At 42.9% G+C, this 122,590-nt stretch overlaps 1 protein-coding gene across 3 annotated transcripts; it reads right to left on the reverse strand.

The window, feature by feature from the left end:
- Positions 1-2,264: 2,264 nt before the first annotated feature.
- DENND5B (DENN domain containing 5B) lies at positions 2,265-119,656 on the reverse strand. Of its 3 annotated transcripts, none has more exons than XM_065631966.1 (22): positions 119,397-119,656; positions 71,447-71,512; positions 65,399-65,508; positions 59,592-60,258; positions 47,041-47,228; positions 42,811-43,347; positions 40,927-41,158; positions 38,696-38,846; positions 28,698-28,791; positions 25,374-25,505; positions 24,039-24,191; positions 23,422-23,500; positions 22,111-22,192; positions 16,766-16,894; positions 15,307-15,428; positions 13,297-13,442; positions 11,409-11,527; positions 10,066-10,253; positions 8,335-8,417; positions 8,042-8,168; positions 7,088-7,262; positions 2,265-6,220 (listed from the first exon to the last, which is right to left on the reverse strand). In XM_065631966.1, the coding sequence occupies exons 1-22, from the start codon at positions 119,506-119,508 to the stop codon at positions 6,037-6,039; spliced, it is 3,876 nt and encodes a 1,291-aa protein (XP_065488038.1). In that variant the 5' UTR covers positions 119,509-119,656; the 3' UTR covers positions 2,265-6,036. The 3 variants fall into 3 exon arrangements, with proteins under 3 accessions (XP_065488038.1, XP_065488030.1, XP_065488022.1); XM_065631958.1 differs by lacking the exon at positions 71,447-71,512 and adding an exon at positions 87,970-88,028 and having other exon boundaries at positions 119,397-119,442; XM_065631950.1 differs by lacking the exon at positions 71,447-71,512.
- Between the last annotated feature and the right edge of the window lie 2,934 nt (positions 119,657-122,590).

Below are 122,590 nucleotides of genomic sequence, written 5' to 3' on the forward strand. Positions count from 1 at the left end.
CTTGTATCAGCTGGCTGTAGGAGCGGGAGAGAACCTGGCACCAAATGTGCAGTGCGAAGATTGGGGTGGCTCTTGCATTCTCCATGCCTGCCTCTCGCTGGGAGAATAGATTCCCTGTGATAAACACTTGAGCTTCTTGGGAATTACATCTGCTGCACAGTCCTGGCAAATGCACTTTGCAAACAAAACTCTGTTGTTCATTCGCCACCTGCACTTGTTTAGCACTTCAGCCTACAGGAAGGCTTGAACACCTGAGGCTGGGTGAACAGACCACTCCACCTATTTTGACATGTCACTCTGGCCAGGTCTAAGAGTAAGTGGATAATTCAGGGAAAGTGTCATATAGAACTAAGGGGTCCGTATTGGGCAAAAGACAGTTATTTTCCACAGAGAGAAAGAATTATAAGTGTTGGCTGTCTTCTACATTTACCCTTTGTGCAAGACAAGTAGGCTTACACAAGTCTTGGATAATCACTACAAGCAAGAGGGCCAATACTTTACAGATTACTTTATTACTCAGAGTAATGGGTGTGAATACTTGAGCCTCTCTGATATAAACCACTGTTATTTTACATTTATGGATCCCACTGAATTCATTATTGAGTGATAAGTTTGTCACTGGATCACACAGCAATGAGGTACTTCAGAGCAACATCTTTTGAAAAATATGCTGTGGATAAGGATCGGGGAGGTTTTAGCTGTGGTAGTGGTTTGTTTTTTTTTCGTGTGTGTTTTCTATTTTGCTTTGTTTTGTGTGCATGTGTGGTTTGTTTATTGTTTGTTTGGTTGGTTGTTTTTTTCTTTCCAGCTCCCTTTCCTCCCCCTACTTCAAGACAAAGGTGGGCTTGGTTAAAGGAGAAAATAATTTGTCTGGTCACATCCTCTTCTGACAGAAGACATTCTTTCAAAGGAGCTGAAATGCCTTGCGAGGTCTGTGGGGAACACAGATGGGCCCATTAAAATGTCAAGCTTTCGTGCAGAACTACAGCTTTCCACTGACAAATCAGCTTCGCAGTGGCTTTGGCAGATAGTTTACTTTAACCAGCCACTGGATAGCAGACCTGTATGGAAATTTTCCCATTCTTGTCACATCCTGTGCTGAGCTCAAACCAGCTTATAATGATACATGTCTGATGGAATAGCAGAAGAAAAAAATAGGAATGTCAGCAATGAAATGCTCCCTGACTGCAATGACAGGAGCCCCAGCCTCTGAGCTGAGGGGGTGACAGACAGGGAAGCAGCTTCGCCCTTAACTTGAACACAATTTGTTCCAACAAGCTTACCTGAAATGCTGGAAAGGAACAAACTAGATTGGTGAGCTATTTCAGCTCCTACCCATGCAAGTTTTCTCAGACAGTTTTCTTCTACTCACCCTTCGCACAGAACACTGATGTGTTCCCAGACTGCATCAATGACAGCGCAGTGGAGAGGAGGTTATTTGCACCTCCTCATCTAGACAAGTGTAGTCCTGCTTCACTTCAAATACTTACTGCCTTTAAAATGTAGATCCCACTACCTCCAATTTATGTACTTAAGCCTACTGCATTTAGTGAGGAAGTGTGGTAAGTATGGTCATTCGTCCTATTGAAATTTGACCACAAGCAGCTCTATGGATTTTATCTACATCTATGGGATCCTATAATTTTTTGCTGCTACACCGTTGATAAGTATCAGTATCATCAAACAATGTATTTCTGATTTTCCACATATGTGGTCCCAGGCTCTGAGACTTTCAGTCTCTGCCTTTTCAAAACCAAGAGGTCAAATGAATGAACGGCTGTGCCCCACCTCACCCCATGCACACACACATGCAGGGAACTGCATTTCAACTACGCAGTTTCCAAAAATTTTCATATTTTTGCCAATTCCAGCAGAGCTACAGCTGGGAGGGACAGGGCGAGGGGAATTTCTGAAAAGCCAGTCCAACTTAGAAAAGCCTTTAATTACTAAGCAGGGCATTTCACTATCATTCTTTTGCACCTGTTTTTGTTGCTAGCACCCATCTCTTTTCTCTCAACTTCTCTTCTTACAACTGACTGAAGGATATGAATTTCATTCCAGCTTTTTAACCCTGAGCTCAAATATCAGAGAAACCTGTGTGAAGAGAGGAAAGAGACCCTCGACTGCAGTTAATCTCACTATCGAATGAATCGTTTTCTTTGACTTTTTCCCTTTATGAAATGTGCCCTCCAGGTTCAGATCAGCTCTTTGGTTTGAGACTCGAATCTCTTGGTTCCTCTGCAAGGAGAAAGTGACACCGACCATTATTCTCACAGTTTTATTTGTAAAGGACGTAGCATGAAAAGCTGTATTTCAAGGTACTTCAAAACCTGAAAAATCCATGTCAGTTTGTGATATGTATGTTAAAGTGCTTGATATAACAATACTTTTACTAATGTTGTCTTGAAAATAATCCAGTTCTTATTCAGTTAGTAATAATGTAAAGACAAAATATACTTAATGGAGACATTTAAGGATCATTTTAAGCGATACAGGGCACATTTGTACATTTCAAGTGTAACATACAGTATTTCCCCTTAAGATGTGCACCTTCATTTGATTGAAAGAAGGAATTTTCTCAAATATGCCATCGCGCAACTACTCTAAAAAGACATTTTTGAACAATGATATCTAATTACACAAACCAACTTGGAATAAACGAATAGATTTTCCACAAAACAGTAGAATTTCATTGATTTCAGAGAATTATAAATACACATTTTGTACATGGTGAGGCATTTGATTCTCTGACTCCCTTAAGTTACCATGTTGGATGTTAGTATAACAGGACTATGCAAACTCGGACATCTGCAGACAGGGACTGGATAGGAATTTTGTTTTTTAAAAAGCAGATACCGGAGAGCTTTGGTCTTTTCCAAGATTCCCTTTCTCAACCCATGAAGGTGCTTTAACACTGAAGTAAAAACTGTGTCAGCTTAGAAGAATCCTGATGGGTTTCTCACCACTCTAGTGGGTAGAACGATTTCTGTAAACCTTACAGAAAAAAACCCTCACAGTTTCCAAAAAACAAAAGTAGTCTACTAAAAAAAAAAAAACATGGTAGAATAAAAATTCACTACAAAGAACCATGCTCCCAAGGCTGTCAAATAACTAGTCTTCTAGGAATCCGAGGCACTCAGCTGTGCCCCGTCCAACGTATCTTAGGGTGCTTTATTGCCTACAAGGAAATATTTGACACACATAATTTTAATTGGATTATTATTAATATGATGTGAAACTTGACAAAAACCAAACAAGTCAACACTTGCTGAAAAAGCCGACGTGAAGTTGTGTTAAATTTAAGTGCTAAAGGCTCCTTGATGTAGTTTGAAATGGGGGAAGGCCCTGTTTTGAATTTTAAAATTTCTCAGGTTTTGACTTATTTTAACTTAAGAAAGACTTTATGTAGTTACTGCCTTTTTCTCTGTTTGTGGTTTATTCCTCTATTCTTGACCTTTGGAGGTGCTCACATTTCTACTTTGTCCTGCTTGCATTTAACCCATGTCATGTTGGATGAATCTTACGACTGCTTAAGTCATAAAAAGTCTTTGGAGAAGCATGCAGTAGTATGCGTTTGAGAAGTATCCAGCTAGCAAATGCAGATGATGCTGCAAAGAAATCCAAGGACTGAAGAGGTTATTATTTCTGTAAAATGAAAGTCACTCAGACTGGGTTGGGCGTGAAAAAATCATGTACAGCAGTCATTAGACATAAAAGGCCTGAGTGCTAATAGAAATCAAAACACCCTAAGCAGTCATTACCAAATAATGCTGCCACATGGTTTCTGGTGCTAAATGTGTAATTTATTGATAGAGTTAAGTACTAGTGACGCATTTTCAATAGCTGCTGAAGGGTTGCCATGCATCCTCTGCTGACTTTAAGCAGACTCGCCTGGCCACACAGAAAACCCTAACACCCCAAATTTCACATTTCTGGAAATGTGAGAGAGATGTCACACAGCTGCAGGCTCTGGCTACTAACTCGTGACACCGTTCACAGCCCTTACGTTAGTTACTCACACCCACAGTGCTGCCGACAGTATTTGGGATGAGTTTAGACAGTTTAAGGAAGTACAAGCCCCAGAGGCAAGAACGGTTATTAAAAAGCTGGAACCCTCATTAAAGTCAATGACTCCCTGACAGTATTATTTTACTTCTTCCTTAGAAACAAAAAGCTTCTATAACAAAAAAACCTCTCCTTTCTAATGAAATGAAGTCACTTGAGGAGTTTTCTTCTGGCTGGGAATGTGACGTGAAACTTGGACACTAAAGAGAGTTGCTGGTATAAGAACTGGACACCAGAAGGACCACGGGAAATTAAAGAAGCTTCACAAAAAGCAGATGAGGAAGCAAACCTGAATTTTCATCCTGTTTCCTTTTCCTTGGCTCTCATCCCTCCCTCCTTCATGTGCGCACTGTACTGAGACCTGCTGCTGCCCACCGTTCCCAAGTCCCTCCTAACACCACTTGAGAGCACAGCGCCATGGAATGCACTTACAGTACCAGCCAGGGGCCTTTCCCAAGCCACAGCTGACAGCCACAGAAATCCACTGACAAAATGGCCAAAATCATAGGGAATAAACAAGTGGAAAACAAACACCTATCTTTAAACTAATCTCCAAAAACTAAAACCAGATGAAACGAACTATGCCCTCAGATCCTTCCAACCCCCATCTATGAGAATAGAAAGTATACTCTGTGTTTGCTGCATGGTATCCACAAGATGATTTTAATACAATCTGTTGCTGAATTTTTAGTGTACAGGATTTCAGTTGCTCCCAGTTCCTCTTCAAGGGCTGTATCTATATAAACACACTGTATTACTAACATATTAACTGGAAAGAGTGCAGTAGAGAAGCCTCAAAGAAACAAAGTGATATTACTTCCCCCCTCTGCTTTGCTTCATTCATTTTCAGTAGCTAGACAATTTTTTAAAAAATCCTGTACTTCCTAGGAACACTCATTCTGTGGGATAAAGGAAGACTCATAACCTGTCAGCATTTCAAAACCAGCTGATACAGTTCAGTAGCACAGCAACATCGGTGCTTGTGGCTCTACAGCAATGATTCCTGTCAAGTACAGCAAGAATTTGGTATGAACCAAATTCCTTAACATGAAAAAAAAAAAAAAAAGAAAAGGAAAAAAGAAGCCTTCCACGATGCAAGCTGGCTGAGGGCGAGGGGGAATAATCAGAACATCTGAACAGGCAAGGGACACACTGAGCGAGACAAGCAAGCCATCGTTCTCCATCTCGGGCTGCAGCAGCACCGCTTAAACAGGCCTCTCATACTCACAGGCTCCAAGGCTGACAGGAGTCCTCCTCTCCAGTGTTTAAGCATTTCGACACTTGTCTCCCCTCCTGGAGATCAACAGAAGTGACACGAAAGACCTTACAGAAAAAAACCACGACGACTCACAACTTCCATGCGTGGAAAGGGTTGAGTCTTCGAGCAAACAAAAAACCGAAGGGAGACCATGCACAGTAGGTCAAACAGCATATGCTTATGACATTTCCAAGAGTGAGACAATCACAATGGCTACATAAGGATATTTGCTGTATTAATTTGCAATACCTGAAAAAAGCCCTGCTGAGTTTGAGCTGTATTTACATATCGTTTGGCTTCTTCCTTGCAAGCAAGTAGGGGCCATCCCTTCCCATCTTGGTCCTTCCCTCCCCCTAAGTCCTTCCCCTGGGTTTAAGCTACTCATAGTCAGAACAAGAACATTCACTCTAAGAAAATTTTCTTAGAGTAATATAATTTCTTCAAGAAGATAGCATATTTACACACATCTAACACATGAAAATACTCTATTTTATACTAAATTTCTGTTTCAAATAAACTACAATACTGCATCTTAGCTTTCTGCAGCTTTACAGAAGAGTCCCCATCGGGCACAAACTGGGCTTCCCGCTCCCACTTCAACCGGCAGCTTTGCCTTACGGTGGTGCGCTACCATCGCGTTCAAGTCCTGACAGGTCTCCAATTGTGGTTTGCTTGCTTGGGAAAGGAATAATGAAGTTCTCAGCAAAGCCATGCTAAACATCCACTCCTTTAATGAGCGATCCTTCTAGGATGATGTTGAAATCTTGCAACGTCTGTAGGACTCGGATAAGGGAGTTGACAGTCATGCGGTCTCGTAGGAGAGCGTTCTCCTCGTACATCCTTGTAATGGGTGGGCACTCCGCCAGCAAGGGGATCCACTGAGAGAGAAAGTGGTCCCTGCCAAGGGGATGAAAGGGATTATTTTAGCGCTAAGTACAACAGATCTCAAACCGAAATTCTTCTCCAAGAACACAACCCAAAACATGCAGTCTGTTTTTTGCGGGTGATGCATGTTGTTTGCACATAAAAGTTCCCTGTGTAATCATAACCCTTGAATTTGTTAGTAAAATACAGGTAACTGAACATCCTGTAGGAATGAAGATGGAAAGATATCAGCAGAATTCGACAACTGACTTTGTAAGAATTCAGCAATATTTTCAGATCAGAAACAGGGAAAGTAAAACTCGGGCAAAACCAACTGACACACTTCCAGCTGTTTTTCCACATATCCAGACAGACAAGACAAAAATGGTACTTATCTCTAGACATATCAGCTTCCACCCTCCAAAATACAACTAAGCATCCCTGCCTAGCCCCTCCCCAAGTGCAAGACAGAAAGCATCCTATTGGGAAAGAAAGATTCATCCAGAATAATTTTGTCAAAATAACAGACACCCCATTTTCATAGGCAAAGTGATTCAATCAGGATTTAGAAATGCGCCAGCTCTTGCAAAGGAACTCTGCATTCCCAAAGCTGACACATCATCAAAAATACAATTTCAAGACATTTCATGCATACAACTGTCAAACTAACAGTTATAATAAAGCTCACAATATTTTTAGCAGTCGAGAGACAAGCCGTGTATCATTACTGCTTCTTTGCTCCAATTTCGCATCTAGTATTATAACTGCCTAAAATAGGTACTGGATAATAGATAGGTATGAGATGTCTTAAAATGGAAAACTAAAGGTAATAACAACGGTGTAAAAATATTCCTCTAGTCTAATGCAAGAGGACACGTTTAACAAAGAACAATTAGGTACCTCGTCCCCAGGCAAACAAGAATTTGGAATTTGCCGTCCTTTCCAATGTTCCTTGGAGCTGTATTGATGGCATTCACATAGTGACAGAAGGTTTTGCATGACGATCTTTGAAGCAAAAGGGCCTCCTCGTTGTCTCCAATCTGGTCACTGGTTTCAAAATAAGCAACAGCTTTCTCTGTGGTTGGGAGAAAATCAGAACCCAGTGAGCAGAAGTACTTCATGGCAACTTAGAGTTAACAACCTGCCGAGGGCTATTGCACAGTTTATATATAGATTCCTCGCTCTGAAGACCATAGGTAGCTAGTGATCTCCACTTCTGCTGCACAGCAGTGGTCAGCAGACTGGCTGATGTCTAATACAGTTAGATGACATCAAGGAGTCGCACCAGAATGCTTTCATTGTAAGCGATACCATCAGCTTTGATTTTTCACCTTTTCTGAGTAAGTGCTTACCCTCAGGCTAAGAATCTCAACTTGTCAGCATGTTTTAAGGGGGTAAATACACCTTAAATTACCGCAACATAGTCCTACAGATAAGCATCACCAGAAGACCAGTGCAGGGGTTAGGAGAGTTCTCATGAACAACTGGAAATCTAAACCTTTTACTCCCTGCCCTTTCCCAGCTCTCCCCCTAACATCAATTGCTACTCCACCCCAGCCTCCATCCTACCTTCTTTCTGGATAGAAAAGCAGCTGTTTGAACACTCACCTATGAATAAACAACTGGAATTTGAAGTGCTCTTAAATTTATGAACAGATTCACACTCAGGCCTTAGAGAGTGTTTAGTATTTGTCATCTTCCATCTTGTATCCCACTGACTCTAAGCCACCTGGAGCAGGTGCTAGGCAGGAACAAGCGGCACTGTAGCTGATGAGAATCCAAGGTCTATGCGTGGGTAGTCATTTTGCCCTAAGCTTTCTTCCCATTCTGCCTCCAAATCACATACCAGCTTACCTATGAAATCCCAGATGAAGACATTCTTATGAAAAATGCGAGACGATTTGAATCCGTGGTGGAAGACCTGCTCCAGTGCTGCGACCAGACCGTTTTCTCCACACAACAGAATGGTAAGGCTCCCTCTCTGTGGGAAAGGGAGAGTACGTAAGTACAACTTCCCTTGTTTGTATGCCAGAAGCCTCGAATCTAAAGGTTAACAGTCTCTACTGGTACTTCGGTTCCATTTCTGTTTGTAAAAATATTCACATGCATTGTAGATACCAGGCAAGTAATAAAAAAGTAGGAAGTACCTCTTTCTCTGGCTTGTGAAAATGTTTCACAATATTGTTCACAGCTTCCCCGATTCCCTCTTGGATCTGTCCCGCATTAGGCTCTGTGAAATGACGGAGAGCATACTAGCTGAAGATACCAACTTTAAAACATTCATCAGATTCTCACAATGACATAGCTTGAACTGCAGGAATTATTCTGTATCTTTAACAGAGTTTAGGCAGTCATTTGTCTTGAATAAACCTGAGCCTTAATTACAAGCAACTGATGAGCAAGCCTGGACTAATCAAATAAATTGCCCTACTTAAAAATGCACAACCCAAGGATCTGGCTTAATAAATATTTTATTTGAGTTAATCGCATCTCGCCCATCACCTAAAGTACAGCAACCCTCACATGAAGAGACATGGGCTGAGAAGCCCAGTCATTTGACTCACTTCTACGTGACACAGGCCAGAAAACCCAGCACTCATTAATTCCTGACTTGAACTCAAAGTGTTTTATTGAGCCAAGACAAGTATCTATTTTAGGCACATGTCTGGTCATTGTACCAGTGTGAGTGGCCACAGGCAGAGAATGTTCCTTATTAATGGTTCCGAGCATAAGTTATCTTCTGTGTTAAAACGTCTGCCACGTTTCTGTTCTGAATCTGTTTAGCCGTGTACCTCTGCTACTGAATCATGCTGTGCCTCCACCTGCTACCATCTCATCCTCCTATGCAGGTACCTGCAGAAAATCATCTAGTCCCTCATTCACTTTCTGATTAAAACAGACTGAACTTTAAAAACTTCATTTTAAGCAGATGTTTTCCAGACTTCAACCATTTTCATGGTTTTACTACGAGTCCTTTCTAGTTTTTCAAACATATGTAGGTTGCTATTAGCTTGTCCTACAATGGTTGTTTTGGAAGCATGGAGTAATTCAGTATCATTTTAGTACCTGATGACCTCCACAGTCTTTGCCAGGTCTAACACAGAGCCTCATATGGCTCCTGAGGCAAATGAATTATTTGGCCTTAGTGTTCTCAGTCCTGAGGAAATGTTCTGCAAGTAGCCCTGGTACCCACTCCTCCAGCTAATGTGGACTCACACACATGAAGAGCTGCAGTGGTCCTGTGGTGGTTTTTAAATGCCGCATTGCTCTTGGAGACTAATCTTTCCTTGCTTGACATTTCAGCAGTTGTGTCCTCTAATTTTGCAGGAGCTGGACCCATCTGTGAACAGGATCTACACAGTGTTCCTCTGTATGCTTTAGCACAGAATGCCTTGTGTGGCCCTTACAGTCCCATGCCCCGTTGTAGCCAGGTGCAGTTACTCATAAAAACCCCATAATTTTAGGGACGTGAAGCTGATATCTCCTAAGGTCCTTCTGGAGACGTGCTCCTCCAGAAGGCCGTTTGCAGTACCCACATCATGCTTTGAACTGCCCTTCAGAGAAAACAGTCTTCCCACTGACTGCAAAGTGAGCAGCACCAGCTACTGCAAATTCTACTGCCTCATATCTCCGTGTTCCAAGAAGAGAGATTATTATCTCTCAGCTGTCAAATGGGGACACTGAAGGAGGCAACATGTACAGTCACAGAGCAAACTGCAGACACACAAACTGGGGCAGGAAAAAATCATGAGCTCACAGCTGTTCCTCTGCACCAAGCCTTGCTTCAGTAGGAGCTCTCCTGTTTGCAGGAGCTTTTCTTCTCAGCAGTTGCTGCTGCCCACTTCTCTAGGGTCCTGGGGAGAAAGTAAAGCACTTACTGGTGTTCTTCCCTGTGAGGGAAGTGATGCTGAGTCGTCGAGCCGTGGTAGGAGATTTCTGCTGGGGTGGGGTACGGCACTGCTTTCCCAGCTCTTCGTCAGACGTGGAGGACACCAGCTCCCCGATGAGTATTCGCTCCAAGCTGCCATCGTCAACGCCCTTTCCCAGCCATCGCCCACAGGGAAACCTGCCGCGCAGCCAGCACAAGCACAGGTCAGCCGCACAGGGAGGCTACCTTGATCCTAAAGCTGGAGGGACAGTTAGCACCCACAAACACATGGGCAGGGAATACTCTGCAGCCAGAAACTTGTCACAAACCAGAGCTCAGCAGGCAGCATCGCCTGCACCACAACTGATCATCCTTAGGGAAAGGGAAATACGCAAAGCTTGTGTGAAAGCACAGGACAACAGAAAGCGTTATACACATGGTCCACATCTTGATTTCTACCTGATCGCTTTTCACTTGCAACCACAACTGATACTCAGCATTTAAGAAATATTGTGGTGATTAACAATTAAATCCCCACACAGAGCTTCCACCCTGCTGAAGCTGTGACGTCTCCTCACACTTAAACGTCACCTCACATTTTATTGCTGTACTTTTTGACCCCATCCACAGTCCTAATGAAATCCACACACATGTCCATAACTCCAGTCCTTGTATCCCATTTTCTTCCTACTTTCCCCCTTACACTGTGGCCAACTGTGGTTCTGGAGCTTACCTCTCTGAATTATTGTTTTCTAAGTCTGCTTTTAGAAAAAAAATTAAGTCTGCTTGGCCAGATGTTTTGTAAAACCAGTGGTGGGTTAGGAGGTCACTTCAACACAAGAGGTATGTGCTTAATAGAAGATTAAGAAATCATCAAAACCTTTTATTTTCTTGCAAACTGAGTTTCTGTAAATTTGTTACAGTACTTAGATATTTGGAATTTTTTTAAAAAGAAAAATAAACCAATAAACCCTTAACTGTCATTCCAGCTCATGGGGGTTTAAAGAGTTCATTTGTGCACAATTTTATCACGCTACTTTAAATCAAGAGATTAAATTATTAGACACAAACATATGAATCAATTCAAAAACATCCATACTGTCTGTCCTGTCTCAGAGACATGCAGAGAAAATCCTACATTCAGGTCTCATTTAATATTTATCAGATTATTTGACTTCAACCAGGGCTTCTGAGAAGAGAGAAATGGGAGTGGGGGAGACAACCCAACCATATTTGGTACCCAAATCAGCCCACAATGCTCGATCAACTGCGGAGAAGATAGATGCCTTCTTGATTTCTCTAGATTTAACAAACAGGAATTTCAGACAAAGAAAATTAAAACTTGTTGCTTACTTGTATGTGTGTCCTGTTATTTCATTTCTGACCATGACACAATCAACCAGCCACTTGGCTAGTAGCCCTGAGTTGTCATGACCAATCTGAACGGTCGTCAGCTTCCCTAAATTCTGGCACTGAAATGAATAACAGTTTTTACTTAATTTAAAAAACAACAGACAACACACACCCCCATCACACACACACATATGGTCTCAAATGTATGGTTTTATTCAGTTTCCTTTGATTTACACAGCGAGTATTTTCAACCGAACATGCAGAATGTTTTGAAAAGGAGAATAATTATTTTAACACAGGAGAAAAGAAATACCTTGAAATAAAACTATTAAAAGCTTGTGAGGAGATTAGGTTCTTTGTTGTGAACACTCACTCTGAATACTTCTGAGAAGTTTTAACTACAAATTTCTGAACTAAGGTGATAAGAAGGTGTGCTTTTGTAGAGGAAATAGATCTCTAGTACAAGCAACTTAAAAAAAAAAGCATTTTGAGCATACTGACCTTCAGTTGACCCACTCTACACTACCAAGCAGTCCTGAGATCCTTTATTATTTTCAAAGATCAACTTACTTATTGTTGGGCAAAACAAAAGTCATGAGAAAAACATGAGACTCTTAACATCACAAAGAGACAGAACAAGGAAAACAAGGGACTGTGAATTCCAGTGTGATATGTAATTGTAGGTGGGGCTGGCAGCAACATCTATTAACGTCACCTAAACACTTCCCTTGCAAGACCTTGGTTTTCATTTGCTTCTAATACTGCCAAACAAGCAGCTTGGGCTGACATTTTCCATAGTGGGTGGCTACCCAAGCTGATATTTTAGGAAAGCTTCAGCCAAAGGAGTATTCTAGAACAGTGTTAGTATGGTCTTTAGAAATGTCTACATATGTTATTTGGCTTGTGAGAAGCTTGCAGATCTTTTCTACAAAATACTACTATGTGAATGAGATGCAGCAAAATATCGTGTCTGTCAAAATCTACCTGTATTTGGCAAGAGGTGGGGTTTTTTGTGTGTGTGGTTTTTTTGTTTGGCTTTGATTTTTTTTTGTGATTGTTGCTGACCAGTCTGCCTGTGCTCAATGGATGCAACTTCAATTTTAGGAGCAGATTTTCCCACGAAATCATTCCTTACTGGATATGACACAGCCTAGAGCTACAGGAGCCTGATGGGGCTTTCCCTGCAGATTCCTGCTACCAGCTGCTTCAGAGCGGCACGGAGCCAACCTGTAATTGACGGGTGGGAAAGCAGAGGGGAACGCTGGGTACTCAAACGCAAAGAGAAAACCACAGCAAGCACAGAGAAAAGAGCCCGATGGGGGTGGTGGCTCTGAGGTTTGTTAGGGGTAGCACATGAAGCTGAGAAGTTGAAGAACACAGGATTTAGACTGGCTGGTTGGAAGGAAAGCAACATCGGACAAGGAGCTGGAGTGGGAGGAGAAGAAATTTGGGACTAGCCAGAAGAAAGAAAGAGGGGAAGAAATTTGGGACCTGGGGGGTGGTAAGACAAAACAGAAAATAAACTAAGAAGGGAAATGAGGAGTCAGAAATGAGCCCTGAAAGAGAAAATTAGGATAGCTACCAAAGAGATGCGGAAGGGAATGAGATGTGGAAATAGGTTGGCTAGGTGACAAAAGAGGAGCTGGGTTGGGACAGGGACAGCAGTGAAGCTTGTGGTTAAAAGTGGTACCTGCTCACAGGAAACTTTTGTCTAGCATAGGAGGGGCAGACGGCACTATTTTTGCTGATTTTGAATGTACAGAGACCTTGAACACCTGGGCAAAGTCTCAAATACCATGCTCTTAAGACAATAAATCCTCACCAAATTAACGTTTAATTCAAAGCATGTTTTATATTGAAAAGTAAAATGTAAAGAGCATGTACTCACCTCAAATGTCATTTCTAGGTGGTTTTTAGGAATCTGCATTATGCCTGTATCTCCTAGTTCTCCCGACACACAAATCCATGGGTTTGATGTGGTTATTGCATTGCTTAGTTTTTTGATGGGTATTATCACAGACCTATAAGGGATCACTAAGAACAGGGGTGGGGGAGGAAATAAGTTAGTCTCGACTTATTCTTTCTTCCTCTTAAACACAATTTCTGGAGTAAACCACGCCTCTCCCTTGAGGGTAAGTTCTTGCCCCGTGTCTCAACAGCCTAACAAGTAGAACTCCTCCTCCGTTCTCCCTATAGAGGGTGAGACAAACCCACAGAGTGTCCCGCTGCGGCGGCAAAGCCTCTCCTCTCCCGGGGTGGGAGAGCCGGCGGCGGTACCCCCTGCTCCTGCCAGATGTAGACCAGAAGCAGCAGCTTTTGTGGAGCTCCCACCCGCGTTCGTCACTGCCAGCAGCTTTCTGCAGCAGCTTTTTCTTCAGCCGCTCTCGGTTCAGCTGCTCTGCGGGCAGCGGTGCCGCACGGTGGTGCTGCAGCCCCGCGGCTGAGCCGGGCTTAGCGCAAAAACCGCTCCGGAGGCCGCCGGGGAAAGGGATTAAGCCCGTCTGCGGCAAGGCACCACCGCCAGCCCCGAGGGGTGGGAGGGTTTAACGGGACACACGGAAGGTGGCAGGGGCGAAGGGATGTCAGAAATGCTGGCGTGGATGGCAACGGCATAGCTGAAGTCTCAAGTGTCTGGGGACATCCCGCCCTTACATTAGGTAGATGCCCCATCCCTGGAGACATTCAAGGCCGGGCTGGATGGGGCTCTGAGCAACCTGATCTACTTGAAGATGTCCCTGCTCATGGCAGGGGGGTTGGACTAGATGACCTTTGAAGGTCCCTTCTGACCCAAACTATTCTATGATTTACTATTATTATTATTATTATTTATTTTTTTATTTTTATTTTTTTTTAAATCTGCACCACCCATATGTGCTTAAGCCAAGGACTGCCACCCACCCCAATTTGGATTTGACTCGGATACCACACGCTAGCACCGCAAGATTCTCTCTCCATATATTTTGTAAGCTGTCTTTTTAACTGGGTAAGATGAGCCAGGCTTTTTGTTTGTTTGTTTTCCACTTTTTGTGTGCCATGCAATGATATTGCACTCAAAAAAAATACCCTCAAATTCCAAACACTTGTCCTACAGGGAGGAGCTGTCAAGTGGGATGCCCCACAGAAATAAAGTAATCAAGGATGAAGAAATCTCTTTGCACTGTGGTGGTTCTGAGGGGATTTATTGCTTTAAGAGGAGAAAAAGTAGAATGAGTGCCTCTTTTGACAGCCGTGTAAAACTTGCTTCACTTCACTCTGAACAGGCAGGAAAATGAAGACTAAGGGCTGCCAAGGTGAATTCAAATAATTAGGTCATCTCATGGCTCCTGCCTTCACACTGCCTGGTGCTAGGGAGACAGAGATTCATTTTCAGATTTCAGTCCAATCTCTGCTCTCCTTACAGAAGGGGAATGGAAAGGGAATCTTTTTAGCATTTAAGGGGACACAAAAAGAGATTTAAAATACACAGCAGAGCACAAAGTGCCCTGTATTTCATCCTCCAAGACTTCCATCTCCTTCTCAGTCTGCAGAGAGCAGGCTGTGAGGATGCACACTTTGAAAAGGGCAGAAGGAAGCATTAGGATGTAGATGACTCGTCTGGGAGGGAAGATGAAAGACACTACACAACTCGGTGAGGAAAACCAAGTGCTACAGCAGCACTCTCTGCTGATTACTCTCCTTTGTGCAATGCTCTTCTCCAGAGCACTCCCACACAACCTTGGCTCTCCAGCTGGTTTCCCAGAGCAACACCCAGCACCCATGAGCCCAGCAGCAACAATCAAGATAGGGGTTTCCAGATAAGGGCTCAGCTACTCAGACACCAGCAACAGCAGCCTTGTCTCTTACAAATCATGACAGCAACTAATTTTTATTCAGGGGGGAAATTGATTCTCCAACTCACTGATTGTTGTGAAGACGCTCGTGAAGCAGAAATAATCCACGGCGTTGAGTGAGAGCAGGTGATACAGAAACTGCTCCCGTTCTTCTTCGCAGCGCAGGAAAGCATAACGCTTGTAAAGTTTCCTAGTAGGAACAAATACATTGCTTTCTTGTTGAAAAAGCACCATGTATCTTTAAAAGGTGTTTGAATCTCAAAACACCAAATGAAGAGTTGATCTTCATGGGAGGTATGAAAAGTGAGATTCCCCAGGTAACACAAGCTTCTAGAAACCCATAGGGGCCATTTACCCCTTGTGCTGTATGTGTGTTTTACAGACCACTCTCAGCTCCACACTACCATTGCAAGGCTACAGGGTTCATCTCATTAAAGGATCAGTTCTGGTTTTGCTGCAAAGCACAGATATAAACTAACGTTGCTCACAACAGCAGACCTGAACCAACACACGACCACCTCATTTCTTCCCCATATCTTCCCATTGTGGAATAACCTTGTCTAATAATCCTATCTTCCTTAGAAAACTAACCAGAAGGCACCAAGCAGCAGCAGGGGCTCTCCCGCCACTCTCATTTTGGCAAAAACAGCATACATCACTAGTTGCCCAAAACAGCACATAGGCACACCAGGAGTTAACCTGGACCCACTCTGAGACAGCACAGGGCTTGTGATACTGCCTGCAGTCTGAAGGCAACAGGCTTCCAAAAAGCTGATAAGGTAGATAGATGTAGATGAAACTTCGGGAAAAGACAGGTCTGCCACCATACCTTCAGATTATCACCCAACAGGTGATGGTTTCCAGCTACTCCTCTCTCTACCTGTTAGCAGACTTGAGTACTTGGTAGCTTCTGGCATAGTGATGCATGTAACATCACAGAGCCTGTCCGGATAAGAACTGCATGCAATAGCTAGGATGTTTTCATAAGGTTTGGGGTTTTCTTCTCCTAAATGCATTACTTTGTGAAAATGAAGTCAGGGAACATCTAGACAGGCGGATCCTTAAGTGCCTGTGCTTGCAGAAGAAGGCAAAACTGGGGGAGCTGGGAGGGCTGGTCTCTAACCCAGCCCATCTGCAATCAGGACAGGAGCCTATGCTGAGCTTGAGTCAAAATAACATAGGGCTGATCTGAGAAAAAGGGGCATTTCTGCTCCTGCTCCGTCATTTGCACAAGACAGAGTGACTGTAGGGCCACAAAGTGGAATGGATCAATCCACTGATCTGACCAAATCCTAATGCATCCTTCCTGAAAACTGTGATTTGTTTCTCCAGGTGGATGAGCAGATTTCTGTGCTGCTGGGCAGGCAGCACCTCCTCCCCCAGCTCCCCTCTGCCTTTCAGTCACTTCTGGCTGGAAACCACAGTACCCAAACGGGGTGCCTTGCTGCACCTCAAGCCTGCACGGCACCCTGACACACCACCAAGGAAGGCGTGAAAGCGAAGCTTTGAGAAAAAGAGGCAGCTTACTTGGCAAGTGCCTGGTTGGAAAGCAGCTGCTTCAGGTGCTGAGACAGAAGTTTCTTCTCCAGAGAAAGCCTTATCCAGGCTCGGGCTCGCCCCACATCAGTCTTTATCTCACTCATGTTCTGAACATGCCTGAAATGGGTGGGGAAAAACAAGCAAACAAACACACACACACAATAGATGAATTGTAAAAATCCTACATGCTTCAAATGGCAACATCTAGTGTGATGCAGCAGTGGAACTGGAAACGGTCTCCTGACATCCCTTCTAGAGTAAGAGACCCCCAGCATGTCCCCAGGGAGCCCTGCACTGTGGCACTGAGAGCCCCAGAAGCCCTAGGGCTGGCCTGGGGACATGGGACAGCCCTTCCCTGGCACGGCAGGTTGCAACCCAGGACACACTACAGCTTGTATCAGCTGCTCTGGGTCCTGGCATTTGCCTGTTCAAAGTGAGCAGGGGTAGATCTGCTCAACCCGGCATTGCCCAAGGTAGATGTCCCCATGGGCACTGCTAATGCTTAAAAAAAAGAAAAAAAAAAAAGCAGCCACCTTGTGAGACCCAGTTGTACCACAGTCACTCCCTCAAGTTGCTGATGCCAGCGGGTTTGTCTGGGAGGGCAGAGGGCAATACACATCTCAAAAGAGTTTCTCCAAACCACAATCTACTCTGAAGGCTTGATCAAACTGAAGGCAGCAGCAATGGGAAATCTGAGAAAAAGGGGATTGTTGGAGCGAAACCAGCAACAGGCAGTGACAAGCAGAATTACATTTTCAGGGATATAAGGGGCCCTCATGTAAGTGATAATCTGAACAGCACTCCACATGTCTGGTGTGTAAGGAAAGCAGAACTGTTCCATAGGGGCTTTCTTCTATGGTTTTGCTTTTCTTTTTTAAAACTTCCCATATGTCAGTTTGGAGAATGACAGAAACCCTAGTTTTAGAGCACAGGAAGCTTTAGAAGAGGAAGAGAACTGCCATGGCAGGGCAAAGCTGCTCCCCCCACCCCCCGCCCATTTGGTTAAATAAACAGCAAGAAAAATGAGTAACAGTTCCCAGCAGGGGAAAGAAAAGGCTGCAATTTCTTAATTTTCACACGGTTTGCATGTTAAATGCGCAGACAATTGAGCCCTCCAGACCTCCAGGGCAGGCTCCAAGTACCGTCAGCTGAATCTGAACTGATCTCTGTTGTGATTTACTTTCCAACTCCTGCACCTTCCTTGAAGGCCCTCCGTACATTGCTGAGCATTAGGGAATGTGGCAATATTTACTCCAAAGAAAATCCAACGAAGTCATGCTGTGACTGGTGCTTTTTACGTTGACTAGTACAGTCTCACTGTCTCGTGCTTTCCCCCATCTGTTATACCCAGGCGCGTGCTTTGCGTTATATTTAGACTGTGCACTATTTGAGAAAAATACTCTCTTGTTTATAGAGCTTCTAACATAACAGCACTAGGCCCTTAGCGGCAAATTTGCAAAGTACAACTTGGTGCTGTTCAGAAACGTGTGTTTCCTCTGCACAAACGAAGTGGATACCAGACACAGCTCGGCAGCTCCGTTCTCCACCAGGCTGACCTACCCGAATTCTCAAAGTACAAGTCTACTTTTGCAGCACGAGCTGAGGTGTCTGTATCAAACGGCTCTGTGCTGTACGTACATATATGAAGCACCATCAGGAAAAACAAAACAAAACAAAAATCAATAGGAGTAATGGTAGCTTGCCAGTGGTAAAACCAAGGATACTTTAAATCTCTTTAAAAAAACTAAAAAGGAAAAACATTTTTTTTTTAAAGAAACTTTCCTTATTTTCTAATGCGACACATGGGTAGTTCTCTGATGGACCAAGTGAGAAGTACTAACTCCCAGTGAGCTGTAAAACAAACCCAGGAGGGCACATTACACGCACATACAAGTCCTTGCCCTTCATAAACAAGCTCAGCAGCCTCTGTCTGGCAGCAGCGAAGCCGACCAGCTGAATCCCTGCCCAGAGCCTGGCTCCTGGCGCTGGAAAGCCCTTCCTGGCTCAGAGCGTGGCAGCCAGGCTTAGATCTTCCAGCCCAGACAGCCGGGCACGTGATCCCAGGTCCTTGAGAAGCAGGAGGTGCGTTACACTCAGCTACGTCGTGTTGAGACACTTTCCTGAGACATTTCGAGTCTTCTGAGGTGGGAAGATCAAAGCACAGACTATCAACCCTCTCCCTCCCCTTCCCCACTCAGTGCTCGGCTTAAATTACATCTAATGTGGAACGCTGAGTAGAATATGTTATTTTACTGTGAAAAGATTCCAGTATAGATGGACTCAGCCTTATTCCATGCATGCTCTGTACCTCTTCATTACCTGTTTCTGGTTCAGACCACATTGGTATTAATTGTGCATTCGGGAAATAAAAGGATCTGCAACCAGGCAGCTCGCCAGAAACATTAAAAAGGTTCAGTAATAAGCCTTGGTGTCAGGAAAAGCAGAGTGTAACAGAATAGAGCATTCAGAAACTCAGATTTATTTCACACTCAGTTGTGAGAGTCAGAACAGCTCTATTTTTATCGGTGACCTAAGCATGAGCACTCTATATTCAACATCACACAGCAAACTCTTAGTGTCAGAGCACTGAACAGCAATTTCAGCGCAGCTCCCTAGGTTGGGATTCACTTTTCATCCCATTAGTAATAAAGAAAAATCTATTTTCCCTGTCAAATGTAAGCCTGGGGTATGGCAAGCCATACCCTCTGCAAATAGCTGGGCTGACAGAAGAGGTTACAGCTGCTCAGTGTGGCCATGCCCCCGAGGATGGTGTGCATGCTCCTGATCCCTGCGCAGCCAGAAACGAGCCGTATCGGTTCGTACCATGGAGGTAGCAGGTCTCTGCTAACCCAGCTTCTTTTGACTGCAGCGGGCGAAGCATCACTGCCAAGGGCCCAGCACCCACATCCTCCGCTGCAAACTCCTTGCGAGAGGGGAGGCGCAACACGGGCATGAAAGCAAGTGCCGGTGGCAAGGAAGGGCTTTCCTGAAGGGAAAGGACCTGAAACTTGAGCCCAGCTGGACCAATGGTTTTGGGGGGGTTGCCTTGGCACTGACTGGTCCAGCTGGATGCGCAGCGATGCACCCGAGCAGTGAGGCCATGGCAGGGTCAGGCTGCAGCAGGAGTTTGCCAGGGAGCTGGGAGAAATGCTGCAGATCCTCACCTGGGAGAAAGGCTGAGGGGGGGGCATAGCCCAAACACACTTCTGCAGAGACTCTCCGTGCAGAGAACCAAAATAAACATCTTGAGCATTTTCCTCACCACATCTAAGATGCCTGGCTTTGCGAGGGAGGCAGAGGACACGCAGCATTACCTGTAGCACAGGCTTAGCACACATTCAGAGCGTGACTGTGATTCAGCCCTGCTTTTTTAAGTTGTTTACATAACCTTGCATGAGCCATCAAAAAACAGGCCCTGCTTAAGGCAATGCTTAATCCTCTAGTCATTAGTTCAGTTAGCACCGCAACCTCAGTAATTTAACAATTACCCATCCTTCTAACTTCAGCATAAATCTATGTGTGCAAACAAATATTAAGCAGAATTCCTTCCAAGCAGAACGTATGCCGTGAGATTACAGATGACGAATTCAACTCACTATCTGCCCAGCATTTTCTATGACCAGCCATGTTTGTGGACAGTCATGAATACCCAAGATACTACAAAAAGGTAGTGCTCCGCTTCTGTACTTTTTCCTCTGAAAAGCAGTGGAAACACTCTTGTGATTCAAGCAAGAGAGCTCAGATCTGCGCTGGGCTTTCATCGCTCAAGTGGAAGGACGTGGAAGATGAAACCCGTGCACGCCGCAGCAAGCGAACACAGCATCATCGGCCAGCATCCCCCCCAGCACAGGAGTTTCCGCTCCAGATCCTCCATCCTTTCCTCGGACTGACCCTCTAACAAGCCCGTCAGCCTCACTGGACTGAATTAAGTAAAATAGCTGCCATGTCCCATGGGAGCAATGCTAAAATGACAGACACGTGTTCGAAATGACCTCTTGGCATTATACTCCCAATTATGTTGCATGTATTCTCCCTTGCTCTTTCGCGTGTTGTTTTAGCCTTATGCGGCATGTCATATTCTTTGAAATCGGAACACAAGACTCAAACTACATAGCAAACAAAAAAGGTTGCACACTACAGGTGGGAATTACAGTCATTTTCTTCCAGAAAAGTCTGAATAATCTGTGGGATCTCATATAAGAAAAAAACCATAACTGTAGAACACACATGGTAAAAATCACACCACTGTAATCATATTTTTGTGATCTAACTACAATTAATCTTATTTTTGCCGTGAGGGGTTTTTTGTGATATTTTTACACGGAAGAAGGACATGATATTACAAGGAACAATACTCACTTTGCCTCACACACTGAATTGCTAGCAGTTGCTAGCCGCTCTCTACAGATGAGCACTACTGCATTACTCTTCCCCTCTTTTCATGGCACTTTTACTACCCCACTGCAATGCTTAGCCGTAGCGAGTCAAGTGCCAAAACAGCAGCTTGACTTGGCAGTGGCTTGGTCAAGGAGATGCCCTGAAGAACAACTGCCTGAGGCCATTACATCAACCTCCACCTCTTCTTACTCTCTAATCCAGGGGTGTCAAACTCGTTTTCACCCAGGGCCGCATGAGCCTTGCCGTTATATATGCAGGATAAATGTAGGAGTAGTTACATTTATAAAGTCCTAAAATTACATTTGGCCCTTTGAAGGCAACCGTGAGGCCGATGTGACCCCCGGTGAAAATGAGTTTGACACCCCTGCTCTAATTCTTCCAGTTCTCAACCAACACTTCTCAGAAAGCTCTGCAGAGCCAGCCTGTGATCTACAGAGCACCTGCCCTTACTTCACATTCCAACTTTAAACTGACCCAAATACTAAGTTTTATTACATTTCTAAATTTGTACGTTTATTACTATTTGTCATAAAAATGCTAATTGAAAAGGAAGAATATTGCTCAGGCATTGCGAGCACGTTTTCATAACCATTTGCTTTGGCTATCAACTGTACTTGCTTGATCAGTAACTTAAAATAAACAAAAAGATACAAACTCAAAGTACCAAAGAACTCGACATATCTGCTGTTATTTGTAGAAGTTGGCTTTATTGCTAGGAGAACCCCCTGGGAAAAACAAAAACCCCAGTAAAACTTTTTTTTCATTGACTTTTAGCTTAAATAAATCAAGTAAACATGCAAAAACATTTTGTAAAATAAAAAGGTAAGACTTCATTAGCTCTCCTTAGCCTTTGTAAACCCAAAGCCAGCCAGTGAGGTTCTTTACCTTATGCTACACAGTTAAAACCACAATTAATGCTTTAGGAAACTGTGTACCTCATATCTTGTATCAGGGAAACCCTCAAAGTAGGCAGAGTAATTCCTGTATCGGACTTTCGTCTTTCTGTTCCAACAGCAACTACAATGGAAAAAAAATATATGAAGTTAACACAAAATTACAGTAATGGTCAGCAATGCGTTTGTTTTACATACAGCTGTAAACAATCATAAGTGGTTGGTAACCGCAATGTTTCTGTGCATTATCATTAACTCTATCCTGGAAATGCAGAAGCAGACAAAATTAAAAATGCTTAATACATCACCTGTTTCTTCCTTAATCCAGTGCTGAACTTGGAGATGTAACTATTTCCTTTTTAGTATGTGAAAACACTAAAACAAGTCTGTACAGTGATGAGTTTTATTAGTAATATATTTTTATGGAAAGTTCACAGCTGAGAAGGAGAAGATAAAATTAAGCTACAGCAGCATATTTGATGCTAAGAATGCCACACATTTCTGTACTCCGCTACACTGATCAAACTGCTTTGTGGTGACGCATTTTGCTCTCAGGAATTTGTGCCTGCCAGCCAGATTGCTTAGTGCATTACTCATTGGAGCTTATTAAAAAGTCTTTTCATGAGCAAGACTAGTTTGTCCATAAATGTGTCTTTGAGGACTGATCATGCAAGTTCCCCTCTGCAGGATCTGGAGGGCTGGAGTCTCCTTGGAAGATGACCCACTGAAGTTCAGAGACCTTCACTACAATACCCAGCAGCAGCCTGCCAGCAGGGAGATCTCAAGGTGATCAGAAAGCCAGCCTCTCTCACAATACAGAAGTAATTTAGTTATTGTAAAGGGCCAAGCCCAAGCATAAACTGAGCACCTAAACTGATGGACAGAGATTAAATACACAACTTGTGAAGCGTACCGTCCACCTGTATAAAGATTTCTTGAACATGGAGTTATTCACATTGGGATTTGAGAGGCCGATTATGCTCACTGAAAGAAAAATGCCAGCTATCTGAGCCACACCTTCAGCTCCTTCAGAAATCACGTCTTGCAGAAGCACTGCTTCTCGCACCTCACGCAGGCTGGTTAAAAGGGAATGAAGGTAGTGAACAGACATCGAGTGATTTTCCGGACAGGGATAACAAGTATGTTCATTTGCCTCCAACGATACCAATCTATTTTGTCCAGACGTCAAGGAATCTTCATAATGATTATGAAAGGTCTCAAAATGTAAATGTAGTATTAGCAAGCAATACACCAAAAATCATGCATGGGCTTCATGCAGCTGCACTGTTCCTCTCAGGCTCCAGTTCATTCACTGTGATGGACCCTTCATGGAGTCAACTGCCAAGTACTCACCTGGGGACTCAGCACTGTGCTCTTGCTTCTCTTCTCTCTCCTGGTACTGAAGTAAATGGGACCACAAAGCGGATTTCCCCTGGAAATTGAATACGTAGTACATAGCTTTAAATAAGTCAGGCTAAAGAAAAGAGGCCAGTGAACACAGCAAAATAAAGAGATGGCATTTCAGTGGGCCAAATGTTCAGTAGTGAGAATCAATCCTTCTCTCCTGGGCCATGAGACCTTAAGCAAGAGGAGAGGACCATCTCACTGACCTAGTAGTCACACCACCTGCCTTGTTTCTTTGTCCTCTTCCCAGGTTTCCCTTCTGAAGGTTGACAGAGAAGCAACCAAACATGTATTTAACAACATTATTGCAGTTTCCAGAGGTACCTCTCAAATAAAAACAAAACCAAAAAACCCACCAAACCAACAAACAAAAAAACCCAACAAACCAACCCCCCAAACAAACCTCCCAAGCCCTCAGACGATATGAACCAGAGACTCTGAGCCCAAAGATACCTCCCACTTTAACTTGGAATGACACCACTGAGTAGCAGCTTATAAGGTTGAGATGGCAGTCAGCATTTGCTAGACCACTGTATGCACCAAGTCCTGAGTTCCCAGTTACCAACCTGTTTGACCTGCAGACCATGGCTCCAGATTCTTTCCAGCAGATCACAGAGACTGGCGATCAATGTATTTTCCTCCAGACCTGTTATGTTGGCTTCCCCATGTCCCAGCTCAACTGCTTCATGGCCCATCTTCTCTACCAACATGCGTTTAGTCTATAAAAAAATAAAAATCCCCCAAGGTTTCTGAGAATGTTATCCAACAAGGGACAGAATTTATAGGTGAGTTTACTTAAATGTGCTTAATCTAGAGACCATCGCTAATGGCCTGACCAGAGAAACTTCAAATCTCTTTACAGAGGTTTTACATTTAAAAGAATAATTTTAAAAGTTTGCATGATTACTTCATACTGTCCTATTTCTATACCCTTTATCTATTTTCCTATTCCTGCACTGTTGATCTATTACCAACTAGAATCAAAAACAGAGTACAGAGCTAGATACATTTTCGGTCTTACCCATTATCTGTTTTTCTTCTTGTTCTCATTACCTGTTTTTCTTCTTGTTACAGCTATTAAAGTTTAAAACTCAGGTAATACTGTATACCACCAGCTGCAACTGACACAAATAAATTATATTTCCATGGATATAAACGCTTCCTCAATATTAGAAACTGCTATACTTAATTTCCTCTGCCTAAACAACACGCACAACAGTCGCAAGTGCTGAACACTTCCTTTTCTGACTGTGGGTCTTGAGCTTGTTACGTTCAGGCTACATTTACACATGAATAATTAAAGCAAATCCTCAAGATGTCTGATCCTGCTGATTCTCCTTCCAGTCCTTTTTACTCATTTCACCAACTTTGACTGCCTTTCAGTACTTAAAAGGGATAAGAAAGATGGGGATAGACATTTTAGCAGGGCCTTTTGCAATAGGACAAGGGGTAATGGTTTAAAACTAAAGAAGGGAGATTCAGGCTAGACATGAGGAAGACATTTTTTACGAGGGTGGTGAAACACTGGCCCAGGTTGCCCAGAGAGGTGGTAGATGCCCCATCCCTGGAGACATTCAAGGCCGGGCTGGACGGGGCTCTGAACAACCTGATCTAGTTGAAGATGTCCCTGCTCATGGCAAGGGTTGGACTAGATGAGCTTTGAAGGTCCCTTCCAACCCAAACTATTCTATGATTCTATAACACAGAAGAGCAATAACACGTTCCCTTTCTAGCAGTTGAAAAATATGACACTAAAGGGACATCCACCCTGCAATAGCCTGGTATGCCAGCAGACCAGCAGCATTCCAGCTGTGAAGGACTTTCAGGCCACCATCTGCAGATGCTGTTTTCGCTCAGTGTACGCAAGGGGAGAGCGGGCAGCGAGGAGGGGGATGACCTACCTTCATGCGACATTCCTTCAGCAACCCTTCCACAAATTTCCAGTTGGTCTGCGCAATCACGGCTGGAGAGAGGTCTGAGAGTTTGGGCTGCCTTAAATTTTTTCCTAAACTCCTCGCCTCCTGCATGTATTTCTAAAAATAAACAGAATAATTTTAGATATTACAAGTCAGAGGGATTCTCCTCATCTTAATCCTAGGCAAGCAAATGCTGGTGAAAAGGAATGACCTAGTGTTATATCTAGGAACATCATCATGATTTGTCTGATGCTTAGGAGGAGTGGAATCCTCCTTTTTTACAACAGAAAAAAAGATATTTTCCTGTATGGAGCTGGAACAGTCAACGTTAGTCAGTGAACTGTGCTGTTAACCACTAGCACAAAGTTAGCCACACCAAGTGCGTAAAAGTGCAATACCTTCACTCGGCAAAATAAAAATATCAAGTAAAGTTTTCTTCCATTGTTATTTGGTTTTCACTTGAAAAAAAAAAATCAAAAAATTAAAAGCCATTTGTCTAATTTGTTGCAGACTGTACACAGATGGAAAACATTCTTTGAAAAGAAATCCCAAGAAAAAGAAATACGACTAATGAAGGAGAAAGATTTAATCCATTACTTTTCATCTAGGCAGTTTATGTGGGGGGGGGGGAAAAAAAAGGGACTTGATTTTATTCTCAATTAACTTCTTAATTACAAGTGAAGCTTATTTTAAATGAAACTGACATTTAAGATCATTCATGTATTTACTGTGGGGTGGTAATTGAGAAGTATGGACAAAACCTGGCATGCTCTTTAAAAAAAGGATCCAAACTATAACAAAAGTCTTTTAAACCTTCCCGCTCCATTGCCTTACTGTTCAGGGCATTTTTATTTTTATTTTTGCTCGTTCGTTAAGCAAAACACTCCAAACAAATCAACAAAGTGTCCTCTGACCCCAGCGTCAGTGAGATGGCTACATGCTGAGCAAAGCTAAGAAGTTGGCTGCATTTAGGGGTGCAAATAGGAAGCTTATCAAAAAGTTGTCCAAGCATTATTCCTTTTTTGTTGTTGTTGTTAAAAAGAGTAAAATAACAGTGTTGTCAAATAAAATGGTTTTGAAGCATAGTGCTCATAGCTGCTGGCTGCGTTTTCTGGGGAACTGAGGGGAAATCACGGCTGCTGAATCCTTAGAGCTTTATATCTGGGGAGATAATACTTTATTTAGCAAAAGGAAAATCCAAACACATTGAAGTTTCTTGAAATTGCTCACCTCCTTTTTTTTTTTTTTGTAATGGGAGAGTACGGTTTTTCTGACACATTTGGATTTTTTCAATATAAAATTTGGACATGAACCACTTAACATCAGTCTCACAGGTCAGACAAGAACGTTGGGTTCTGCCATGGGAAGCTGTATTTAACAGAAGTGCTCAGCTAGGTAATTACAGTTTCACTGATGCCGTAATGACTTAAAAATAGTTGAAAAACTACATGTGGGAATTTAAAAAAACCCACAGATGATGAAAGAGTGTTGTTCAGCAAGCAATTGCTCGAGTGACTTCCATCTAACTGCAAAAATTAGCAACAAAACCAGTGAAAAAGTAATACAGGGAATATATATATATATAAATGCATAATTAGGATCTCTCATATTTCTTTTTAAATGTAAAGGGATAAATAAAATGCAGAGTGCGGTTATAGTCTGAAGAGTACAAAACACGGATAGCCTTACTTTAGTATAATAATAAGGCATACAATCAATAAAGTAAAAAAAAATAATTATGAAGTCTGGTAAGTTAAAGACAAGAATAAGGGTGGGATGAAAGATCCAATTGATTGTGCTTTGCCTGTTCATCAGCATCCACACACTGCCACCCTCTTCCACACTGGGATGTGACAACCCGGCAGTCAGAAAGCAACGCTTTTTGGATTTGACACCCTGAGCTGAACTGCCAGGCAAGGAACACAGGAATAAATGAAGCAAAACAAAATTCTCATCTTTCAGCCTTGGAGCCCTTATGTTTGCCAGGGAGCTGGTGTGGAAGCCTAGAGCTGATTTCCAGCTACTTTTCTGATTATAACCACACTTCCAAGCGCTACAGGGATGTGCTCATACTCTACGAGAAAGGGAGAGGTTTGAGACGCAGTGAAGACAGCGGTTCCGCATGCTAACAACATCTCAGAAGCAGCTTTCAACAAGAAAAACTACAACATACCAGGCAGCATTCAGAGAAGGATTTTTTAGGAGGCCGTGCAGGAGGGGGTGGTCCCTGATCCCACTCCCAGAAGGCCATTGAGTTCTGACGAAGCAAAAGCTCCTCCGATGGCTAAGAGGAGGCAGATGCCACAATGGCAGAACAGCCAGAAAGAAAGAGGAGACAAAGCAAAAGAAGCATGCATATGATCCACAGCCAAAAAAAAAAAAAAAAAAGAAAGAAGAAAGTAAATACATGACGAACTATCAAAAAGGCTCTGGTGAGATATACACAAGAGGTAATGCTTAAAATATACCTGCAAAGCCACGTTAGCAAAAATAGCAACAGACATGTACAAGTGCTGTTTTGCTGTGTTTCCATGAAACGTGCAAAGCTGCGGTTCAATAGTCTGCTCATCAGTTCAGATTCTTTCAGAGTGCAAATGCCAACACTGGCCAATATTATCCAGCAAGATTTGCCACAAAACAGCACATATGTTTTATTTTTGCTTGTGACGTACAAAAGAAGCACATGGACATAAATAGAAAAATATGGCAGAAAATACTTAGTGCAGGACGAAAAACTGAAAAAAAATGGGAAAGAAACGTGTGTATGTGACTGACATTTACTCCATGCATGGGAGTTTCCAAGCTTTAGGCATAGAAAGGCCCCAAAGTCTTAACCTTTCAAATAGGCTTACTCATGTCAGGAATCTATGTAAGACAGAAAGAAAAAAAAAAATCCCTTTAAACCAGAAAAACGTCCTGCCCCATTCACCTCTATAGCACTGGCATTTATTCAAAGATTTGACTTTTGTAGAGACCTTCACCCTGGCCGGAGCTGGGCAGCGACACGCAGGCAGGCACCAGGGCTCTGCTCTCTGTGTGTGGTTACGCGACTGGGCTCTATGTCAGCAAATAACCCGTTTTCCTGGTGACAAAGGAGCTATCTTATTCCAAAATAATAAAAGCATTTTATTTCTGATGTGGGATTTGAATCCCTACAACCTATACGGGCATCTGCGACAAGCGGCGTCTACACAAAACGGCTGCAGAGACCCACACAAACCTCACGGTAGCAACAAAACCGCTCGACGCAACAACGCGCCGTCTGTCTAAATTGCGTCTCCTGGATCACAGGCAGACGATGCCACCTACCTCCCTCAAATCGTTGTCCAGCCCGATGTGCTCCGAGTGCTGCCGCAGGCGGTCCTTCCTCCGCTGCGTGGTCGCGCTGCGGCTGGCCCAGCGGCTGGGGAGCCAGAGAGAGGGAAGACACACGTGAGTGGGAAATATCGGGAGGGAAGGCAGTGGAAGACACCAAAGCACAAGCTTGGAGGTTGCAATAGACGCGGGTGCAAGCTGGCACCTGAGCTCCCATGGGAAAGTGACAGGTGGTGACAGGCCAGCACACACCCAGGGGACAAAACCCCTGATGGAAACGTGCCCGCCGCCTGCCAGGGTCTCCAGCCACAGATCGTGTGTCCCCCGACATGCAGATCATTGATGCCACCACTGGGAAAATTGTTGTGCTTGGTTGCCCAACAACATCATTGTTTGCTACATTTGCTCAAGTTTGGTAAAAATGGTGTCTGTAGGAACAAGCAAAATACAATTACGTATTTTAAGCAACAACTTCTAAATTTTTTCTCTTTTGTTAGAGGTGGTAACTTCTCCTTTCTGCACTTTCTGCGCTACTTCCAGGAATTATTTCAGAGAACCTTGCATCATTGCAATAGTAAGTACTGTGATATTGAGTACACTTATTTTTAAAGGTTACAAACAATGGTGACTTTCTGGGATTAATCACGTTGCTATCTTCACCGTATCTTTTTTTGCATCACATTTATAAACTTCACAGAAAGCCTGAACTTTTTGCCACATGTTCCTATGTGTCCAGTTGAATTTCTTCCTTGTCTGAAGCTGTTGCCTGAAAGAAGCCACTTGGTGACCAGGTTTCAAACTAAGCAACCTTAAAGCTCCAAAGTGTACAAACTCCTTTATGCCAGATACTATAACAAAACACAAAACAAGATAACTCTGTCTTGAGGAATTTCTAGTCTGATTGTAGAGTTTCTAATAATAGCATAGACTTCTGTTGAATCCTTGAAAACAAAAATGCTCAACTGGTGCAGACAGTAAATAAGTTAATACGTTATTTATGAAAGAAAGCTGAAACAACACTGTATAAAGCAACCTATCAAGCATTAAAAATTAGTATCTTAATGCACATGAAGACTACATCTTCAGAATGGTATTATTTTATTACTGCGGTTGTGTTTATTAAAATTAAAAATATCTTTCAAATACAGAAAAAAAAAAAAGCCTTTAAGTGTACAGTCTTTCTCTCACTTCATGAAGTCATCTGTTCTGCCCCTTTCCTGCACTCAGAAGATAAAGAGCAAAACTGAGGCGAAGCAGAACACAAAGTCTGCCCAGGTCAGTGCTCCAGCACCCAGCAGGATGTATGAACAATGCTCTACCTATAGGGAGGAAACTGCTCAGCAGAGTTTGAAGGGATAACCTAAGTCTGGAAGATGAAAAAGAAAAGGAGGGAGTGAAAGGAAAAAAGGGAGAAGGGGGGGCAAAAAAAAAGGGAGAAGGGGGGGCAAAAAAAAAGGGAGAAGGGGGGGCAAAAAAAAAAGGGGGGGGGGGGGGATGAACCAAAGAGACACCAAGAAAACAACATCCCACACTTCCCAGTCTTGGTACTTGAGTCAAAGGGACCCTCCAACACCTGTCTCTGTCCTAGCCCCTGTACTGCAGACTGAAGCGTCCCTGCTGGGCACCACATCAGAAGGACTGCTGTGACATGGCTTTTTCTACAGGAGCTGTGATCAACAGGCAGAGCCCCTGGGGATTTGGGTTCGCTGCCTTTGATAGATCTATACAGAGGGAAACAGAGACAGGAGCATGTGCTTGGTGAGCCCCTCCATACAGGTGGTATTGGTGAGGACAGCGTCTCCAGATCCCAAACCCACCTATTTCTGTGTGCGCCCCAAATAGGAGCATGCACAAATAGGATCTGGGATGTGAACTGCTTGGGGAAGGAGTTTCAGCTGGTGACACGTAGGCAGATACATGTGTGGAGGTGGAAGCCCTTGCACAGAGCTGGACTTGAGTCCTGACATGTCTGACAAGCTGTCAGGGATGCACAGGGAGGAGAACCTGACCCAAGAGAAGTGCAGGGACCTGACCCCTGGTAGCAAACCTTCCTTTTTCCAGAGAGAAAGACTTTGCATACATATATCTATCTCCACCAATTCCTCCTGCGAGGTCACCAAAGACCAAATTTTGGCTAAATGCACAGGCAAAAAGGACCAAAAAAGAGTCACAGGATTGACAGTTTTTATGGTCAGAATCAAAATCCCTTCCTACCTTCCAAATAATGCCAAGAAAACAAGTGCAAAGGAAGGAATAAACATCTGGGTTTGCATGTGACTATAGTTCAGCACCTCGCCATCCCATATGACAAGAAATTTATTTTTAAAGCAACGCAGCATCAAGTCTCTAGTAACCAAAAAACCCAGCCCAATAGGTGTCTGCACAGCAAACGCTGATATCTTCTCAGAGGAATACATTACTGACATAAGCACCTTTGCGCTTCCTCAGAAGTCTTGAAAATATCCAGTCCATGAGTTTAGTAAATCATCACTTTATTTTTTTTGAGAAGCAACACGCAACGCCTCACTAGATGACTGATGGGGAGAAATAAAACCCTTCATTTTATTAATCTCAACAAGTAGAAATGCAGCAGATAAAACACCCACTTGAACAGAGGATAGGAGACATAGAAGTGACTTTTGCCACCTGGCTCTGGAGACCTTCCATTTATTGCAGGTTAGTACCACACTTGGATGTCACACAATAAAATGCCAATAACACATTAGAAATTTAAGATATAGATCAAATATTACCCATATGGTATATTTCTGCTCCTATTTATATGATATTTTCTGAATCCCAGACAAAGCTTTGATGTCTCTCCACCTGCATTTCTGCAGTTACTGGAAGATTAAAGAATTGCTATAAGGGTCCTTTGAGGGAATATGTCTCACTGAAGGTGAAAATAGAATAAAAGCCACAGAATAATTACAAGTAATACACCATCATGAAAGCATTTTCAGTTAATTTCAGCCCTGTACTCCATCTGGGAGAAGGCACAGATCATTCTCCAGATTATTAAGAAGAACTATTTGAACATTTTCAGCATGCAAACGTAAAGATCATTGGCCATTTATGAAAAAAGACCTCTGCTCATTAGCTTGAGTAATTACACATGTAGTGAGCTGCATGGTCCCTTTTCCCCAGCCTCTCAGCTATAGGGAATAGGGAGCTGCTGGGGTGCTGGGTGAAGTCTGAGCATTCGGATGTCGCTCTGAATCTCTCTGGGAGATTTTCTGAAGATCTAACAGCAGATAAGCAGGATTAAGCAGCTAAATCTTTTAAAGCCTTTTCTTTACTGGGCCACATAGAATTTTCCCAAAATAACGCTTCAGTATCACAATAACCATTCCCAACCTCCTCATCAGCAGAGATTTTACTTGAAATTGCTCCTCCTCTCCCTTCAGTCACTCAAAGTGATTCTAAGGTGGGTAAAAGTCCTCTCCAGTGACCACACACCACCTCCCCTTGTGTTGCCGACATCCCACACGAGTGTCTCTCCCCGCCCTGCCATCAGCTGACCCAAAAAATGCCTTCTCCCCTTTATTTTTTGCCTGTAGAGCCATGAGCACGGACTGCTGGCATATTTTATGTATTCCTTGCAGCGGACACATTGCTACAAGCACCAGGTCTCTGGGGACGAAGCAGTTCGGGCTCTGTGTGGTGGGGAGCCCAGGGACAAGGTGCTTACATGGAAAAGGGAGAAAGGGCTCCCACATCCAAAGATGAATGCTATTCACCTCCAGGGACTGCAAAAAAGCGGAGACATTTCAAAGGAGGGACCAGGGAAGACTGTGCTCTGTTCAGTATAGAGAAATGGAATGACAACATTTCCAACCAAGACCCTTTTAACATGAAGACAAGGAAGTCTGTATTGTTTAATATCAAATTAGATCCAATAAGCATAGGAATAGGTTTGCAGACGTTGGAGGAAATGTAAAGGCGACACTTGGAAAAGATGACACTTAACCTGCAATGCTTAATTTCTGTAATAAAAATGGTAAGGTAGCATCCAAGCTATCTTTGATATCAGAAGCCAATCTAGCAAAAGAGCAGCCTCACAACAGGGACTGTCCGTGCTGTACTGCAATCATGTAATCTGATCAGGAGCAGTTTGACACGGAGATTCCAAGTCAAATACACTTCGGACCAAACAAATTTTAAAAAAAAGGTCAAAAGCAAGCTCCACCTGATCATGCGTGGTCTGACAGGGGTTGCGTTCTGCACTGTCAATTTGCTCTGCACACACTGCTCCATGGTGAGGAGAATGAAGGCTCAAATAGAGACTAATGCACCTTCTCCATCTCTGCTCAGGAAACATTCTAAACCGCTGATCGGGTGGACAAAAATAAGCAGAATGCCTTGCAGAGAGTGGTCTTGTACTGACAGGCTGTCTCATCAGATTATGTGAAAATAAGTGATTTAAAAGAGTGGTACCCACAACTGCCCTCCTCTGCAAGGAACAGCGGTTGCAATTTGCCAGCATCACCCCTTAGTCCCTGACAAACCACTGTCCTAAGTGGTATTTAGTTCGCAAACTCGCTTGAGACAGCAACGCTGTTCAGGGGAGAGTAAACAGAATAGAGGATGCAAGGATTCGACGCACATTTTTCCTTGTGAACTTTATCCTGCATAGCTATTTTAAAATTATGTATTAGCTGAAATAAGTTAATTGCCCTTTTACTGCCTTGCACCAGCTGAGCAGAGGATCAGTACACAGGAGATGTGCCCATCAAGTTCCAAGTCCCCATAGCCCATGGTTCCTATTTTAGGAACCATTTTTAACCACAGATTATCAAATTCAGTCACACTTTATACTTGAAAACAAATATATTTGAATACAAGTAGTTAATATTTTCACTGCACCTGTCAGTGGTTTGCTATATTAAGTTACCTAATGTATAGTATTGTCTTGTTTCAGATTTTTCATACTTTAGAGGTAAGCTTTCACTTCTTGCAAAGTTTAAATGATGCCAGTGTTGTGTGTGGACGGCTCATTGCTGACTCATTTCTCACTCATTTAGATGCACTGCAGAGATGCTACTCCATACTACTTGAAAGTGCAATTGTTTGGCTTGATTAAGAAATTAAAGAAATTTTTAAAAAACCCAACAAACTTCATTAAAGACAGCCAGCCTTAAAACAGTACCCAACATGCAGAGAGGTAGAAAAAGCACATATAATATGAAGCACTCAGTACAAGAGACAGAATTTCGATACAAAAAATAGTTTAAAGCCAAAATGAATTCTATCATCACATAGAGATTCAGCAAAAGGATATCTCTCTGCATTATATATATGTGTGAAGTATTTTCTTTAAAAACATTCACCAGTGTTAATGTTGGTGAATAAGCAAATAGCAGTCCTATTAAAAAAATGAGGAGAACCAGGGCGCCAGCCAGACAAACCTTGGGCAGTTCACAACTTGAAGGGGTCGCCAGTGATAGAGGCCGTGCCATAAACTGGACCACAAAAAGGAACCAATTTCATACACTCCAAATGCACTAATTTCACACACTCCCAATGCACTAATTTCACAAATAAATACTGACACAGTGGTGATGTCAGCAAGGCACAGCACAGGAACCAATGCCTGGAGAAAGCAATCAAGTACTTTTGAAATCTGCTTTCAGGGTAAGAACAACTCATCACTTTTAGCTAAAGCCTGAGGGCAGGAGGCTGCGTACAGCGGGATCTGGGCTTGAAGATTCGGACTGCGCTCTCATTTGAGGACCGCTGCAGGTCAGGTAGGACGGAGAGGACAGAAAGAAAGAAGCACAAAGCTCACAGGAGGCAGGGATACAAGCGAGAGGGTTCAGGAGAGAGAAGTGGCTAGGGCAGGAAAGAAGAAATAGGCTGGTCGGGGAGGAAGTAAGGAGGAAAGCAGGGTGCAGATAAAGAAGAGGGGAAAACAGGGGCGGAAACCAGGGCTAAACAAAGAGAAAGGGAAAAAAAAGGATAATATAAGACATTTCATAAATACGTAACAAAGAAAAACCTTCCTTTGAAAGCCAAAATAAAAATCAGTTCAGTTGTTCTTTGCAGGCATTCACTACAATTTGCCAGATTGCAAATATGCTTCCTATGCTTGGTTGGCAATCAGTGTTTTCCTCTGCAATATTTAACATCATTTATCAAGCTTCTTAGTACAAATTAAGTTACAATGTAATCAATTAGATTGAAAACACAGCTTGTTTCATTGTTTTAATTTTGCAGTATAAGCATATTCACCCTAGTTTAACAATTAGCTAATCAAAAACCATGAAGTGTTTATGTAGCTTGGCTTTTTGTCATTCAAATTCCTTTCCTGGATCCCTGCGAATGCACCAGCCAGTGGAGTCCCAGCTATGGTTTTAAAAGCCTGGCAGAAAAGGCATGTGGGAAGGGAAGAGAGGAACATGTAGAAATCAGAACGTGGTGCTGGGGTTTGAAAAAGGAAAGGAAGACTCTGGAAACTGCTGCTCATTTCCAGATAAATAGAGAAAGTGCCTATGGGACTGCAGCCTGTTTTCTCCTGGGACGCCTTCTAGGATGACTTCTGCAGAAACCACTTTTTTACGAGGTTAGAGCAGGGTGGACAGGCCACTTTTGTACCCAGAGGAAGCTGCAGCTGCTGGCTGTAGATTCAGAAGGTTTTCCCACGATGTGGGGGACGAACTGTTCTTTTCTGTACAAAAGAATGTTTCTTCCAATTTCTAGAAATATTTGGACACAATAGTTATCGCCTTTTGGTTAAGTTTAGATCTGCGTATTCTGCAGTTAATATCTTTCCATGTTCTGGCAGTTGTGGTCAAAAAGATAATTAGGGAAACTGCCTGTTCTCCAGTTTTATGGAGGTGAGGGTTTGCATTGCGGTGGGGTTGTTTGTTTGCTTTGTGGTTGGTTCGTTTCTGTTTGTGGTTTTGTGTTGTGGGGTTTTGTTTGTTTGTTTGTGTTTTGTTTTGGGTTTTTTAATTTGTTTTTAAACTTCTCATTTATTTTCAATAAAGTGCAGTTTGGAGTTATTTTCAATGAACTTCTTGCTTCCAAGAAACCAACGTTTCCTTACCATCGCAAGGGAAGAGGTAAAGACAAGCCCTAATGACACCAAGCATCCACCTGCAGCTTGTCCAGGACAGGAGCAGATGTAAAAGGAGGCTCTCCCAACCTGCAGATGACCAAGCAGATGAGAGAAAGCAGCAAGCAATGTGACACTGGCTGGGGCCAGAGGAGCACGGGTTCACCCCCTTGGCCAGTCTTTTAGAGGACACCTTGGGGGGACGCGGGAGGAGGCAGCAGAGTGACAGAAGTGGGGCAAAGCGTGCTGCCGAGCACGGCCGCGGGCTGACAGATGAGATGTTATCAGACTTCACTTCTCTGACAGACTTTGGTGCTTTAACACTTGCACATGGTAATGTGATCAGCATTTGTTTCCAGCTGCGTTTAGGTGGAACTGATCCGATGTGACTGTCAACCTTCCCTCTGCCCACAAGCCCTTGCAAGCAGAAGCCAGACACCTCCTCTCCCAAACACCATTTCTGCCTGTCTAGGCAACATGGTTTTCTGGGATCATGTACAGGATGTAGGACTAAACAAATTAAAAAATGTTCAGTCTTTACATTATATTTTTGATTTAGATACATTACACACATAACAGCCCAGTAACTGACAGAGGTCCCTTCAGTGCTCTGCCTGATTATAGGAAAGGAACATAACATTATGAGCTCTAGTTATAATGTTTGTTACATTATCTTTCCAGAAATGAAAGCAATAAAAATCTGATTGCTGGCCAGCGAGGACAGGTTTTCATTAAAACAGCTTTGAATTGGTTTCTTTGCTCCTGTCCAACCACCACCAACTGGAGTACGGGAATGATTTTTTTTTTCCCCTGCAAATACACCTCCTTACAACATTCAAGACAAAATTTGCTATGTAAAACTGAAGTTTGCAAAAATAATCCTCATCTACATTGTAATATCCTTTGCATTAACTTTATGAACACAAAATAGCTACACATGAAGCGCCACGGAATAGAGTTGAAATGTTCTCTTCCCCCATTCCTATACGCAAAGGCACAGTTCTATATGCAAGTATAACATATCTCCAAGCAGCGTGCACTGGGAAATTCAAATTAATTGAAGGCTATACTTCAACTGTTTTTGTGGTCAAAAGAATCATGCTGTATTTGCAGAGAGCATGAAAAGACTATCTGCTTTATATGTGGGTGTAAATTCAGCAGAATTTCATGTCTTAAATGAGAAAGAAAGAGAGTCCACTCAGCTGCTCACATAAAAATCCAGGAAGCAGAAAGATATAAACAGATGGTCTTGAGATTTTCAAATTACAAACCTTTTTGGCAATATACAACTGGAGGAATTCCAAACCGTTGTCACTTTGACACCACTTTGTGGTAAGTAATGAGATTTTGGTACTTACAAATTCTGAAACATGCTGCAATTTGCAGACCAAAACCAGCTATCTAAAATCATGGAGTTAAAGTCACATTTTTAGAATAGGTGCCAACATGACAGAAGCAACTTGGAAGGCACAAGGAATGCTATTTTTTTTTTAATGCTTATTCATAGATTCACTAAGATTCTGCAATAGATCCAGAAGATATAAGCAACTTTGACCAGGCTGAGCGCGCTCACACTGTTGCTGACACTGTAAAACTGAAACCCACCATAAGGATAAAAGGCAGACTGCTAAACACAGCATCCCACAAGATGAAGAAACCCTCCATTCCTCAAGGGAACATTACAGGAACACTGCAAACAAAGGAACTTTGAAACATGCATTCCTTGTTCTGGTTGTGGGGAGGTTTTTTGGTGGTGGTGGTTTGGTTTTTTTGGTTGCTGTTGGTTTTTTTTTGGTTGGGTGGGTTTTTTTAATCTCTTTTAAAAGATTTCAACTCTTTAAATGCATTTTATAATTTGCAAGTCTTATTCTTAGTAGGTTATTAAAAAGCGACTAGCTATCAGGGGGGTGCACAAAAGGTGTATAAATAGAATTAAGTGGGCACCTTGTAAAGGAGCTCAGAGCAGCCTGAGTACATGCACATGTCTAAAACAAGAGCTAGCCTTAACATTTGGACAATTGTAGCTTTTGGAGCTCTCGGATATATCTGTGCTCCCACATTTTGACCTGCCACAAAAACTGGAAGTGAGGGCTTGAGCTAATGATTTCAGGAACTAGTAATCATTGATGCACAGATCTTCCATTTTTGAGAGGGGAGAAACCCCGCCTCATCCTGGGTTTTGAGGGGAAAAAAAAAAGGTAGTAACTTAGAACACTTACTTTAGATTATAACTGTATAAATGTAAAGTATATCAGTACTCCAGGTTCTCATTTTACATTAGATAAACGAACTAGGTAATGCCATGCTCAACTCCACAGCTATAGGTACCCCACCTTCATATCAAAGTGCTCTACAGAACCTTATCAGGCTCAGAAGAGAAACTCAAGTATGGAACCACATACTTTCCACCCTCACCAAGTAATTGTTCCAGGTTATTCCAGTGTGGAAACTGAAAGAGAGCTATAAGAATCTTTGGGCCACGTAATAACAGCTAAAGAAAAGAGAGGAACAGAGTGGGCATTAATTTAATTCTGCAGTATGATGTGGAGGTTTCAATACCAAAATTGCTTTTAGAATCTGAATTTTGGCTGGGTTTCCAAATTATCCTAGTCAGTGCAAAATGGCAAAGAAACTAACTTTAAATTTATTACAGCAACAACAAAACTACAAATATGTATGAGAAGACACGACACTTACCACTCAACAGAAAGCAGTACTCAGGAATCTTCCCAAAACCAGAGGTAACGCTTTCTAACATAACCCAAACCATAGCTATAAAATCAAAAGTTGCAGCCCATACAAAGCAGAAATGGAAAGGGTTGCTAGGTTTCATTAGACTAGTGAGAAGGCATCCAAAATTATGACTACTGTCCAATGATGTTAATCTTTCATGTGACAAACCTGCTTTCACATCCAGAAAATAAAACGTGCTTACTTGTTATTAGTGGGTCCTGTTGCCAAGACATCCGATTGCAACTTCGGGAAAAATCCTTGTTCATATTTCCCTTGACCGATCTTCATATCAAGTAAGTGTGGGTGGATGGCTGTGTGATCAATCTTCATCAGCCGCTGCTCGATGGATTGAGCTGCAAGTGACAGTCACACGTGAACAACCACATTAGTGAAACACCTTAAGACACGTTCCACAACAGACGTGGTCATGCTCTGATCCCTGAAAACACTCTAGAAAGTTAAATATTTATTAATAGTGACTTCAGATCCATAAATGTGTCACTTAAAGAAGTGAGGAAATGTCTGTGCTGTTATTTTGTTATTTTGCTTTCACCCAACACCACTGGCACAAGCAAGTTAGCCAATAAGCAAGCAGGTATTTACGGGAGCCTATGAGATGGGTTATGAATCGGCAAGAGCACTGCAATCTTTCCCTGAAATTCGGTGTTTGGCTTTAACGCTCCTTCGGCAGAATGGAGACCTCTGACATGGGCTGCAACTCTTTGTGGGGTCGAGCACACCACTTTGCCCCAGACACCTCACCCTGGGCAGATGCACGGGGGATGATACCCAAATTTTGCAAACACCTGGCACCTATAATGATCCCCCTCCTGAAATTAGCTGTGCTTTTTGAAGGCCTGTCATCCTGCAATGACATATCTAATTGTAGCAAGGCCCGAGGAGCATCAAAAAGATCAAGAGATGCCTGGAAACGAGGGAGGCTACAGCAACACCGGAGACGGCTCCCCAGGAATCTCAGCTCCACCGAGACTAATGTGGTTCAGTCGTCTGTTTCAAGGACGTGAGGATTTCATCTCGAATCTCAAGCAGGATGAAAATAAAATCTGTCACCCTCTCAACACTGAGTCAGATGCTCTGTGAAGAAGAGGGGAAAGGATGTGTATGGGGGAAATCAGCATTTAATTAGCAACTTTAATATTCAGCTCTGTAGCCCATCCATTAAGGGGCAGGCCCATTCTTTTCAGCATATCACAACTAGTGAATAAATATGCAAAACATGGAAGCTAAATCCATTTTCCATTTGTAAGAACAACACAGAACCCGTTTCCTATTTTATAAAACTGTGATGGGAAAGAAACTGTCATAAGATTTACATACATTATCATTAGAAACTTGGCGGCTTTTTTTTTCCCTTTTAAAAAAAAAAGTAGCTTCATATGGTTTTATTTTGGAGAAAATGGACAGGATAGCGTGGGACCAGGGGGTTTGAAGGATTCTGGAAATAGCAGGTTAAACTAACAGGTGCTGGATTGGTGCTAGGGTCACACATATTGTGAATATTAAATATGAGGGAAGGTTGGTATTACTATCAGTTTGCTGTGTTTCACAAGAAAGAAAATGAGGTTCCGGTGCCACAATATCTACCAAAACTAGACGCTGAATAGACAGTCGACCTGCAAATTAGAATTGGTTTTAAACAGAAAAAGTTAAACAGGCACAGGATTTCTATTTCTGCTACCTTTGTAACAAGTAAAATGTTCTGAAGGAATTAAAAAAAAGAAACGTGATTGCCTCAGTTCATTAGTATATGTCCCAACAAATTTAAGAGTATAATTTCCTGGTATTACTTGGAAATGAAATAAATACTTGCACAGTAAGAAACTCAAGTATACTTTGAAAATGCATCCTGCAACTGTAATGGAAAAAAAAAAATCCAAATCTTCAATACACAGGGTATTGTTCATTAACACTGAGAATCTATCGCTCGATCTACTAAATATGCCACACAGGACTAGGTCCCCGGCATCCCCCGCTGCTCTAACCAAATGGTGTAAGGCAAAAAAAAGGTCTTTTTAAGGGAAGGGGGAGACGAGGCCAGTGGAGCAGACACCAGGGCTCGGCTCCTCAGTGTGGCTGACGCTGATCCCACCACCACGGTGAAGGAAAGCTCTCCTGGCAATGGAACAGGAGCTGCCTGAACCGAGAAACAGCAAGCCCAGCTCCGTGGCTTGGTTTGTGTCGATTAAAGGCACCAGCCTAGGAGAGCTCAAAGAGAAGGTAAAGGCTTCCGCGGTTTCTAGAATTTAAAGCGTGCTCAAGTCTTTGTCTAGGGAAAATAAGGACACCGCTGAGTCCTCCTCAGGTAGTTCTAGGGCTTCCTCATCAGCTCCAACGCTTGGATGACTGAGTACCTATATTTTTTTGTGACTGACATTGTACTTTTGAATATTTCACTAGCCCATCTGAACGTACCTGCTTCTTTCAAAGTGCTGCATTTCTGATAGTTGGATGTCCGCAGTGCAGGGGCCCTCACATTATATAGCCTTATTTTCTCAATGCGGGAGTCAAACACTCGCAGAAAAGGGTCCTTCTCCTCCCACTGGGAGATTATCTTATTGTCTATGAAGGTTGCAAACATCTGTGTTTCGATGAAGTGTGAAAGGAATGGGAGGTAAGGCTCGGGTTGGTCCGAAAGGAAGGAAGCCTGAAATACAGAACAGCTCGTTAGTGCCATGTTCCTGCCCGGCGTTGACATGACGAGACATCCTGGAACAGAGAACCAATCCAGCAGCCAACCACAAGGCTTGGACAAGGCTTCCCCACCATGAAAACACCTCTCAGAGAGGTGTGAATTGATCTATGAAGGGGTTTGGTTCATGGGTCACCTCTTGGGTCACGATTGTGAGAAATAAGCAGCTGGGGAGGCTTTGTGACAGCTAGAGTAAAGAGACTATGGAATCACTGAAGTAGTGTCTGTGCTTCCAAGCTTTTCAAAGCAGCCTGGGAGCTACCACCCGCAAGAACGAGCCCTGTGCAACCCCCAGCAGACCACCACCACATGCGCCCCCTTGGGACCTCTGGTCTGCACAACCCTGCTTGGGACCACATCACTTACTAAGGTGGCATACCTACCAAAGGGTGTACGCTGCTCTTCAGCTAGTGTTCTTTTGTGAAGTCAAGCAGGGCAATTAATCATGAATTTCCAATTAAAACTGAGCGTGTGCCTATGTCTCTAACTGAGCTTTAAAAATCCTGGCCTTAACAGCCCATTTTATTATAGCAGTAGTAACAGAGATCGCCTAAACAACTCCCTCCTTTTGAATGTTGCACTGTTCATTGCCTGTAAACAAACAAGACCAATAAAAGGCACGGCAGCATTTTTTAATCAAAAACTGACTCAGATCAACACTTAGTCTGATCCTGACTGCCTACCCCTCTAACATTCTCCTTAGAGAAGGACTTGTATCTGAAAAGGGTGATGGCTAAGAATACTATCCACTTTTCAGGGTCACTCAGAAATAGTAACTGCACAAGCTTCCTAACATTTCTCATTCCTTTTACTAGCCTACAGAGTCTTTATTTCCTCATTTCTAATCACATCTTCCTTTTCACTCTTGTGTACGCACTACAATGGAGTCATGACATGACTCTTCTGCCATAACAATGTGATAAGCCTCTACAGAACAACACTACCCATTACCAAGAAGTTCTGTTGTGAAATTAGGAAACAAGAAAGACTGGATTCGGGTTTTGTCTCATGTGTGCACCTCTCCCCTGGAGGAGGAAAGGAGGAGGAAAGGAGGAGGAAAGGAGGAGGAAAGGAGGAGGAAAGGAGGAGGAAAGGAGGAGGAAAGGAGGAGGAAAGGAGGAGGAAAGGAGGAGGAAAGGAGGAGGAAAGGAGGAGGAAAGGAGGAGGAAAGGAGGAGGAAAGGAGGAGGAAAGGAGGAGGAAAGGAGGAGGAAAGGAGGAGGAAAGGAGGAGGAAAGGAGGAGGAAAGGAGGAGGAAAGGAGGAGGAAAGGAGGAGGAAAGGAGGAGGAAAGGAGGAGGAAAGGAAAGTTCACTTTCCATTGCCATCCTTTCACCAAACGTGCAAGACAAGCCCATCGGCTGGGCAGAAGCCCACCAGCTTGGTTTGTACAAGCCAGAACAGCTCTGACCAGCTCAGTGGATCTGCATTGATTTAGTCTGGCAGGCGATCTGGCTCTGTGTAATCAAAATGGACAAATCCCTCAGTAAGGCAGACGAAGAATGGCAGATTAAAGAGTACCTAGGCTATATATATATAAAATATAGCTATTCTCCCTCCCTCCCAAAAGCACTTTCAGATGGAAAAATGAATACAGGGCTATCTTTACTTTGTCAAAGTTTTGCATTTGTTCCCTGTTTGTCAGCCATGATTCCATATCGGGGGCAGCCTGAATGACGAAAGCCTCGTAGTCTGCGAACATCTGCGTGAAGCGGTTGGCAAAGACCTCGCGAAGCTGCACGTTCAGTTTGTAGTCCCTCAGCTCCATCTCCTCACAGGGCAACTTCCCACCCTTCTCCTTCTCTGCGAGGGGAGCTGTGATGGTCATTTTTTCCATCGTCACGCCCGTTCTCTTGGCGAGAGCTTGCAGACGAGCGACTGTCTCGTTGCCTTTCAGCAGCTCGTACACGTTGAGGGCATTGCTGGGGATGTTCCCATTCTTCTTGTCATTCACCAAGTCGCTAAGAACCAGGTTCTTGAGTTTGGTGGCACTGTCACTGCAGTGCAGGTTACCCTCTGGTGGGATCCCAAACTGCAGGAGAACCTCGGAGATTTCCTGGATAAACTCCAGCTTGTTGGGGAACTGGGGAAATTCCTCTGGCAGTTCGATGAAATGGTTATCAATGTCCACGAAGCACAAGTTTGCCTAAAATACAAAGAAAAGTTTCAAAACAGAGGCTCAGCACTGAATTGGCTCCTCTGCTAAGGAGCCTTGTTTTCCCAGGGTGTTTCCAGCCAGAAGGATAAGAGCACACACATGCAGGAGACTTAAGCTCTATCATCTAGCCTGGGACACCTCAGACTTTAGCAAAGCTGGTGGGCCAACTGGATGGCAATGATTTAATGAACAAATGAAGCCTCCTGCCCCCTCCTGTTCTCCTGGGACTTGCAGATCCCAAACTTCCCACTACAAAGATCTGATATCCTTTCCCAGACTAGCCAAGGACACACCAATAAGCAGGTTGTGCAACACCACATCTCAGCCCACATAAATATCATTTGTGTGAATTGCTGCATCTCAAGGGCACATTTACATTACCAGGACCCAACTGCAATAAGCCTCTGTAGCCGTGCTACCAAGGAAGTTCAGTGAGAAAGATGACGCTGCTACTAGCAAAGCTACAAAAAAGGGTTCCCATGCAAATTCTTCAGGATCATGTCTGAGTACAGCTTGTCCATGGGAGGTCAAGCCTTATTTCCCCACTCCCCCTACTCCCTGTTTCCATGGAGGTTTTTAATCTTGGCAATTCCACTGCACGAGATTTAAAGAGTGCTCTTAGACAGCTTAGCTATGCAGGGAGATGGATCTCAGCCCATAAGATTAAAGCTAAGTGAAGACATGAATCTAGCAGAGCAGATACTTTAACTATGAAAGTGTCAATGGGGGGATGGAAGAACCCTACATAAAAAGTAATTACATTGCAAATGCACCCTCAGGAATAACAGCAGAATGAAAAACAGTAATTGATCTTCTGAACTGCGGCTTGCATCTGAAATTCTCTGTCTTGAGTGCACTGTGCTGAATAAAATCTTAAACCAGGTCAGATTCCCAAGGTGTCGAGCTTCCAAGGTTTTTACCCTGGCATAAAGCTGCAAAATGGGAGACGCAGGAACCTCCAGGGCAGCAGGAGCAGGTCTTTGTTAGCCTGACTTGGCCATCAGCACGGCTCCTCCGCCTTCTCCAAGACACTTTTCCTGTTCTTCTCACAAAACACTGTAGACTGATCTTCAGATTATATGAAGAAAAAGGACTTATTTTCCTCCTTTTTTTGAAAAGGTTAATTTTCAGCAGGACAATACATTCCACAGCAAACATGGTTATAATATATTGGATTATTTCAGGGACATGCTTGAGATTAGTCACCTTTCACATAGATACTTTAAAGGGTATTAGGATTCATTTCATAAAGCAGAAGTGTCCCTTCAGCTCACTTTTGCATAATAAATTTGGACTGTACAAAGAAAAGCATTTCTTCATACAAAACAATTTGCTTTACTTAACTATACAGCTATTAAAGAGTTGTGGTATGCATCAGTACGGTTCTTTAGCTCAGGGACTGTCTTCTTATCTATCAATATTTCATTTCAAAGGCTTTTTAATTTCAGCTCTGCATATCATTTACAAAATTTGAAAAATGAGATTTGGATTCAGAAAACCCTTGGGGAATTGGTCTCACTTCTCTCTTCAAAAACATCTGATGATTAAAGTTAATGCAGAGAGATTAGTAACCTTAAGACAGCATGATGGCCAGTCGTTAGAATTTTTATCTCTAACAAACGAATGATTTATATTTATACCAAGAGCTTGAAAAGCTAGCCCCTGGCCTGGACAATAAAGGAATGCTAAAGCGAGCAGTGCTTCATCACTACTCGCATGTGAAGGATTTTCTATTTTTTATTGTCTAGAGGAATCTGAGATACAAGATCTTCCCTGCTCAATACGTCTTCTTTCTTTCCCTTTCCCACAGTTACTGGACCTGTGGTGCTCATAAACTCTGTGCTGATATTTTTCACTCATTTGTTAAACATCATAATGGGGCTGGGGGTGTTCCACCCCACTATTACTCTTCCCTCACTGGTGATATTTAATTTGTTATTCAAGCAATCCTGCAAGTCCGTCACATTAAAATTTTAATTTAAGGAAAATGACAGCTTAATCTGCTAAATAAAAGGATATGACTAATAATTTTTAAAATCGCAGTAATTATGTAACGTTAGCACAGTTTTACTGAAAAAGCGTAGCTAAATATCACCGTTATTTCCACGCCAGTGCAAATTTCATGCAATTGGGCCATTGTATCCATGAGGTAAGGCTTGATTTATACTGTTACATCCCACCTAGGCTAAGAATCAGTCACCTCCACCTAATACTTAAAATAGTCCTTTAACAAAAACTGTATGGTCCTTGCCCTGTGTTTATCCCTCCACTTCTACATACAAACTCCCCCTCCTGCATATTCTTCTCTGCAGCTGCTCCCACCTGCCTTCTCAGTAAGAGCAACTACTCACAAGCCTTAGGGCCTCTGTCTCCAGGAGATGTCCCCGCATAGAGCTGGGCACAGCAGTGCCACCGTCATGAGATGTTACAGCCATATAAACACTTATTCTTAGGGTTCCCACTGATTTTAAGAAGAAACCCAAGTTAAAAAGCATGGCATGCTCAAGAGATGGGTTCAGTCACCACCTCCAAAACAGACAGGCAAGCCATATCCTAAAGGCAGTATGGAGAGTAATCAGTGGCCAGGTTAAAATGTGAAGCAGTTTTAATAATCTTGGTCAAATTTTGAGTAGAAAAATCCCCATTTCACTCTCTACCACCAGTGATTTTAATACCTAGACTAGGAGGATGGCCTTTCCTTCCTTTTTTTTTTTGTTTTCTCTCCTCTGGGGAAAATCTGATAGACCAGACAAAGTTTTCACTTCCCATTGCACAGGAGAGCAGATTTTCAGTCCAAAAGATCATAATTGGAGTGAGTCAATATTTCAAAAATAGGTATATGTTTTGGTATTATCTTTTCAGAAGTGGCGAGGGTGATTATAGAACGAGGCATGCGGCTTGTCCAGTACTATTAGGGTGTAAATGGGTTTCAAACAAATGGTTTCACAAAAGAGGAAACGAATTCTTAAAACCTGTGGGACAACAGAGGTTGACTGAAACCAAACCTGCTACAGGCCTTTGCTTCTCTGTCTCCTTTTCTACTGTTGGTTGTTGCAGTTCATTGATCCATGTTTTTCTCAAGGAGGCCTGGCACTTTACTTATATGTACTTTATATATACTCATATATATATATGCACCTATAGGTGGTTCACAGGCATGGTATCAACGCAAACCTGGCTTGTTTGAGGCCAGGACACTGGTCTAGTAATAGACCTTGACCCAGTCAGGAACACATGGGCTTACCCATGGGCGAAATGAGGCTGGCAGGATGGGGCATGCTTCTCATCAGCAGTGGGGAGACAGGAACAGGTTTATACCATCTAGCAAACAGACCCAGTTTCCTAAGGACCATCCCCAAATGAAATGCTCTTTAGCCCTGTGTCAATAGGACTGACCAAGAGTAACAAAACGTGGTGAAGCATGTGATGTAGGGAAAGCAGAAAGACTTTTCGTGTCACAGCAAGAAGCAAAAAGAGAGGCATTTAGAAGCCAATGCAATTAGTGGCACTCATTAAATTCAGAAATGGACCGAGAAGGGCTGAGGAGACTTCCCCTGCTGGCAAACAATCTTCGTGGTGTCAGAGAAGCCTCCCAACACCGGGTACAGCATTTTCCAGCAGGGATTCACACAAATATTAATAGCACATTTCAGAGTAGCAACCCCAAAGTTGGAGACTGACCTCCTGAGGCAGCTCCAGCTTGGAGCGGTCAGTTCCCTCCTTGGACTGCAGCCCCATCAGGTAGGGAACGGGAGCATCCAGAAAATGCAGGAGAGAGGCGGGAAGGATGGGGACGTACACGTGCTGCCACTGAAACGGGAACAGCAGCGTCGTGATCCCCTCTGCCACTGTCATCAGACGCTGATAATCTAGACAGGGAGAGAGAGAGAGACTGAATTATCTTTCTCTGTCTGGCTTTTGAAATCTGGTTGGCAAGGACAGTCAGTGACAAAACAAGACAGAAACCATGTTTATATGGTAAGATGTTCTTTTGAAAATAACACAGCATTTATAAGCCTTAAATATTATTTAATTCATCAAAACTCATTACCTCCAGGAAGAAACTTCTGAATATAAATATTCATATCTTATCTAGACCTATTCTGTCATTAAATTCATTTATTAAAAAGATATCAAAAGTTCTCTCTAAAGTACAGGATAATAATACTCCGATTCTATAAAAAGCATGTATTTTCACAAGGCAAAAGGAGGAGAAATAAGTGAACTTCAAGGAAACATTGTGGTAAAGTTTTCTTGCTTGCTCCTGCTTGCCTGCTTCTCCTCTACTTGCTACCACTTCTAAGGCTGAGTGTATTTTCCAGGAGATTCATTTTGGTCGAGTACCAGCAGAATTTTACAGTCCCTACATATTTAAAAGCATCATTGTTAAGGAAAATCCAAGCAGATGCCTAAAAGAAATTTAGTTCTCAAAAATATTCTGTATAGCTAGCATAATTATATTGCGTTATTTTCCAAAATCTGTATTTAATTCACTAGTTCATCGCTTTGTAAGGTTTTGGTTCAAGTAAACACACTGTGCATTAGGCTTTTAATTAAAATTTGATTTAATCCAGTTGAGCTGCAAGAATATTTCCGAACTTGGACAAGAGCAAATTATTTCTCAAGTATCTAGCTGGCATGATGCAATACCACAATCTATTTATTAATACAAATGAGGAAATTTAAATTTAAGAATACAGTTTAATAAAAAAAGAAACACCAGATGTTGATAATAAGGAGATGGTCATCCTTACAGTGAATCCCAAACTGCAGATAATCCATCAGGAAACAGGTAAAGACCTCTGGGTCTTGTAAGCTGCCAGTGAATGCAAAACCAGATGGTTGCTTCTACTCCATATTACAGCAACTTCTGCATTAGCAACAACTCCCCCCAAATTACTAAGAACGTGAAAGTACTTAAACCTCAATTCCTTAGGAATCTCAACTTACATTGAAGCAGCAGCACGTCTCATAGTGGTTAAAGACAGGGACACTGAAATGCAAGTTTGAACTTGCAGGAGGTGGGTGGCACAGACAAGTGAGGCAGTTGGCTCCAATTCCCATCCTGGGCCTCCTCCACCTGTGAAAGCTGCTCTTCGTGATGTGCAAAAGGAATTGTTCCCCCACAGCTGCGGTGCACGGGTGCATTGCCACTAACCAGCAAGAGTGGTAGAAGGGATGTCTCCACTATGGCTCCATCCAAAACCAGTTCTTATCAATGCCAGGCAAGTCTCATGAGCTTTGGCTTGAGCAAGCAAAATATTTTCAACCTCACCAAGACCAGATCCTTGTAACACTCAGCTTGTTGCCCCTTTCTTCTAGGTCCTCTGCCCAGCTCTATGATGTTAAAGATATACATACAAACACTCTGGTATTGAGTCAGGCAAGAAGGCTTTTCTCCTATAGCTCCACTGACTGCTTCTGCATGGACAGGAACCCAGCCTGGGTCTTCCCATTTCCTGAACAAGCCAACCTCATACCCCGGTAGACATCAGTGAGAGCAAAAGCGCTGTCATCTGACACTGCTCTGCTTTTAGAAGGTCACTGGGAAGATGCACTTGAATAAATATGCAAATTAAAACAACAAATTGCATAACCCATTCTCCTTGCTAGCACCTCTCTGTGGAAAACCAGCCTCGATCTGCAGGTCAGCTGGCAGGGCAAAACCATTTTTCATCATGTCTTCATAATAGCTGGTCATTCAATCTTCAAAATTGTTTTCATGCATGCAAGTCAGTCTCAAGGTTACACCTCAAAACCATTCCTGGCTACGGATCAGCCATTCATGAATCTCTCCTTCTGCAATGGTCTATAATTATACACGTCCATTGGCTGTCTTGTTGAGGAGCACTTATACAGGATCAACTTACAACACCTACTGGTGAAGCTTAGGCATCTCATAACATCATAATTCTGAAAGCTTTAAAGGTTAGAACAAATAAAAATCAAATACAGAAAGCAGCATGTCTCAGTATGCGTGAGATGATTTCAAAGTCTGTTCTGATGTGCATAGCTATGTGAAATAACAGGTCTTCACAGCAAAGTTGCAAGTATCTTTTCGGATAAGGGCATACGACTCTGGAAACGCGTACTCACTCTTCTTTGATGCCATTATAGTATTTAACAGTCACCAGCACAAGTTTTGTTAACAACTTACTATGAGGAAAACTGTTTTTAAAAAAAAACTAGGGATGATGAAATTATTAGGCTGTTACCATTTAGCGATCTTTGTTAGCAATTAGCAGAGAGAAAAACAATTCAGTACCCAGCAGTTTTCAGCAAAAGAAATTCCCAGGTTCCTCCAGAAGAATAACTTAAAATAAAATACCTAGAAATTATTTTAATATTTGTTCAATGAAATAAGAAACTCTAGTTGCTTTGTATTTATTTTCAAGTCTGTACGAGGTTAGACACCTATAAGGCATAAAGTCTTTTTTTCATGGAGAGATTCTTGCATCTGAGGGAGGCTTATGTGGTTACAGAGGACAACCTGGGAACAAGGGATTCCTCCATTTCCCCAAGTCACAGAGAGAAAAAGGGGAGACAGAACAGAATAAAAGGAAATAGGGAAAGGATGAAAGCAGATGGAAGACACAGGGTTTGTACAGACTACATGTGCTTGCATCAAGGGAGAGAAAGTTTCCAGATCCTATTCCACCACCACTACTAGACTTTGATAACAATCTCCAACTGCAAGTCAAGTTTCGCCTGTTATTTTATGAATGACAGACTCAGGTAGGAAATCGATTCTCTGGTTCTACTCCAACCTTTAGAGCTAGAATAGGGGATTAGGTAGTATTCAACAGTTTAGAAAGTGTCTTTTGAGAAGTTTGTTTAGCAGAGAAAGGACACAACAGTCCTGTTTCCCATTCATCTGACATCAAGAAATATCCAGAGAAGACACAAAAAGTAAAAACACTGCCTAGGTGATATCCACAGAAGGTCACAACTCAGAGTGATGAACAGCTCACATCAAGGCAATTTGCTGAGATCAGTGAAATAAATCCCTTCCTCTTCTTGGAGCTCACCCATCTCATTTGGTGTACACCATGCTGGATGCAGTGAAAGGCCCTTGATTAGTGGTCTGAAGCATCTTTCTTATGAGGAGAGGCTGAGGAAGACTGAGAGAGCTGGGTCTGTTCAGCCTGGAGAAGGCTAAGAGGGGATCTTATAAATACTTATAAAATTCCCAAGGGTGGGTGTCAAGAGGATGGGACCAGGCTCCTTTCAGTGGTGCCCAATGACAGGATAAAGGGCAGTGGGCACAGACTGAATCACAGGAGGTTCCACCTAAACATGAGGAGAAACGTCTTTACTTTGAGGGTGCCAGAGCCCTGGAACAGGCTGCCCAGGGGGGTTGTGGAGTCTCCTTCTCTGGAGACATTCAAAACCTACCTGGACACATTCCTGTGCCATCTGCTCTGGGTGAACCTGCTTTAGCAGGTGGGTTGGACTAGATGATCTCCAGAGGTCCCTTCCAACCCCAACTATTCCGTGATCTCTCTGACTTGCATTGTTATGTCCTTCTCTTCTTTGCAGTTTTCATTTCTTACCACTCCTGAAGTGCTAATAGCAGAGTGCAGTATTTATTTTGCTTGGCAGCTATACCTGTGTCTCACACCCTGCCATCTTGGGACAGGGAACTATCCTGCCTTCCCCAGGACAGGGAGCACAGCCACTACAGCAAGTTCTTTGTGCTCAGAGCTAAATCTCTAATTTGTACACAGGGCATTTTCCAAGAGAAACTGCACAGAGAGAATAATCCCAAGGTAAAGTGGCCCCTATGGCTTCTATTGCAACTGCTGCCTCCTAACAACTGCTTAGCTGGATTTGGCATGGGTCTGTCTCTCATACTTAACCTTCCCCCTAAGTGCAGAGGGCAACTAAGTCAAGTTCAAAGACTCTGGATCCAAGCCCTTGTTCTGGCAGCTTCTGCCAGGGGTCCTTGGCCAAGTCCCTGCACAGGACAAGTAACCACAGCACGGACCTGCTCTGCCGTGGCTCAGCATTCTGCTGCACGAGTGCTGCGTTTCAGCCACGCTTTACAAAAGTCTGGAAACATTCACGAGGCTTGCAAAGTACAGTGTAATGCTTAGAATGCAAACCCTGAGAGATTCCTGCATAATTACACATCTCTATTTCGTGCTAGAGATGGAAATGGTTTCAGCATTTGAATGTCAACTATGTTTTTCTAAAAGAAGACAAAATTTTACAAGTTTGTCTTGATGTCAATTCTCCATAATACAATAACAGGACAATAATCTATCAGCACTGTATTACAACAGATACTGTGCCTGCAGAAATATCTATCCCAAAGAGCTTTAAGTCCAAACACAGGCAGTGACTGAGAAAAACAAAACAAAATAATCCTTCTCCTTTCATTTTACAGATTTGGTATAGAAGTGCTGAGATGTCAAGCAATTCACAAAGCTCAACATAAAAATTGCTTTTCCTGCTACAAAGGAGTCTGATATCTCAGAATCCTTCCCACGCTACAAGGTCCTTTGAAAAGGAAAAGGGACATCAATGTTACCCCTGCCCAGAACAGCTAAGACCTCCCTCATTCAGGAGCTACCTCCAAAACAGGTTCAAATCTTTAACTATAATCAAAGAGAAGAGAATTTCACCTGGGACCTTCTCAGCAAATAACCCAGACACAGGATTTTTCAGCATAAGGCATGTGTAAGAGCACACACACTCATTCAAACCAGAAACTTAGTTCTTGCTGTGTTATTCAAGTCCCAACACACCCAGCCTTCTTGATGAAGGAACAGTCCAGTGGTTTTCCAGCTCTCTGTTCCAGTAACCTACCAAAGGTAACACAGAAGCCTACTGCAGAGCTGGAGCCTCACCCTGGATCTTCTATATCCTTTATGGTGCTTTAAAAACCAACAATGCTTCCTCTTTCTATTCCTTTTTAAGTCCCACTTCACATAAGATTTGAAAGCATTGGAAAAGATGGGTTACCTGGACACCACTTCCTTTCCTCTGCTGCTTTTTGAACATGCATAAAGTATAACCACGGTTTTACAAAGCCACCTTTTAAATATGGATCTTGGAAGATGATAATCAGATGATGTTCTCAGAGACTACCTTATCAAAAGGAACAAAACAATTCTAAGCAATAGTTTTAAACAAAACAAAGCCAACAACAAAGGAAAAAAATTTTAAAAAAGAAAAAAAAACAATGAACCTTACTGAGAACCAATGAATCAGTGGGAAACACCTGAACTGGCTATAAAACATTCTTGTGACTAATAGCTTTTCTATATGCTCCCTCTACACTCAAAGTATTACAAGCAATTGCTGTTCAACAGCTATTTTTGGAATAGCTGAGCCAGGTATATTGGAAAAACTGGCAAATAAAAATTAATATTATGCTTTGAGCTCCGAGCGTGAGTCAGGAATGGTATATGATGGTTATGAGAGCTGTCTAGTAGCTCAGTACCTTCAGATCTGTAGTGTTTATGTACAGCATACTGCAGATGAAAAAGGAAATCTGAAATTTCACATCTGAGACAAAAATTGTTCATGAAAGCAAAGGTTTGTGAATCAGTTCTCAACAGTTCCACAGAAGCAACGCATATAAGTGTCACAGACTTCAAAGCAACCTGGAAGCTTCCATCTTTCATCTGGTTTGTGTACCGGCAGCTGTGATGACTGACAATCCAGGCCAGGTGATTTTCAAGAGAAGTTCAGCCAAAATGCACAAAAATGCTTCAGGGGATGTTTATTTGCCATAGTAATCACCTCACATCGGTGCTGCCTTCAGGGAACTTGGACAGGTTGGTGACACAGGGCCGTAAACAGCAGACTGTCCTGCAGAATGACCCACAGCATCTCAGTGCCCTTTATTCTGATGGAAGAGGGCATTTACCAGTGAGTGACACAGGACATGAGTTACAAGACAAAAGCAGAGCAGCAATTTATGCAAATTTGAAAATACATCTTTTCTTACACTGGATGAAAAAGACAAGCCTGCAACTAATTGCCTGAACTAAGAATTAGCCTCTCAGCCTGGGGGTCAGCTCTGCCCCAAGGGAAACATCCTGAGGCTGAAATTCACCGAGGCCAATTCTTCACATTTTTCCCCGTTGGCAAATGCTTAATGGAAAAAAATCACTTCCACTTCAATAAATTTCCATTTATACAATTTATCTGTGTCACAGCCTGCCATCAGTGGTTCAGCATAAATTATTTTCTGATTAAGAGCCACCTTAAGAATTATTTCACAGGACAACTTGAATTAGCTCCCATTGCCAGCATGGTTAAGCAGGGCAAAAGTCTGTGCCAAGCTGGCAAGGTGGCAGCAGGACTCATGAAGATGCCCCTAATGACACAGGGAGCTCTGAAGGGGCAGAGCAGCCTCCTGGGTGGGCAGCAGCTCCAGGCCAGGGCAGCCAGGAGGACACAGTCTCCAGCAGGCAACAGCTTTGCTCAAAATCACTTTTGTCTGCCGTGTTGTTTATCTGGTGTTTGCCACAGTTGGAAGGTAAAGGCCTTATTTAACTTCTCCTCCCCTCTCTCCCCCCCCATCATTCTTAAAAGGTAAAGATGTTCTATAATGAAAGATCGTATGTTCTAATTTAAAAAAGCAGAGAGGTGATGGAGTGTGTGTTTGCACATGTGCATAGTATTAAAAGTGGTTGCTAAATCTTCCTCTACATGTCTCTTTTAATACCAACTGGAGTGGAGCTGTGGTACAGACCTGTACTAGCTCCTTCTCCTTGTTTCCAGCTGCTTTAAAAACTTGACTTTTCAGGCTGTTTTTACTTCAGCTAACAAAATTGAGCAACCTTTAATTTCAAAATGGATCCGTCTTTCTACCTAAGTTAACAACCAAGAAGATCCTTGATTCTTTGATTATTCTATCCAATTACTTGTCTCCTTTCCAGGGGAGCAAAGACTGCAGTCTCCTCTGGCTGTGGTGCTGTTGAGGCCCTAAACTTGGGTCTCTATCACAGCACAGACACATTTTTTCCATGTGTAAACTGTTCACCATTAGCTCTGCAGTAGCTTCCCATTGGTTTTGATGAATACCTGTGCAGAGTGCAACTATTTAAATAATGAGCAGAGAAGAGCAAAGGTTTTCTACGTAATTCTTTGGTGTAAAAATGCTTTAAAAGGCAAACATATCATGCATGTATTCATTTTAAAATATCTCCCCCAAAACAGACTTTGTAAGAAAGATCTTCCAGACATCACCTTTTTCTAAGCAATGACTATATATATGCATAGTCATTTGTATTATAATTTCTAAGACTGAAAAAAAAATGGAAATAATATTTCAATCTTTGAGAAGCAATTACTCAAGCCCTTTGAAAAACAACTTGGAAAATGCTCAAAATTATAATGAGTAGAAATAGCCTAAGCTCTAAGAAGTTTATCTTTGTCTCATCCACACATTCTCTCACATGTTTAAATCCCTAGAAAGGCAGACATACAAAATAGATTGCCGAGGTTTCCGCAGAGCCCATAGTTTAATTCATCTCTCTCCAGCAGACATCTCATGCCAGTGGCGTTTTGTTACCGATCCTTGGGAAATTCTAGCAGCTATTGCAGTGTTATTAACTTGGACACTGCTGGGAGCCTGGACATTCACAATACCCTTACATCTTCACAGTTGCATGGGAGAGCTGTGCTCTGAATAAAATAAAGGGCACTTGCAAGAGTATTAATTTCTACAATTGAATACACTTAACAGAACTACAACAGCAAGTCTGTTTCATAACTGCAAGTCTGTAAGCTCCAAGCTTACACAATGTTAAGATGTGTGCTACGCTGTGTGCCTTGTTTAGTGATAACAAGTATGACACTATATCAGTTTTTTCTCCTTTATTGGAAATCTGGTAGTTCTTATGACTTTCCTTTGAAAGTCACAGGAACACACCATAATCCAAGCTTTGATTTTTTTAGAGGGCCAAGTTTATAAGGCTGGAATCCAAAGACTGCACCCTGAAGAATTGCAGGGAAAAACATCTAATCCCTTCCCTTGGTTTTCAAAGTCCCATTGTTAAAATTTGGCCCTTTTCAAACTTAGAAGCATCCTCTAATTGCAGGAAGATGTAACCTGAAGCCACGGGAGTTCTGCTTCTAGTGCTTTCAGGTACAGCTTTCTGTACCACCTTTGTAGGCCAATGTCAGCACTTTGAGCAGTCTCTTACATCTGCCCACCAATAGCGACCTTGATTAACTCCCTGGAACTCCATGCTGTCTCCATTAACATTAAGGATTTGTCTTTTTGTTCTTGCTATTTAGGGCACAAGCACAGGTCTCTGCCAGCTCCTGAGCTGTCCTCACTTTGTTCTGTGTTTTGCCCTAATGCTGCCCCAGCACCGTTTGCTGCTCCCGAGCTGCAGAGATGTTTCACACCTTCAGACTGAAATGCTTTGGTCATAGTGGCTTTTGCCTCAGAAGGACATAATTATCCACACCAGCAGCTCCCAAACTCTGGTTTTCAAAGCCATGGTGATAGCTCCTTAGCACCAGGCTGCTTTGAAGTTTAAACCATAAACTTGAGAGAAATTGAGGATTAAGGCAGTTGCCTGCAGTCTAAAATGTTTGGGAATGAAAGAGCTTAAAAAGTGAGCTCACCATTCTTTCACATCAGTCCCTCCACCACTCCGCTTGACCACCACAGCTGCAAAGTCAAGTTACAGTCCACTGCAATCTCTTCATTTTCCCAAGTAATGGGACACTATGAGCAGAGCAACTAGATACCCAAAGTTGACAGTTGCAGCCATGGTACAAACAGCTACCAATTGGCCCTGTCCCCACCGCAGAGTTGTGCCAGACACTCTCGCATCGTGCTGGGAACACATCCAGGGCAAGCTGGGTAAAGTCGCCCGACACCCTCACCCCTTCATTTAGTTGGATGCCTTGTTCAGGCTGCTGGAAACATTATGCCTCAGCTACAGGGTTAAAAATAAACTTTTTCATCATCAACTCCTGGTTCACTAGAGAAAAAACACTCCAGAAAAGCCAATACAGTTCTCTGTGCAACCTTCCTGCCAGCCCTTCACTGCTGTTATCACCAACCAGGTGCAACTGCACTTGAGCAGCATCCTTTGGCCAGGCAGCCCACTGCCCATGCTGGCATATACAGTTTGGGACTAAAGCCGTTCGGCCGTTTGTTCCCCATGTTTGTAGTCTTCAGATCCCTCCTAATCCTTCTTGGCCACAAAAAGTAATCTGCCTTTAGTGGTCAGATGTTTAGTGAGAAGTTTCAGGTTCTCAGTATACGGCCAGCAGGCTCATTGTATGGTCAGGGTTATGCAACAATTTATATTTTTTTCACTTAGCCTTCCAAAATAATTCTTTGTTTTTAAAAAAGAACAAAAGCTTTGGCAAGTTTGAATGAAAAGCTTCCTTCCAACAAGGCTAGGAGAATCACAAAAAAAACCCAGCTTTTTTTTTCACATGTGCTATTAGCAGCACTCTCTCTGAAATAATTTGGTGAACTGGGGTAGGTTTTGGTCCAGTGCTCTACCTGAGTATGGCAGCATTTCAGTGAATTCTGACTTTGGGTTCATAATGCTATCTTGCTTGAAATTGCACCTCAAGGGTACAAGATTATGTTTTAATCTCTTGTTGAGTTCAGCAAGGCCAGGCCACTGGAAACACGGTCCAGCAAGTCCATCCTCTTTCCAAGCAGAAAATCAAGGAAGGACAAATTTGCAAAATCATTCCCTCATTCATTACTTTGGAACAAGAGACACGTAAGCCAACAACTTCTTTTCATCTTTTGCCTTGAAAGAACTTGGGAATTAAGAAAGCATTTCTCCCTGATGGGTCTCAAAGCTTAGAGAGGAGACTTCAGTGCAATCTAGTCTAGTTATATCTCAAATAGGAAAAAAGTGGCTTTGTTTTGTTTTCCTCTTTCAGGAATTGCAAGTCTGACATTTAAAAGAAGCCACAGCGCACAGTTAGCCAAGCACTCAGCTATCAGGATACGCCAAAACAGAGGCTTTGCACTTGACCTCCACTCCACATTCCTCACCTCTGGGAACCAGCATTATGATGCTATTTACATAATCACAGTATTTTCCTAAGAAAAATGTATGCTTTCCCCCATGCACCATCAAGTTGTGTCCATATTAGATAGAGATGTAAAGGTCATGTCAAGGACATCCCCAGATTCACCAGTAATAGTGGGGGGCGGAATCTAAGTTTTGGAGGGTGGGGAGAATTAATCCTCACCATCTTATTTTTCTTAAAAAAACCAACCAAACACACACAACAAAAACAACCCCCCCCAAAAAAACCCCAACACACACTGTAAAAACAAACAAACAAAACCACCACCAAACAAAACCCAACAAGTAAACCCTTAAATTATAGCCAGCAACTGGAAGAAAAACGCTTATTTATATAACTTCTGGTGGCACTAAAAATTGAGTCAAAATTATTTAGTGGACGTTCTGTATCTGTCTTGAGAACTATTGCACAAGTAATGTATCTGCAGGCTGTTCTTTGTCTGCACAAAATATCACTAAAATGTAATCTGACAAGCAGATTTTTCCTAATGCCACCAGCTTACATGAAAAACTCGATTTTCAATGAGTCCACGGCCAGTGTGGGAATGACAAGCTGGGATGGGGAGGTATCTCAGTGGCGTTGCAGCTTTATGTCCAGCCCTAGTGTCAAGATGCAGCATGATTCAAACTGACGAAGAAAGGGGGAAGCACACACACCCAGAAGCAGAAAGGAGGGGGAAAGCAGCCTGATCAAAACTAACAGCAGGATTTCTGCGCGTACTTCAAACTGGGAGCAGATAAAGCCCTTCATTTTCAGTTCTTCAAAGCAAACCCCTGGAGTCCGTGTGGAGAAGTGCTCTGCAAAGAACTGACAATCCTTTGAATTCAGTCATTTTCAGAAGTACCACCCTCTTTCCACCTCCCTGAACATTTTTCTCATTCTCAGTCACTTATTCATTAGTATTACTATTACACACTTACTGACCTTTTCTTTCAGATGACAAACCCAAGCATTCATTTTTGAAGCCTGAGGTTCGTTACCTGTACTCATTTTAGACAACTTCCCATACTCTCCCTCCTCTCCATTTCAAGCTGTCTGATTTTGAGATGTTGCTTCAAACACATCTCTTAAGAAGTCTAGGTATTCGCCATCTTCTCTTCTTTCTGTTAAAAGGTATGTGTACCTCCTGGCTTCATGTTCTTCATTCTAGTCTGATGAAACCACCCCCCAAACTTTTTCCCTGAGGTACATGTTACAAATTTAGGGTCAGCATTACAGAAGCCACTTGGGAACCCAAATAATTTTGACAGACATCCAGCGAGGCTTAGAGGAACCTCCAAAAAGTTTAGAGGACCCCCTGAAAGACAGCAGGAAACTGGAACTGGACTTGTTTAGGCACTCTGATGCACTGCAACGGCAGCAACACGTACCTTTTGGTACCCAAATACCACCAGGGCCAGACTCACAGCAACCAGCATCACACAGGACACCGTAACAGGAGTGTCAAACCTCAGAGTGTGCCGAGTGCTATGTCAAGACTCCCAAAACTTGCAGGAAATTATCACACTATTGCAGAAAGACACAAGCAGAAGAGAAAAGGTACAGGCTAGATTTTCAAAAGCTTGCTGTGCAAGCAACCTCTGCCAATGTAGCCAGCCTTTGCCAAGTGCAGTCTTCAGTGTCTCAAGAAGTACCAGCATCCTTGTGAGAAAAGTTCCCAAATACCTTAAGTAGAGCTACAAAGGGATGCCCTGTTACTCCACTCGGTTACAACCCAGCATTAAAATTTCAGCCTCTAAGTGCTAAAAAACTCTCACTGCTCTAACTAGAACCTATCCATCATATGGGAGGCAGGACTTCAATAATCTGCTGAAATTCGAAAAAGAAAGTAGCGAGAGTGTTTTCTGCAAAACATTACTTTCTGCTGGTATTTTTGCAGAAGATAGGATTAGTTTCTTGCTGTCTTGCAATATGATCAAGGGCAATGTAAGGATAATAATTGAATTCTATTGCTAGCTGTCGCAAGTGATAAATATAATGCATAATTAAACAAGCGGCATCTAGACTGCCTGGAGAAAGAGTTATTTAGTTCTTTCATTAGGACAGACTAATACCTCTCACATTTTTGCATTACATTCTCACGTTTCACAAATCCACTGAAAATCAACAGCTTTACATTAGTTCCTGTGGCTGCAGCTGCCCAGGAACTGCCCACTGGGAACAGACCCAACATGCATCACCAGATGAGCACCCACCTTGTGAGTACAGAAGGATCTGCATCTCCAGAAGAACGCAGGTGAAAACCTGGACCAGGTTCTCCAGGCCCAGCAGCTCGAAGACCTCTCGCAGCGGGTAGTCAGAGAGTGGCAGCTCGCTGGGCCCAGGTCTCTGGCAAATGATGGGCTCGTAAACTCCATAAAACTTCAGCGACCTCCCCGGGGGCGGCAGGGGCACCTCATAGAGGATGTTGTGGATGTAGCTCTCCAGGGGCAGAGGTGGTGGCTGCTGGGAGGTCACTGCCTTATAGAGCTGGATCAGGAACTTCTTGCAGGCTTGCATGAAGGGCAGAGGGGTGATGAGACAGATGCATTTGGAGACATACAGCGTGTCTCTGCTGATGTCGTAGGAGTTGTACCGCTGGAGCTTGGCGAGGGACGTGGCGTCACCCTCATCGATGCTGCTGGCCAGGGAGTCCATGCTGCACGAGGAGGAGGCGCAAACACTGCTGTATTGCTCTGCGTTGTGCATCTGGTAGAGGGTTTGCATGGCTGTGCAGATCTGCTTGCTCGTGACCTCCTCGTAGAACGTGAGCACGAACCCATACGTACGAGAGCCATCTTCTCTGGTGATGATGAAGGAATGGAGCTGTGGATCTCTGTTATCTGCCTGGGTCCTGAAAGAGAGCCCTTTGGGCATACACAGCTAAGAAAAGAAAAGAAAAGAAATAGATATAGTGAACTAAGCTACAATTCTATTTTGTTACTTCTGCTTCACAGGTACATTCTTTTTTTCTACCACATCATAACAAGCCAGTTATCACTAAACATAACTCCCCTGAAAAGTAAGCCAAAACCAAACAGCTTAAAACTGATGCTACTTAAGAGTTAGGCGTGACTGAAGAAAGGAAAACACCCTCAAAAAATCACCAATCTATTAAGTCATTATGACTTATTTTCATTACTTTGTAAATTTATTGTCACTTTGTGAGCCTTTGTCTCATTTACTTAAACGTCACATAAAGACATCCAGTTTTGTTCTCATTTGCATATATCATTCCCATAGTAATCTAAAATCAGAGCGCCAAGGGAGCATCTTTTACCCCGAATTAAAATTACAGATTTCTTGAAATTCTTTGATCTTCCCGTATTTTCTTAAAAGAAAGAAAAACAATTGACTGACAGCTATTAAATTGACTTTCTTCCTTAAGTACTACAAAATTGCTTACAGTGGAAGAAGCGGGGGGGTGAGGTGGGTAGAGGAGGTGAGTGGAACCACACGAAATCTATGAAAGCTTCATTTTTTATTTACCACTCAGCGAAATCTTCTGCAGTGATTCCACTGCACTGGGTGTTTCTCCGGAACATAGCGCTAGTGATAGCTTGAGGAATTTTTCCAGGCATTACTCAGGAATTCTATCAGCCATCTGACAGAAAATAAACATCCAGCAAAGCTTGTTTGAATGTGCCTCAGCACAAAACTCCTTATGCTCTAGCTACATCAGTTTGTTTATAAATGAAGAACTAAAGCTTCCTCTGTACCTTCCATCTGAAGAAAGAAAATAAAAGAAGAGAGGGAGACCCTTCAAAGTGCTCCTCCTGTTCCAAAAGGTAACACGAGAAGGCAACTTTCCCAAGGGATGTGAACATAGACACAACTGAGTGCACCCCCTAATGTCTCACCTTGACCAGGAGTAAGTTCTTCTGATGGTGGAAGAGGTGAAGTGAAATAATTGTATATTTTCAGGCACATCCTATGCTGAACTTCACCAGTGCATCTTGCAGAGACCATTGAACAACCTGATAAAGCTGCTACCTGCCCAACTGGGATTTAGGCAAGTGGTCCAGATCACTCCACAACATGCTAGCAAGCCCCTAAGTTAAGTTATCTAGGACAGTTCTTATGTATTCCTCTAAAAGGTGATGTATAGGAAAATCAGTAGCTTGGAGTTGGTAGAATTTAATTCAGTTGATGAGCTTTGCTGACAAACCTTGAAATTGCAGCTTGAACCATTTTTGAACAGCAGCCTCATTTTCATTCGAAAGATTTTTTTTTTGAGGCATTAACAGCAGTGCCACAATTATGCCTTCTCCAATAAAGAAGTAGTAAAAAATCCTTCTCATGCTTTATTTAAATTTATTCTGCACAATAATTATCTCTTAAGTTTTTTTTTTTGGCAGGCTTGCTTAATAAAAAATTATTTCTAGAATATGGGCATTCAATGGCAGCTAGAGCCTTATCAAATCCAATCAGGCCAAAATCATAGGTTTTAATCTTGACACTGTCAAAGATTATACTTTTTTTTTCACTTTACAGAAAAAGCAAATGATATCTACTGGTACAATGAAGAAGAGATAAGCATCAAGGAAATTCAGACCAGCTGAGATAATTTCAGAAGGCTATATTACATAAATTTCCTCCAAGTCTCAGTTATCATTCCCTCGTCTTTTATATACTGAGTATACACACACGAAGGGACACCCATCTTAAGTTTCAGCCACAGCCCAGCATATACAGAATATTGACATTCTAAGACCCTGGCACAGAGAACTGCCACTGTTGTTAGACCTACAAGAGGACACGGGAAAAAGCAAGGAAAGAAAGACGACAGAAAAACACAGAGGCAGGGAAGAATGACCAAGAATCACTTAAACAGCTAAGATCAAAAGGAAGGGCCTGTGCTCATTTTCCAGCAATACAGAAAGCTTCAAACTTGCAGTTAATGCATGAAAACTTTCATCTTGGTGCCTTGGACATCAATCACTTCCCCTCTCATCCGTGCTTGTCACACGTGCCACAGGAGAGTGCCGGGGAAGAGCAGCTCGGGATGTGCAGGGGGGTTGAAAGCTTTGCCTGCTGGTGAAGCGGGCTGGCTAATGGCAGTCAGTCACCTGCATTGTGTCTTTGTATTAACACAGAAAACTATCCAAGATCACCGCTGAAAGGAAGGGATTCTGGTTTTCAGAGCACTTTATTATTTATGTTTAAACATATCCACCAGCAGAAAAATGTGGAATTGAATCATACCTGCCATAAGGGTTACAATCAACACGGTTTGTAAAAACAAAAGGAAAGCGCACAATGACAGACAGAAAGATATCAACTTATCCATACTCCACCTCTACAAGTGATGAGCAGGAGATACCCTTTTCCTGAACACAAAGGCAAGACACACACGCTGTGTAATCCCTCCCTCCTTCCTCCTCCCAGCCATCACCAGGTGCAGATATTTCTGAACCAAAGGTCCCCTCTAGACCACTGCCCATTAGCATCAGTTCAGCTCTTCTCCATCGGATTCTCGTATTTCACTTTTTAAGCCTCTGTATATTTTTAATGTTCACAACATGCCGTGGCAGCAGGCTCCATACCTCAGTTGCACTGTGGGTGAGAGGGTGGAGAGAAAGATGCGCTCTTTTTTTTGTATTAAAACCTGTTCCTTCAAATTACACTGCAGAACCTTCAATTCTTTTATTTCAGTACATGACATGTTAAACAGATGATACTTCCTTGGACTCCAGAAATACAGGAAAAGATTTATATACCTCGATGGGCTAAAATAGGAGGTTTATTTCCTAAAAACTTGACTTTCCTCTTTATTGAGAACTTCAGTTTGGTACAACACATTACTTGCAGAGTGGCCACAGAAGAAAGTATGTGACCTTAGGCAGGGATAAACACGAAAAGCAGTGGAGGGAAAATAAATACTTCCCTATTAAAGGGAACTCCATATACTTTGAAAGGGAGAGAAAACAAGACTCACAGGCAGAGAGATTTCTTGGGAATTCAGGGGGTTATTTTTAAAGCAACAAGATGGCTTCAGAAGGCAATTGAAATTCCTTAGGCATCCAGCAAAGCCAGAGTTCTCACAAGCTAACCTTCAAGGATTTATGCATTTTCTCCTCTAAGGAAAATTGCTTCTGGAAGCTCACATAAAGCAAAACATAGGCGGAACTAATACAGCAAAGCAAGATCAGAAAGGCCAATAATTGCTCCAATGGATTCTGTGGAGGTGGGTATTACTTTAAATGATGTCTCAGATCAAAACAATAAAGAAGTTTTCCAAAAGATTATTTAAAAGACCATTAAATACTGCTGCTGTTAGTAAACGTCTTTTTTTTTTCCCTCCAAGATACATTGCAAATGAAAGATGTGTTCTTCAGCTATTTGATTTCAGCTGAATGCAGCTCAGTTCAACTATTTTAATAGGTCTCTTGCTGGTTTTGTTATTCCATTTTTGTCTGATAATATGATTACACTTCATGAATACTAGATATTTTCAACCGCAACCTGAGAGACGCATAATGCAGCAATTCCAGCTATTGCCTTTTGCTGCCATATTCCTGCTGCACATCCCCCATCACTTCTCCTCTGAACACCCCTAATTCAAAGGCAGAACTAAAAGGCAAAAGTAGCCTTGGTAGTTATTAGCATCTTAACTGTGCTGATGAAAGACCGTGTAGAGTCCTTCATCTCTTCTGTATATGCAAAGTGATGTGGAGACCTGCCCAAATACTGCATCATCTCCATCAATGCACATTTGGAAGCAGAGGACAGAAGTGCTGAGCTGTTAGTGGGCAAAGTGACTGATATTGGTAGCAGGCTCATCTCTGCCTTTCTGTGCATGTGCAAGTGCCAGAGTATCAGCTCTCAGCATCACTGCTACTTCCAGCTCCTGGGTTTTCACCTTAAATATTTGGCACGATGCTAAAAAAATAAAATTCAGTGGAAACTGAGATGAACTTTGAAGACTCCTACACCTTCACAATTGCAGAGAAGTTTCAAATGTGAACTGAACATAATTCAGACTGCATTTACAAAAGCCCTTTTATTGCAGTTCCCTGTTTCTCCATCAGAGTGAGGGACACGAGATTCTCTTGACTTCTTACCTGCATCATACACCAAGGTTGGCTCTGGTTTGAAGTAGCTAGCATGTAGTCCTACACTGCTCAAATGTGAAGCACATCGTGGAAAATTAGGAGTTTCTAATTCTCCAGTTTTGAGTTAAACCCAATAGTTTTGAAAACAGCTGGAATCAGTAATATTGCTTTAATGTTATTATTACAACGGCTGTTTAAATTATAACACAAACAGCATTTTCTGTACTGGGAAGCTCAAATACCAGTAATCTGTTGTCTTTGTCAGGATATGCTCTTAACAAGTGCTTTGGTGATTTTTGGGAACATCCTTTGAGTATCAACTCTTTGGGAAAATTTCCAGTGAATTATCGGTGTTTTAGCTGTCACTACCCACAGCTGTTCCCTCCTCCCTTCCCTTCACCACGCAGACAAACCCACATCAAATTCAGCTGAGAGGAAAGAGATGTACAGAAGATGCACTGGTGCAGAGGCACCATTTAAAGTGACCACCTAAACCAAGCCATGCTTTAGGCAAGTTCCAACTTCTCAGTAAAGATTCCTCTCTCCCTTGCTATATGCAGCATCAAGGTGGGGGTTTTTTTATACTAATGTCCCTGTGAAATTTTTGTGTATCTTAAAAATTGTTTGGTTTGCCTCCTTCCCACCTGCAGATACATGTCTGGGGTGACTGCACCCCTTCTCAGCCAGACATCGAGCTTGTGGTTAGACTTGTTTAATCACGTGGTAGACTTAACTAGAACTAAGAAAGGAAATGCAGCATTTTGCTGTTGTTATGCCTGAAAGTATTCTGTATTTTCAAAATACCTCTTCCTCTAAAGCTTTTCAACCAGCATGCCTCGTGGATGCACCTAGTACCAGCGGAAGCACCTTCTTCATCACATCACATGGGCTGGTTGTAATCAGCTCAGGAACCACTGGAGAGTTGAAGTTGTCAGAAAGCAGCTTGAGGAGAGAATTTCTCTACCTACCATGTTGACGGCATCCTGGTCAAAGGGGTTCCACTCAATGTTCTGAGGGTAATGGGCCAAAACTTTGGACTTGAAGGTCCTTCTTAAGGGACTCTGGTCAAAATTCTCTCCTGCAACAAATGAAGAAATAATGACTTATCACAGCAGTGAGGCTTCAGAGAGAGCTTGCCTGGGCAGCTTACTTTCACTTTTTTTTTTTTTGGTGAAATCTGAAGGGCATTTCCATTCCCAACAGATGTATTACTTATAAAAGAGAAACATAAAAATGCATGTTCAGTCTGATCTTGCCCTCTTTCCCACAAAAACTTATTACTGTTGCGACAGAGCTTACAGGTCAGTATTTACCACATGGAAATGTATCATTAAGAGAAAAATTAATGCTGGAGTTTTATAGAAAAAGGCCCTGCAATCAGCTGAATTCTCCATCTTCCCATATAGCATGAATATCTAGAGAGGACTTGACTTAAATGCTGAAAGAGCACTTTCCCTGAAGTTTGTTAGAAACTGTCTTATAAACAATAAAAAGTATGAGCACCTTTCAGCTATTATAAATCATTCAAGGATCTTTTTTATGTCACAAGTCCTGTGTGAAGATTAAACATATCTTTTTTTCCTACATCAAATTTCCAGGACAGACTTCTTCCACACAAAGAATTCAGCAAGTGCAAAGAGGAAGACTGAAATTAGACTTCAAGCAGAAATGCATCCAGTTATCAGCATACGAACAGTGTATTTCACAGTAATATTGCTAATGGAGTTTCCATCATTGGACAGTCTACAGTATACAACACAGTAACTAAAATAAGAAGTTCTTAAACTATTCGTTACACTACCAGCTACTACACTTTTCTCAGATACCAGGTTACTAATTTCAGACTTATTGGTTTAGACTACAAGTGGGTCTTTCTTGTCCAGTTCCTTTCTCACCTCAGAGGGGAGAATGGAATGAAAGCCTGAAGTTTACAATGTTAAATATTTCACCAAACCTTACTGGGCATGCAAAGGCACCTTTTGGGACTTAGTGTTAAACAGATACTTTAAAAAATGTGTTATCAAAACAGAATTGGATTTATTTTCTTTATATATATATTTATCTTTATACTTAAACACAGAATGAATATGTCATTAATGTTTTTAATGAGAGGTTGTTTTGGATGAAGACAATACTCAATCACTTGGCAAGCTCTAAAGGCAATCCACTGTTCCTGCAGAAATGTTAAACTACAAGTTGCTAGCCTCACTAACCCCTCTCTGAAGACGACATGGACTGTGGGAATATAATTTGCGCTTGCTGAGGTAGATATGACAACCCAACCTTTGTGCAGTTAAGCAGACTCTGAGTGATGTTGCAAAATCCACAGTTCAGCAGCTACACAAAGGTTTCTGAGGCCACAGCCATTTGGGACGTGCCCTTTGCTCCATGAGAAGCACAGTCTACACTGTCATTTGGCTCAGAGTGAATTAATCCAAGTAAATTTCTGTACAAATTGACACCTGAAGGCAGAGCTTCTCAGCCTTTGTCTGGCAGAACTTAGGGTGTGCAGATAATTGGGAGGAACACAAGAGAAAAAAAAAAGAGTTGCAATTCACAAGGTAAAAGTTATCCAGGCAAAGTTTTAGGAGGGTTAAAAACCATTTGCTGTATGAAACACATCTTCAATGCCGAGGGCAGGAGCTGCCCAGTCTCTCAGGGGCTGCAGTACCGGGGCCACCGCAGCATCATCTGCACAACAGAGACAGGTGGAGGAAGAGGAGGTGAAGGTCAGGCATTTCTTACACCAACACCAGCCGCCCGCTCGGTCAGGAAGGGGAAGCAGAGGCTTCCGCTGGAGCTCCCCTCCATGAGGATGCGTGTAGGCAGGTGGAAATTCCTCGGGAGGTGCGAGGGAGCTGTGCTGAGACTGCGCTTTGCCCCGTTGTAAGAGCCACCGCACCGAGCTGGGAGCCAGGCGGAGGAGAGCTCACCCGCTCTTCTGACAGCGTTTGCTTGCAAATGCATTCAGAGAACGGCTTCAAAAAAATCTTTTCCTTCCCAAAAGACCTCAGATTTCTAAGGATACAGGTAATTTTTTTTTTTTTTTTTTACAGTGGTTCATCATTTTTAACACATTATTTAGACACATTGCAGCGTTATGTTTTCAATATTATGTCTCATTGATTTCTGTGGATTACCGTGGAGGGAAAAAAGCAAATAAGTTTCTACAAGGACGTTTTGTATTTGAGAGGAGAAAAGGTCCAAGACGATGCAATGCTGCAGCCATATTTCCTGGGGCAAGAATAAATGTAAATGGTGAGATATGAGGAGCTCTGGCAGGGAATCCAGCATGCTTCTGGAATTGCTCAAGGCAAACCAGAAATCCAGCAAAAGTGTATGCATCACAGAAATAAAGAAAACTGAAAGTATCAGCTAAACTGGGTCAAATTAAAAGACATGTCAGGGTTTAGCTGATTAGCTCGTCACATCTGCTAAACTGAACCAGACTTGTTAGTAGCTGCTATGGCAGTCCAGAGCACAAGCTCTACGAAGATCCTCTCCATCTCAGTTGTAAAGCTCAGATTGAAGTACACAAAACAGAGACCATCACTCTACTACAGAACATGGCAGTAGAACAACCTCTTCTTTTGGCCCAGAAGTTCTTTGCAGGGGCATTAAAGATAAAATGTCATCCACTGATTCCTGAAGTTTTACAGAATAAACACTGGAAGTACATCAGACTATCCAAAGGGATTTGGGAACCAATCCTGGAAAGCTTCTCCACAGGAAAATATCTTCTCCTAATTTGATGGCTCCGTTGCTAACCCCACCAGAAAGAGCTGTACTTATTTCCATCTTAGACCAAAAATTATATCACCAGGGATATGTGAGCAGGAAAATCCTTGATTTTCTGCTGTTCTAGTAACGCCCCCCCCCATCTTGACAGGTAATACTGTAGCAGCATCTGGAACCAGTGGAGATCAACAAGGCATATTTGCTGATAAACCACAGCAATCATGACAAATTAGGGTTTCAATCACCTTTTGGAAATGACCAATAATTTGTATGTTGCTGTAAATACTTGTACAGTCACTTGGATGTCAGAGATGTCTAAGAAGTTCTCTTTATGAAACACAAATGTTGCTTTAAGAAACCCAGCTTACCAAAACCAGCAGTAATAATGTTCTAGTAGGCTGACAACATGGATTCATTTTGTCCAGGAAAATAAATGGCACAAATAACTTACCTTTGAAGAGTCTCTGCAGGGTTTGTATTTTACTACTATGGTGGTTTAAAAAAAATCATAAATTAGAGGTAAAGGACACACACAAAATATAATTTTCTCAATCAGTGATCATGAGACAAAAGAGCCAAGAAACCACACTGGAGTGAATCAGCTGGTCATTAACTCAAAAGGACAACATTACACCCTCCACACAAAGCTGCCCCCAGAAGACAGGCATGGTAAGCTTTTAGAGACACATAATTTGGGAAGGAAACAATACAAGGATACAACAGAAAGCAGCTTGCATGTCAGGGTGAAGCGTCATCATTTGGCCAAACCAGCAGGAAACACCCCGACTCTCACGAAAATGAGATGAGCGATGTGGAACATGACACCCAGCTCCACGCTGACAAGCAGCTGGAAGAGAACCACAAGGAGCAAAACCTTCTTGGCAAACATGAGGGAAGGGATTTGGACAAAAGGGTACCTGATATTATCAGATCTCAGCCTTGATAGCTCTGAACTGTGGAGTCACATGTGACAAATGAAGTTTATTTAGCTGTTATTCTAGGCAAACAGTAAATTTTCATTAAACCTAGCATGTGCTTATTTAAGTGCTTGCTTGCTAGCTTCCAAAACAGGATTAGCAAGGCACATTAATAATGAAGTATCAAATGCAAATTGAATCCATATTCTAAAATATTAATGGCTGGATAACAGTACTAAGAATACAGATAGAAACATTGTATTTGATGCGTGGTACCTATTCATGCAAACAGCACATCTCGTACGGTAAGCTGCCTATCAGAGGCAAACTAAAAATTTGGTTTTGAATGGACTCCTTTTGCTTTCAGGATTTTTTTTTTTAATCATTCAAGTATTTTTCTAAGTTGTGTAAAATGTGTCAGATTCAAGTTCCATTTCAACTAGATACTACATCCTATGTAATGGTACTTTTAAACAACTTGCACTTTCCCTTAAAGGCACTCATTTTTAAAAGGAATCTTTAGTTTCAGACTAAAAGCAAATGGTGAAATGATGGGTTCTATATCAAGAAAAAACATCCTGGTTTCATTTTAAAATCAAAAGACTTCTCAAAATTAGAAAACAAGCATCTTATGTGTTTTGGATGAAGGATAAAATTACTAGGGAAATGCAGCTACAGTTGTGACGTTGTCAGTCATGATGGCTTTTGTATGAGTGATCCTATTTAAAAACTTAGCAATCTTAACATTTAAGCAGATCTGTTTTAATTAATTATCACAGCCACAGAGGCATACAAAAACATGTATCAAATAGGCAGAGGCATCCTCCACCCACACCCTCTGGTTCAGAGAATGCGAGCTATCTGTCTCTCCTTCCAGGCTCTGGAACGTACACAGGAATGCCTGTCACCACAGAAATAAAAATATCTTTTACTCTTTTAGAGGAACATACTGGCAGCACGACAAACACACAGTACTGCACCTCACAGTGGCAACCTCTTTGATAGTTATTTCTAATTAAAAGTGTCCGGCACATCCAGCTATGTTCTTTCCCTGAAGGCAGAACTTGGGTAAGCATTGGGTAACTGGATGACCCTGCATGAGAAGCAAGTGATGTACAACATGTGAGTGAGAAAACAATGTGGAGACAGGAAAAATAATGCTTGGCTGGGGAGCAATTAAGCTGTTAATTGTCAGGCTCAAGAGATGGATAGTTTAAGTAGGGCAGAAATTATGCTCTGCTGCTTTTCTTCTGTGTCTCACCATGAGACCAAAGCAGCAGTGGTAGGCCGGTCAGTGTTCAAGGATGTTAACTCAAAGGCATTATTCCTGACCACATAATCTCATAATCTTAGAGTGGAGGAGGGAAATGATATGAAAGGGAGGGCTGAGACAAGACAGACAAAATAGCTTTCATTCCAAAGTTTTAGAATCTGAGTTTTCTATAAGAAGGTGGTAGCTTTTTCAGGAGGCAGGAGGGGTGAGAAGGGTCTAACCCACCTCTTGCTTGTCCACATGTAAAGGGATTAATGGATCGTATTTAAATAGGAAGCCATAGTGGGTTGTGTATCCTGTCAATACATCTACATCAGGGGTGTCAAACTCCTTTTCACCAGGGGCCACATCAGCCTCGCAATGGCCTTCAAAGGGCTGAATGTAATTTTAGGACTGTAGAAGTGTAGGAGTGGTTACATTTATACAGTCCTAAAGTCACATTCGGTCCTTTGAAGGCCACCGCGAGGCTGATGTGGCCCCCGTTGAAAATGAGTTTGACACCCCTGATCTACATGATCTGGTTTGGGTTTTGTTGGTTTTGGTTGGTTGGTTGTTATTGGTGGGGGCGGGGGGGGATGTGTTTTGGTTTGGGGTTTTTTGTGTGTCTGTGTGAATCTCTTTAAATCTAGACTGCAAAATATGCTTCCTTGAGGTGTCAGGAACCTTTGGGTCTCAGTAGCAGAAACTAGTAGAGCTGGACCTTCCGGTACCCTTTGTACACAAGTCTACATAGCTAAGCACAGTCAGATTTCTTGGGGAGTATCCTCTAAAGCAGCCTCATGCAAGATATTGTTCAGCATTTACTAAGCACACTAAGATCTAGCAATTTGTATATCTATCAATATACTTGACACCCCCAGTGGCATTTCTTTGGAGAGTGGAAGCACATCTGCCAAGAGAGCTTCAAGAAGAAAGACTAAAATTTATCAGTTATTGATTCAAATCAGGTAAAAGAATGAAAAAGTTGAGGATTTTTTGTTTCATTTTTAAACTCTAACCCTTAATTTGATTCAAAGGGAGTTGGAAAACAGAAAATAAGAGAGAGAAAGAGGGCCTGGTGATTGCTTTTGTCCTCAATGCCTGTTTACCTGAGGTTTTGTCTGCAGTATCTGAGCTCTTGCCATGGAGATCTGCTTCTAGCCATTTGTACAAGACTACACAACATAACAAACAGAGATAAAAAAGAAAGCAAGTATGAACAAAATTAAAAGATACACAAATGTACGGGGGGAAGGGAAAAACATGAAGCAGACATTAAACACACTCCCTGTGCAACCTCTCTCCCTCCCAATACTGCCAAAGGGTAAATCCATGTGATAAATAAAACCCTCTGCGACTGTATTACTATAAAGGTGTTGAATGCACTGACAGACACGGTAGAAATACTTGTCAAAATTAGTAACAAGATTAAATTCTCGGCACTTCAAACAGCAGGCTGCTGTACAGCTTCCCTATTATGAAACACAGCTCTGTTCATATATTGAGCCATTCCAGAGCTTGTGAAACTCGAGGGGAAAAACACCAGTTCTTTAACTGGTGTTGCACTAAACCCAAGAGGTTTTCTTTAGTATAATACTGTTAGCCACGTTGTTACACCTTCAATGCTGTACTACATGCCATTTTCATGACTTGCTAAAGCTACCCAATAGTTTCATTCATCATTTTTGTCTCATAATAGGGTGGTTTTAAACAAAGATTTGAATAAGTAATCTTTATAACTTGGATGAACAATTTTAATCTCTTCCAGTAACAGCTACCCCAAAAGACACTTGTAATGGAAAAGCTTCCTGCTAGCATGTCTAAACGAGGTTTCTTCCAATGGGTTTGCTCAACTCCTGCAGAAAAACAAAAATGTTTTCACAGATGCCATGGCATTCCTTCGACAAAAACAGTCCCATTCATACACTACGCAAAGGCATTACACAATCTTCCTCAAGTTAAATCTATTTTTATAAACCTAGAGTGTCTATTTAAGCTGCAATGCCATTGACCTCTCCGGTCATTCAGTTTCTAGGTATAAATTCAGAGTATTTCCACCATGACCACCTACTTGAGCTGTTAATCCAGGCATAAGTTCAAAGGATCCAGATAATTCTGCTAAGGCTGTATTTTCTGGAAGACAACCCTCAGCACAGGAGTTCTTTCAATAAGGACGTCTAGATGTGAATTTGTATTTGAGGATAATTTTTCTTATTTCTTTAGGAGGCACCTAAAGATAAACCACATTCAAATCTGCAGGATGATATTTTGCCACTCCAGATGTCTTAAGCTATTTCATTCTACTTTTGAGCTGTTTGAACTAAAAAGTTGTATAAATATTTAAATGAAAGGAAACAAAACAATTGCCAAAGCTGTAGACTCCCCTTGCTAATGACCCATATCCACTGTGCCTTTACAAGCGTCTCTGCCAGGCTGTCCTCACAGCTCTCCCTAAAAGTCCTCTACAACATTATCATGCAAAGGGAATTTGGCATTGAGCTTCCACAGACTTAACCACAGCCTCTGTAATAGGAACTGTGGAAAGATGGCAATTTGTAAAGGGATGCATAGCCAGATGCATTGGGACAGGTTCTGGTTTTGTTGCCCATTTCAGTATTTTAACCATTTATCATCATCAGTCATATAGCTAAACAGTCACAGAAGTTATGCAAAAACTCCTGTACAAGAAGTCAAATAACAGAACATCACTGACATGATATAAATACAGAGCTACAAACACTGTTGTACAGCCTAATTCTTTACGCACACAAAATGTAATGGAATATGATTATTGCCACAAATTAATTTCACTCAGAAAATTCTCAGTATTTCAAAAATGTGTTTAAAAAAGGAGATTTGTTCACCTGAGTTATTGCACAAGTCTAAATAAAGATAAAAAAGCTATAGAGTTTAATTCACTATCATCCCTTTCTTCTGACCTTGATTAAAACACTTTATTTGCCTACAGAGTAACATTATACAGCATCACCACTGTCAGCTTCTTAAAATAGCCCCAAATCCCAGCTGCCAACAGACCACAGGCATCCCACTACACTAGCAAACAACTATGAATTACACCATCCCTTTTCCATAAAGTTGCATCATAATCTTGTCAAACCCAAAATGTCATGGCTTAAATTATGGTGGTTTGGGCAAGGGGGAGTTTAACAAACAGGTACTCCAGGCATGGTGCTCCTACACAGTTACTCTGCAGTCTGTCCCCAAGTGCTGGAACATATTAGCAGAAAACAGTGGAGTGGGTATAAAACTGGACCTGTACCTATAAATATAGGGGATTATTTACACCTTGGGCCTTTATTTTGTGTAAAAATCAAGGTGTGTGGAATTCACTCATTCTGTTCCTGCTGCCACCCTGCCTTTCCAAGTACAGGCTCCCAATCCACTGTTGGCAGTATATAGAAAGTATGCCCCAGAGATCCTTGGTCTACCCCGTTTATACAAAGCCAGCAGCATTTTTTTTAATTGCATTTTTGTATTCAAATCTGCTGTTCTTTTTGAATACATGATATGGAATGAAGAAGCATTTTTACTAATACAGAAAACAATTCAAGCTATTAAAAGTTCATTTAAATTTAAGTTTTGTACATCATTATTCTTAAATTGCCTGCTAACCTTTTGGTTACTTATGTAGCAAACGAGCAACACACATGGCCATATGAAACTGAAAGGTTTGAAATCCATCTCTCAGTTCCCAGAAGTGCATCCACAATGGCAGAGTGAAAAATGCTCAAGGAAGAGCAAGACACCAGCTCAGGTCCTTGAACACAGCAGGATGCCAAAGCCCACCAAGCAAGGAGGTCCCTGGCTTTGGATCAATAGGCACCTGGCTGCAGGCTTGGGCTGAACTGCCAAGGAATTTATGGCATTTTAGATGCCATCACGTCCTCCATGAAGTTCAAATGGCTTCCTGCTCAGCACAACACATGTTTCCCACTCCTCATTTCACACGTTCGCCTCCCTCCGAGCACTGAACGCAACAGCAGGCTTCCAGTCATGCCTTTTGCACAGGAGTCCTTTCACACTTGTGCTTTCTATTAATTTACGAGGCCAGGATCAAGTTCAAATGTACCTGATTTCCGTGTTAAAACATGATGTCACATTCTCAGACTGGTTTTGGAAACACGCTCTCGCAAACATCATTTTCGATTCAAATGAATCTTAAAGTAGGTTTCATCCCCTACTCCCATGGGACAGAGGTATCACAAGAGTCTTGTCTCGAAATCTGCTTTATTACACTTGGTCTTTCTGGAGATGAAAACAAGAACAAAACACCAAACAAAACACCACCCCGCCACTCCAAAATACAACCAGAACTTGTCATCCTAAAAATCCCTGTGCCATTACTGTTTATGTTTGTGTCCAAGAATGCAGGAAAAAAAGGAGAATTTTTTTTCAGTAAATTTTGCTTTGGGGTCTTTTTAATACAAGAACAAGTAGCTTTATTTTTATTCTTCATATGTATAATTACAGTGCATTTGGTTATCTTTTAAGTTGGGCTATATTATGATGGATTTTTCTTTTTAAGCCACTCTGCAATGTCCATAACACAATGTACCAAAATTAGCCTCCCTTGAATCATCAGGATGGCAAGTTTCAGGTGTTTCGTTACTTGAAGTTATAAGCAGTTTCACCAGAGCTGCATTTACACAACAGCAGAGTGCAAATAAATTCACTGACAACAACTTCTGCCACCGTAATTAAGCTCCATTTGCAAATCAGTACAAGAAAGAAGCTTAATTTGGCCTGGATCATTTTCAGCACTAATCAACTTTGACATAAACAGAGCATGAAGATGCCCGTCCAGCAGCTCAATTAGTCAGCTATGCTTGGTTTGGGATTTTGCTTTTTGGGGACTTTCTTTGCCCGTCTCACACAAGCCTGAGGCCTCAGTTCCCTGGACTTAGCACCGTTACGCTGGGCAATAGACTTTTCTGCTTTAAAGGAAACTCTTGCTTTCTGAAGTCCCCAAGAACTGTCCCTTGATGCGCTGAGCCACAAAGAGGATCCAAAGGACTCATGGTTGATTTTTTTTAATCAGCACGCAGAACCCAGCCAGTGAAACCCCATCTTCTACATCCATCAGTACCTTCCAGAAGGAAGCTGTTCCCAGTTTCTGAAGACTTTTCTTCTCAAATAGCCCAATCCACGACCCAACGGTGGCACTCAAGTTGACAACTTAAAAACGCCCTGGGCCGGGACAGCCTCTTCACACTCACTGAAGAGCCAGCCCACATGTTTGAGGTCTAGAAAATTGGTTTTACTGGTGGGGCAAGAGGTGAATTTAGAGAGGGTGGACCCAGAATTAGCTCCTCACTGTATAGAGTTACTTTTTTTTTTTCCCATATCCTTTAGAAGCAATGGGTTACAGCGAGGCAATGCTTGCCTGTCAAAGCCGCAGCTGCAAAGTTTTATGAAAACTTAGTTATATGCAGTTTTGATATGAAGGAGATCCAGCAAAGAAAGAACTTTGCTTCTTATATTCAGGAAAGCTCTTTCATCAGCATGAAGTAGAAACACTTCTTTGTGCAGCACAAACTGATTTTGTTCAGGGGTCTTTGAGAAACTGCTGTTTAAGCTGCTGCCAACAATTAATTGTCCTTATGACAGTCTCCAAGAGCCAGTCTTCAGCCAGTTTTCAACAACTGAATCCTTTTCTAAAAGACAAAAGCTTTCCACATACTCAAAAGTCACAAGCACCCGCAGGCAAGGCTTGAAGTTACCAGAGCTTCCAGATGGAGGATAGTGGTGAATAGAAACGAAGACATGGGCAGAGGAGGATTTGTGGCCTGCACAGCCACACTGGACCTTAGAGCTGATACATCCACTTAAGAGCCACCCAAGAAACCATTTCAGTTTGGAGATTGCTCTCAGATGCTTTAACCCAGGTGTATCACAGTAATTGGAGATCAGCCTACTGCTGCAAATGCTTCTACTGTGGGCAAACCTGCCACCAAAGTAACAAGACATTTATACAATGTGCTGAATTATGCATGTTTTATTAGCTTTTGAAAAAACAACAATGCAGTTTTGTCAACTAAAAATGTTAGAACATTGTTAAAAGGCAAAAATATCATCATATTGAAGGAAAGATCAGTTCTTGGTACTATTCAGTTAAAATACCTCTTCTGCCACAAACATCTCTGCAAGAACCTACATGTCTTGGTCAACACCACCTGCATTTAGAAACTGTTTGAAGATCAGGCTGCTGCCAGCGAGTTTACACAAAGGATCAGTAAGAAGCTATCAGTGCACAGTAATTTCACATCTAAGCCACATGAAAAATATCCTCTATGCTTAAGTAAACCATGACTAGTTAGATACAGCTTTAGGTTTTTTTCATTGCAGCAGAGCTCTATACATATCAGGAAAAGCATAAACAAACAGATTTATGATTTACCACCGCTGACTGTTTTGTTCCCAGTTTCCAAGTCTGCTGAAAATACAGAATGCTGAAAGCAGGACTCAATCACCATGCCACAGTAAAGTGTCAGGATTCAAATCCAAAGGTGTGGACCCATACTAATTTCTAGATCCAAACTAGACTCCAGATGAGAAACTGAAAGCGCAGCAGCGTTTCTACCATGCCTCTAGGTTTGGTTCAGATCCCTACAGAGGGGAGCTCAGAAAATAAATCTTTTGGCTTCCCCTAATGCCTTGGGGAGTCTTAGGTGCCAAAGCGTCTTTGTAAAGGTGGATCTCCATTGAGAAAGCTTGAAAATGCCCCTACAGCTCAGACCCTTTCTTCCCTTGTCTCACTTGTTCCCACAGATGTCTGGAAGTGATTCTACAGGTGCATCCCTAACCTTCGTGCACCCCAAAAGTACCACTTCAAGGTTTCTATCAAGTATGGTCTCCAGTGTATTTTGGGGTTTCCTGCTCTCCCAACAACCCAGATTTAAACCCTGGGATACATCTTCCACTGTCATCAACAAGGTCTCTTAAAGAACACAGGTAAAGTCCCACAAAACAGGCAAAAGGAATCAACGCAGAGGGTTCTGTATCTTAAAAGTATCTCCTTTGGCAAAGTTCAGCAATGAAAACCAATGTCTTACTTCCTTTCCCCTCAGATTTCCACTGCCACTCCAGTAAAAATCCCTCTGTAGAGCAGTAGACACTCATGTAAAAACAGTAATTATTTTTTTGAATGTTTTTAGACCCTAAAGGTAACAGGAATGTAGAGAGCCACAAAAGGTGACAGAGCATGTTTCCTGGCCTGAAATGGAGTTGAAAAGAGCTGGTGGGCCTTTGAAAGAGGAGCTGGAGAGATGCACAAAAAGGTAAGTAAGAAATTGAAGTCCACTTTCACCCCAGGTGCCTATTTTGCCTGCTGTTTTAGTGTCCTGCCAGTGGAGATGGAAACAGCAGAGAACAGAGATCTAAATAACCCTAAAATTACCTGGCATTTAAGCAAATGTTTCCTCTTTACCACTAATCTTCTAGTGCCTGGACTCCAGGTTGATTGGCACACTAAGAATACATAGGTTAGAAGGCATATAATTGCTGCTCTCACTTTTAAATAAGCAGAAGTTGTCATTGACTACAGAGAGGTTAATTCAAAAGCAAATCATTTAGCGCCACCTCAAATAGCCACAAGAGCCCTCCTGGCCACTGCACACATCTCATGAAAAACCAACAGGAGTTATGATATTTTACACTTTTCCTTTTGCATAAAGGGCAATTTTGTGGAGCTAAACAAAATGGTTCATATAATGAAGCAACCCACATCATGCTGCTTTGGAGGCCTCAGTAACTGTTTGAGCGCATGTTAGAAATGGAGTATTTCATACTGAGCAGATCAAGGCTGGATTAGGCACAGTCCGCACCATAGCTGAACACACATTAGTACCTACGGTCTCTGTGAGTCTGTTAAGGTCTGGGAGGTCTAATAAATACAGGGAAGCACATGTAAAAGGAAAGAGGACTAACATCATACATGGGCATAGCAGCACAACTCTGAAAATGATGGTGTGACAATGTGGGACAGCTAAATCAGAGCATCCTGTTACAGAAAACAAGAACAATCATTTTTCATGGAGGAAGAAGTTGCTATTCCTTCAATCAAGACAGAAGAGAGTTGTTTATGCTGCATAAGGATGGGTTTCCAATAGTCCCCACTTACATTCCCTATCATGCATAAGGCTACCAGATAAAGAGCATTATTCTGTGTAGGAAAGAGCAGATGTGTAACGTGTTCCCAATCACACACATGCATGCTCCCTCTCTCCCAAAGAGAGCAGACTGGCAGGAACACTCTTAGAGGTTCAAAGTCTGTCCCCTGCACCCGGAGCTCTTTCCAGCTCCACCAAATGGCCCAAGCAACAATAAAGATGGTCCTCAAACCTGGACACCAGCTGGCTCATCATTCCTCACAGCACTGTGGTAGCATCAGGGGTTCCTGCATTGCTCCCATGGGATTAGAATTCCCATCTCATATCAGACAGGATACACACGTGCCAGATTAAAGAGACACAGGCATTTGCATTTATCTTCAGGGCTTGACAGGTTTCTGGTGATTTATTCTGCAAGATGCAAATCAGCTGAGAGCATCCCTGGCGGATACCTCTTCAATGCAAAGGTTAACAGGTTGGATTAAATATTTACATTAAGGAAGGACTTTTTTGGGGGGGATACTTACATAGAAAGCACACACGAGAGGAAAGACCCAAACTATAAATATTTGTGACAGCAAATGATGCAGATCTCAGCAGTTACATAGTTGTGAGTTTACTTAGAAATAAGCTAAGCAAAGGGTAGCTGAGCACAAGGATTACTAGATATTTGCTTACATAAAGCCTGCAGCTTTACTGTCAGGCTGAAAAAAACACCACCTTGTAAATGACTGTAAGGTGATTCACTAGTATCAGATTGCCATAGAATATAATGAATATTTCAAGGGCTTCACATGTGTACAGAGAATCAGTCCAATGGGGCTGGTGTCAGAGTCATCACAGGAACAGGCGGTGCACGTGGGGAACAGAATTCCCCTTTGACAAAGAGTATGTATGTACACCAGATCAAAGGGATCTGAGCACTCACATATATCCTACAGCTGCGAATTCAAGGGTTGTGAAAGAATTAAAAAACATTCGAACTTCTAGTGAAGCTTATTTATAAGCCACAACAACAAAGCTTCAAAAATACACTCCTCCTGCCTCTGAAAAAGGCTGTTTGTTAAAGTAGGAATCCACCGCAGGCTTTGAATTCAGCAAGGTTTATTCTGTTTATAACAATATGACAGCCTGAATATGACTTATTTTAATACAGAAATATGAAACTTCAACCTGAATCTGTATTGCATGGCATCAGAGTATCACTTTATAAACAGCCTGAGGAAATGGGTATTTTAAATCGGCTATTAAACTAGTGCAGTACCAGTTCTGGAGCTGCTTTTGGTTAACCCTTTACTCAAGATTAATCTTCTCCCAAAGAAAACACCTTTTTGCCACCTGTCTCAGAGATCTTAACTCTTTGGAGAGTTTCTCTAGGTATCTCCCTCACCTTTCCTGCTCCCTTTCTTGTACTGGTGTTTTCCAAGAACACTGGCTCAGGCTGCAGGTTAGCGCTGGGCGCCGTTTTTCAGGTCAGCAACACTTTCCACTTTGTGGCGAGGGTGGAGGATTGTGCCTTGTAATGATCCTGCAATGGCACTAGGCTGCATCACCTCCCCACCTCTCCATTGCTTCTTCCACACCTAAAGAGGTGATGGATTTGGAAGCAGCCCGCAGGGGTAGATCTTGAGCAGCTGACTTAATGGCAGCAAAACCCAAGCCCTGTAGAGGTACATCTCCTCCTCTAGTTCAGGTCAAAGTGCAGTCGCCCTACCCAAATGATAACACACAGACTCACATGGCTCTGCAACAGTCATCCAGGTGGACTCTCTGACAGAGTTTTGCACTTCTGTAGGCAAAAAGACAACATTGCTTCATCTCCCTGAACTGTCAGGGCATGTTGAAGAAGCCATACAATCAACATTGTCTAAAATAACTTATGTTTCCTAAGCCTTTTTAGTTTCTGCTTTGAAAATGTGTCTAATCACAGCTTTGTGTCAACATGTAGAAGCAAAAGCACTTATTTCAGTACATGTTCTGTCCTGACAGAAGGTCAGCTTTTCCCTTCCTCTGACTTTTCTTTTACTTAATATTTTGGAAATTGTGCTCTTTTGAGAGAGCTTTAACCTCAGTGGCTACAACAGAACAATACATACATCAAGCCCGTGTCACCTCAGCCCCAAACACAATTCCCAGGTTGTATCTTGGTCGTTGCTACTCATTGGCCACATGGCCTTAGGTGAGCTGCAGGCTGGCAGCCCGGGGGGCAGGTGCTCCCCAACACTGCAGACACCCAGCAGCAGCAGCGGCAATACTGCGGGCACCACAAGCAGCTCCTCATCTCACCTCTTCTCATTCCCAGCCCTGCATCCAAGCTTTTGGTTCATCAGCTCAAGCGTTTCCAGCAGGGAACCGCACCGCTGAGCTGAGCCAGCTGAAGGATACCTGGGGCAGGGATGGAGGGATGAAGAACAGAGAGGAACGTGCTGCTTTTCAGCCCCCAGCTGGATTAATCTTGCCATCCAGTTCATCACATCTGTGCAAAAAACTGTAGGAGGGTGGGAAGTAGTAAGTGAAGGAGAGCAGGAGGAAGGAGGACTGCATATGTTGACACTGCTACCCCGAACGAGGGAATACATTCAAAGCATAACAAAAACCACAACATCTCAAAAACTGAAAAAAACCAAGCTGCACATCTACAAAATGAACTTTTAAGCACCAGTCCATCTAGCTCACAAAGGGTACAGGGAAAGCTAGGCAATACAGTAGTAGTGCACTACAAGAAGAAGCATAAATGTGCATAGGTCGTTTTGGGTTTTTTTTTTAAATTATAAAATTAGATCATTTTAAACAGAAGAAAAGCTTTCGACCACAGCTTTTTTTTCCCCCAGCATTATTCAGAAAACAAAACTCCCAAGTCAGATCACAAACTTGGAAATTGCTGTGTCTCCAGACATTTCAAGTCCAAGTTGTCTCTTTCTTTAAACCCCTCGCCCATGTGACCTGGTCACATACAAAACTTGAAACTCACACATGGGTCCTTAAGATGGAGAAATGAGCTGAATCAGGTCGAATTTTCCTGGAAAGGCCTTCTCCTGGGAGATGAATAATTAGTTCCCTGACAGGCACAGCAGATCTGTGCTTCTCACAGGATGCCCTGAGGCAGAAGAGGCAACGAGGCACTTCTGGCTGCTTCAGCTCTTCCAGGACCAGCTCTGGAGTTGCTGCAGGGCAACCTGCACCATGAAAAAGGAGGTTTCCAGCTGGGATATCATGCAGACAAGCTCAATTTCAGCCTTGTCTTATCCAGCACTTCCTTTGCAGCCTCAACTCTGTCTAGAACACCAAGTTGCCTCTCTGGCCTATAAGGTAGACCTTTTCCTGCCTTAAAAATGCTACCTGTTGTTTCTTCTTACACCTTCTCACAATTTCAAAGAAGTGACCAAATGTGAAAATCACCTTTTGGTAGATAGTCATGATATTTGGAGTTTTGTACGGGGGAGGGGGGAAGAGAGAAAACCATACCCCCCACAAAACTAGGAAGAGATTGGTATAACATTACATGTGCAAGCTCCATAAGAGCATTAGAAATTGAGAAACTGAGATCTGGACAGCAGGGGAGCCCTGGACACAACGATCAAGCAGGAGAGCATGGGCAAGCAGGTAACACCTCAGATCACAGCACTACCCATCACAGGGAGCATCAAATCCCTTCCACGTCTGTCAGGGACACGGGATCTGTTCAAACACATTCGCAGAGACAGCCTCGCCACTCTCTCCTGAAACGCTGTTTGTCATCACCAAGGTAGGGATGAAATCGTTCCAGCATCCCTTTAGCTGCCATCTGTGCTCCCACAGGAAGGGGGCTCAAACTTGTCAAATGCCTCGAATTAGAAAAACAAAACAACCTCTTGCATTAGAAATGGTAAGAGGTAGTAATTTCAAGGTAACAGCCTGAAGCCACTGGCTGTCAGCAGAGCACACTGCATATGATTAAAGCACGAAAAGTAGGCCCCCAGAATCCAAGTGTAACACTGCATTTGGGAAAGTCGCTTTTGAAGAACCAGAGACTCTGAAAAGATGATTATTTGCTTATGAAAAAAAGAAGAGTCTATAAGGAAAGATGAAGAAACGGGGCTTGGGTTACAGCAAATCTAGCTTCTGTTACTGCCCCCTCCCTGCCCCCCCACTTTAAAGCACCTATTTTTGATCACTTTTGTAATGGAAAGAATGAGACATATCATTAGCACAAACAGTGCAGGTTAAGATGTTGCTAGAAGATGGCTAGGACAAAGGAGAAACCTGAGAGATGTGCTCTGTACTGCAAGGTCCAGTTTGCTCTGCAGTGCGGGAGGTGAGGGTGATGAGGGACCAAATCCTCCCCAGCCTTCCCCACCTGCAGTGGGGACAGAGCTTCCATACCAGCCAGGTTTTTCTCACCCAAGACTGGCCCGGGAAAAAAAATTAAAATAACTAAAAATCAGAGATAGCAGAGTCATAGAGGTTCATACCTAATTTCCACACATACCTGTGGGGACCAATCATTTCCATGTCTATTCAAATCTGTGCATTGGAGGCTACTTTGAAAGTCCATCTATTTCTGTTAGTGCCTAGCCGGAAACCAAGTTTTCAAAACATTAAGGGTTTTTTTTAGTTTGATTTAGTTAGTTTGGTTTTTTAACTTTTTACTCCCACTTAAGTATATCCCCAAAACTATTTCACTTCCCTTTATGGAATCACCCAATGGTTGGGGTTGGAAGGGACCTCTGGAGATCATCTAGTTCAACCCACCTGCTAAAGCAGGATCACCCAGAGCAGATCACACAGGAATGTGTCCAGGCGGGTTTTGAATGTCTCCAGAGAAGGAGATTCCACAACTTCTCTGGGCAGCCTGTTCAGTGCTCTGGTACACTCAAGGTAAAAAAGTTTTTCCTCATATTCAGATGGAACCTCCTGTGTTTCAGTCTGTGCCTGTTGCCCCTCATCCTATCGTTGGGCACCACTGAAGAGTCTGGTCCCATCGTCTTGACACCCACCCTTGAGATATTTATAAGCATTGATGAGATCCCCTCTCAGCCTTCTTCAGGCCAAACAGACCTTTAGGAAAGTAGTGTTTCAGAAAGCACTGCTGGTAGCCAATACTCTTCTGCCTAATCAATAACCTCACACCCATCAAATGCTCCACACTGTCAGACACCACCCAAGAAGACCTCAGCAGAGAGGGCGTTCAGGTTTTACAGGACCTTTGGTCAGACAGCATTGCACCTTGTCACACCCTCACACCCAAAGCAGCTGGAGTCTCGCTAAGGTCCCCACAGGTGATCTCACGTATGAGTAAGCACAGAGCAAGGCTGGGGACTTTGGTCCCTTCTTCACAGAGACCTGACAGATTTTTCTAGCAATGAGAGTGCTCAGAAAGCAGATCTGTTCCTGGGTCTCTGTTCACTCATCTCAGACAGGGTTGTGGCTAATGATTTTTCCCTGAGAAGGAGGATTTCTTATGTTGTGTAGCTTATAATTAATTGGGGCATCTTAGACCATACGGTCTGCTTGCTCCCCCTAAATGAGCTTCCTCAACAATGACAAGACACTTAACATGTGGCAGCGACTCAGTTCAAAAGTTCATTGGGCTTAGCTTTGCACTAGAAAAGAGTTTTGATGTGTAAATTTAGGCAGATGCAGATTTACCTAGAGGCTTAGGAAGCCTAAAAGGCATTTATTTAGAGCATGGCTGTGCCCATTGTGGATAATACAGGAGCATACCAATTTTATGTAATCATACAATGAACTGTTACAGCTACATTCAGGGAAGGGATGACTAATGCTGAGCAGATACACAAACAGACAGACCCCCTAACAGAGTCTGAGGGGAAGATGGAGAATTTTAGGCAAGTAATTATTCAAAACACGCACCTGTGAAAAACAGAGGATCAGAATAACCAGGTTGGAAATGACCTCTGGAGGTACAAGCCCCCATTCAAAGCAGGATCAACTTCAAAGCTAAATTGTGCTGCTCGGGACTGAGACAGAAATAATTTTTGACATTAAAAACTGCAAAGACAATTTAATAGCTGTAGGTTGGGGAGAGCAAAGTATGACATCGACATTTCAGCATCTTTGGAGTGAAAAAGCATATGTTGGCCTCTCTCCAATTTAATGCTTTTAGTGCAAACCAGGATACACTCTTGAATCTGCAGTGTAAATACCAGGCAGAAAAAACAGTGACCATGAAGCATGAGAGCTATGAACCATCCTTTGCCAAGCCTCGGATCTCCTCTCAAAAATATTTCCACCTCCCAGCCTTCATGTTGTTTAGTACTAATGCATCTATAACATAAGACTAGCAGCAACATCACTACCATCTTTTGGCTGGAGACCACACACTGAACTTCTTCATGCTCCCCTGCCTTGCCTTTCCAGGAGAAGAAAGCCCAGCATGCTCAAAGGCACCACCTGTATCTCGTGGATATTTCAGCTCCACGGACACTGTACCTTCTCCTGCTTTTATATTTATGGACACATACAGCAAATCATGCTGATTTCTCACTGTGAAGCCACTTTTTCTGGCAGCTGGCTAGGGACTTTCATAACAAGGCCCACGGAAAATACTCTGTACAGTTCTGGTGCCTTTCCTTGCGCAGCTGCAACCCGGGCAGGACTTAACACTAATCCCTCCTGAACAGCCTCGCTGCTCTTGCCTTGCTACAGGGCAGCCCACCGCAGCCCTCCCAACATCAGTTTAATGCTGATTAGTCCCGACACAATTCTGGTGCAGGCTTCCTGCCAGGCAAGGGAATGAACAAAATTGGTTTGCGCACAGGCCAGACGACAGCTGCAGTCACTCCAGCTCAAATCTGTTGAATAAGGACCCTTTTCTTGTTTACCAAGATGAGGCTAAATTAGCCCAGCATGAGACAGAAGGACAGAGCAAATCCTAAAAGCCAGCGATGCCAACCTGGCTCTGAAGGTGCGAGAGGCAGCTTGATCAGGCCCCATCACTTGGGCTACAAATAAGCCACGGGGGAAGCAGAAGCTTTGTGTAAAGTGAAACAGTACAACTTCCCCCCAGCCTCTGCCCAGGTAAGCACTGTAGTTTTAAAAATAAAGGATTTGAGGGAAAAGATTACAAACAGAATGTCCTCAGGTTTTTTTTCAGAGCCAGAGTCAGTGCACACTTGGAACATATTTTCCCCCTTCTCTCTTTTTTCATCCAGCTCTATGAAGAAAGAAGCCTCCAGCCTCCATAAACCCCCCACCTCCCAGTGCCCTTAAGATTCTGTTCTCACTACCACATCTTCCTCCAGTCCTGATTTCCTCCTATGCTGAATGACTGGAATCACGCTGTATTTATCCACCTAACTTAAAATGCTTTTACTGGGTAGCAACATAAAGCTTATCGAGCACACAGACATCTCCAGACTGTTGCCAAAGGCAAACTCAACATGTTTTCTAAATTCATTCGGGTACATATTTAAGGACAGATGGTCTTTAGGTGCAAAAGCATTAAGATTGGCAATATATTGTTTAGTTTACAGAACATAATTAAAATTAAGATGCACCAAGATTGAGAGACACAGTATAAGTAAAGACTCATTTAGATGATTGCTGCTCCTTGTTTAGAGACGGGGAAATATGGAAAGAAGGAAGAGACGAGAAAGATTCAATCTGAAGATAAAAAAACAAATTATTTTTTGCTAAGATGGTTCAGCTAAAACTGCATTATGCATAGCTGCAGAAGCCGCCTGAATAGCAAGAGGTTAAGGGTAGGCCTTCTGTTTGTTGGTGTAGTCTGAAGGGACACTCCTGTCATCACTTAAGCATACGCTTCCTTCTTCCCCTCCTTGGGGAGCACTTTGGGCTACTATGGCCTGACTCCCCACATGTAAAAGACACTCGCCAACCTCAGAGATGCTCAAAAGAGCATCTACAAAAGTTTCTAAAATAAGATGCCCTTATCAGCATGCTGTCAGTAAGCACCTGTATACCAGTATTAGCTATGATGCTTGTTTTTAAAATGCACAGGGTATCCTGTTTGAAAGGTTTCCTGCTCAGGAGTGATCTATTGATTTGATCTGAAGCATCACCTCTGTTTGCAGAATGACACACAGAACTCTTGACATGAATTACAGAATCCATCATCTTCCCAGAGGCAGCACATGCACAGAGGCAACCCTTGCACGTGAACTGCTTGTCAGCAAGGCTGGTATTACTCAGGCTCTTTACAAAACAGATTTAATGGAAAAGTAGTACTGCTGAGCTCTCTGGTCTTTGAAAAAAAAGCTTTAAACCCATATCCAGAAGTGGATACAGCACCATAGGATGTTCCTTCTATATAGATGAAAAGCCTGGCTTTTGGCACTGGCAGTGCTGGCTGGTCATTGATTGGGGATTTATGGGTTTGTGAAGTAACTTCTGGTTTAAGCCTGAAAATTCCTTGGGCACCTCCCATCACATTTCCTCAGCTGCCAGAGAAACAGCTCCTGCCCACCTCAGCTACAGTTCAGGCACCACTTTGCCTTGTTTCCAGTCCCTGTATGGCCCGATCCAGCAAGCAAGCTTCAAGTGTTTTACAAGCATAGTGTCCCCACAAAATGCAGCTATAGCACCTTGCTAAGGGAACAGCAAGGGTCTGCTTTTACATGGCATAAGAGGTAGAACACTTCAGGCATGAAACATTTGTTCAATTTGGGGGTTTTTACTTGCTGGAATGGAGAGAGATTGGGTCTAAATTTCCCTCTCCCACCTCCCAGGAGAGGCGATATCAACCAAAAATGGCTTACTCCACAGAAAGGAAGCGCACCATTAGTACAATGGAAGGAGACATGCAAGAAGGATCTCAGACATAATCCAGTGGCCCAGGATTTTCAGTCAATGCACAAACACAAAAAGCTCCCTGCCCAGCTTCATGTGCATGGGGATCCCCGTAACCAGCCCTCAAATAACCGTGTGAGAGCAGGGACTGGCAGCCAGACAGCCCTGGAGAAGGCTCTGGGTGGGATCTCCCAAGTGATGTGTCTAGCTAACAAAGGAGATCCCAGCAACTACAGGCAACTTAAGAGAGATACTACTTATTTTAGGCTTACTCCATAAAGGCTACAACACTTCAACAGAGCAATGTGTCAGCTTAATAATGAAGTCCATTAAAAAAAAAAAAATCTTTTTTCCTGTTAACAGGATTTGGGTCCCATATGTTCTTCAAAAGCAGAAAGAGCAAAGGAAGCAAACCAAAATAATCTCTTCAGGTAGTTCTGTTCAAGACCTCTGGAAGGAGGGCTGAGGTAGAGTAAAGCAAATCTTATCTTTGAAAGAGTGAAAGGAAATGCGTCGATTAACCTTTCTTAGGTTATAAGAGGTTACAGAACTTCTGTTTCACGTCAGCTAACCAAACTTAACCAGTCAGACATAAAGCTTAGTCAACCTATTTTCATGCATCCTACTGACTTTAAAAAAAAAGTCTCTTCTCTCCACTCAGGTATGACACCCAAGTTCCAGGACAACTGTAGCACCTTGGCTGAAAAGGTAGTACCTTTCTCCATCTTATTAAGAACAAATAAAGTACACACCTGAAGGACTTTGGGAGCTAACTTTGGCAATAAACAGCATCTTCCAATTATCCGCGTACCTGCAGAAGAAGGAGGCATGTCACCCTTTGCAGGGCAGAGTAGGGCTCTCAACCACAACTAGGTTCCCAGAGCTACTAGCTGTTACTTCATCATCCCCACAAGCAACTCCAATCAAAATCCTGCCAAAAGAAGGAATTTTACTAAGCTCTTTGCTGGCCCGCCTTAGACTTAAATCTTGCCCAGCAGGGAAACAGAAGGAATTTATATTTCCCAGTAGTTCTCAGCATCTATTATAGATGCAGACTAAAGGAACTCAGTGTTTTAAGCCATTTGGGGAACTCAGTGCACAAGGACCTGGCCAAGCAGAAAGCAGTCTCTGGTCACAATCTATACAACTTTCCCCTCATCGGCCATTCAATAGACAGCTTTTACATACAGGGAAAAGAAAAAGCCAGTCTTACTGATGATACTGAGAAGAAAACCAGAAACTTTGTTAAGAGACAAAAATGGACACAGAAGTGTGGGGGAAGTACAAAGTGAACTTCTATTTGTCTATATATTGACAAGACTGAAGTGTTACTAATTTTACATTCAGAATTTATTCATGCAGTTAACAGCTTTTCTGAAGTTCCTCATTTTATCTCCAAGGCTTAATGTGTTTACATGAAGATAACCGTATCAAAGACTGAAGGACATTTTAAGCATCTCAGGATGAACACCAATAAACCACTAGCTTCTGGAACAATAATTTTACTTCCCTGAAAGTAGCAGACTGGGGAAAAAGGCCAGGCTCTTAGCAGTCAGCAACGCTCACTAAATGGGTCAGTAAATTTACCACGGGGGAGTTATTTACCATACCAGTGCTGGAAATTCACCTCCACGAAAAGATTATTACAGATGAAGCTTAGCAGAAATCTCACATCCAGCACAGGATGAGCAGCACATTCGTCATTCCATCAGCCCTCAGAGAACAGTCAGTCAAATGAGTTTCTGTTAATCTCTTTGCTATGCTATTCCCTATGACTAAGTTGCGTAAGTCGCCCTGAGAGACTTTAACTGTCATTGCTGGTCTCAAGTGAACCTTCACAGTGTGCAAGGTGCATTGATCGTGGTTACACCTGTGTAAATTTATAAGGTTCATGTGGAAAACTCTAGTGATTTGCAATCAGCCCTCTGACATGTAATGCTCAGCCAGGCACCAGACCAGCACACAACTGACCGGCTCCTGGGGAGATCAGGGGCATTAAAGGGACCTAAGGATCTCCAAAGAAAGGAGGACCAGCCAGCTATTTGGCTGGCAGAAGGTAGTCCCAAGAAACCACAGGTCTATTTTTACTTTCATCTCTGTTCAGCCATTTGAGTGTTTCTCAAGTTTGCAACTGTGTTGTCCACATTTCTATCTTGTGATTTATTAAAAAAATTTAAAATCTTATGTTTACCTCAAGCTGCTTCACAACAGAGATTTCAGGTCAAGTGATGAACACAAGACATTCCCTTTCTTCAGGGTAGCTGTCCCAGACATGAGGGCACTGGAGCACCATTACTGTGCCAGACCTTACATCCTCCAGACATCCTGGAGAAACCAGCGCAGTGCCAAGGAGGTGGCCACTCCCAGGTGGCACATGGCAGGACACAGCCAGGTGGCTCCCTGGCAGCAGCAGGACACGGGGTGAGGGCACCTGAACCCCCAAGGAGCCCCAACCCAGGAGCCAGGTAACAACCACAGGTCAGAGCAGAGCTGCTGACTCAAAGGGCAGAATCCACCACCAAAAGAAATTAATTAATCACAAAGTGCAATTGAAAAATACGTACATGTTGCTACAGATTGTTGCTTTGCTGCTTTACCTCCCAGTGGCCCAACAGTTCATTGTTATTTCTAACCCCACTGGCCCCAGGTATAACTGATACTTTACTATTGAGATACATAGGATGATGCCTGCTGGAGCTTGTAACACAGCTTAAAATTATTCAAAGCAGGAAGCAGACCCCTAATTCACAATTTCTAGTCCTGCCACTTTCCCTTCAGTCCCTCCCAAACTGTCTCTGTTACAACTCCATATTTCTTTACTTTTTTCTTTGGTTTGACAACCCTAAAATTGTACGTGACTTGAGTCATAAACTGCATTATCAAAGAGAAAGCAAGCTTGCATTATGTGATTATGGTCGGATTTTATTTGTTCCTCTGTTACAATTGTCTTCTATCCATCCTTTACAATAATCTAAAAAGCAAGGGAAACTCACATATCCAGAAAGCAGCTAGAATAAACAGTCTCCTGTTTTAATGTGTCCTCAAGTGTTATTTATATGGATGCCTGGTTACCCCAGGCTTTTTGCAGTACAAAAGCTGACTTCAGACAGCTCTCATGCCACAGGGCTTAAAGGGTGTTTTCACAAGAGCAATGCTTTTAAACAGGAACGAGAATGAGCACAGGAGGCCAGTTCCCAAGCAGGTAACAGGTAACATGCCCTCCTGCAGCTACCGCTCACCCTGCTCTCTAGTGGAAACTGTGTCCACCAGTGGCAGCGAGAGAACAGAAATGACATCTCAATCTGCTGCCCGAGGCAAGTCAGGCAGAAGAAGGGGGTCCTGGGGACAGGCAGCTCCAAGCAGACCCAACACGGGCCGGTGCCGCCAGCTGCCTGCTTGGCACAACCCTGGAGAGATGGAGAGAGGCTGCACCAGCTTCTCACTGATACAGGGAGGGTCCGAGGGACACCAGGCAGACCCATCACTGACTGCTGAGTCCTTCTCCTTTGCACCCCTCCAGGCCCTGCCCTGGAGCCCTCTCCAACCTCCAGACAAGGTCAGATTGGTGCCCTGACACCCCCCCTCCCCCAAATCTCCAGGGAGCCCGAGGGATGAGCATCCAGGGACTGCAGCCATGGCCAGATAGACTCCTGTGCCAGCAAAAATAGATGGCAAAACTGGGCAAATGGGGAGACTCCTCTGCCAGAGGGTAGGGATGAGAATGGGAGAAGGAGACCAGAGGTCCCCACCAGTGCTGCTGTGTGAGCTTCCCCCCCACCCCACCCCGAGACGTGATGTGAGGCCAACACTACAAAATGCCCCAGCTGCGAGGAATGGCTCATGCTTGTTCTCAAATGGTAAAAACCAATCATGCACAAGGCAGATCTGCAGGAGACCCAGGCTCCATTCATTCCAGTGCTCAAGGAATTGCTGGTTGTTTGCTTTAAATATCTATTATTCCCCACGACAGCAGTTAACATACCACCTATTACTCCTATCATCTGATGTGAATGTGTATGTTGACACTGGTTTGTAGTTTGCATGCAAGTCACCTACAGCTAACCCAGGAACTCTCTCTTAGAGGGAAATCCACTTGCAAGCAGAACAAAACCCTGTTTCCAGGGGGTCTGTCTCCATCATTTTCTAGCTACTGTTTTCCAACAGTAGCAGCCAGTAATCCTCAGAAAGATACGCTTCCACTTAAAGAGAAAATAAAGAAAATGAAAGAAATTGGAAATTGTAAAGTTGCAGTAATGACAGCAACTGTTAATAGAAGATTTTCTGTGCCCTGCCGGCTCCTATTTAGTAGGTTTCTGTTCCAGTGTAACCATAGGAACGGCAGTGAAGAGTCTCATTTAAAATCCTTCGCTTCAGCTGGTAGGTTAAGTTATGAGACTGCAATGGGTTTGAATATTAAAAACATTCAAATGGCTCTTAAAAAAAAAAAGCTCAGTTTGAATGGGAACTGTATGACTGTATTGTAGGAGACAGACATCTGTGTTGTAAACAGACGCAGTGCCCCGCCAATAAATTGGCAAGGGGAAGCCTGACACCAGCCACCCTAGAACAAACAAATCCTACTGATGGAGGCAACTAAAAAAACCCAGGCTCAATAAACAGGTTAAGAACACAAATCGTGGATTGCTTAACACACTGTGCCACTAAAACTGAAACCATATGTTTCCTGTAGCTGTCGTTTTGTTTAACGGAGCGCAGCAAGACGACGGGTTGAACAGTGAAGGTAACACAACAGCTTCACTGCAACATTCACTCAAACCAGTAAATTTCATATGCCAAATGTTACTTAATCTTTCAAAGTAAAAAATGACTCAGTTTTAGCTCATTATCCTTCTTTGACGAAATATGAACAAACGCAAGTCAGCTATCTTAAAAGAAATCCAGTCATAGGAACAAAGCCAACCAAATACATAGCTCAAGTAGACTAGGGATGTTAAAGGCAGCTCTCAGAACAAGGGAAATAAAAAATTATGGACCAAAAAAGTGAGGCATACCTAGGCGTACTGTATGGAATTACACCTTTCTCCCAAAGAACATTAAGATAACAGCTACCCTAAGGCATCTGTTACTTTTCACACATTAGCAATAAGATTCATTTGAAAGTATAGTTGGAGACATGTTCAATTATTCAGTAACAGCTTTTTAAAACAATGTACTACAATAAAAAAACTGGACAAAAAATGGAAACATGTTCGCACTGCATTAGTTGCAAGGAACAGGCCTGTACACAATAGGAAAGTATAATGTCCCTTTTTTCATAAATTAGCAAATATGAAAACTTTAAAGTAAACATTATGTACACAAACTAAGGAAAAAAGTACATAACCTTCCTGTGATTATCTGTACAATTTGCTGCCTTAATTTAGAAGGAGTGTTGAAATATTTCAAGCAGTTACAAAAATTACAGGGTCTCTGCAAGGCCACATGAGAGATTAAGCAGAACATAAAATGAAGCTTCAGTAACCATCTACATACATTTTAGGGAACACGATTTGTTGTCATTAAAGTGGCTGTAATCTTCTGCTTAATTTCTCATCTGTGTCCCTATTCCGGAGGCTCTGGCAAGGAGGAGGCAGGAAGAGATGAATACTCTGTTTTCCGGGCTACCTTAGCATCACTTGTCAAGTATTTAGCCAGGATCAGACACATCCATATTCTTTTTCTTATAACTGTAATAATTACCACTTCACTGGCTCATTTACGATTTTATCTATTGCTACTGCTCAAACATGCTCTCCGGTCTGTCTTACACATATTCACTTTTAACTAATGCTGAGGCTCTATCCCCACAGGTCACTATCTGCTTTGCCTGTAGTAATCAGATATTCAGAAGTCCCCAGGACCCCACCCTTCCCTTCAAAAGTACAACTGATGTACTAAGTAATGTGGAAAAATCCCAGTCCTTTTATGCTCTGTATATTGTCAGTCACCTCTAATTGCCTTAGAGGTGCTATCAGAGCTTCAGAGGTATGATCTTCATAGCATTAGAGAAACCAAAGAAAACGTAGGCTCATTTCAAGTGTTTCAGATCTGATGCAGGGCCAGCAGCCTTTACTGCCTCACTGTTGTCTGGAGGAGACTACAGGTGGTCTACTAACCAGGTTTATGCTGGCTAAAATAGGCACCACAATTTGTGCTTGTAGTTAATGTTGGCTTTATTTTAAGAGAGAAACCAAAGTTTCCTATTCCCTATGTCCTTGTTGTTCTAAGCACCTGTGCAGCTGAGTCGATTTACTTTGCTAGTAGTGCCACAAAAGGATCTCCAACATCTGTTTCAGATTTTCACATTTCTTTTGACTAATGAGTCTCATTATTATTGCAAAGCCCTGTCCTTGTTTTTTTTACAGATGGTAAATGATTCCGCATTCAGATCCACATATAAAATTTTCATGTTAAACATCTGCAAGTTAATTATGATATAAAAGTCTCCATAAGCCCCAATGCACTGCATGGTAGGTTAGTGATGCCTCGGAGATGGTTTCAGCCTCTTCTGTTAAAAAGACACCTGGAGGATGGGGATGATCCAGGGAAAAGCAAGCAAGCAGCACTAGCTTTAAACAGTTCAGGGAAAGTGTCTCTGGTTTCACAGGTAAAAGTTGTTTTAAGTTTCTGAGTAGTGGAAATGTTTACTAAAAGGAACAGAGACTTTAATGTGCACTGATTTTAAAAAATGACAATAAAAGATAGACATTCTCTCTAGCATTTGAGACCTCAAAGTTGCAAAGGAAAACTGTTAAGACATAGTAGAAAGGAAGAGTGAAATACATGTAAACTGACATGAAATATAGGATGATGAAAAATATTTACTTACCTCTTTTTGAAAGAAGGTTCCCATAGCTACCTTACCAAAAGGTGGCTTACAAAGGGGTAATCGCAGGGTTTTCCAAATGTGTAGCCAGAGACTTCCTCTTAGGAGGATACTGCTCTTTTCTGCCTTCCCTCCCACACACACGCTACTGCAAGGCAGTCCAATAATATGCTGCGGTTTGACATGACTGCATTCATAATTTACACCAAGAAAACTACTGCAGTGAGAGGAGCCTGCACCTGATGAGCCCGAGGTGCTTCACTGCTTTGGAATAGTCATTTCTGCAATGCACTAGGGATATTTAAAAAAAAAATCTTATTCTTCATTTTAAGTGGTTAGGATTTAAGATCAAATGAAGAGGACTACTGGTTTTACAGAACCGCTGAACTATAACTGTTGCTGCATGCATTGTTGAGGAATTAGCTCAACTAACCAAGAGCAAAAGGCCCTCTAAGATGTACACCACAGTGCTCGAGTTCTCCATATCAGAGACACAGACCACGGAGCTGCAAATCACAGAATCATTTCTGTTGGAAGAGACCCTCAGGATCATCGAGTCCAATCATAAATGGGGTGCTCCAAAGCGTTGCCAAGTCAATCACTGCATACAGTCCTTCAAAGCCTACATTAAGGATTATGCATTACTTCAAATGGTGCCATGCCATCGACAACACTTTAGTAAAGGAAGTGTCATGCCTGGATAAGCCAAGAAGCTTGTAAAATGACCACAGATAAGACCCATAAGGTGACTAACTCTGTAGTCCCCTGGTGACACCACTCATCTGACAGGGATGAGCTTCATGTTGGAAGGTAAATTGCCTGACCCATCACAGCTGAATAAAATACAGGGACAAATCCCAAGAGTGGCAACTGGGATTTCCTCACTCTCATGCTGAACCTTGTAACTGTGTTACAGAATCAAAGTTCTTCTTGTGCTCTGCAGCTTTCATCGGGTCAGAGGGATTTATGGGCCCCATTAAGCAGAGGGTGATGAGCAATTGCTTCTTACTTCCTGGGGCAAGCTCTTTTATGGATATCAACCTAGTGACTTCAGTCCATGCAGATGCCTGTAACTGGCACTGCTAATGTCATACTTTACTTTCTGATGCTTCCTCCCTGCTGTTCTGAAGGTGGAGAAGGGCAGGGGAAATCCTGTTCGCATGCATATTTCAGGATAATCTTCTCCTGCTTGAACTCACACTTTGAACATCCAGTTTTAACATTTTAATGAGGTGTCTAAACCATGCTTGTTGCAATTAAAGTTTAACAAGCATTTAAAGCAAGATTTTAAGTTCTGCATTAATATTTCACAATGTGCTTCATTACTTTGTGCCATTCCATACCAAATGGTTTATGCAACCTGCAAAAGCTTTTGATTCAGCCAGGCACTGCAGTTCTCCAAAACACAGCAAAGCAGTGACTCCTTCACACAGCCTCTTAGAACCGCTATCCACCCCACAATACAATCAAAAGGTTTCTCCTTGTAAACCAAAGCTGTGACACGACCTTGAAATACGGACAACAGGCTAACATTTACAATATATCAACTTATTTTATACCATAAGGATATTTAATCTTTGCATCAACAACTAGTCCAGGAGCAGCTCCTCAGAAGTCACACAGCATCCAGTCCTACCCATAACAGATGTTCACACAACTTTCAGAGTTGTTGTGGATTTTTCTCCCTTTTTTTCCCCCTCCATTTTTACACATGACATTTGTTGAAGGTAACCACAACAGTGGGACCTCAAGCTCTCCTGAAATAGCTGAAGTACTTAACACCCCCTTTGTGAGGAAAGCTTTAGCAAGAGGACTTCCACCTTCCTCAACCCCACAGATACTGTGCATCAATTCTCATCAGAAGACAAGGTTTTAGTATCACTGCTCCTCTTGAGGGACACCTCAGGGATATTGTCTAGACAGGAGGAGCAAGAAGAGGATAGCAGGGAAGAGAGTGCAGCCTGAGTGCAGAACTCAGGAGGGGAGCACCCCCAAGCCCCTTCTGTCAGCCTGTGCCACCGTTTCCCACGTGCTCAGAGGTGCAGATTTGCTGAACTCTCAGCCAGCCAAAACAAAAACAAATTAAAATGGACTTAGAAACTCTCTTTTGCTCTTCCTAGAAGGATTCCTGGGGCTCTCCCAGGAATTCTTGACAGGCAAGCCCAAACTTGAGGCCTGTGCACCACAACCTGTATACTTCACTTGCAAACCTGCAGTGAGAAAGCATGCTGAAAAACCGAGCCTTGCCACAGCAAGTTGCCTCATATGGAGGGCTGAGACTATGTGATGGCAAAGAATAGCTACATAACAAATGAACTGGATAAAACAAATACATCACAGAGCAAAGTATTGATGTAATCATTTGTAAATGAATGAAATCCATATTGATGAGTCCATTACGTTGTTTCAGCTGTTCTTGTACTAAATAGCAGGGCAGATTTGATTAATGCAGTGATGACACCGAACTTCAATTTCCTTAATATTTTAGTTCTTCATATTACTGCCTCTGTTTGAAGGACTGTGGCTTATTGAGCATGAGTAACCGCACATTGAGAGGATTCTGTACTGCTTGAGACAGGTTTCCAAAACGGCATTGTGCACTAGCTCCTTTCCAGGGGCAATGAATGCACTGGTGCTGTGGTTTCTTGGACTTCTGAATGGGCATAGTACTTTCCTGAGCTGGAAGAGTTTCTTAATATTGCATAAAAGAGCAGTAAGCATATTCCTCAAAAACACTAGTTCTGCCTGCACTTGTACAGTCTTCAGAAAAATCAATCTGGCAGCCTCAAAGAAGCAATCCAAATAACTACAACCTCCTCTCTCTCACTTCCAAAAATATCATCATGTCTCGATAAGCTGTGACTCTCCCTCCATCAACTGACTAAACAACTTTCTGAAATAAGGAAAAAGTTGGAATAGAAATGTAATACTGTGGTGGGGATAAATTCCATCCATCAAACAAACTGAACAGAATTATACAGGCATCACCCAAATTATTTTCCAGGCTAGGGATGCTCACGAGGAGAAGAACCCTGAGCACACAGGAGACAGACAAATAAAAACTCCCTTTGATATCAGTAGAGGATGAAAAGCTGACTGGCCATTGACCCTGTCCACCCATCATAGCACACTGGACTCAGCAGAAGGATGCACGTGCACACAGATGAGCTCCCTACTATCTCAGCATGTAAATCAATCTTTCCAAAAGGTAACCATGAAGATGTGCCCCCTTAGGGAAAGTTATTTTATGACACTGGCTATGAATCATACTCCATAGTACCAGCATATACCAGCTATTGGACAAGATGAACAGTACATCTGACCAGGACAGGAATCACTGTATATTAGTTATCTACTATTACTAGGTAACAGAAAGCACTCCGAATCCTCTTTGGCATTAGGTTGAGCCGCTGGCGATCTAGGCAGACACTGATACGCAGCACAGAACAGCATTTGCAGCTCAAGCTACTTAATCAACATGTGGGATTGCCTGGGTAAGACAACCTGTTTTTTTATTTTTTTTTTTTTCCCAGCCTTCCAACTAAATTTAACCCAGTAATACGACATATGGCAACAACTACGCTTAGTAGTCTTTAAATTGCTTCAAAAAGGAAAGTACTTTTCTTTGGAGATGTAGCAACATGAGAAGGCAAAGAGTTGTAAGACCTTTTTCTACTAGACAGGTTAAGTATTGTGGAGAAAGATGAAGCTTGCAGAGCAGAGGACTCTTCTGAAGGGTATCTACTTCTGTCAGAGCAAGTCCTCTGAAGCCTCTTACACCACACTCTCTCTTGAAAAAAAAACAAAACAAAAAACTTACAGGCCCTCAGATAACCCTCTCCTTTTTGTTAGTACTCCAACACTAGAGTCAGATTGAAGAATAAGAAAACTTGTATTGAAAATTGGTTTTGAAGGAAAGAATTTCAGGTATCAGTGAATGGACTTGTCTTTGAGAACTGTCCAAATCTGCTTCAAGCTCCCACCCACAAGATTTTTAGCATGATAGTTCAGCTAAGTCTTTTTGTGCAGTTAAGCATCACCAGACAGGCCAGTCCTGATCAAGTCCCTCATCTCCCTAAAATTCATCATGAACTCTCCTCTTCCCCAAGCCACTGCTTTGCCAGTGCTGCAGTAACCATCATCACCGCCACACCACAATGGCTAACTCGGTCCTCACCAACTGCTGTAACAGCAGGATGATTTTTGCAGCCCATTTCCAAAGGCACTCATCACCTTGCAGGACTATGTGATACCTGCACTGTGGGGACAGAGATCACACATGCAGCACTGAAAAGCACCACCTTGGCTGAAGACACAGTGGCTGCCAGCTTCAAAATGAAATTTAAAAGAAAAAAAAGAGAATCAAAAACAAGACAGCTGTCAACTCTGAGTTGCTCTTCCTAGACCACTGAACATTTTGATGAATGTGGATGAAACTGAGCTTGTGCTTTCACAGCACAAACAAAGCCTTCTGGATAAGTTTGTGGTAAATGACTTTGTATCAGAGCCATGTCACAAGAAAAATGTACACGCTGTACTCATTTGGAAATGCTGTGATTTGGTCTGCCAGAGGTTTAACAGTAGTTTATCTTGTACACACACACACATATATATATGCAGAGCAATCCCTATACATCGCCTATCTCAACAAGTCATCTTAGAAACATTTACCAAAAGCACTCCCGTATATCTTTTTACTTCTTACTGCATAGATTTTGAAACATGGATTTTATATTAAGAGTCCTAAAGAAGTTAAGAACATTATCTTGGTTTATAATGAACATACACATAAGAGAGATTGATTTCTTGTTTCATGTTTCCACAACTTTCTTTTGTGAATTGAGGGACAGAGTGAGGAAACAAGGTGTCACTACTGTGAAAGGTTTGAAGAGATGCAGAAGATCACTCCTGGTGGAATAACAGAACTTGTGGATTAATAAGGCTCTTGAACACATTCATCACATTCATCTGGAAGGGCCCTGGCACCAAATGGATTTGGCTTCTTTGCTCACATCCCTGGACACCCCGTGCAAAAGATTATAATAGTTACTTAATTCTCAGATCTGGTGTAGAAAAAACACACACATGAAGTCATTAAGTTTCCGTGATTCTTCTTGAAGCTGTACCTGTTGGCCATCAAGGTCTTCATCTCTCATTTAGGACTATCAGAAAACTACTCTGAATTCTCATCTAGTGAGGGGAAAAAGGTCACAGAGAGCTGTGAGCCAGCAGAAACTTCATTTTCTAACAACTTGAGTTATTAGGGGGTCCCTTTGGCTTTAAAGGAAGGAGGAACATGATCCGCAGATGGATTCAAACACACATTTCCCCACTGATCTGGAGAAGGAAAAGCTACCACCACCCTCAGCCTCCCAGGCATTGTACATCTTTGCTTTAAGGATTTTTGACACTGTTGTAAAACTATTAGACTTTCAGCATCATCAACTCATCTCTCTCCTGTTTCATAATATTTTTCCCTTATAACCTGGAAAAACTATCAGGTGTCTTATGTGTTTTGCCTATTTCTTAGGCTACAGACTTCTCCCCTACAAATTTCTGCAAGTTCCCTCTTCCAAACAGCAATCCATATTCCAGTTTCAGTGTGGTTTTTAACCTCAGCCTTTATATCTGGGCTATTTTAATTTGGTGCATGAAACAAAAAACCCCAAAAGATAATCTTAAATGTGTTCATTGCCTCCTATTCTTCACCTCTTCACTGCACTTAATCATTTCCTCTGGGTGCAAAAGCAGCACAATCTCCCTTAATCCAGGGCAGGAATCTCACACGCCCACAGAGGCACACCCATGCCCACAGATAAACTGCATCCCTTTTCCCCTGACTGTATTAAATTCCTCCTTTTTGTCAGCACATTTCACTAACCTGTGTTTTGAATAGGACAAACAGAAAGCTTTCATTCTAGGGCTGAGAACACAATCCCAGCAGCGAGCCTGCCCGTTTCCACAACAAAGTTACAGTCTTCTGTCTTGGTCTGTTGGCTGAAATTGGTCTCACTTCTCAGAGGCACCTCAAATATATTCAAATATTATATTCAAATACACCTGAAGAACTTGAGGTCTCTGCCTTTTTAACTTAAAAACTTTGAGGAGTTGGCATTCACTCCAAACCAAAGCAACATGCATTTTACAAGGTTATTAAAACCACTTTCCTGCTCAGGCTTGAGCCTGTGCCCTCCAATTTCCTTCTCCACCTCAATTTATCTTCCTCCAATTGAAATCACTGCTACAGCAGATGAGGTTTATCAAGTTTATCAAACAAAAACAGCAGCTCATACATCCACGGCTCCAAATTAACTCAAGTGGAAGGCATTCATTTGCACACCGCTCCTCCCCTTCCCAATTAAAGCAACAACTAATTTGGCAGGATGTTAGTCCCTCGCCATCCCACTAGGCAAGCTGAAATGGTTTAGAACCATCCCTCTGTACATGTAAATAACTGCAGCTTTTTTCACAGCCAACACTTTCAGTGCCCTGTACAAATAACACATTTTTTCCAGTAGACTGCAGGAAAGACAGAACATAAAGGACCTCAGAATCTACAGTCAATGCCACACCAGGTTTAAAATTCAGGATTTAGGCTCCCTTACTATACCCTTATTCTTCCAGACACAAATGACGCTCCTGCGTAATGGGATGTGAAAACTCCTGGCTTCCCCTCGCAGCTCCCAAGTAACCTCAGTTTTCCTTCTCCATAAAGGCTTGATCAGATGAGATGCATTCTCCAGAGCACAGCCTGTGCAGGCACCTGCCTGGATGGCACCAACTACACACACAGATCTCTGCAAGGACAAAAATCCCTGTGGTGGCAACCCATGCTGCCTGCAGTAAACAACTCATTTTTGTGCGTTGGACACATGCCCAAATGTCCCAGACTGACCCAGAAGGAGGAATTGACCCACCATCACCACCAGGTCAAGAAGGCATTTCAGGGCTGCCTCTCCAGTTCACCCAGCATTGGCTCAGCATTTTCCTTCACCTCTCTGCAGCTTTGAATGCTGCTGACTAGCAAAGGCAGGGGTTGAAACTGCTATGTCAGAGCTTGTTCCAGCTTGGCAAATTCTATTAAGTGCAGCAGAAAAGTTCTTACCTGATAGAGCCAAAGCTTCTTTGGCTAAACCAACTAAATCAGCTGCTGTTTCCATGAATAATGTTTCCACCATTTTTGTTCTCTTAAGTATCACTTCCCACCCGCCTTTTATTTTGAAGGTGTAGAAGATACAAAGGCCACACAAACAGAAGACACAGAGTATCACACAGCTACCACTGTAGCAAGTTCAGTAGCACCCAAGGAGCACCATCTATACACATTGCCAATAGCCTGGAGACCACAAACAGACCACAATGAGCATGTTGGCTTCTTAAACTCACTCATTTAAAATACATTGATAACACAGACACCTGGAAGTAACTGATGTATCATCACTGGCTACTGCATCCCATTATGAGAACTTTTCTTAAACAAAACCCTTTCAATTTTAATCTGCTCCCTTAAGCTAATGAAGACACTTCGGTGAAGCTTGTTATGTCAGCCTGTAGTTTAGTGGAAGAGAACCAAGAGATTCTCAGCTTTGGTAATTTAAAGATAACTGCACAAAAATGGTGGGCTTCCTCAAGCACATTTCCAACGGTCCCATATAAGTGCTAGTACTTGACATGGCAGGACCTGACAAGCCCTATCTTGGCAAGATATTTAAACTCCATGAAATGGCCAGGTAAAGCACCTAGCAGCCTGTATTAGCAGGAGCAGCCTGCAATCAGACTGTCTACTACACTCAAGCTCTGGTCTTCTTATAAGAGTTTGGTACACTGTCATTTAAGTTAACCCCATTGACCAGGAATGCCACTTCTCTGGGGCTCAGGTATTTATCTGGAATGTTTCCAGGCTTGTTACGCCCTTTGGACCTAGAAGACCTCAGCTACTCAGAAGCGAGACGGACTTCTGCTGCAAGCGACCATCCCTCAGCACCGGTGCTCCACACCAGCTGCAGAACCACCTCTGACAAAAACTTTCCTACCATATTTAAGGATGGGATCTCCAAGGAAGATAGGTGATGTCTTAATCTCAAGATGAAGCCTGAAGAAGATTAGATGTGGAAGCTGAGAAAAGGTGGAAGAACTGACCTCGTCAAGGCCACACCACTGGTGTAGTTTCTGCAGGGCGTCAGGGGCTACTTCTCAGGAGCTGTTAATGGACTTTGGAGGAAATCCTGGCTACCACATCCCGCAGCAGAGAGCTTGGTATACAACCAGGCCGCCACACCAAAGGCAGTCATTTTATTCATTTAATTCCCTCAAAAAAAAAAGCTTCCTCTCTTCACAGCTGCCTGCACAGGAGAAAATCCCCCCCTTGCTCAAGCAGCATGGGCTCAGGCGTGGAGCTGTGAGGAAAGCCGGGGCAGGGAACCGGAGCTGGTCGTGCTGCTCAGCATCTGATTGCCGTGTCTCCATCTTCCCCGTGACGGGCAGTGCAGGCAGCTCCCTCTCTCACGCCAGCCCCCAGCACCATGCCATTCACCAGGGCTGGGAGTGAGTTTGGAGAAAAGGTTAATTCAAGGAATAGCCAGAAATACAGCACTCCGACCATGAGAGCATGAGTCCCCACACGGCTCACCAGCTTTCTGCTAGTGGCTGGCAACGGGCGGAAACAAAGAACAAGTGTTGGTGGCAAATGCTGCTTCGTAGCACAGTGCCGAGGCACCCGGGATGGCTACGGAGGCAGGCGTTTCTGGCACAGTACACAGGGTTTTTTATGTTTGTGGGTGAGTGGAAGGTGCCAGTCTTTTAGCTGCCACCACATTTTTAATGTGACGTTCATCGGTAGCGTATTAACTCACTTGCCACAATGAGGGGACCATTGCACTTCCAGCCCCATATTCAGTGATGCACATGTGTACCTGCACAGCTACAGCAGCCACACCAATCGTTTCCCTTTACAAAAGTGAAAAAATGAACCATAAGAGCATTAGAAAGGACTGGATCAACCCTCTCCTCCCATTTTGCACCATCAGAGCAACTGGCTAAATAAATGGGCAGGAAAGGATTGCAAGGCAGGACCTCTTTATCAGTGCTGGAAGTCCTGCTCGTCTCCAGCTGGAAAGAGGAAAACTGCAGAGGCTTTACTTTTTTTTTTTTTTTGCACTAAGTCCTGCAGCAGGATGTTTTCCTGCCCTCCAGACCTGAATTGCGCAGCTCTGTGCTACCTCCAGTAGTTATACATAGAAACAATCCATTAACAGTCAGGTTAACACATGGCACATAAATAGATCGTACTTGTCAGCATGTCTAAGCCCTACAGGTCAGCTGGTTGTTTTATTTAAGAGACTCTGCAGTGGAATCACTGCAGGAAAGTTGGACTTTGCAGTCTGGATTATAGGGGCAGAGTATGATCAGCTGTTCTTTTCTGTTGTTTCCAAGAGAGCACAAGACAAAACTTTGGCACAAGTGAAAAATCAAATGAAGGCTGAACATTATTTCTTCTGCAATCTGTGCCTTATATGCTTATGTATCATAATAAACGCAAACAACCTGAATGTAGCCAGATATTGCATTACAGAGAGCTTGGGTGGGGGCTGGAGAGTAGAATAGAACACACTTGGGGGATGAGTATATGTATTATTCTAAAATACAAGACATCAACCCTTCACTAATGAGATTTGGACAGCCAGCTTGCCTGGGGGAGGGCAAAAGGGGAGTCCTGCTATTAATAAACTGTGCTTAGTTCTGAAATTAAAAACTCAGATACAAAGGCCCAGGAGTTTTCAAGAAAAAACCAAGCCACACCACGCAACTTTTTCAGCATGCAAACTGCATCCCTTCTCCACAAAAACTCGCTTTTAGAAACAGATGGCAGCCCGCAAGACCTACAAATCCTTTGTCTGGAGTGGCAAACTAGGCCCTATTGCCCATCAAAGTCAACCGTCACATTGTGAAGCACTGACCCTAGCAAATCCATTATGTTTCTTTCTACCACAATGCTAAACCAGACAAAATGAGTCTGACTCAAATAGGAAATGGTGAGGGATTTAAAATCCCTTCCTCCCCCCATCCTCACATAAAATAATGACAACAGGGAGAGGCTGCGTTGACCCTCCACTCACAAGCCCTGCCAAACCCTGCAGTCAGGGCTGCCCGCTTGGGCCAGGCTGCCCGGAGGAGGATGGATTTGGGTTTGAAGCATTTAGACGGTGCTCTGCAACGGCTTTGAAGTCAGCACACGTTGTCAGTCAAACTACCCACACAGTCAAGAGCAAATATCCCAAGCAAGAAAGGCCCTTCTGCTAGCTGAATAATTAGGTCTGATGTGCTTTGTAGTTCCTCAGCCCTCCCTTTCCAGCTCTGCCAAAGCACAGATACACAGCACACAGACGGGTATAACTCTTCACAGGTGGCTGCAGGGAAGAGAATATAATGTTCATTGTGGTTTGGTTTTTTGTTTTTGTTTGCCTCTTGTGTCAGCTGAACTGAGGCAATGGAAATGTGAAGAAACAGGAGCTTGTGTCAAAGAGCTGCTGCCTTCCGTCAAGGAAAGAAACAGAGAAACCTGTTGAGGAAGTGACGGATGGGGCGGTGGTGTGGAAAGGATCGAAAAGCCTTTTCCCTGCTATGGGTATTTGGTGCATCTTGACACACAAAAAGAAACACCCATCACTGGTACTGTCAGCAGATACCTCCCAGCGAGGAATACTTTCGTCAAAGAGAAAATCTCTCTCAATACCAGTGGGTCCAGTTTATGAATGATCCAACTGCTTTTATCTTGCATATTTAAAAACAAGCTACGACAAAAAAGTCAATGTCTTCAGAGCAACAGATCGGTTGGATTCTTCACACTCTCATAGGAATTACCTCCCACCCCCCTTTACTGATTTTCTTCAGCATAAAACAATCTCTCAAGGACATGGCAACAATGACACTGAAATTCAAAGTGTTGAGATCAAACACATGAAGCTGACGCTCATTAGGGCTAAATTATGTCACCTATCTGAAGGCTCAAGCTTATTATTTAAGACAATACAATAGTCATTAATCACAGCCATTGTGTGCCGCTGGAAAGGCATCTAGAAAGCTAAAGAATACAAGGGAGATTTATTATACTACAGTGCCAGATTTAATTACATGGTTTTCTCCTCAGTACCTCACTGCTTGTAGCTCACCACCTGTTTGCACCAGAGGACCAGAAATAAAGACATGCCTGCCCTTGAGGCTAGGCATGCCAGAGAGGGCTTGTGCTAGGCTTTTGCTATGCCTGCTGGAGCACAAGACCAGTGGGAAAAGAGAACAGACTGTTTCAGGAGCCACTGGCTTGCAAATCACTTATGTAGAGCTATTGTTTTTCTTGAGACGTTTTAACCTTCCAGTTCCTTTGAATATATATTTCTGTAGAGAAAAAGTACACCCTTGAGCCCATGCGCACAGAGAAACTACTGTCTTCTTCTAAAGCTGCAGAGCGAAGATTCATGCCCTCACCAACACAACAATGTGTTTAAGCAGTACGTCTGTCTGCTGGCAGCCTTCTGAGTTTGCATTTTCTTCTATAAATATTTAACGTAGAAGAACTGTTCATGTTACCCACTTTGCCCGAAGTGTTTTGACAGCCATGCTCACCACATGACAATGATGCTCTATTTAACACTGCAGCTGCAGACAGGAGGATTTGGTTTCAGTTTTATACAATATTGTGAAACCAATGACCTCCCACAAAAATAAACCAGATAATACATTTTTAAGTAGTAGAATTTAAATGCATTAGCAAGACAATTATCGGTAAGCCACTGCAAGAAAGGAAAACAGAAATTTAAGTCCCAAATGCAAGAGTTTGCTTAAATTTAGCTTTAATCCCTTTTTTATTAAACATATTCAGAAGGTGAAAATAAAAGACAATCAACCCTGCAAAAGCTAAGTAGCCTCCTGAATTGGTTTCTCTTAAGGCTAGAATAATTTCCAGACTTTCTGGACCACAAATTATCATTGGCCCTCAGAGACCTCTGCACACTTTTACCAACCAGTTAATTGAATCCACTCAGAAGATGGCTCAGAGGACCACTTGGCCAGCCCTGAGGGAGGTTTGGCCCCAACCTCTGTCTAACATAGTGGGACTCAGCATAGTGCAACAGTGACTAACCAAGAGTCAGTCTTTCAGATCTGAGGAACACAACATTTTTTCAGGTGATTGAAGTTCAGGGAAACAAAACAAAAAGGCTTAAATAACCCAGCCACTCAAAACAGCTCTGCAACTGTTAGTGATGCCAAGAGGCATTTTAAAATGCTCGCTTTAACATGGAATCACTTAAGCACTGCTTGGAAAAAAACATGTAGAGATAATATAAGAAAGAGAAACTGAGTCAGCAACGTTTATCCTTCCTAATTTCCCTCCAAGCGCCCAAGCATAGTTTCAGTTACCCAGGGGCCCATTAATGCACTCATCTATAACAAGCTTGCTAGAAGCATGGAGTGATGCCACTTTGGTAAGAGAAGATTAATCAAGTGTGGATTGCCACCCTCCCACTGCACTGTAACGCAATGCCATCTCCTTCTAGGCTGTTTCGGTGGACAGATTCGGCTGAATATTGCCATTTACTTCCAAGACAACTCAAATGCAGAGTGATTAGCCATCCCTTGCAGTGCCTTTTACTGGAGTTACTCAAAATTTAATGCACTTACCAGGGTTTTATGACTCCTTATGCATCATTAGCACTTTAATAGGTCAGAATACAGTTCTTGGTTCTTAACAGTATTATCAGAGAGGTCAGAATAACTTTAAAACAATAAAGCATGAGGATAAGCTGATTTATTTTAAATGTGGGAAGGAGGAGGATTAAGGGGAAAAAAAAAGTGGAGAACCCCCTTCCTGAACACGTTCTGCTGCTATATCTCCCACTCAGTGCATTTTGAACAACAAAAAAGTGCTTTTGCACAGATACATCTATTGGATGCAAAAGTACCAAAACAACCAAGCTCCTACATCCTTTCATTGACCCTGAGGAAGGGCTTGGACCAGCAACCAACCATCCTTGCATTGCTATTTATTGCCAAACATAGCTTTGCTCCCACCACCTGTTACCACATCATAGGAGCTGAAGCAGAATTGCTCCCCTAACAAATACTCTTCCTTCGAGGCTGAGAAGGAAAGACAAGGGAAGATGGCATTAACACAGCTGAACAGATTTACAGGTCTGGGTGAAGAGCACTTGCATTTATGCCCCAGGACACCAGGGCAGAAATCATGGTCCTCTCACCTGCAGCTCCTTTTGCTCACACAAGCCTGTGAGCTCCCATCTTCCTTCCTTTACCTCTCAGTACCACGGGTTACCCTTCAGGCCCCGACCCACCAGATGGGCAGGAGGCAACACTCGCTCTGCTCACATCCCAGCAACCCAGGCTGCCAGTCAGCCCGCCAGGGTACCCATGTGGAGGGGCCTCTCTTGTTTTACAAAGTGCTGTTGCTTTTCTCCCAGCCTTCGTATGATTGGAAGGTTAATTAGGATCTCTGCTCTAGCCGCGGGGACTTTACACACACAAAAAAATCCCACGTCTTTTCAGTTTCACTTCTGACAAAATTGACTTATGGGCTCAGAAGCTGATAGATAAGGATAAAGATTTTTTTTGGGGGGCGGGGGTGGGGTGTGTGTATTTTTTAAACTTTTTTTTGCATAAAGGAAACAGGTCTAGTGTGATCAGGCTATCAATCATACAAGCCTGAGTTTTAAGTGTGATAATACTACAATACTAACAACACAGACGGTCTCTTGCTTAGCGTTGACGTCCCTTTTGAGCTATTCGGTGCACGAGTGATGCTGGGACACAGTCAGAAGTCACTGCCATGAAGTGCTGACAAAATACTAACCAATAACTGAAAACCAAGACAGGTTTTGAACTGTAAATAGTTTTCAGATCTTCACCACTATCAAGTATGATATATCTTGGACATTTCACTGCAATAGTTGCTCCGGGCAATTAATTCTCAGCTTTAGGAAAGCCCTAAATCTGTGCCTTTTTTCCTCAGCTCCTGAACAAATGCCTTTTCCAGCACTAGCACAAACCTGCAGGCAAGGAGCATGAATACATCCAGGCCCCAAGACAAGATGTTTTCTCATTCTTACTCCCGCCGAAAGCACAAGAGCTGAACTAATCGGGGCCCCGAGCCCCTGGGTCACAGCCAGGGCACCCGCGCCGGGGACCTCAGCTCTTTCTCACCTGCTGACCGGGACAAAGCAGGGCTGAGGGGCCTGAGCTCATTAAGGCAGAGTTTTCATGGGAAGTTCGCCCCCCATTAAGCTAAATGGTTTCTTTTTTTGTTGGTGGTGGTGATTTTTTTTTTTTTCTCATGTGCGTATTAGACGGAGCAATTTTCAACAAGGCCCTTTTTTTCCCCCCTCCCAACTCACCATCCTGCATGCAGCTCCAAGAAGAAAGAAAAAGAAACGGACATAGAAATTGTAGTAAGTTACTAGCCAGAACAGCTACTGCTAAAGTTAACACCTGCCATCACCATTCCCCTTTTGCTAAGTAAGACAGCAGACCACAGCTACAGCTGCCTCACCCTATGCAGATGTTCATTTTTTCATAAATAAATATGATTACTTAATAGCATTCCTTACACTGGGATTCTTTAGTTCTTAGTCATTCCTCAATTTGAGATAGAAACACTAGACTACACATCACTGCTTGAATTAAGAGAGTCAAACAACATCTGCTATCACACTACAGCCAGAATGAGACACTAAAGCCAGAGCCAACATATTTGCAAATGCTAGTCAGACAAACTTATCTTGAATAGCATCATCTTGGGAAAAGGCTAAACACCTAATTCATCTGGGCTGAAGAGCTGCTTTCCTGACTTCCAGAGATAAATATTCTCCCTTAACAAATACATAAAGATAGACATTAGAGACAAAGGTTGACAATCCAAAAAGAAGTGCATTAGAGAGACTGTAGTACCATTCTTCCTGGCCTTCACATTCTTGAAGTGTTTACAAGGCAAAACCTACAGCAGAATACACCCTTCAAAGCTCTTTGACAGAGCATACATCACCACCAGTCGTTTTACAAAGTGCCTGACAGTTTTACCCATTGAGTCACAACCAACCATTTCTTCTTCATATGATTACACAAAATTTTAGGGGTTTGGGTGTTTTGTTGCTTCTGTTTTGTCTTAAAATAAAATGTGAGAATTCTGCCCCAAATACTTGGTACTGTGTATTGTCAAATTGTTATACTGGAAGAATAAACAAAATGAGAAAGCACAACATCTACATTACAAAAAGTCCCATCCTAGAAACTGTGCAACAGCCCTTAATCTCTCCCACACCAGCCAGCATCACAGCTGAGACAAAGTCTATGTTAACATGTCTATGTTGTTTTAAGCATAAAATTGTTCTTCATTTTAAATTCACGTCAGAGTGTTACACAGCATAAAGCAAACAAGAATATCAAGTGGGAATACTGATGGAAAAATAGTACTGTGTGAACAACTAACTAATCAGCAAATCCTCCCCTCCCTCAGCAATGAAAAGCCAAATATTTACTCAATTGTATATTATTGCATTCTTTGCTCAAATACTTCGTAGTTTGAATCTGAAAAAATAAATCTCAATTATCCTTCCTGAGCATCTCATGGGAGACCAGAGGGCCTAGCAGAAGCTATTTGCATCATCTGACTGGATTCATCTCAGCAGCAACCCAGACAAAAAGCAGGAGAGGGGGACTCCTAAATCAGGGACTTGGACCCTCTAGACAGTCACCAGGCCAGTGAGAACCTGGGCTCCAGAATTCAGACATTTAAAGTCAGTATAACCAGTACCTATTTGGACCATGGCAGCATTCTCCTCTCCCAGCAGGTTCCAGCTACACCTCAAATGTCAGTCGGTCCAAAGCAGACTGCTCGGCCCATTTGATCAATATTTCATTGAGAAACTACCAGTTCAGTAAGCGCTTGGTTTCATCATTTCTTTACAAAGAGCTCAGCCCTCTTGTTGTTCAGTCACAAGACACTGGAAGCACCTGTTCTACCTGGGGAGCCCCAGCTAAGTGGCATCGACAGCAACAATTGCTTTTTCCTTGTATCTATAGTTAACTGCTAACACAGGTAGTGTTGCATTACATCGCATGCCACCGCATGCCAGTTTGCATGTGAAAATAGCTATGCATGGAAATGAGCATGGGTTTATATAGATGCCAGGGGGAAAATGCAAATTTATACAACTAATTTCAGTCATGCATGAAAAGCAGCAGCCACTACATACCCATGACAGTTGAGCTTTATTTTTTTTTTTTTTTTTAATCCTGTTATTGTTTAGACAGAATGGTGTTTCAGATTAAGCCCCCTTACCCTTCCACATGTCAGTCTTTAACATGACAAGAGAACACCGAGGAGAGTGGACAGGGGATTCTTCTGGCTTTCATGCTGTGCAACCTACGACTCACACAGCTTTGAAACATGATTTGGCTCCATTTGATATACAGCTTGTTAAAAAAATGCTACTAGGTGCCAGAATTATTGTGGCAATTTGATGAATAAGATGACTGTAAAGCAAAGCAAAGTGTGTCCTCTAAAGTGGGGAGCAGAGGAGGAATCTCGTTCTCCAAGACTGACATTGCCTCTGAACACAAAACAAGGACTGCTGACATTTTTGTATGAAATCCTGAAAGTTGTTCTCCAGTGAGAGAACAAGTTTTCTTTGCAGATCCACTATACCCAGACTCTTGCCCCCATATTGTATTCTACTAAGAGTTAAATTTTGTACTATGACTCAAAGCAGCTCACTGATATCTAGCAAAGTCCTTCAAGACTACTCTACATGGAGTATCTATTAGCAAGGGAATACTCTTACCATTTCGTCCTTTAAGTATCTGTTAGGATGTTTGTTGTTATTTTTCATGGATTGGGTTAATATGTGGCGGAAGAAGCAAAACTCCTCACCCTGAAGGAGCACGGCTTCACACTTCCAGCCAGGCACCTTCAACAAGCCTAGGACATCCTAATGAGAAAGCTCTCAGCTAAGATATAATAATCAGACAGACAAGTAAAACCATCTTTGACTCCAAGCAAGGAGCAAAAATGGAGCTGTTTGTACTTTCATACTGTAACAGAAGCTTCTTCCAGCCATGTCAGTATCTGACATCTCAGCAGTCTGTCACACATCAGTCATCTCTCCAGTATGTGTCTTTTATTGTGATGATCCATCATCATTTCTTCCCTATTTACATTTGAGATTGTCAATATCATTCATGTGACCAAAATAACACAGAGAATGTCTACTGTTACCTAATCAAATTTGGTTTTCCTCAATGTAATATTTCCTACTTCTGGTCAAGAGGTAAATTAAAAAAAAAACCAAAAAGTCAGTTATTTACACTTGCAAACTTTATGAAGGTTCATATATTGACTGTTAGAGTTCCTCTCCATATGCACAAGAGATGGCTGAACAAGCTACTCATGATCTTCTTCCCACGTATGTAAACGGTCCTACAGATCTCAAATAGAACCAGCCAAGCACCACACACCATTAAATGGATCGAAGTCCACACGCTGTTTATTTTTTTTTCTTTCCCTGCTTCATTCACATTTCTCATTGACTCCAACCCTCGTTGCAGCAGATCGGCAGCTGCAGCAGGGAGCAGCGTGCCAGCCGTGTATCCAGCGTCAAGCCTGCGCAGAGGCTTTTCAGGCTGTACGTTTGCTGGCTTGTTTCAGGGACAAGCTGGCATTAAGGACAGCTTGATTAGCCCATGACAAGCAGGTGAAAGAACCCAGGCAAGAGAGGCCTGACACCTTTGCCCTGCTGGCTTGCATGCATTTCAACCAGCTCATTTTGGAGGTTTTCCTACAGCGAGTGCCATGCTGGCAGAGGAATGCAGTGGGCACGGTGTCGGGGTGCTGGCACAGCTCCTGCAGCACTGGTAGATTGCCCTGGAGAGGATGGAAAGGCTTCACAGGCAAACAGCTGAGCAGAGAAATCAATAGTACAGTCACGCACTGCCCTGGGCAATTCTGACGTATTCACCGTTTCTGCTCTCCTGTTTTGAAAAGAGCAGGTATCCCCTTCCCCCAGATCCCACTGTCCTCCAGCACTGTGAGGACCACCACAGAGGTGGATGCTGACATGGGAGCCTCTCCACTGGCAACAAGGACCTTCAACATAGGCTCAAAACTATCATCTCATGCTTCCTACCAACACCTAGCCATGACAAGGCCTGATCCGGCACTGCCACACTCTCCAGGACATCATAGAACAGCTTGGGTTGGAAGGCACATTCAAAGGTCATCTAGTCCAATGCCCTTCCATGAGCAGGGACACCTTCAACTAGATCAGGTTGCTCAGAGCCCCATCCAGCCTGGTCTTGAATGTCTCCAGGGATGGGGCATCTACCACCTCTCTGGGCAACCTGGGCCAGTGTTTCACCACCCTCACTGTAAAAAATTTCTTCCTCATGTCTAACCTGAATCTCCCCTCCTTTAGTTTAAAACTATTACCCCTTGTCCTATTGCAACTGGCCCTGCTAAAAAGTCTGTCGTCATCTTTCGTATAGGCCCCTTTTAAGTAAGACACGTGCATGTTCGCCTCTCAGTGCTCTTTGAGGCAGGTGGCTGCAGCCCCAGGGACCCCAGCGCTCCCCAGCCACCGCACCACTAAGCCATCAGGATGGGACCAGTCGTGACTTCAGGCTGATGCTCAGGGACAAGATTAGAGTTGTATTTAGGTCATTCTTATGAAGGACAGCAGCTCAGCTGGTCCACCTGCCAGCAATTTGATTACTACTGAAGTTTACACTATGTGAAGAAAAGAAAGCTACATACTCCAATATTAACAGATCAGTTATTAGAATTTTCCCTAAAACAAACCCTCATGTACATGGTCACACCTTTCTCTGTGCTACTGCAACAACTGCTGCTGGCAGATGAACAGGCTCTGAGAGTGCAAAAGGTTTTACTCTTTCTAATTGGAAATTAACACAGCAGCTTATCTAGCAAAAAAGTACAAGAAATTATCTTTGGTTTAGCGTTGGCGAGTCAGTGCCATGATAGGAATAATGATTTTTTTTCCAAGCAAATAAATGCATATTTACAAAGGAATACCGCATAAAAACTTAGATGAGGACAGACATAACAGAATAGTCACAGCAGGGTTGGGGGAGCATTTAAATCCGATGTCTCTCTGGCATAGAGAATGAAAATGCTATTACTAAAGCATAATAATACGTCACAACCATTAGGAATTCCACAAATGGTCTGTTATCTGAGTAAGCAAGACAGTTACTCCTTATTAAAGGTTATTTTAAATGGAGATGATACTTGTCAATAATATTGACAATTCTTTATAAAAAGCACTGCTTCCTTTGGCTGCAGAAATCCTCCTACAGCAGCTAAGTCTTTAAAAAATAGATCTCTGAATTATAAATTAAAGTCTGTGTGGCGTTACAATGCAATTCTGTCTTTCCCCAGTAGGAGAAAAACAAACAAGTTTAAGAATAAATCATTAGAGCAATTGTCTATGCCATCACCTTTAAAGATGTACAAGAGAGCAGACACATTATTTCCATTTCAGCATCAAGTTGAGGTGGCACAGAAGCAGGGATGATCTCCAAACTCCCTTTAACTACAACAGCTGCTCTTTACTTATGCCAATCAAGATCAAAAGATTTGTTTTCACATGAACAACATATTAACCTGGCTTAGATTTTTATCAAACAGGTTTCCAAAATGTATACCCAGTGTTTCTTTGTTTATTATGACAAGTTACAAAAAACCAAGTTACTTCAATAATAAGCCAACTGCTCCATCCAGTCCTTCATCCATGAGACTTGCTTATTCCAGCCATAAAGTCAGAAGATTTAGCACTGCATTTAAGCATCGCCTCTTAAGTGGGAGAAATGCTTGAGTCCCATCCATCCCACAAGCCCTATAATTATCAGAAAACCTCAGCAATCTACTACAACTGCTTCTGAGGAGCAAGTTAAGTTTTGTTAAGTTGTACAGCGCAAGCTGTCTTCTCCTCTGCTCATATCGCTCTCATCCACATCCAGATTACTTAACCTTGGCAATCCCTTCAAGAATCCTTTATACAACTCTGGACTATACTTAAAAATGAAAAGCAAAACTTCCATAGCCCGCTTTTCATTTGTGAAAACTGTAAGTCATGAACAGGAACTACAGCTGCTCAGATATTCCTTGGTAAAGGGAAATTTCTCAGTCTATTTCCAGTAAACTAGGAAAAAACCCAGTTACTTATTTTCAGAGAAACCATGTACATGAGAAGTTGTATCGCTGTAGCAATGCCAGCAAGTTATCTGGCACTGCAGGGTGACTTGGCATGAAGGAATTGCGATGGAGAACTGCAGTAGAGAAGCTGCACGGGCTGCAGGGACACTCTGCAAGGCGTGAGCGCGCAGGTGCCAAGCTCCCACAAGGACAAAAAAAAAAGTCTTAGCTTTCTAAAAATAAGAGCCTACTAGACGAAAAACAGTTAGCCAGATTGCAATACAACCTGCTTGGTTTTCAACATTATGAACTGAACTAGCATTTAATTGGGGGGAAATTAATTACCAATATCTGGATATTTATAGGGAAACAGCATGAGGCAGAAGTAGTGTTTATTTTCCCCAAGAGACTCAACATTTCCGATGAGCATGACTAGTAAAAGCATTCTCAGCTTCGGTGGTCAAAGAAAAAAAAAAAAAAGAAAAATCTATAAAGTAGAGTAGTGAAGCTCTCTACAGCTTTGAAGTATACACTGAACCAGGACAATAAGATAGTGAATCTTTATGCAATGGCCAGAACTAGACAGTGCAAAATATGTTGCTAGACAAGATACAATAACTGAAACATGTCCTCACTGTAAGCATAGTCCTGAGGTAATATTTTTACAGTTTATGTGTCAAAAGAAGCTATAAAACTTTTCATTTCACACAGCAAGAGGGCTACCACAACTCCACTGATATTCACATTCAGAGATGCAGAAGGCATCACCCAACATGGTCCTTCAGACCCCAGTTCTCATGCTGGCTTACTGCATCCTCTACCTCCAAACTGCACCAGCAACAGCATCCTCAATGGAGCAGAACAGTCCTTCCACTTGGGAACAAAACACCCATCTGTAATTCTCTCTCCTTTCCTCCAGAGCACTAAATTACTTCCCCAATAAAAGATATTTCATTTTCTTGTTAATTGACGCATAGGTATTCTGGATTTTTCTAAATTTTAGTTTGTGACATTCTGTAACAAGATACTACAAAATTTAATACACTTTCAAAACAAAATGTAAAAGCCGCTACAGCCAGAAAAATTCTGTGCCTTGCACACACAATTATAACGTTCATATAGTGTGACAAAATATGCAATTAATGAACGATTAGGCCTTTTCATTTAAGCTGATGTTAAATATTTACTTTAACAAGTCCATTTAAGCATATGCAGTTACAAGGCTGATAGTCTCAAAAGAGTTGTACCTGAAAGATGTAGGCATGAAGATGAAAGTGAACTGAAAGGTATTTTCCATCAGCCCTGAACATGACAGAAAAGCTGCCTTCACCCTATTTTAGTGGAGTTCAACAGGGCACAGAAACCAATACTGACGTTTTAACGTTTTTCAAGATGTTTCACATCAAATATCCTGCTTTTCTTTTCTGACCTCTCCAACTATTAAGTGCCAAGAAAGCCTTAGATAGCTTCATTTCCTCCCTCAAGTCCCTAGAAAGACTTTTTTCTTCCATCCCTGACTGAGAGCTTTGTGATTGTGCCACAAGTCTTTTGATAGCATTAGAATCCAATATACCACTTTGCTGTGTGCCTGGATACGCTACCAAGTTGAACAATAAGTAAACAGCTTTTTACCTTTCAAAATTCATTCACTTTAAAAAACTAAAATTAATCCATTTGAAAAGCCAGCTGTGGAGTAATTCGCTAGTAAAAAAATAGGAAAATCTGTACCAGAAAATAGCATACAGGCAAAAGAAAATAAAAAATCTAAGCAAAATTAACCATTTGCATAGTGGCAAATTCTCATCTACCCAATTTATTTTAAGCACCAAGCATCCACAGGAATGAGAACCATAAAGCAAGTAACTCTTACCTAAAAGAACATCAAGACCTCACACGACTTTAAAACCTTGATTTTTGTTCCATTTCATTTTGTGAAAAGACCCAATTAAAAACTTAGTTCTTCACCCCACCTCCAAAACAATCATCAAAACATTTCACTTCATGCCTGATGGAGTAGATGACGAGCTTTTGCGTTTTTTGTTTGGTTGATTTTGTTTTGGGGTTTTTTGGTTGCTGCTTTGTGGGGTTTTTTTGGTTGCTGGGGTTTTTTTGTTTGTGTTTTTTGTTTGTTTTTTAACTGCAGAGGCTTTGTGTGGAAAGATTTTGGGTTTAATCCATCAGGCAAGGAAAGCCTTCACACAGGATGGGTCCCAGGCTGTCCCCGCCAAAGAGGGCATGCAGGTTGGGGAGCTCCAGATGACACTGGAGACGACTCTCCACATGCCCTGGTGAGGCATCTGTGCCTCAGCTGATCACCAGCAACTCTATCCAGAAACCAAAAATCCCTCCAGGATTTTTCAACTTCTGCTTCTCTGTTCAGGAGAGAGGCCCCGGGCTGGCAGAATTGCTTCTCTTGTCTCCTCCCGCTCCTCTGCTCAGCCCTAGCAAAGCTCTGTTCAGCCAGACCTGGCTTGAGCAAGGCACTTTGTGTACACCAGCTGCTAAGGGACTAACAGGTTTGGAGATAAGCAGGTTCTTAATTACTTTTTTGCTAAATTGGGGATGATCTGTGCGGTGGCTTAACTCACAGCAACTTTTCATTGACGCCGTGACTTACCTCAACAAGCTCTTTAAGCACAAGGCTAGCAGCATGGGAAGCCAGCACAGCAACATAATTCAATACTGGAAAAAACAGGATCATTTATTTCTACAAAATGTTGTAAGAGCATTTTTAGGAAGAAATAACTTTAATTTGTGAGTTTCCTGTGATACAGCAGACTCTGTTTCCACTGGTATCTTTCTCCCCACCTGTTTGGTTATGAATTCAACCCTGGTAACTTGGTTTTTGAAAACTGTTAGCACGGATTTCCAGATGAGATCTCACTACTGCTTGCCTACAGTGACATTAACACCCCCCAAGCTTTAGCAGAAATGTTTTCTCAGCTCTGTCTAAAAGGAGAGTTAATTTTTCCACGGCTGCATTATATTTGTAGCTCACAGCACTCCCTGTTCTTCTCTAACATTTCCAACTGCTGAGCTCCCAGCTGATAGCAGAAAGCTCTTGTCACGAGTCCCTAAAAATATAACATTGCTCAGAGGCAATATTAAGTCTCATCATATTTCTGTTACTCCACTTCTTCTACCATATCCCAACCCTCCTATGTTGCCTCCCAAATTGGCATTACCAAAAAATTTTGTATGTTTAAACCATACTGCTGGACCTTGCCTAGTTTAAACAAGTTACAGTAGACATTTCTAGTTGTTATTTCCAATTGGAGGGGAGGGAGAAAATAAAAGAAGCTCCACTCGCTGGTAATCTCTCTTTGAAATTATTCATGGTTGCATTGAATTTTATAAATGGGCACATCACAGATGTGCCAAAATGTCTTTATTTTACAGAAAAATGAAGAGGGAGACTTGCTTTAGCTTTGACATCTGCTTAATGTTGCTGGGGCAGTTCAGCTAAATTTACTGAATGACCAGGAAAGTGGAGCCCTGGTAGCTGAGCTATTACACTGCACAAACCCACTGCACTGGGCCTGTCCTTGAGCAGCGCTCCAAGAACACGCCTGCACATCTCACTGGGAAACAGAGCAGAAATCCGCAAAAGACAAGCTAAAAGTCTGGGTACTCATCAGGGAAGGCAGAGCCTGCCAGCCTGTGACGGATGTGCTCTATGCTTTAAAAATAGTTTCTTTTCAGATAGAAGAATTCAAGATGACTCAAAGTTTAAGAAGCTGAAACCCCAAGAGGTCATACTATGCAAATCCAACTCTGTACACCATCAGCTGAGAGATGGGTCACAAGCCAGGAGTTTTCTACTAAAAGCAGCAAAACCGAAAATATACAATTGCGGTCACTAGTACACTTGAAAAAGCAAACAGAGACTAAAGCGCATTTGGCTAATGCTTCAACTTGGAGATCCTAGGGCTACCTCCAGAGTGTGCTCACTGCAAAGGGAAAAGGTCTAGGCACCCCGCATTAAGATAAAGCTCCTTGGAACGTCAGGTATATGTATCCACCCTTTTTACAGGTTACAAAAATATGAACTTCAACCAGGGTACATTGGTCGGTGGTGTAGATCATCAAGTCTTTCTCTTACACAAGAAGGTGAGATACGTCCTGACACGACAGCAGTGCAGACCTCACTAGGATCCCATTACCTGGCAGAGGTGTCCACCGTGACAGCTACAGCTGCCTTCAATTTCAGTCACAGCCCATTCACTTGTAGTGTAAACACATAGGAATGGTTAAACATAAGCACTTGTGGGCTTTCAAACTCAACTCAGTGAGAAAATCTTTAGCTTCCATGCTATTAAGCCCTGTTATTAATTTGGTGCGTAAAGCCTGACAAACAGCTCCTTTTATTTAAATATAATGGACATTTGGGAAGGAATACTGCCTTTTCCCAACATAATCAGCTCAAACCAGTCATAAACTCTCCAAAAAGAAATATTTTTTAAAAATACATTTTTGTTCTTCGATTCTGTAACATTCTTGGGGATGGAGAAGGAATGAAGGATGCAGAAAGGCTATTTCTGAATAGACGCAAGATGTGAATGAAGCAACATAATTAAAGATGCGATTCCACTAATTTATTCCATTCTTCCCAGATTCCCCACCGCCCCCCCCGCCCTTTCCAATGCAAATAGAGAAGAAAATGCAACTGCCCCAACAGAAAGCCCGGTCATTCCGCTCTCCCCGATTCTGTAACCCTCCGTACCCTTCTCCCATCAATCGCACCCCGCTGGCGGCGGCAGAACCGCTGCACCCGCCCGCCCAGGGCTGCCTTTCCCCTTCCACCATCAGGGACCAGGGCCGACGGCGGAGCCCGGCCGGTGGGGGAGGGCGCATCCCGGCGGCCGACAGACAAACGCTCCCCGCGGGAGCTGCCCTCCGGGGATGCTCCACCAGCTCTCCCGCGGATGCGCCAGCCTTCAAAGTTGCTCCCTCCCTGCAGTTTCTGCCTGCGGGGCGATCCCCCCATTTCCCTTCTCCCCCTCCTCGGGGTTAGGGGGGTGGGGGGGGGCAGACATTTTGAAGCAGCGGATCCCAAAAGCCCGCCGGGCCGCGGCGAGCCGCAGCGGTGCGGCTGCGGGCGAGGCCTCCGCACCGCGCCCGGCCCCGGCGGCAGCGCTCACCTGCCAGCTCGTCGGGCTCCAGCCCGCTCTCCGCGTCGATGCCGCACAGCACGAAGTAGTGGGCGAAGCGACAGGGCGCCGCGCCGGGCCCGGGGGCACCGCTCCCGCTCATCCCGCCGGCGGCGGCGGCGGCTCCCGGCGACTGGTCCCTGCGGTAGCGCGGCTCTGCGCGGGGGCGCGCCCGCGGGACGGTCACGGCGCGCCGGCCCCCATCCCCGGCGGGGGCGCGCAGGCCGCGGCGGGCGGGCACCGAGCGGCTCGGGCGGGCACCGAGCGGCGGTGGCTCCGGCGGGCGGGCACCGAGCGGCCCCGCTGTCAGCTGAGCAGGGCGGAGGGAGCGGAGCGGGCGGTACCGCACTGCCGGCCCGCCCCCGCGGGGCATTTAAACCCTGGGCGGCCGCGGCCGCGCCTCCTCCGGTTCGCTCCGCTCCTCCCGCTCCGGGGCTTTAGCGAGACATTTCCGGCCCTTATCGGCGTTTTGGGTGGGAGGGATGCGGGAGAGCCCCGGGCGGCTTTGCCGCACGTTTTTTTCACACTCCTCGGGATGTGTGATGATTAAAGCTCTCCCCCTCCTCCTCAGGGTGCGAGCAGAAGGGGTTGGCTTTTGTTTAAATAAAAGAGGGGGTGATGCTGCTTCCTATCGAAGATGTTGCTCCCCCCACTAGGAGGGAGCGCCCGAAGCGCCACAGCCAGAACGGGCCGAGCATCAGCCAGCGCCCGGGCTGCGCTAAGCGTTTTCTGCGGGAATCCTGCGGGGAGAAATGGCTTTTTCTTCTCCCGACCCGAATGTCGAAGCAACGACAACAAACCCACCCCAGTGAGGGTCTGCTGACGGGGGTGGGGGGCTGATGGATGGCTTTTGTGTGGTCTCCATCCCTGCGCCGTGGTGGATTTACACGCTACATTAACTTCTGGGACGGAGAACTGTTTCTTTGCCACACGCGCTCTGTTTCATAGCAAAATCTAAAAAGTTTCTTCGTTCCCAGCTTACTTAAGATTTGATAACCATTCTGCTGCGTCCAGGAAAAAAAAAATCAATATTGTTTTAATCCCCGTTTCTAAAACCCCCCCCATTATTATTACCCGATGCCAAAGTACTGGCAGATCCGCTCGGGAGTGCCACCTACTTTTAAAGGGACAGACATGATGCTTTTGAAGTTCTGAGATTTTTTTTCTCCAAACCGATGAGATCCCTGCTTATGTCAGATAACTCTGCCATCTGTATATTTCAAGGAGGTTGTTTGTAGAATTCAGTATGCACTTTGATCCTTCTGGGTTTATCTGTTTACTAGTCTTGGTCCATGCAGTCTGTAATAATTACAGTCGCATCCTTTGCTTACTGTGGACTCTTATGACCTCTTTCACTTATCTGTCAGCAGCGTCAGACTTTTTTTTTTTTTTTTCCCCGTGATTTACATTTTTTCTTCTTGAACAAGCGTCTTTGATAAGGAAATGCCTGCAATGAACTTGATATTTCATCCAGCATGGGTCGTTTTATGGACATATGTGGAACAACTGTTCCTTCCTACCTGGAGGCAATCCGGACCAGTACATCTCTCTTTTCTTCCCTTTGAATTAAGAAGTTGTATGCCCTTTTACTTCTCAGCTTCCTACAGTGCTCTACTGAGAGCAGGCAAGAGCTAAACCAATTTCCTCACTTCCCAATATATCCCAGCGAGTCTTCTATCACAGTCACTGATTCTGGTGGTTGCAGCACTCAGTATAACAAGCTGAACCTTCCTAGATCCACATAGGAGTTTGCCAGAAGACCAGTTATTTTTTCGACTTTGCACTTAGAGCTAGGTTATTTTATTTAGTTTGGTTTGTTTATTAACTTGTATGTGTTTGCTTATTCAGCTCTAGGTCAGATGAGAAGTCAGTCTCTGACTCTCATTTAAAACTAATTGCTCTTACTGTGGAGAAATACCATCTTGTTCTCTTGTTCTAGGCTTCTCTCTTGGAGGCCAAATTGCATGGGTGTCTCCAGGCAGTCTAAGATAGAAGCTTTACCAGTCTCTCTAAAGGATGTATGAGTTAAGATTGCTTCTAAGATTAACCTAAAACGTAACACAATGGTCCTGACCTTTATTTCTTGGGCAGCAGGCAGTTCTGGATTGCTTTGGCTCAGCTGTTTTCTGTACAGAATAGTATTCTTTTCTTGGGTAAAGTTCAATGCACAGATACTTCAGTAAAATCAGAAATACATATACCATTAAACATGAGCACAAAGCGCACAACACATGAGACTGCAGTTATAAAGTCTAATAAACTCACTCCTTTTCCTGGAACAGCTGTGAGGTTGAGCTCCTTCTCTTGTACATACAGCTCCTGCAGGCACTCTTGCAAGAGTTTCATGGGAGCAAGATTTTCTTCTAATAAAACAGATCTTCTGGAAAAAGTCATCCCAACAAGGCCACTCAGCTCTTTCACAGTGTCAGCAGACCTGGTTGTGCCAAATGTGTCTGGGCTCTATTAAGTCATGTTATGTCCCTGGGCCTGGATTTTTCTCATCTAAAACCTGCCATCTGAGTTGTTCCAGTCTTTCCCTCCAATCTGGTCTAGCTTTAGACATGGCATATGCTGCCTTTGGGTAGCTCTTATTCACTCATGTATTTTTTTCTCCACCCTGGCTCCCATCCCAAGGAATCAGTAACTTTTAGGAGATTTTAACAGTGAGAGCAAGCTTAAAAGGTGGCTCACTGGACAATAATATCAGTTATAATTTAAAATTTCAGAACTCAACTGCACGATCTTAGTTAACATCAAGACACTTTTCTTCCTGCCCAGTGGCAATACTTACCTCCACTCCAGGAGGCAGACTGGATACCCATTTACAGCTGTTTTTTCTTTTGTCTTCTTTCCCTCTTCAGTTACATGTACTGCAGCACAAAATGGATAGGAACACAACCAAGTTTGTCGTAAGCTGCTTCCTTCTTTTATCTGGGTATAAGCAACAAAAGGCAGCAGGAGCTTTGCCTTTGGCTGGAGCAAGCCTCCGTAGCAGAGCAGAGTCGTGTTGGCTTGCAGGACCCAGCAGCGCTTTGTGCCCACCCCATGCTCTGTTCTGCCATGGAGTCTTCCCACATCAGATGTTTGAAAAAAGTGCAACACCACCTCTGTGTATCATGTGCCATCACCTGGTGCATGCTACCTTGTGGTGTACAGCACACGAAAGCACTTAGGTGTTCCCTCAC

This window comes from Caloenas nicobarica, chromosome 1 (genome assembly GCF_036013445.1).
Source record: "Caloenas nicobarica isolate bCalNic1 chromosome 1, bCalNic1.hap1, whole genome shotgun sequence".
Lineage (NCBI taxonomy): Eukaryota > Metazoa > Chordata > Aves > Columbiformes > Columbidae > Caloenas > Caloenas nicobarica.

Excerpts from the sequence above, each read along its gene's own strand:
- DENND5B (XM_065631966.1), bottom strand. The coding sequence starts at position 119,508 with ATGAGCGGGAGCGGTGCCCCCGGGCCCGGCGCGGCGCCCTGTCGCTTC. Across the intron at positions 28,792-38,695 it reads ACAGGACCCACTAATAACAA|CCGCTGGGCCAGCCGCAGCG; the intron begins GTAAGCACGTTT and ends CTGGCTCCCCAG. Across the intron at positions 23,501-24,038 it reads ATGGTCTGCAGGTCAAACAG|GGGAAATCCGCTTTGTGGTC; the intron begins GTTGGTAACTGG and ends TTCAATTTCCAG.